Source organism: Scardinius erythrophthalmus (genome assembly GCF_964197995.2).
Source record: "Scardinius erythrophthalmus genome assembly, chromosome: 5".
NCBI lineage: Eukaryota > Metazoa > Chordata > Actinopteri > Cypriniformes > Leuciscidae > Scardinius > Scardinius erythrophthalmus.
Genome location: NC_138225.1, coordinates 13,258,469 through 13,377,264, shown reverse-complemented (window position 1 = coordinate 13,377,264; position 118,796 = coordinate 13,258,469). Strand labels below are relative to the sequence as shown.

The following is a 118,796-nucleotide window of genomic DNA, read 5'->3' as shown; positions in this document are numbered from 1 at the left end:
TGAGACTAACGTAAAACAAGACTTCATTTGCCCCAATTGAAATCATAATTTACACTGTCTGAATCATTCCCTGTCCCCTATAGTGCACTATGAGCCATTCACCATATAGGGGAGACCGGGGACAGTTGCAACATGGGGATGGTTGCAACATGTCATTTTTCTCCAGTCAGAAACAAGCTAGAGTGATGACACTCATACTGAACATGCACAGTTAGACCCTCCCCCCACCAAGAAGACAGTAGACATTTAATGAACAAAACTTGTTTTGGAGGTATGAAAGTATTTTTTTTTTCATGAGATATATTTTTTGTCATACTGTCCTGACATTTTGTATGAATTAATCAACTTACTTAGTTTGAATTATTGTTTTGTTGACTTCTAAGTGACATGGTTAGCATGTGTCAAAGGCAGAGTGTCTAGCAGGCATATGATGTTCTGTAATGGCTGATAGGGTTGGGGACGGTTGCAACAAGTTATAAATTGCATGTTTAATAAAAGTTTGTTACATTGCAAATTGCTCAATTCTTCCTGTCTGACACTGAAATATGGAGAGATTGAATAGCATCTGTAACACCTGCACACTGAATCTATGTAGGCCCAGAGGTTAAATTGGGCAGGAGCGCACCGGAGCGCAGCTCCGCCTCGTCAGGTCCACAACACACCCTGACAGAGCTCAGCTCCGTCTCCTTCAGCACCAAATATTGTTTTTCCACTTGAATTATTTTTCATCTCCTGGAAAAAAATACATGGCATGTATGAGACTGCATAATTAGCAAGACTACACAGAGACTGTTATGATGCAGGAATGAAGCGGAGAGAGAATCCATACGCAAGCACTAAATTTAATAAAACAACAAGGAAAACCAGGGCAAACAATGGAAAACAAAACTCAGGACAGAAACATGACAACAGCTACAGCAAACAACGACCGACACCCAACAACTGAAGCACAGAGGTTTAAATACACAGGCAAACAAGCTAAACAAGATAACAAGGGGGTGTGGTTAATCATAAACACCTGGGAGACTAATAAACAAGAAAAACTACAAAGGACTACAAAACATGGCACAAAACAGGAAATAACAAAAGTCCACACAAGACAAGGGGAACACAAGACAGGAATCATGACATAGCCCCCCACTTAATGAGCGGATTCCAGACGCTCCTCAGCAAAAGTCCAGGAGGGTGGTGAAGCGGAGGCGGACCCGGGGGCGGGATGGAGGGCCAGGCCCGTGGAGCGGAAGAGGGCCCGGATACTGCAGCAGGACAGGAGGCCAAGGCGGAGCAGGCAGTGCAGGCGTCCGAGGCGGAGACGACCCTTCATGTGGCCAGGGAGGAGACGACCCTTCGGGCGGCCAGGGCGGAGACGACCCTTCGGGCGGCCAGGGCGGAGACGACCCTTCGGGCGGCCAGGGCGGAGACGACCCTTCGGGCGGCCAGGGCGGAGACGACCCTTCGGGCGGCCACGGCGGAGACGACCCTTCGGGCGGCCACGGCGGAGACGACCCTTCGGGCGGCCACGGCGGAGAAGACCCTTCGGGCGGCCACGGCGGAGAAGACCCTTCGGGCGGCCACGGCGGAGAAGACCCTTCGGGCGGCCACGGCGGAGAAGACCCTTCGGGCGGCCACGGCGGAGAAGACCCTTCGGGCGGCCACGGCGGAGAAGACCCCTCGGGCGGCCACGGCGGAGAAGACCCCTCGGGCGGCCACGGCGGAGAAGACCCCTCGGGCGGCCACGGCGGAGAAGACCCCTCGGGCGGCCAAGGCGGAGACGACCCCTCGGGCGGCCACGGCACAAGAACAGACACCGGCTCAGGAACTGGAACAGACACCACCGGCTCAGGAACTGGAACAGACACCACCGGCTCAGGAACTGGAACAGACACCACCGGCTCAGGAACTGGAACAGACACCACCGGCTCAGGAACTGGAACAGACACCACCGGCTCAGGAACTGGAACAGACACCACCGGCTCAGGAACTGGAACAGACACCACCGGCTCAGGAACTGGAACAGACACCACCGGCTCAGGAACTGGAACAGACACCACCGGCTCAGGAACTGGAACAGACACCACCGGCTCAGGAACTGGAACAGACACCACCGGCTCAGGAACTGGAACAGACACCACCGGCTCAGGAACTGGAACAGACACCACCGGCTCAGGAACTGGAACAGACACCACCGGCTCAGGAACAGGAACAGACACCATCGGCTCAGGAACAGACACCACCGGCTCAGGAACAGACACCACCGGCTCAGGAACAGACACCACCGGCTCAGGAACAGACACCACCGGCTCAGCGGCGGCCATCTTGTCAGGGGACATAGGCTCGGCGGCGGCCATCTTGTCAGGGGACACAGGCTCGGCGGCGACCATCTTGCTAGGGGACACAGGCTCGGAGACGGCCATCTTGTCAGGGGACACAGGCTCGGCGGCGGCCATCTTGTCAGGGGACACAGGCTCGGCGGCGGCCATCTTGTCAGGGGACACAGGCTCGGCGGCGGCCATCTTGTCAGGGGACACAGGCTCGGCGGCGGCCATCTTGTCAGGGGACACAGGCTCGGCGGGACTGACTTGAAGCTCAGGCTCGGCAGGACTGACGTGAAGCTCAGGCTCCGGCTCGGCAGGACTGACGTGAAGCTCTGGCTTGGCAGGACTGACGTGAAGCTCTGGCTCTGGCTCAGCATGACTGACGTGAAGCTCTGGCTCATCAGGCCCAATAAGAGGAGGAAGATCGCTGAAGTCATCAACCTTGAACATAGGCTTGGCGGGCACAACGCTGTCAGTCACAGGCGCGGCGGGCACGACGCATACTGCCTTGGCCTCGGCAGCTCTGGCGTGAAGTGCGGGCTCGGCTGGACTGGCGTAAAATGCAGGCTCGGCTGGACTGATGATGGGGAGTTTTGGGACCACCGGACTCAGGACCACCGGACTCAGGACCACCGGACTCGGGACCACCGGACTCGGGACCACCGGAAACCAGCATGGCTCTGTGCTGGACGGAACCAGTGGCGAATAGGGCCCTGGGCTGGACATCCCCAACCCAGGGTCGAAGAGGGGCCAGAGTGGAGAGTGCTGTCGGGACTCCTCTCGACCACCTCCTCTACTGCGGCCTCCACGGATCCCACGAAATATGACCAACCGGGTCCCCTCATAAGATTGTCCTCTCTCTGGTGGCTGGGGAAGAGACACTGGCAAAAATGCTGCTGGATTCATCATTTGGTCGGTCGTTCTGTTATGATGCAGGAATGAAGCGGAGAGAGAATCCATACGCAAGCACTAAATTTAATAAAACAACAAGGAAAACCAGGGCAAACAATGGAAAACAAAACTCAGGACAGAAACATGACAACAGCTACAGCAAACAACGACCGACACCCAACAACTGAAGCACAGAGGTTTAAATACACAGGCAAACAAGCTAAACAAGATAACAAGGGGGTGTGGTTAATCATAAACACCTGGGAGACTAATAAACAAGAAAAACTACAAAGGACTACAAAACATGGCACAAAACAGGAAATAACAAAAGTCCACACAAGACAAGGGGAACACAAGACAGGAATCATGACAGAGACAACCAGGCTGCATGGAATTATCAGACATCATAATGCATTAATCTCTGCGTTCTCTGGTTCAGCACCCCGCCCACAGCCATCAAAGGAAAACTGTCACAATACGCTGATTTCACGCAGCCCTTATTTTGAAATCGAAAGCGAGGCTCCGGTGGGAAGAAAACCTGAAGTGTCGCCTTTAATCACAGGAGAGTCGTGAATGCGATGGTGTATTGTTGTGTTTAATGATGTTGTGTCAATTCTAAAACTGTACATACATTTCTTTTATACTTTAGACTATATACAGTGAAATTAATTTATAAATAAAATATTTTTTATATATAATTCAGAAAGTAAAAAAAGAAGCAGGAATGAACTATATACATATCCTATATTGGATATTAACATCCAATAGTGTAAATCGCGGCAGCAGCTTCAGGTTGGTAGTCCAAAGGCATTGTTGTTTATCTTTACTTCTGGGGTTTTTCCCACCGGAGCCTCACTTTCGATTTCAAAATGGCGGCTGCGTGAAATCAGCGTAAGCGTAACAGCGGCATTACCATGGAAACCCGCAAACAGCTAGAGCGATCGAGCAGCTACCACTGAAGTCCTCTGTTTACAGTCTTGAATTATTTTATTTTTTGCCGTTTTCAAAAGTTTTTTTTTTGTCCGAATCAAATGTTTTATGGTTACGATTCATCTCGTAGCTGGCTGCCTTGGTTCCAGACTTAAAACTCTTTATATCAGCAGTTTAATGAAACGTCAACAGAGATATTGAACGGGGGAAATCACTTTGGAAACAGAGCCGTTAAAAAATGGATGTCACTGTTGATATCTGGGTCAAATGAAAGCTCATTTATAAAAATGCTCATAATAATAATAATAATAATAATAATAATTTGTTACATTTGTATAGCGCTTTTCTAGGTACTCAAAGTGCTTTTTCATGGAAGGGGGAATCTCTTCAACCACCACCAATGTGCAGCATCCACCTGGATGATGTGACAGCAGGCATATTGTGCCAGAACGCCCACCACACATCAGCTTACTGGTAGAGAGGAGACAGTGATAAAGCCAATCAGTATACAGTATGGGGATGATTAGGAGGCCATGATGGACAGAGGCCAAGAGGCAAATTTGGCCAGGATGCCGGGGTTACACCCCTACTTTTTTTTCGAAGGACATCCTGGTATTTTTAATGACCACAGAGAGTCAGGACCTCGGTTTAACATCTCATCCGAAGGACATAATAAAGGTATATTTAAACAATGTATTATTACACTGTATTAAAGGTATAATTACACATTTATTATTACACTGTAATAAAGGTATAATTACACAATGTATTATTACACTGTAATAAAAGTATAATTAGATATTTATTATAAAATTGTAATAAAGGTATAATTACACAATGCATTATTACACTGTAATACATGTATACTTACACTGTAATAAAGTTATAATTACAGTGTAATAATACATTGTGCTATTATACCTTTATTACAATGTAATAATACATTGTGTAATTATACATTTATCACAGTGTAATAATACATTGTGTCATTATGCCTTTATTACAGTGTAATAATACATTGTGTAATTATACCTTTATTACAGTGTAATACATTGTGCTATTATACCTTTATTGCAGTGTAATAATACATTGTGTTATTATACATTTATTACAATGTAATACATTGTGAAATTATACTTTTATTAAAATTTAATTCATTGTGAAATTATACCTTTATTACAGTGTAATAACACATTGTGGTATTATACATTACAGTCCCATAATTCATTGTGTAATTCTACTTTTTTACAGTGCCATAATACATTGTGAAATTATACCTTTATTACAGTGTAATAATACACTGTGCTATTATACCTTTATTACGTAAGGGATAATGTATAGTGAGCCGGTTGTTATAGTGAATAACAACCCCGACAGGCTGAACGGGATCCCGACGCGAAGCGGAGGGATCTTGAATCAGCCTGAAGGGGTTGTTATTCACTATAACAACCGGCTCACTATACATTATCCCGCTTATTACATGGCTACCTACAAAATAAATAAATAATTTGCCGCGAATTATTGATTTAAAAAGGGGTTATTGATTTAAAAACGATTGTATTGCTTCCGCTAAAGAAAATAGTCCGTTCCGCGTCCATAGCAACGCGCTGTTTTTCATGGCAACGGTCTGTTATACTTCGCAGCGGTCTGTTATAAAGAAATAACAGACCGCATTCTATATTGGAATTCAGCCAAGCCATGTAATAAAGTGTAATAATACATTGTCTTATAATACCTTTATTACAGTGTAATAATACATTGTGTTATTATACATTTATTACAGTGTAATAATACATTGTGTTATTATACATTTATTACAATGTAATAATATGTGTAATTATACCTTTATTACAGTGTAATAATACATTGTGAAATAATACCTTTATTACAATGTAATAATACATTGTGTAATTATACATTTATTACAATGTATTAATACATTGTGCTATTATACATTTATCACAGTGCCATAATACATTGTGTAATTATACCTTTATTACAGTGTAATAATACACTGTGCTATTATACCTTTATTACAGTGCCATAATACATTGCGTTATTATAACTTTATTACAATGTAATAATACATTGTGTAATTATACATTTATCAAAGTGTAATAATACATTGTGTCATTATGCCTTTATTACAGTGTAATAATACATTGTGTAAGTATACATTTATTACAATGTAATATTACATTGTGAAATTATACTTTTATTAAAATATAACAATTCATTGTGAAATTATACTTTTATTAAAATATAACAATTCATTGTGAAATTATACCTCTATTACAGTGTAATAATACATTGTGTTATTATTAGGGCTGGGAATCGATTAAAAAAAATTAACTAATTAATTGCACAATTTCTGTAATTAATTGCAATTAATTGCGTTTCCCCCAAGCTTGTAATCATCAATATTTAAAGGAATAGTTCACTTTAAAATTAAAATTCTGTCATCACTCACCCTCATGTTGTTTTAAACCTGTATGAATTTCTTTCTTCTGCTGAACACAAAGGAAGATATTTAGAAGAATGTCAGTAACCAGACAGTTTCTGGTACCATTGACTTCCATAGTATATATTTGTCCTACTATGGAAGACAATGGGACCCAGAAACTGTCTGATTACTGACATTCTTCTAAATATCTTCCTTTGTGTTCAGCAGAAGAAAGAAATTCATACAGGTTTAAAACAACATGAGGGTGAGTGATGACAGAATTTTAATTTTAAAGTGAACTATTTCTTTTAACTCAGAATCACCTAATTAAACAACACAGGGGAAAAAAGGAACAGAAAATAGCCCTATATTAAACATCAATATCAATATTTTTTTTTTCAATAATCAATCAACATAATCAATTTAACAGATTATTATTTTTTTTTTTAACTAATTATCAAAATAAAATATAGTCCTACAAAGCTATTATTACCAGAGCATGTAATCAGAGCAGGTAATTTTACCATTGCTGCCCAGCATGGCTATACCAGCTCAGCAAACAGAATTTCACGTTATTTGAGTGGACTTTACTTTTCCAGTGCTCGGTACATGATTGAAGCGTTTGGGCCGTTGTCGACAGAGCCGCCGACACACACACACACACACACACACACACACACACACACACACACACACACACACACACACACACACACGTGACACACACACATACACGGAACGGAGAGCGCGCCGCTGGGCCGTTAGAGCCGCCGACACACACACACACACACACAGAACGGAGAGCGCGCCGCTGGGCCGTTAACGACAGAGCGCGCCGACACACACACACGCGGAACACAGCGCGGCGCACACACGGAGCGGAAAAGACCAGCTCATGAAAGCTGCGCGAGAATGAAACGTGATCGCCGAACACGGAGGGGCGGGACGGCCTTTTCAATAGCAGCCGCAACAGGAAATCATTAAAACGAGGCAAAAAAAGTGTGCTGCGTTAAATGCGTTAATTTTTTTTAACGCGTTAAACATTTCAAATTAATCGCAAAGATTAACGCGTTAATTCCCCCAGCCCTAGTTATTATACATTTATTACAATGTAATAATACATTGTGTTATTATACCTTTATTACAGTGTAATAATACATTCTTATTATACATTTATTACAGTCCCATAATACATTGTGTAATTCTACCTTTTTACAGTGTAATAATACATTGTCAAATTATACCTTTATTACAGTGTAATAATACACTGTGCTATTATACCTTTATTACAGTGTAATAACACATTGTGGTATTATACCTTTATTACAGTGTAATAATACATTGTCTTATTATACATTTATTACAATGTAATAATACATTGTGTAATTCTACCTTTTTACAGTGCCATAATACATTGTGCTATTATACATTTATTACAATGTAATAATACATTGTGTAATTCTACCTTTTCACAGTGCCATAATACATTGTGCTATTATACCTTTATTACAGTGTAATAATACATTGTGTTATTATACATTTATTACAATGTAATAATACATTGTGTTATTATACCTTTATTACAGTGTAATAATACATTCTTATTATAAATTTATTACAGTCCCATAATACATTGTGTGATTCTACCTTTTTACAGTGCCATAATACATTGTGAAATTATACCTTTATTACAGTGTAATAATACACTGTGCTATTATACCTTTATTACAGTGTGATAACACATTGTGGTATTCTACCTTTATTACAGTGTAGTAATACATTGTGTTATTATAAATTTATTACGTAAGGGATAATGTATAGAGAGGCGGGCGTTATAGCGAATAACAAGCCAGACAGGCTGAACGAGAACCCGACGCGAAGCGGAGGGGTCTTGACTGCCTGAAGGGCTTGTTATTCGCTATAACGCCCACCTCTCTATACATTATCCCGCTTATTACATGGCTACCTACAAAATAAATAATTAATTTGACACAAATTATTGATTTAAAAAGGAGTTTATTGTTTTAAAAACAATTGTATTGCTTCCGCCAAAGAAAATAGTCCGTTCCGCGTCCATAGCAACGCGCTGTTTTGCATGGTAACGGTCTGTTATAGCTCGCAGCGGTCTGTTATCAAGAAATAACAGACCGCATTCTACATTGGAAATCAGCCAAGCCATGTAATAAAATGTAATAATACATTGTGTTATTATACATTTATTACAGTGTAATAATACACTTATACCTTTATTACAGTGTAATAACACATTGTGGTATTATACCTTTATTACAGTGTAATGATGCATTGTCTTATACCTTTATTACAGTGTAATAATACATTGGGTTATTATACATTTATTACAATGTAATAATACATTGTGTTATTATACATTTATTACAGTCCCATAATAAATTGTGTGATTCTACCTTTTTACAGTGCCATAATACATTGTGAAATTATACCTTTATTACAGTGTAATAATACACTGTGCTATTATACCTTTATTACAGTGTAATAACACATTGTGGTATTATACCTTTATTACGTAAGGGATAATGTATAGTGAGCCGGTTGTTATAGTGAATAACAACCCCGACAGGCTGAACGGGATCCCGACGCGAAGCGGAGGGATCTTGAATCAGCCTGAAGGGGTTGTTATTCACTATAACAACCGGCTCACTATACATTATCCCGCTTAATACATGGCTACCTACAAAATAAATAAATAATTTGACACAAATTCTTTATTTAAAAAGGAGTTTATTGATTTAAAAACGATTGTATTGCTTCCGCTAAAGAAAATAGTCCATTCCGCGTCCATAGCAACGCGCAGTTTTTCATGGTAACGGTCTGTTATAGCTCGCAGCGGTCTGTTATCAAGAAATAACAGACCGCATTCTACATTGGAATTCAGCCAAGCCATGTAATAACACATTGTGGTATTATACCTTTATTACAGTATAATAATACATTTTGTTATTATACATTTATTACAATGTAATAATACATTGTGCTATTATACCTTTATTACAGTGTAATAATACATTGTGTTATTATACATTTATTACAATGTAATAATATACTGTGCTATTATACATTTATTGCAGTGTAATAACACATTGTGGTATTATACCTTTATTACAGTGTAATGATACAGTTTCTTATTATACCTTTATTACAGTGTAATAATAAACTGTGTTATTATACTTTTATTACAGTGTAATAATACATTGTCTTATAATACCTTTATTACAGTGTAATAATACATTGTGTTATTATACATGTAATAATACATTCTTATTATACATTTATTACAGTCCCATAATACATTGTGTGATTCTACCTTTTTACAGTGCCATAATACATTGTGAAATTATACCTTTATTACAGTGTAATAATACACTGTGCTATTATACCTTTATTACAGTGTAATAATACATTGTGGTATTATACCTTTATTACAGTGTAATGATACATTGTGTTATTATACATTTATTACAATGTAATAATACATTGTGTTATTATACATTTATTACAATGTAATAATACACTGTGCTATTATACCTTTATTACAGTGTAATAACACGTTGTGGTATTATACCTTTATTACAGTGTAATGATACATTGTCTTATTATACCTTTATTACAGTGTAATAATACATTGTGTTATTATACATTTATTACAATGTAATAATACATTGTGTTATTATACCTTTATTACAGTGTAATAATACATTCTTATTATAAATTTATTACAGTGCCATAATACATTGTGAAATTATACCTTTATTACAGTGTAATAATACACTGTGCTATTATAACTTTATTACAGTGTGATAACACATTGTGGTATTATACCTTTATTACAGTGTAGTAATACATTGTGTTATTATACATTTATTACAATGTAATGATACATTGTGTTATTATACATTTATTACAATGTAATAATACACTGTTCTATTATACCTTTATAACAGTGTAATAACACATTGTGGTATTATACATTTATTACAGTGTAATGATACAGTTTCTTATTATACCTTTATTACAGTGTAATAATAAACTGTGTTATTATACCTTTATTACAGTGTAATAATACATTCCTATTATACATTTATTACAGTCCCATAATACATTGTGTGATTCTACCTTTTTACAGTGCCATAATACATTGTGAAATTATACCTTTATTACAGTGTAATAATACACTGTGTTATTATACCTTTATTACAGTGTAATAACACATTGTGGTATTATACCTTTATTACAGTGTAATAATACACTGTGTTATTATACCTTTATTACAGTGTAATAATAAACTGTGTTATTATACCTTTATTACAGTGTAATAATACATTCTTATTACACATTTATTACAGTCCCATAATACATTGTGTGATTCTACCTTTTTACAGTGCCATAATACATTGTGAAATTATACTTTTATTACAGTGTAATAATACACTGTGCTATTATACCTTTATTACAGTGTAATAACACATTGTGGTATTATAACTTTATTACAGTGTAATAATACATTGTCTTATAATACCTTTATTACAGTGTAATAACACATTGTGGTATTATACCTTTATTACAGTATAATAATACATTTTGTTATTATACATTTATTACAATGTAATAATACATTGTGCTATTATACCTTTATTGCAGTGTAATAATACACTGTGCTTTTATACCTTTATTACAGTGTAATAACACATTGTGGTATTATACCTTTATTACAGTGTAATGATACATTGTCTTATTATACCTTTATTACAGTGTAATAATACATTGTTATTATACATTTATTACAATGTAATAATGCATTATGTTATTATACCTTTATTACAGTGTAATAATACATTCTTATTATACATTTATTACAGTCCCATAATACATTGTGTGATTCTACTTTTTTACAGTGCCATAATACATAGTAAAATTATACCTTTATTACAGTGTAATAACACATTGTGGTATTATACCTTTATTACAGAGTAATGATACATTGTCTTATTATACCTTTATTACAGTGTAATAATACACTGTGCTATAATACCTTTATTACAGTGTAATAATACATTCTTATTATACATTTATTACAGTCCCATAATACATTGTGTGATTCTACCTTTTTACAGTGCCATAATACATTGTGAAATTATACCTTTATTACAGTTTAATAACACATTGTGGTATTATACCTTTATTACAGTGTAATAATACATTGTCTTATTATACCTTTATTACAGTGTAATAATACACTGTGTTATTATACCTTTATTACAGTGTGATAACACATTTTGGTATTATACCTTTATTACAGTGTAATGATACATTGTCTTATTATACCTTTATTACAGTGTAATAATACACTGTGTTATTATACCTTTATTACAGTGTAATAACACATTGTGGTATTATACCTTTATTACAGTGTAATAATACATTGTCTTATTATACCTTTATTACAGTGTAATAATACACTGTGTTATTATACCTTTATTACAGTGTAATAATAAACTGTTATTATACCTTTATTACAGTGTAATAATAAACTGTTATTATACCTTTATTACAGTCCCATAATACATTGTGTGATTCTACCTTTTTACAGTGCCATAATACATTGTGAAATTATACCTTTATTACAGTGTAATAATACACTGTGCTATTATACCTTTATTACAGTGTAATAACACATTGTGGTATTATACCTTTATTACAGTGTAATAATACACTGTGCTATTATACCTTTATTACAGTGTAATAACACGTTGTGGTATTATACCTTTATTACAGTGTAATAATACATTGTCTTATAATACCTTTATTACAGTGTAATAACACATTGTGGTATTATACCTTTATTACAGTATAATAATACATTGTGTTATTATACATTTCTTAGAATGTAATAATACATTGTGCTATTATACCTTTATTGCAGTGTAATAATACACTGTGCTTTTATACCTTTATTACAGTGTAATAACACATTGTGGTATTATACCTTTATTACAGTGTAATGACACATTGTGGTATTATACCTTTATTACAGTGTAATGATACATTGTCTTATTATACCTTTATTACAGTGTAATAATACACTGTGTTATTATACCTTTATTACAGTGTAATAATACATTGTGTTATTATACATTACAATGTAATAATGAATTATGTTATTATACCTTTATTACAGTGTAATAATACATTCTTATTATACATTACAGTCCCATAATACATTGTGTGATTCTACTTTTTTACAGTGCCATAATACATAGTAAAATTATACCTTTATTAAATTGTAATAACACATTGTGGTATTATACCTTTATTACAGAGTAATGATACATTGTCTTATTATACCTTTATTACAGTGTAATAATACATTCTTATTATACATTTATTACAGTCCCATAATACATTGTGTGATTCTACCTTTTTACAGTGCCATAATACATAGTAAAATTATACCTTTATTAAATTGTAATAACACATTGTGGTATTATACCTTTATTACAGTGTAATAATACACTGTGTTATTATACCTTTATTACAGTGTAATAATACATTCTTATTACACATTTATTACAGTCCCATAATACATTGTGTGATTCTACCTTTTTACAGTGCCATAATACATTGTGAAATTATACTTTTATTACAGTGTAATAATACACTGTGCTATTATACTTTTATTACAGTGTAATAACACGTTGTGGTATTATAACTTTATTACAGTGTAATAATACATTGTCTTATAATACCTTTATTACAGTGTAATAACACATTGTGGTATTATACCTTTATTACAGTATAATAATACATTTTGTTATTATACATTTATTACAATGTAATAATACATTGTGCTATTATACCTTTATTGCAGTGTAATAATACACTGTGCTTTTATACCTTTATTACAGTGTAATAACACATTGTGGTATTATACCTTTATTACAGTGTAATGATACATTGTCTTATTATACCTTTATTACAGTGTAATAATACATTGTGTTATTATACATTTATTACAATGTAATAATGCATTATGTTATTATACCTTTATTACAGTGTAATAATACATTCTTATTATACATTTATTACAGTCCCATAATACATTGTGTGATTCTACTTTTTTACAGTGCCATAATACATAGTAAAATTATACCTTTATTACAGTGTAATATATTGTGGTATTATACCTTTATTACAGAGTAATGATACATTGTCTTTTTATACCTTTATTACAGTGTAATAATACACTGTGCTATAATACCTTTATTACAGTGTAATAATACATTCTTATTATACATTTATTACAGTCCCATAATACATTGTGTGATTCTACCTTTTTACAGTGCCATAATACATTGTGAAATTATACCTTTATTACAGTGTAATAACACATTGTGGTATTATACCTTTATTACAGTGTAATGATACATTGTCTTATTATACCTTTATTACAGTGTAATAATACACTGTGTTATTATACCTTTATTACAGTGTAATAATACATAGTCTTATAATACCTTTATTACAGTGTAATAATACATTGTTTTATTATACATTACAATGTAATAATGCATTATGTTATTATACCTTTATTACAGTGTAATAATACATTCTTATTATACATGTATTACAGTCCCATAATACATTGTGTGATTCTACCTTTTTACAGTGCCATAATACATTGTGAAATTATACCTTTCTTACAGTGTAATAATACACTGTGCTATTATACCTTTATTACAGTGTAATAATACATTGTGTTATTATACCTTTATTACAGTGTAATAACACATTTTGGTATTATACCTTTATTACAGTGTAATGATACATTGTCTTATTATACCTTTATTACAGTGTAATAATAAACTGTGTTATTATACCTTTATTACAGTGTAATAATACACTGTGCTATTATACCTTTATTACAGTGTAATAACACATTGTGGTATTATACCTTTATTACAGTGTAATAATACATTGTGTTATTATACATTTATTACAATGTAATAATACACTGTGCTATTATACCTTTATTACAGTGTAATAACACGTTGTGGTATTATACCTTTATTACAGTGTAATAATACATTGTCTTATAATACCTTTATTACAGTGTAATAACACATTGTTGTATTATACCTTTATTACAGTATAATAATACATTGTGTTATTATACATTTCTTACAATGTAATAATACATTGTGCTATTATACCTTTATTGCAGTGTAATAATACATTGTGGTATTATACCTTTATTACAGTGTAATAACACATTGTGGTATTATACCTTTATTACAGTGTAATGATACATTGTCTTATTATACCTTTATTACAGAGTTATGATACATTGTCTTATTATACATTTATTACAGTGTAATAATACACTGTGTTATTATACCTTTATTACAGTGTAATAATACATTGTCTTATAATACCTTTATTACAGTGTAATAATACATTGTGTTATTATACATTACAATGTAATAATGAATTATGTTATTATACCTTTTTTACAGTGCCATAATACATAGTAAAATTATACCTTTATTAAATTGTAATAACACATTGTGGTATTATACCTTTATTACAGAGTAAGTATACATTGTCTTATTATACCTTTATTACAGTGTAATGATACATTGTGTTATTATACCTTTATTACAGTGTAATAACACATTGTGGTATTATACCTTTATTACAGTGTAATGATACATTGTCTTATTATACCTTTATTACAGTGTAATAATACATTGTGTTATTATACCTTTATTACAGTGTAATAACACATTGTGGTATTATACCTTTATTACAGTGTAATGATACATTGTGTTATTATACATTTATTACAATGTAATAATACACTGTTCTATTATACCTTTATTACAGTGTAATAACACATTGTGGTATTATACCTTTATTACAGTGTAATGATACAGTTTCTTATTATACCTTTATTACAGTGTAATAATAAACTGTGTTATTATACCTTGATTACAGTGTAATAATACATTCTTATTATACATTTATTACAGTCCCATAATACATTGTGTGATTCTACCTTTTTACAGTGCCATAATACATTGTGAAATTATACCTTTATTCCAGTGTAATAATACACTGTGCTATTATACCTTTATTACAGTGTAATAACACATTGTGGTATTATACCTTTATTACAGTGTAATAATACATTGTGTTATTATACATTTATTACAATGTAATAATACATTGTGTTATTATACATTTATTACAATGTAATAATACACTGTGCTATTATACCTTTATTACAGTGTAATAACATGTTGTGGTATTATACCTTTATTACAGTGTAATAATACATTGTCTTATAATACCTTTATTACAGTGTAATAACACACTGTGGTATTATACCTTTATTACAGTACAATAATACATTGTGTTATTATACATTTATTACAATGTAATAATACATTGTGCTATTATACCTTTATTACAGTGTAATGATACATTGTCTTATTATACCTTTATTACAGAGTAATGATACATTGTCTTATTATACATTTATTACAGTGTAATAATACACTGTGTTATTATACCTTTATTACAGTGTAATAATAAATTGTGTTATTATACATTTCTTACGATGTAATAATGCATTATGTTATTATACCTTTATTACAGTGTAATAATACATTCTTATTATACATTTATTACAGTCCCATAATACATTGTGTGATTCTACTTTTTTACAGTGCCATAATACATAGTAAAATTATACATTTCTTACAATGTAATAATACACTGTGCTATAATACCTTTATTACAGTGTAATAATACATTGTGTTATTATACCTTTATTACAGTGCAATAACACATTGTGGTATTATACCTTTATTAGAGTGTAATGATACATTGTCTTATTATACCTTTATTACAGTGTAATAATACACTGTGTTATTATACCTTTATTACAGTGTAATAATAAACTGTGTTATTATACCTTTATTACAGTGTAATAATACATTCTTATTATACATTTATCACAGTCCCATAATACATTGTGTGATTCTACCTTTTTACAGTGCCATAATACATTGTGAAATTATACCTTTATTACAGTGTAATAATACACTGTGCTATTATACCTTTATTACAGTGTAATAACACATTGTGGTATTATACCTTTATTACAGTGTAATAATACATTGTGTTATTATACATTTATTACAATGTAATAATACATTGTTTTATTATACATTTATTACAATGTAATAATACACTGTGCTATTATACCTTTATTACAGTGTAATAACACGTTGTGGTATTATACCTTTATTACAGTGTAATAATACATTGTCTTATAATACCTTTATTACAGTATAATAATACATTGTGTTATTATACATTTATTACAATGTAATAATATATTGTGCTATTATACCTTTATTGCAGTGTAATAACACATTGTGGTATTATACCTTTATTACAGTGTAATGATACATTGTCTTATTATACCTTTATTACAGAGTAATGATACATTGTCTTATTATACATTTATTACAGTGTAATAATACACTGTGTTATTATACCTTTATTACAGTGTAATAATACATTGTGTTATTATGCATTTATTACAATGTAATAATGCATTATGTTATTATACCTTTATTACAGTGTAATAATACATTCTTATTATACATTTATTACAGTCCCATAATACATTGTGTGATTCTACCTTTTTACAGTGCCATAATACATTGTGAAATTATACCTTTATTACAGTGTAATAATACACTGTGCTATTATACTTTTATTACAGTGTAATAATACATTGTGTTATTATACCTTTATTACAGTGTAATAACACATTGTGGTATTATACCTTTATTACAGTGTAATGATACATTGTCTTATTATACCTTTATTACAGTGTAATAATACATTGTGTTATTATACCTTTATTACAGTGTAATAACACATTGTGGTATTATACCTTTATTACAGTGTAATGATACATTGTGTTATTATACATTTATTACAATGTAATAATACACTGTTCTATTATACCTTTATTACAGTGTAATGATACAGTTTCTTATTATACCTTTATTACAGTGTAATAATAAACTGTGTTATTATACCTTGATTACAGTGTAATAATACATTCTTATTATACATTTATTACAGTCCCATAATACATTGTGTGATTCTACCTTTTTACAGTGCCATAATACATTGTGAAATTATACCTTTATTCCAGTGTAATAATACACTGTGCTATTATACCTTTATTACAGTGTAATAACACATTGTGGTATTATACCTTTATTACAGTGTAATAATACATTGTGTTATTATACATTTATTACAATGTAATAATACATTGTGTTATTATACATTTATTACAATGTAATAATACACTGTGCTATTATACCTTTATTACAGTGTAATAACATGTTGTGGTATTATACCTTTATTACAGTGTAATAATACATTGTCTTATAATACCTTTATTACAGTGTAATAACACACTGTGGTATTATACCTTTATTACAGTATAATAATACATTGTGTTATTATACATTTATTACAATGTAATAATACATTGTGCTATTATACCTTTATTACAGTGTAATGATACATTGTCTTATTATACCTTTATTACAGAGTAATGATACATTGTCTTATTATACATTTATTACAGTGTAATAATACACTGTGTTATTATACCTTTATTACAGTGTAATAATAAATTGTGTTATTATACATTTCTTACAATGTAATAATGCATTATGTTATTATACCTTTATTACAGTGTAATAATACATTCTTATTATACATTTATTACAGTCCCATAATACATTGTGTGATTCTACTTTTTTACAGTGCCATAATACATAGTAAAATTATACATTTCTTACAATGTAATAATACACTGTGCTATAATACCTTTATTACAGTGTAATAATACATTGTGTTATTATACCTTTATTACAGTGTAATAACACATTGTGTTATTATACCTTTATTACAGTGTAATAATACACTGTGTTATTATACCTTTATTACAGTGTAATAATAAACTGTGTTATTATACCTTTATTACAGTGTAATAATACATTCTTATTACACATTTATTACAGTCCCATAATACATTGTGTGATTCTACCTTTTTACAGTGCCATAATACATTGTGAAATTATACTTTTATTACAGTGTAATAATACACTGTGCTATTATACCTTTATTACAGTGTAATAACACATTGTGGCATTATAACTTTATTACAGTGTAATAATACATTGTCTTATAATACCTTTATTACAGTGTAATAACACATTGTGGTATTATACCTTTATTACAGTATAATAATACATTTTGTTATTATACATTTATTACAATGTAATAATACATTGTGCTATTATACCTTTATTGCAGTGTAATAATACACTGTGCTTTTATACCTTTATTACAGTGTAATAACACATTGTGGTATTATACCTTTATTACAGTGTAATGATACATTGTCTTATTATACCTTTATTACAGTGTAATAATACATTGTTATTATACATTTATTACAATGTAATAATGCATTATGTTATTATACCTTTATTACAGTGTAATAATACATTCTTATTATACATTTATTACAGTCCCATAATACATTGTGTGATTCTACTTTTTTACAGTGCCATAATACATAGTAAAATTATACCTTTATTACAGTTTAATAACACATTGTGGTATTATACCTTTATTACAGTGTAATAATACATTGTCTTATTATACCTTTATTACAGTGTAATAATACACTGTGCTATAATACCTTTATTACAGTGTAATAATACATTCTTATTATACATTTATTACAGTCCCATAATACATTGTGTGATTCTACCTTTTTACAGTGCCATAATACATTGTGAAATTATACCTTTATTACAGTTTAATAACACATTGTGGTATTATACCTTTATTACAGTGTAATAATACATTGTCTTATTATACCTTTATTACAGTGTAATAATACACTGTGTTATTATACCTTTATTACAGTGTAATAATACATTGTCTCATAATACCTTTATTACAGTGTAATAATACATTGTGTTATTATACATTACAATGTAATAATGCATTATGTTATTATACCTTTATTACAGTGTAATAATACATTCTTATTATACATTTATTACAGTCCCATAATACATTGTGTGATTCTACTTTTTTACAGTGCCATAATACATAGTAAAATTATACCTTTATTACAGTGTAATAACACATTGTGGTATTATACCTTTATTACAGAGTAATGATACATTGTCTTATTATACCTTTATTACAGTGTAATAATACATTCTTATTATACATTTATTACAGTCCCATAATACATTGTGTGATTCTACCTTTTTACAGTGCCATAATACATTGTGAAATTATACCTTTCTTACAGTGTAATAATACACTGTGCTATTATAACTTTATTACAGTGTGATAACACATTTTGGTATTATACCTTTATTACAGTGTAATGATACATTGTCTTATTATACCTTTATTACAGTGTAATAATACACTGTGTTATTATACCTTTATTACAGTGTAATAATACATTGTCTTATTATACCTTTATTACAGTGTAATAATACATTGTCTTATTATACCTTTATTACAGTGTAATAATACACTGTGTTATTATACCTTTATTACAGTGTAATAATAAACTGTTATTATACCTTTATTACAGTGTAATAATAAACTGTTATTATACCTTTATTACAGTCCCATAATACATTGTGTGATTCTACCTTTTTACAGTGCCATAATACATTGTGAAATTATACCTTTATTACAGTGTAATAATACACTGTGCTATTATACCTTTATTACAGTGTAATAACACATTGTGGTATTATACCTTTATTACAGTGTAATAATACACTGTGCTATTATACCTTTATTACAGTGTAATAACACGTTGTGGTATTATACCTTTATTACAGTGTAATAATACATTGTCTTATAATACCTTTATTACAGTGTAATAACACATTGTGGTATTATACCTTTATTACAGTGTAATGACACATTGTGGTATTATACCTTTATTACAGTGTAATGATACATTGTCTTATTATACCTTTATTACAGTGTAATAATACACTGTGTTATTATACCTTTATTACAGTGTAATAATACATTGTGTTATTATACATTACAATGTAATAATGAATTATGTTATTATACCTTTATTACAGTGTAATAATACATTCTTATTATACATTACAGTCCCATAATACATTGTGTGATTCTACTTTTTTACAGTGCCATAATACATAGTAAAATTATACCTTTATTAAATTGTAATAACACATTGTGGTATTATACCTTTATTACAGAGTAATGATACATTGTCTTATTATACCTTTATTACAGTGTAATAATACATTCTTATTATACATTTATTACAGTCCCATAATACATTGTGTGATTCTACCTTTTTACAGTGCCATAATACATAGTAAAATTATACCTTTATTAAATTGTAATAACACATTGTGGTATTATACCTTTATTACAGTGTAATAATACACTGTGTTATTATACCTTTATTACAGTGTAATAATACATTCTTATTACACATTTATTACAGTCCCATAATACATTGTGTGATTCTACCTTTTTACAGTGCCATAATACATTGTGAAATTATACTTTTATTACAGTGTAATAATACACTGTGCTATTATACCTTTATTACAGTGTAATAACACGTTGTGGTATTATAACTTTATTACAGTGTAATAATACATTGTCTTATAATACCTTTATTACAGTGTAATAACACATTGTGGTATTATACCTTTATTACAGTATAATAATACATTTTGTTATTATACATTTATTACAATGTAATAATACATTGTGCTATTATACCTTTATTGCAGTGTAATAATACACTGTGCTTTTATACCTTTATTACAGTGTAATAACACATTGTGGTATTATACCTTTATTACAGTGTAATGATACATTGTCTTATTATACCTTTATTACAGTGTAATAATACATTGTGTTATTATACATTTATTACAATGTAATAATGCATTATGTTATTATACCTTTATTACAGTGTAATAATACATTCTTATTATACATTTATTACAGTCCCATAATACATTGTGTGATTCTACTTTTTTACAGTGCCATAATACATAGTAAAATTATACCTTTATTACAGTGTAATATATTGTGGTATTATACCTTTATTACAGAGTAATGATACATTGTCTTTTTATACCTTTATTACAGTGTAATAATACACTGTGCTATAATACCTTTATTACAGTGTAATAATACATTCTTATTATACATTTATTACAGTCCCATAATACATTGTGTGATTCTACCTTTTTACAGTGCCATAATACATTGTGAAATTATACCTTTATTACAGTGTAATAACACATTGTGGTATTATACCTTTATTACAGTGTAATGATACATTGTCTTATTATACCTTTATTACAGTGTAATAATACACTGTGTTATTATACCTTTATTACAGTGTAATAATACATAGTCTTATAATACCTTTATTACAGTGTAATAATACATTGTTTTATTATACATTACAATGTAATAATGCATTATGTTATTATACCTTTATTACAGTGTAATAATACATTCTTATTATACATGTATTACAGTCCCATAATACATTGTGTGATTCTACCTTTTTACAGTGCCATAATACATTGTGAAATTATACCTTTCTTACAGTGTAATAATACACTGTGCTATTATACCTTTATTACAGTGTAATAATACATTGTGTTATTATACCTTTATTACAGTGTAATAACACATTTTGGTATTATACCTTTATTACAGTGTAATGATACATTGTCTTATTATACCTTTATTACAGTGTAATAATAAACTGTGTTATTATACCTTTATTACAGTGTAATAATACACTGTGCTATTATACCTTTATTACAGTGTAATAACACATTGTGGTATTATACCTTTATTACAGTGTAATAATACATTGTGTTATTATACATTTATTACAATGTAATAATACACTGTGCTATTATACCTTTATTACAGTGTAATAACACGTTGTGGTATTATACCTTTATTACAGTGTAATAATACATTGTCTTATAATACCTTTATTACAGTGTAATAACACATTGTTGTATTATACCTTTATTACAGTATAATAATACATTGTGTTATTATACATTTCTTACAATGTAATAATACATTGTGCTATTATACCTTTATTGCAGTGTAATAATACATTGTGGTATTATACCTTTATTACAGTGTAATAACACATTGTGGTATTATACCTTTATTACAGTGTAATGATACATTGTCTTATTATACCTTTATTACAGAGTTATGATACATTGTCTTATTATACATTTATTACAGTGTAATAATACACTGTGTTATTATACCTTTATTACAGTGTAATAATACATTGTCTTATAATACCTTTATTACAGTGTAATAATACATTGTGTTATTATACATTACAATGTAATAATGAATTATGTTATTATACCTTTATTACAGTGTAATAATACATTCTTATTATACATTTATTACAGTCCCATAATACATTGTGTGATTCTACTTTTTTACAGTGCCATAATACATAGTAAAATTATACCTTTATTAAATTGTAATAACACATTGTGGTATTATACCTTTATTACAGAGTAAGTATACATTGTCTTATTATACCTTTATTACAGTGTAATGATACATTGTGTTATTATACCTTTATTACAGTGTAATAACACATTGTGGTATTATACCTTTATTACAGTGTAATGATACATTGTCTTATTATACCTTTATTACAGTGTAATAATACATTGTGTTATTATACCTTTATTACAGTGTAATAACACATTGTGGTATTATACCTTTATTACAGTGTAATGATACATTGTGTTATTATACATTTATTACAATGTAATAATACACTGTTCTATTATACCTTTATTACAGTGTAATAACACATTGTGGTATTATACCTTTATTACAGTGTAATGATACATTGTCTTATTATACCTTTATTACAGTGTAATAATACATTGTGTTATTATACCTTTATTACAGTGTAATAACACATTGTGGTATTATACCTTTATTACAGTGTAATGATACATTGTGTTATTATACATTTATTACAATGTAATAATACACTGTTCTATTATACCTTTATTACAGTGTAATAACACATTGTGGTATTATACCTTTATTACAGTGTAATGATACAGTTTCTTATTATACCTTTATTACAGTGTAATAATAAACTGTGTTATTATACCTTGATTACAGTGTAATAATACATTCTTATTATACATTTATTACAGTCCCATAATACATTGTGTGATTCTACCTTTTTACAGTGCCATAATACATTGTGAAATTATACCTTTATTCCAGTGTAATAATACACTGTGCTATTATACCTTTATTACAGTGTAATAACACATTGTGGTATTATACCTTTATTACAGTGTAATAATACATTGTGTTATTATACATTTATTACAATGTAATAATACATTGTGTTATTATACATTTATTACAATGTAATAATACACTGTGCTATTATACCTTTATTACAGTGTAATAACATGTTGTGGTATTATACCTTTATTACAGTGTAATAATACATTGTCTTATAATACCTTTATTACAGTGTAATAACACACTGTGGTATTATACCTTTATTACAGTATAATAATACATTGTGTTATTATACATTTATTACAATGTAATAATACATTGTGCTATTATACCTTTATTACAGTGTAATGATACATTGCCTTATTATACCTTTATTACAGAGTAATGATACATTGTCTTATTATACATTTATTACAGTGTAATAATACACTGTGTTATTATACCTTTATTACAGTGTAATAATAAATTGTGTTATTATACATTTCTTACGATGTAATAATGCATTATGTTATTATACCTTTATTACAGTGTAATAATACATTCTTATTATACATTTATTACAGTCCCATAATACATTGTGTGATTCTACTTTTTTACAGTGCCATAATACATAGTAAAATTATACATTTCTTACAATGTAATAATACACTGTGCTATAATACCTTTATTACAGTGTAATAATACATTGTGTTATTATACCTTTATTACAGTGTAATAACACATTGTGGTATTATACCTTTATTACAGTGTAATGATACATTGTCTTATTATACCTTTATTACAGTGTAATAATACACTGTGTTATTATACCTTTATTACAGTGTAATAATAAACTGTGTTATTATACCTTTATTACAGTGTAATAATACATTCTTATTATACATTTATCACAGTCCCATAATACATTGTGTGATTCTACCTTTTTACAGTGCCATAATACATTGTGAAATTATACCTTTATTACAGTGTAATAATACACTGTGCTATTATACCTTTATTACAGTGTAATAACACATTGTGGTATTATACCTTTATTACAGTGTAATAATACATTGTGTTATTATACATTTATTACAATGTAATAATACATTGTTTTATTATACATTTATTACAATGTAATAATACACTGTGCTATTATACCTTTATTACAGTGTAATAACACGTTGTGGTATTATACCTTTATTACAGTGTAATAATACATTGTCTTATAATACCTTTATTACAGTATAATAATACATTGTGTTATTATACATTTATTACAATGTAATAATACATTGTGCTATTATACCTTTATTGCAGTGTAATAACACATTGTGGTATTATACCTTTATTACAGTGTAATGATACATTGTCTTATTATACCTTTATTACAGAGTAATGATACATTGTCTTATTATACATTTATTACAGTGTAATAATACACTGTGTTATTATACCTTTATTACAGTGTAATAATACATTGTGTTATTATACATTTATTACAATGTAATAATGCATTATGTTATTATACCTTTATTACAGTGTAATAATACATTCTTATTATACATTTATTACAGTCCCATAATACATTTTGTGATTCTACCTTTTTACAGTGCCATAATACATTGTGAAATTATACCTTTATTACAGTGTAATAATACACTGTGCTATTATACTTTTATTACAGTGTAATAATACATTGTGTTATTATACCTTTATTACAGTGTAATAACACATTGTGGTATTATACCTTTATTACAGTGTAATGATACATTGTCTTATTATACCTTTATTACAGTGTAATAATACATTGTGTTATTATACCTTTATTACAGTGTAATAACACATTGTGGTATTATACCTTTATTACAGTGTAATGATACATTGTGTTATTATACATTTATTACAATGTAATAATACACTGTTCTATTATACCTTTATTACAGTGTAATAACACATTGTGGTATTATACCTTTATTACAGTGTAATGATACAGTTTCTTATTATACCTTTATTACAGTGTAATAATAAACTGTGTTATTATACCTTGATTACAGTGTAATAATACATTCTTATTATACATTTATTACAGTCCCATAATACATTGTGTGATTCTACCTTTTTACAGTGCCATAATACATTGTGAAATTATACCTTTATTCCAGTGTAATAATACACTGTGCTATTATACCTTTATTACAGTGTAATATACATTGTGTTATTATACCTTTATTACAGTGTAATAACACATTGTGGTATTATACCTTTATTACAGTGTAATGATACATTGTCTTATTATACCTTTATTACAGTGTAATAATACACTGTGTTATTATACCTTTATTACAGTGTAATAATACATTGTGTTATTATACCTTTATTACAGTGTAATAACACATTTTGGTATTATACCTTTATTACAGTGTAATGATACATTGTCTTATTATACCTTTATTACAGTGTAATAATACACTGTGCTATTATACCTTTATTACAGTGTAATAACACATTGTGGTATTATACCTTTATTACAGTGTAATAATACATTGTGTTATTATACATTTATTACAATGTAATAATACACTGTGCTATTATACCTTTATTACAGTGTAATAACACGTTGTGGTATTATACCTTTATTACAGTGTAATAATACATTGTCTTATAATACCTTTATTACAGTGTAATAACACATTGTTGTATTATACCTTTATTACAGTATAATAATACATTGTGTTATTATACATTTCTTACAATGTAATAATACATTGTGCTATTATACCTTTATTGCAGTGTAATAATACATTGTGGTATTATACCTTTATTACAGTGTAATAACACATTGTGGTATTATACCTTTATTACAGTGTAATGATACATTGTCTTATTATACCTTTATTACAGAGTTATGATACATTGTCTTATTATACATTTATTACAGTGTAATAATACACTGTGTTATTATACCTTTATTACAGTGTAATAATACATTGTCTTATAATACCTTTATTACAGTGTAATAATACATTGTGTTATTATACATTACAATGTAATAATGAATTATGTTATTATACCTTTATTACAGTGTAATAATACATTCTTATTATACATTTATTACAGTCCCATAATACATTGTGTGATTCTACTTTTTTACAGTGCCATAATACATAGTAAAATTATACCTTTATTAAATTGTAATAACACATTGTGGTATTATACCTTTATTACAGAGTAAGTATACATTGTCTTATTATACCTTTATTACAGTGTAATGATACATTGTGTTATTATACCTTTATTACAGTGTAATAACACATTGTGGTATTATACCTTTATTACAGTGTAATGATACATTGTCTTATTATACCTTTATTACAGTGTAATAATACATTGTGTTATTATACCTTTATTACAGTGTAATAACACATTGTGGTATTATACCTTTATTACAGTGTAATGATACATTGTGTTATTATACATTTATTACAATGTAATAATACACTGTTCTATTATACCTTTATTACAGTGTAATAACACATTGTGGTATTATACCTTTATTACAGTGTAATGATACATTGTCTTATTATACCTTTATTACAGTGTAATAATACATTGTGTTATTATACCTTTATTACAGTGTAATAACACATTGTGGTATTATACCTTTATTACAGTGTAATGATACATTGTGTTATTATACATTTATTACAATGTAATAATACACTGTTCTATTATACCTTTATTACAGTGTAATAACACATTGTGGTATTATACCTTTATTACAGTGTAATGATACAGTTTCTTATTATACCTTTATTACAGTGTAATAATAAACTGTGTTATTATACCTTGATTACAGTGTAATAATACATTCTTATTATACATTTATTACAGTCCCATAATACATTGTGTGATTCTACCTTTTTACAGTGCCATAATACATTGTGAAATTATACCTTTATTCCAGTGTAATAATACACTGTGCTATTATACCTTTATTACAGTGTAATAACACATTGTGGTATTATACCTTTATTACAGTGTAATAATACATTGTGTTATTACACATTTATTACAATGTAATAATACATTGTGTTATTATACATTTATTACAATGTAATAATACACTGTGCTATTATACCTTTATTACAGTGTAATAACATGTTGTGGTATTATACCTTTATTACAGTGTAATAATAAATTGTCTTATAATACCTTTATTACACTGTAATAACACACTGTGGTATTATACCTTTATTACAGTGTAATGATACATTGCCTTATTATACCTTTATTACAGAGTAATGATACATTGTCTTATTATACATTTATTACAGTGTAATAATACACTGTGTTATTATACCTTTATTACAGTGTAATAATAAATTGTGTTATTATACATTTCTTACGATGTAATAATGCATTATGTTATTATACCTTTATTACAGTGTAATAATACATTCTTATTATACATTTATTACAGTCCCATAATACATTGTGTGATTCTACTTTTTTACAGTGCCATAATACATAGTAAAATTATACATTTCTTACAATGTAATAATACACTGTGCTATAATACCTTTATTACAGTGTAATAATACATTGTGTTATTATACCTTTATTACAGTGTAATAACACATTGTGGTATTATACCTTTATTACAGTGTAATGATACATTGTCTTATTATACCTTTATTACAGTGTAATAATACACTGTGTTATTATACCTTTATTACAGTGTAATAATAAACTGTGTTATTATACCTTTATTACAGTGTAATAATACATTCTTATTATACATTTATCACAGTCCCATAATACATTGTGTGATTCTACCTTTTTACAGTGCCATAATACATTGTGAAATTATACCTTTATTACAGTGTAATAATACACTGTGCTATTATACCTTTATTACAGTGTAATAACACATTGTGGTATTATACCTTTATTACAGTGTAATAATACATTGTGTTATTATACATTTATTACAATGTAATAATACATTGTTTTATTATACATTTATTACAATGTAATAATACACTGTGCTATTATACCTTTATTACAGTGTAATAACACGTTGTGGTATTATACCTTTATTACAGTGTAATAATACATTGTCTTATAATACCTTTATTACAGAGTAATGATACATTGTCTTATTATACATTTATTACAGTGTAATAATACACTGTGTTATTATACCTTTATTACAGTGTAATAATACATTGTGTTATTATACATTTATTACAATGTAATAATGCATTATGTTATTATACCTTTATTACAGTGTAATAATACATTCTTATTATACATTTATTACAGTCCCATAATACATTGTGTGATTCTACCTTTTTACAGTGCCATAATACATTGTGAAATTATACCTTTATTACAGTGTAATAATACACTGTGCTATTATACTTTTATTACAGTGTAATAATACATTGTGTTATTATACCTTTATTACAGTGTAATAACACATTGTGGTATTATACCTTTATTACAGTGTAATGATACATTGTCTTATTATACCTTTATTACAGTGTAATAATACATTGTGTTATTATACCTTTATTACAGTGTAATAACACATTGTGGTATTATACCTTTATTACAGTGTAATGATACATTGTGTTATTATACATTTATTACAATGTAATAATACACTGTTCTATTATACCTTTATTACAGTGTAATAACACATTGTGGTATTATACCTTTATTACAGTGTAATGATACAGTTTCTTATTATACCTTTATTACAGTGTAATAATAAACTGTGTTATTATACCTTGATTACAGTGTAATAATACATTCTTATTATACATTTATTACAGTCCCATAATACATTGTGTGATTCTACCTTTTTACAGTGCCATAATACATTGTGAAATTATACCTTTATTCCAGTGTAATAATACACTGTGCTATTATACCTTTATTACAGTGTAATATACATTGTGTTATTATACCTTTATTACAGTGTAATAACACATTGTGGTATTATACCTTTATTACAGTGTAATGATACATTGTCTTATTATACCTTTATTACAGTGTAATAATACACTGTGTTATTATACCTTTATTACAGTGTAATAATAAACTGTGTTATTATACCTTTATTACAGTGTAATATACATTGTGTTATTATACCTTTATTACAGTGTAATAACACATTGTGGTATTATACCTTTATTACAGTGTAATGATACATTGTCTTATTATACCTTTATTACAGTGTAATAATACACTGTGTTATTATACATTTATTACAGTGTAATAATACACTGTGTTGTTATACCTTTATTACAGTGTAATAATACATTCTTATTATACATTTATTACAGTCCCATAATACATTGTGTGATTCTACCTTTTTACAGTGCCATAATACATTGTGAAATTATACCTTTATTACAGTGTAATAATACACTGTGCTATTATACCTTTATTACAGTGTAATAACATGTTGTGGTATTATACCTTTATTACAGTGTAATAATACATTGTCTTATAATACCTTTATTACAGTGTAATAACACATTGTGGTATTATACCTTTATTACAGTATAATAATACATTGTGTTATTATACATTTATTACAATGTAATAATACATTGTGCTATTATACCTTTATTGCAGTGTAATAACACATTGTGGTATTATACCTTTATTACAGTGTAATGATACATTGTCTTATTATACCTTTATTACAGAGTAATGATACATTGTCTTATTATACATTTATTACAGTGTAATAATACACTGTGTTATTATACCTTTATTACAGTGTAATAATACATTGTGTTATTATACATTTATTACAATGTAATAATGCATTATGTTATTATACCTTTATTACAGTGTAATAATACATTCTTATTATACATTTATTACAGTCCCATAATACATTGTGTGATTCTACCTTTTTACAGTGCCATAATACATTGTGAAATTATACCTTTGTTACAGTGTAATAATACACTGTGCTATTATACCTTTATTACAGTGTAATAATACATTGTGGTATTATACCTTTATTACAGTGTAATAACACATTGTGGTATTATACCTTTATTACAGTGTAATGATACATTGTCTTATTATACCTTTATTACAGTGTAATAACACATTGTGGTATTATACCTTTATTACAGTGTAATAATACATTGTGTTATTATACCTTTATTACAGTGTAATAACACATTGTGTTATTATACCTTTATTACAGTGTAAAAATACATTGTCTTATAATACCTTTATTACAGTGTAATAATACATTGTGTTATTATACATTTATTACAATGTAATAATACATTGTGTTATTATACCTTTAATACAGTGTAATAATACATTCTTATTATAAATTTATTACAGTCCCATAATACATTGTGTGATTCTACCTTTTTACAGTGCCATAATACATTGTGAAATTATACCTTTATTACAGTGTAATAATACACTGTGCTATTATACCTTTATTACAGTGTAATATACATTGTGTTATTATACCTTTATTACAGTGTAATAACACATTGTGGTATTATACCTTTATTACAGTGTAATGATACATTGTCTTATTATACCTTTATTACAGTGTAATAATACACTGTGTTATTATACCTTTATTACAGTGTAATAATAAACTGTGTTATTATACCTTTATTACAGTGTAATATACATTGTGTTATTATACCTTTATTACAGTGTAATAACACATTGTGGTATTATACCTTTATTACAGTGTAATGATACATTGTCTTATTATACCTTTATTACAGTGTAATAATACTCTGTGTTATTATACATTTATTACAGTGTAATAATACACTGTGTTGTTATACCTTTATTACAGTGTAATAATACATTCTTATTATACATTTATTACAGTCCCATAATACATTGTGTGATTCTACCTTTTTACAGTGCCATAATACATTGTGAAATTATACCTTTATTACAGTGTAATAATACACTGTGCTATTATACCTTTATTACAGTGTAATAGTCAAGTCAAGTTTATTTATATAGCGCTTTTCACAACACAGGTTGTATCAAAGCAGCTTCACAGTAATAAATTAGAACAATACATCAATGTTTGTTTCTAGTGGAACGTCTACGTTCGGTAATGCTGATCAATAGTATCGTTGATTGATTAATTCAATTAAATATCCCCAAATATCCCCAACTGAGCAAGCCAAAGGCAACAGTGGCAAGGAACCGAAAAACTCCATCAGGTGACCTAATGGAGAAAAAAAAAACCTTGGGAGAACCCGGGCTCAGTCGGGGGCCAGTTCTCCTCTGGCGTTTATGAACTAGAGGTCGGATTTAACTGTAGGATTAAAAGTATTATATGAATGCCTGGCTGAAGAGATGCGTCTTTAATCTAGTTTTAAACTGGGAGAGTGAGTCTGAGCAACGAACAGTATCCGGAAGACTATTCCAGAGTTTTGGTGCTAAATGTGAAAATGCTCTCCCTCCTTTGGTGGATCTGGATATCCTAGGTATGACCAAAAGCCTCGAATTTAGTGATCTTAAAGAGCGCGATGGATTATAGGGCGATAGAAGATCGGTTAAATAGACTGGAGCTAAGCCGTTTAGGGCTTTATAAGTCAGTAGCAATACCTTGTAATTAATACGGGACTTTATAGGTAACCAATGTAGGGATGATAAAATCGGTGTTATATGATCATATTTTCTTGATCTAGTTAGAACTCTAGCGGCGGCATTTTGGACTAACTGTAGCTTGTTTATTAAGGATGCAGGACAACCGGCTAATAACGCATTACAGTAATCTAGTCTCGAGGTCATGAATGCATGAACTAACTTTTCTGCGTCAGAAACTGATAGCATATTACGTAGCTTAGCAGTGTTTCTAAGGTGGAAAAAGGCTGTTCTTGTAACATATGAAATATGATTTTCAAAAGACAGGTTGCAGTCTAATATAACACCCAGGTCTTTTACTGTAGAGGATGAAGTAACAGGACATCCTACTATGTTAAAGTTGTATTGTGAGAGGTTTTGTGGGTGGTTTTTTGAACCGATAAGTAGTACCTCTGTCTTGTCTGGATTTAATAAAAGAAAATTATGCGTCATCCAATCTTTTATATCTTTAACACACTCTGTCAATTTGGATAATTTAGCGTTTTCATCTGGCCGTGATGAAATATAGATTTGAGTGTCATCAGCATAACAATGGAAACTAATTCCATGTTTCCTTATAATATTTCCAAGTGGCAGCATATATATTGAGAATAATAGAGGGCCTAACACAGATCCCTGCGGCACTCCATAGTTTACTGGAGTTATGATAGATTTTTCTCCATTTAAATAAACAAAATGGTAGCGGTCAGATAAATACGATCTAAACCAGCTTAATGCTTGTCCTTGAACACCAGTATAATTTTGTAGTCGATCTAAGAGTATTGTATGATCTATAGTATCGAACGCAGCACTAAGATCAAGTAAAACTAATATTGAGATACAGCCTTGGTCAGAAGCTAAAAGTAAATCATTTGTGATTTTAACGAGCGCAGTTTCAGTGCTATGATGCGGCCTGAATCCAGACTGAAACTTTTCATAGGTGTCATTTTCTTGTAAGAAAGAGCCCAGTTGAGCGGACACAACTTTTTCTAGTATTTTAGACATAAAAGGTAGATTTGAAATGGGTCTATAATTTACTAGATTATTCGGATCTAATTGTGGTTTCTTAATGAGAGGTTTTATAACTGCCAATTTAAATGTTCTTGGAACATGACCTAAAGATAAAGATGAGTTAATAATATTGAGGAGAGGCTCTTCCACTACAGGTAACACTTCTTTCAATAGTTTAGTTGGTATGGGATCTAATAAACATGTTGTTGTTTTAGAGGAAATGATAAATTTATTTAACTCTTTTTGTTCTATAGTTGAAAAGCACTGTAATTGTTCTTGCGGCGTGATAATTGAGGCTGAATTATAAGGCGCGATTGAGGATTGAACGTTTACAATTGTGGTTCTGATGTTTTCTATTTTCTCAGTGAAGAACTTCATGAAATCATTACTACTAAACTGTAATGGAATACTTTGTTCAGGAGACATCTGTTTATTTGTTAGTCTCGCCACGGTGTTAAATAAGAACTTAGGATTGTTATGGTTGTTTTCTATTAGTTTGCGAAGATGCTCAGCCCTGGCCGCTTTTAGGGCCTTTTTATAACGTGACATACTGTCTTTCCATGCGATTCTAAAGACCTCTAAGTTGGTTTGTTTCCATTTACGCTCTAAATTACGGGTTTCTCTCTTTAGAACACGCGTAGTACTGTTGTACCATGGTGCTTTACTTTTCTCTCTGACCTTTTTTAATCTAATGGGCGCAACAATATCCAATGATCCAGAGAGAATGGTGCTCATAGTGCTAGTTAATTCCTCAAGTTCATCTGTTTGTTTGGGTTCACTGAGCAGCTGAGACAGATCCGATAAGCTGTTTGAAAAATTATCTATGGTGGATGGAAGGATTGTTCTGCCTAATCGATAACGCGGCGCAGCATGATATATTACAGGAGTACGTAATATGCAAGTTACCATGTAATGGTCAGTGACATCGTCACTTTGTGGAATGATATCTATATCGGTTGGATCGGTTCCATGTGATATAATTAAATCGAGTGTATGATTAAATCGATGAGTCGGTCCGGTAATGTTTTGCTTGACCCCAAAGGAGTTTAATAAATCAGTAAACGCAGCCCCTAACGCATCATTTTGATTATCTACATGGATATTAAAGTCTCCAACAATTAATGCTTTATCGAAGTTAACTAATAGGTCTGAGAGAAAATCTGCAAACTCTTTTAGGAAATCAGCGTAAGGCCCAGGCGGTCTATATACGGTAGCCAAGGCTAGAGATAATAGGGATGTTTTTCTATCATCTAAGAGCGTAACATTTAGTACAAGTACTTCAAATGAAATAAACTTATAACCCGTTTTCTGAGTAACATTGAGAAAATCTCTATAGATTGTTGCAACACCGCCGCCACGACCATTCAGACGGGGCTCGTGCTTATAGGAGTATCCTGATGGAGTAGACTCATTTAAACCGAAATAATCATTTGGTTTAAGCCAGGTTTCAGTAAGGCAAAGTACATCGAAGCTATTATCTGTGACTATTTCATTTACAATAACTGCCTTAGGTGTGAGTGATCTAATGTTTAAAAGACCTAGCTTTAAAAATTGTTTTTGATTACCAATAGCAACATTTTCTGGTTTAATAACAATTAGATTTTTTCTAGATCCTGCAGTAGATTTATGATTTGATCTCACTAAACGAGGAATAGACACAGTTTCTATGCAATGTTCTACACTATTTATATCAGTTAAATTGGTGCAGCAGAGACTATGATTTGGACTTTTGTTTACTAGTCAAAAGGTATTTAACATTTTGGAGATGTTATCTGACAGAAGATCCGATCCGAATCTGTTTGGGTGTAAGCCATCAGCACGGTAAAGCCTAGGACGCTCCCAAAACAGATTCCAATTATTTACAAAGAGAAGTTTCTGCTCATTGCACCATGACATTAACCATTCATTAAGCGCAAATAATCTACTAAACTTTTCATGACCTAGTCGGTACGTGGGAAGCGGTCCTGACACAATAATCGTTATATCAGGCGATGTGCTGCGTACCGTATCGATCAGATTCCTGAAGTCTTTCTTCAAAACTTCCGTCTGGCGCAGTCTGATGTCGGCCCCTCCCGCGTGCAGGACAACGGTTCCGACGCGCTCGTTCAGAATCTCGGGAACGTGAGCAGCGACTTCGGAAACACGAGCACCAGGAAAGCAGTGACTATGCACCTTACTTTTATTTAACGTAACGTGTACGTGTCGAACGATGGAATCGCCGATGATCACAGCATCGCGTTCTGTTTCGCGAAGAGGGGAGAAGCGGTTTTGTGTGGATATCTCGAAAACCGGGAGGGTCGGAGAGAGTTTTCTTGGTCTAGACCTGACTCGCGACTTCCGCTGCGGAAAAATCCAGGCTTCGTGATGGCATGTTGGAGCCGGAGTGAACGAGACCATGGCTGATCGCGACCTCGACGTTCGGGACCGATGTTGAGGAACGCACGGAGTAGACGAGGTCGGAGTCAGCGGGTTAGTAACATTAATCTCTGATTTGTGTGCCTCGGCGCGCGATGTTTCGAGAGCCAAACGCCGGTCTATCAGCTCGGCTTTTCTTACTAAAAGGTCGTGGATCTGTTTCTCAACAGCTTCCAGCTCAGACTGCACCGCGTGCAGCTCAAATGTGTCCTCACCTGCACCAAAAGGTAGACTACTTACATTTGATATATTCGCCATTTTAACAGATGGACAGTAAGTTAAGTTAGCAACGACGCTACCAGTGGTGCTATCAATATTAATACTAATTTATGGCTTAAGTCTTGGATATAATCCGTCTTTTCAGTGGTACGGGTGTAGAGTAGACGCACGATAGGTGAAAAATGTTTGTTTGTAACTTAAATGAGTGCGGAGAAGACGCGTTCAGCCGTGATCCACGGACGTAACCTATAAGAGTATCCAGCGTTGGATCACAAGGCTTGAGACGCGTCTGCTCAACAATCCGCGTTATAACTATGAGGTGAGGAAAAGTAGAAAATGTTCGTTGTAAGTGAGTTTAAAGAGAAATCAAGAATTATAAATCAATCGATGGAGCTCCAAAGACAACAACGCGCTCAGGTATTATAATAATACTAACATAATACACGTTGTGGTATTATACCTTTATTACAGTGTAATAATACATTGTCTTATAATACCTTTATTACAGTGTAATAACACATTGTGGTATTATACCTTTATTACAGTATAATAATACATTGTGTTATTATACATTTATTACAATGTAATAATACATTGTGCTATTATACCTTTATTGCAGTGTAATAACACATTGTGGTATTATACCTTTATTACAGTGTAATGATACATTGTCTTATTATACCTTTATTACAGAGTAATGATACATTGTCTTATTATACATTTATTACAGTGTAATAATACACTGTGTTATTATACCTTTATTACAGTGTAATAATACATTGTGTTATTATACATTTATTACAATGTAATAATGCATTATGTTATTATACCTTTATTACAGTGTAATAATACATTCTTATTATACATTTATTACAGTCCCATAATACATTGTGTGATTCTACCTTTTTACAGTGCCATAATACATTGTGAAATTATACCTTTGTTACAGTGTAATAATACACTGTGCTATTATACCTTTATTACAGTGTAATAATACATTGTGGTATTATACCTTTATTACAGTGTAATAACACATTGTGGTATTATACCTTTATTACAGTGTAATGATACATTGTCTTATTATACCTTTATTACAGTGTAATAACACATTGTGGTATTATACCTTTATTAAAGTGTAATAATACATTGTGTTATTATACCTTTATTACAGTGTAATAACACATTGTGTTATTATACCTTTATTACAGTGTAAAAATACATTGTCTTATAATACCTTTATTACAGTGTAATAATACATTGTGTTATTATACATTTATTACAATGTAATAATACATTGTGTTATTATACCTTTAATACAGTGTAATAATACATTATTATTATAAATTTATTACAGTCCCATAATACATTGTGTGATTCTACCTTTTTACAGTGCCATAATACATTGTGAAATTATACCTTTATTACAGTGTAATAATACACTGTGCTATTATAACTTTATTACAGTGTGATAACACATTGTGGTATTATACCTTTATTACAGTGTAATGATACATTGTCTTATTATACATTACAATGTAATAATGAATTATGTTATTATACCTTTATTACAGTGTAATAATACATTCTTATTATACATTTATTACAGTCCCATAATTGTGTGATTCTACTTTTTTACAGTGCCATAATACATAGTAAAATTATACCTTTATTAAATTGTAATAACACATTGTGAAATTATACCTTTATTACAGTGTAATAATACACTGTGCTATTATAACTTTATTACAGTGTAATAACACATTGTGGTATTATACCTTTATTACAGTGTAATGATACATTGTCTTATTATACCTTTATTACAATGTAATAATACACTGTGTTATTATACCTTTATTACAGTGTAATAATACATTGTCTTATAATACCTTTATTACAGTGTAATAATACATTGTGTTATTATACATTACAATGTAATAATGAATTATGTTATTATACCTTTAATACAGTGTAATAATACATTCTTATTATACATTTATTACAGTCCCATAATACATTGTGTGATTCTACTTTTTTACAGTGCCATAATACATAGTAAAATTATACCTTTATTAAATTGTAATAACACATTGTGGTATTATACCTTTATTACAGAGTAATGATACATTGTCTTATTATACCTTTATTACAGTGTAATAATACATTCTTATTATACATTTATTACAGTCCCATAATACATTGTGTGATTCTACCTTTTTACAGTGCCATAATACATTGTGAAATTATACCTTTATTACAGTGTAATAATACACTGTGCTATTATACCTTTATTACAGTGTAATAACACATTGTGGTATTATACCTTTATTACAGTGTAATAATACATTGTGTTATTATACATTTATTACAATGTAATAATACATTGTGTTATTATACATTTATTACAATGTAATAATACACTGTGCTATTATACCTTTATTACAGTGTAATAACATGTTGTGGTATTATACCTTTATTACAGTGTAATAATACATTGTCTTATAATACCTTTATTACAGTGTAATAACACACTGTGGTATTATACCTTTATTACAGTATAATAATACATTGTGTTATTATACATTTATTACAATGTAATAATACATTGTGCTATTATACCTTTATTACAGTGTAATGGTACATTGTCTTATTATACCTTTATTACAGAGTAATGATACATTGTCTTATTATACATTTATTACAGTGTAATAATACACTGTGTTATTATACCTTTATTACAGTGTAATAATAAATTGTGTTATTATACATTTCTTACAATGTAATAATGCATTATGTTATTATACCTTTATTACAGTGTAATAATACATTCTTATTATACATTTATTAGAGTCCCATAATACATTGTGTGATTCTACTTTTTTACAGTGCCATAATACATAGTAAAATTATACATTTCTTACAATGTAATAATACACTGTGCTATAATACCTTTATTACAGTGTAATAATACATTCTTATTATACATTTATTACAGTCCCATAATACACTGTGTGATTCTTCCTTTTTACAGTGCCATAATACATTGTGAAATTATACCTTTATTACAGTGTAATAATACACTGTGCTATTATACCTTTATTACAGTGTAATAACACATTGTGGTATTATACCTTTATTACAGTGTAATGATACATTGTCTTATTATACCTTTATTACAGTGTAATAATACACTGTGTTATTATACCTTTATTACAGTGTAATAATAAACTGTGTTATTATACCTTTATTACAGTGTAATATACATTGTGTTATTATACCTTTATTACAGTGTAATAACACATTGTGGTATTATACCTTTATTACAGTGTAATGATACATTGTCTTATTATACCTTTATTACAGTGTAATAATACACTGTGTTATTATACATTTATTACAGTGTAATAATACACTGTGTTGTTATACCTTTATTACAGTGTAATAATACATTCTTATTATACATTTATTACAGTCCCATAATACATTGTGTGATTCTACTTTTTTACAGTGCCATAATACATAGTAAAATTATACCTTTATTAAATTGTAATAACACATTGTGGTATTATACCTTTATTACAGAGTAATGATACATTGTCTTATTATACCTTTATTACAGTGTAATAATACATTCTTATTATACATTTATTACAGTCCCATAATACATTGTGAAATTATACCTTTATTACAGTGTAATAATACACTGTGCTATTATACCTTTATTACAGTGTAATAATACATTGTGTTATTATACCTTTATTACAGTGTAATAACACATTGTGGAATTATACCTTTATTACAGTGTAATAATAAACTGTGTTATTATACCTTTATTACAGTGTAATAATACATTCTTATTACACATTTATTACAGTCCCATAATACATTGTGTGATTCTACCTTTTTACAGTGCCACAATACATTGTGAAATTATACTTTTATTACAGTGTAATAATACACTGTGCTATTATACCTTTATTACAGTGTAATAACACGTTGTGGTATTATAACTTTATTACAGTGTAATAATACATTGTCTTATAATACCTTTATTACAGTGTAATAACACATTGTGGTATTATACCTTTATTACAGTATAATAATACATTTTGTTATTATACATTTATTACAATGTAATAATACATTGTGCTATTATACCTTTATTGCAGTGTAATAATACACTGTGCTTTTATACCTTTATTACAGTGTAATAACACATTGTGGTATTATACCTTTATTACAGTGTAATGATACATTGTCTTTTTATACCTTTATTACAGTGTAATAATAAATTGTGTTATTATACATTTATTACAATGTAATAATGCATTATGTTATTATACCTTTATTACAGTGTAATAATACATTCTTATTATACATTTATTACAGTCCCATAATACATTGTGTGATTCTACTTTTTTACAGTGCCATAATACATAGTAAAATTATACCTTTATTACAGTGTAATAACATATTGTGGTATTATACCTTTATTACAGAGTAATGATACATTGTCTTTTTATACCTTTATTACAGTGTAATAATACATTCTTATTATACATTTATTACAGTCCCATAATACATTGTGTGATTCTACCTTTTTACAGTGCCATAATACATTGTGAAATTATACCTTTATTACAGTGTAATAACACATTGTGGTATTATACCTTTATTACAGTGTAATGATACATTGTCTTATTATACCTTTATTACAGTGTAATAATACACTGTGTTATTATACCTTTATTACAGTGTAATAATACATAGTCTTATAATACCTTTATTACAGTGTAATAATACATTGTTTTATTATACATTACAATGTAATAATGCATTATGTTATTATACCTTTATTACAGTGTAATAATACATTCTTATTATACATGTATTACAGTCCCATAATACATTGTGTGATTCTACCTTTTTACAGTGCCATAATACATTGTGAAATTATACCTTTCTTACAGTGTAATAATACACTGTGCTATTATACCTTTATTACAGTGTAATAATACATTGTGTTATTATACCTTTATTACAGTGTAATAACACATTTTGGTATTATACCTTTATTACAGTGTAATGATACATTGTCTTATTATACCTTTATTACAGTGTAATAATAAACTGTGTTATTATACCTTTATTACAGTGTAATAATACACTGTGCTATTATACCTTTATTACAGTGTAATAACACATTGTGGTATTATACCTTTATTACAGTGTAATAATACATTGTGTTATTATACATTTATTACAATGTAATAATACACTGTGCTATTATACCTTTATTACAGTGTAATAACACGTTGTGGTATTATACCTTTATTACAGTGTAATAATACATTGTCTTATAATACCTTTATTACAGTGTAATAACACATTGTTGTATTATACCTTTATTACAGTATAATAATACATTGTGTTATTATACATTTCTTACAATGTAATAATACATTGTGCTATTATACCTTTATTGCAGTGTAATAATACATTGTGGTATTATACCTTTATTACAGTGTAATAACACATTGTGGTATTATACCTTTATTACAGTGTAATGATACATTGTCTTATTATACCTTTATTACAGAGTTATGATACATTGTCTTATTATACATTTATTACAGTGTAATAATACACTGTGTTATTATACCTTTATTACAGTGTAATAATACATTGTCTTATAATACCTTTATTACAGTGTAATAATACATTGTGTTATTATACATTACAATGTAATAATGAATTATGTTATTATACCTTTATTACAGTGTAATAATACATTCTTATTATACATTACAGTCCCATAATACATTATGTGATTCTACTTTTTTACAGTGCCATAATACATAGTAAAATTATACCTTTATTAAATTGTAATAACACATTGTGGTATTATACCTTTATTACAGAGTAAGTATACATTGTCTTATTATACCTTTATTACAGTGTAATAATACATTCTTATTATACATTTATTACAGTCCCATAATACATTGTGTGATTCTACCTTTTTACAGTGCCATAATACATTGTGAAATTATACCTTTATTACAGTGTAATAATACACTGTGCTATTATACCTTTATTACAGTGTAATAATACATTGTGTTATTATACCTTTATTACAGTGTAATGATACATTGTGTTATTATACCTTTATTACAGTGTAATAACACATTGTGGTATTATACCTTTATTACAGTGTAATGATACATTGTCTTATTATACCTTTATTACAGTGTAATAATACATTGTGTTATTATACCTTTATTACAGTGTAATAACACATTGTGGTATTATACCTTTATTACAGTGTAATGATACATTGTGTTATTATACATTTATTACAATGTAATAATACACTGTTCTATTATACCTTTATTACAGTGTAATAACGCATTGTGGTATTATACCTTTATTACAGTGTAATGATACATTGTCTTATTATACCTTTATTACAGTGTAATAATACATTGTGTTATTATACCTTTATTACAGTGTAATAACACATTGTGGTATTATACCTTTATTACAGTGTAATGATACATTGTGTTATTATACATTACAATGTAATAATACACTGTTCTATTATACCTTTATTACAGTGTAATAACACATTGTGGTATTATACCTTTATTACAGTGTAATGATACAGTTTCTTATTATACCTTTATTACAGTGTAATAATAAACTGTGTTATTATACCTTGATTACAGTGTAATAATACATTCTTATTATACATTTATTACAGTCCCATAATACATTGTGTGATTCTACTTTTTTACAGTGCCATAATACATAGTAAAATTATATATTTCTTACAATGTAATAATACACTGTGCTATAATACCTTTATTACAGTGTAATAACACATTGTGGTATTATACCTTTATTACAGTGTAATGATACATTGTCTTATTATACCTTTATTACAGTGTAATAATACACTGCGTTATTATACCTTTATTACATTGTAATAATAAACTGTGTTATTATACCTTTATTACAGTGTAATAATACATTCTTATTATACATTTATCACAGTCCCATAATACATTGTGTGATTCTACCTTTTTACAGTGCCATAATACATTGTGAAATTATACCTTTATTACAGTGTAATAATACACTGTGCTATTATACCTTTATTACAGTGTAATAACACATTGTGGTATTATACCTTTATTACAGTGTAATAATACATTGTGTTATTATACATTTATTACAATGTAATAATACATTGTTTTATTATACATTTATTACAATGTAATAATACACTGTGCTATTATACCTTTATTACAGTGTAATAACACGTTGTGGTATTATACCTTTATTACAGTGTAATAATACATTGTCTTATAATACCTTTATTACAGTATAATAATACATTGTGTTATTATACATTTATTACAATGTAATAATACATTGTGCTATTATACCTTTATTGCAGTGTAATAACACATTGTGGTATTATACCTTTATTACAGTGTAATGATACATTGTCTTATTATACCTTTATTACAGAGTAATGATACATTGTCTTATTATACATTTATTACAGTGTAATAATACACTGTGTTATTATACCTTTATTACAGTGTAATAATACATTGTGTTATTATACATTTATTACAATGTAATAATGCATTATGTTATTATACCTTTATTACAGTGTAATAATACATTCTTATTATACATTTATTACAGTCCCATAATACATTGTGTGATTCTACCTTTTTACAGTGCCATAATACATTGTGAAATTATACCTTTATTACAGTGTAATAATACACTGTGCTATTATACTTTTATTACAGTGTAATAATACATTGTGTTATTATACCTTTATTACAGTGTAATAACACATTGTGGTATTATACCTTTATTACAGTGTAATAATACATTGTCTTATAATACCTTTATTACAGTGTAATAACACACTGTGGTATTATACCTTTATTACAGTATAATAATACATTGTGTTATAATACATTTATTACAATGTAATAATACATTGTGCTATTATACCTTTATTACAGTGTAATGATACATTGTCTTATTATACCTTTATTACAGAGTAATGATACATTGTCTTATTATACATTTATTACAGTGTAATAATACACTGTGTTATTATACCTTTATTACAGTGTAATAATAAATTGTGTTATTATACATTTCTTACAATGTAATAATGCATTATGTTATTATACCTTTATTACAGTGTAATAATACATTCTTATTATACATTTATTAGAGTCCCATAATACATTGTGTGATTCTACTTTTTTACAGTGCCATAATACATAGTAAAATTATACATTTCTTACAATGTAATAATACACTGTGCTATAATACCTTTATTACAGTGTAATAATACATTCTTATTATACATTTATTACAGTCCCATAATACACTGTGTGATTCTTCCTTTTTACAGTGCCATAATACATTGTGAAATTATACCTTTATTACAGTGTAATAATACACTGTGCTATTATACCTTTATTACAGTGTAATATACATTGTGTTATTATACCTTTATTACAGTGTAATAACACATTGTGGTATTATACCTTTATTACAGTGTAATGATACATTGTCTTATTATACCTTTATTACAGTGTAATAATACACTGTGTTATTATACCTTTATTACAGTGTAATAATAAACTGTGTTATTATACCTTTATTACAGTGTAATATACATTGTGTTATTATACCTTTATTACAGTGTAATAACACATTGTGGTATTATACCTTTATTACAGTGTAATGATACATTGTCTTATTATACCTTTATTACAGTGTAATAATACACTGTGTTATTATACATTTATTACAGTGTAATAATACACTGTGTTGTTATACCTTTATTACAGTGTAATAATACATTCTTATTATACATTTATTACAGTCCCATAATACATTGTGTGATTCTACCTTTTTACAGTGCCATAATACATTGTGAAATTATACCTTTATTACAGTGTAATAATACACTGTGCTATTATACCTTTATTACAGTGTAATAACACGTTGTGGTATTATACCTTTATTACAGTGTAATAATACATTGTCTTATAATACCTTTATTACAGTGTAATAACACATTGTGGTATTATACCTTTATTACAGTATAATAATACATTGTGTTATTATACATTTATTACAATGTAATAATACATTGTGCTATTATACCTTTATTGCAGTGTAATAACACATTGTGGTATTATACCTTTATTACAGTGTAATGATACATTGTCTTATTATACCTTTATTACAGAGTAATGATACATTGTCTTATTATACATTTATTACAGTGTAATAATACACTGTGTTATTATACCTTTATTACAGTGTAATAATACATTGTGTTATTATACATTTATTACAATGTAATAATGCATTATGTTATTATACCTTTATTACAGTGTAATAATACATTCTTATTATACATTTATTACAGTCCCATAATACATTGTGTGATTCTACCTTTTTACAGTGCCATAATACATTGTGAAATTATACGTTTGTTACAGTGTAATAATACACTGTGCTATTATACCTTTATTACAGTGTAATAATACATTGTGGTATTATACCTTTATTACAGTGTAATAACACATTGTGGTATTATACCTTTATTACAGTGTAATAACACATTGTGGTATTATACCTTTATTACAGTGTAAAAATACATTGTCTTATAATACCTTTATTACAGTGTAATAATACATTGTGTTATTATACATTTATTACAATGTAATAATACATTGTGTTATTATACCTTTAATACAGTGTAATAATACATTCTTATTATAAATTTATTACAGTTCCATAATACATTGTGTGATTCTACCTTTTTACAGTGCCATAATACATTGTGAAATTATACCTTTATTACAGTGTAATAATACACTGTGCTATTATAACTTTATTACAGTGTGATAACACATTGTGGTATTATACCTTTATTACAGTGTAATGATACATTGTCTTATTATACATTACAATGTAATAATGAATTATGTTATTATACCTTTATTACAGTGTAATAATACATTCTTATTATACATTTATTACAGTCCCATAATTGTGTGATTCTACTTTTTTACAGTGCCATAATACATAGTAAAATTATACCTTTATTAAATTGTAATAACACATTGTGAAATTATACCTTTATTACAGTGTAATAATACACTGTGCTATTATAACTTTATTACAGTGTAATAACACATTGTGGTATTATACCTTTATTACAGTGTAATGATACATTGTCTTATTATACCTTTATTACAATGTAATAATACACTGTGTTATTATACCTTTATTACAGTGTAATAATACATTGTCTTATAATACCTTTATTACAGTGTAATAATACATTGTGTTATTATACATTACAATGTAATAATGAATTATGTTATTATACCTTTATTACAGTGTAATAATACATTCTTATTATACATTTATTACAGTCCCATAATACATTGTGTGATTCTACTTTTTTACAGTGCCATAATACATAGTAAAATTATACCTTTATTAAATTGTAATAACACATTGTGCTATTATACCTTTATTACAGAGTAATGATACATTGTCTTATTATACCTTTATTACAGTGTAATAATACATTCTTATTATACATTTATTACAGTCCCATAATACATTGTGTGATTCTACCTTTTTACAGTGCCATAATACATTGTGAAATTATACCTTTATTACAGTGTAATAATACACTGTGCTATTATACCTTTATTACAGTGTAATAATACATTGTGTTATTATACCTTTATTACAGTGTAATAACACATTGTGGTATTATACCTTTATTACAGTGTAATAATAAACTGTGTTATTATACCTTTATTACAGTGTAATAATACATTCTTATTACACATTTATTACAGTCCCATAATACATTGTGTGATTCTACCTTTTTACAGTGCCACAATACATTGTGAAATTATACTTTTATTACAGTGTAATAATACACTGTGCTATTATACCTTTATTACAGTGTAATAACACGTTGTGGTATTATAACTTTATTACAGTGTAATAATACATTGTCTTATAATACCTTTATTACAGTGTAATAACACATTGTGGTATTATACCTTTATTACAGTATAATAATACATTTTGTTATTATACATTTATTACAATGTAATAATACATTGTGCTATTATACCTTTATTGCAGTGTAATAATACACTGTGCTTTTATACCTTTATTACAGTGTAATAACACATTGTGGTATTATACCTTTATTACAGTGTAATGATACATTGTCTTTTTATACCTTTATTACAGTGTAATAATACATTGTGTTATTATACATTTATTACAATGTAATAATGCATTATGTTATTATACCTTTATTACAGTGTAATAATACATTCTTATTATACATTTATTACAGTCCCATAATACATTGTGTGATTCTACCTTTTTACAGTGCCATAATACATAGTAAAATTATACCTTTATTACAGTGTAATAACACATTGTGGTATTATACCTTTATTACAGAGTAATGATACATTGTCTTATTATACCTTTATTACAGTGTAATAATACACTGTGCTATAATACCTTTATTACAGTGTAATAATACATTCTTATTATACATTTATTACAGTCCCATAATACATTGTGTGATTCTACCTTTTTACAGTGCCATAATACATTGTGAAATTATACCTTTATTACAGTGTAATAACACATTGTGGTATTATACCTTTATTACAGTGTAATAACAGTGTGATAACACATTGTGGTATTATACCTTTATTACAGTGTAATGATACATTGTCTTATTATACATTACAATGTAATAATGAATTATGTTATTATACCTTTATTACAGTGTAATAATACATTCTTATTATACATTTATTACAGTCCCATAATTGTGTGATTCTACTTTTTTACAGTGCCATAATACATAGTAAAAATATACCTTTATTAAATTGTAATAACACATTGTGAAATTATACCTTTATTACAGTGTAATAATACACTGTGCTATTATAACTTTATTACAGTGTAATAACACATTGTGGTATTATACCTTTATTACAGTGTAATGATACATTGTCTTATTATACCTTTATTACAGTGTAATAATACACTGTGTTATTATACCTTTATTACAGTGTAATAATACATTGTCTTATAATACCTTTATTACAGTGTAATAATACATTGTGTTATTATACCTTTATTACAGTGTAATAATACATTGTCTTATAATACCTTTATTACAGTGTAATAATACATTGTGTTATTATACATTACAATGTAATAATGAATTATGTTATTATACCTTTATTACAGTGTAATAATACATTCTTATTATACATTTATTACAGTCCCATAATACATTGTGTGATTCTACTTTTTTACAGTGCCATAATACATAGTAAAATTATACCTTTATTAAATTGTAATAACACATTGTGGTATTATACCTTTATTACAGAGTAATGATACATTGTCTTATTATACCTTTATTACAGTGTAATAATACATTCTTATTATACATTTATTACAGTCCCATAATACATTGTGTGATTCTACCTTTTTACAGTGCCATAATACATTGTGAAATTATACCTTTATTACAGTGTAATAATACACTGTGCTATTATACCTTTATTACAGTGTAATAATACATTGTGTTATTATACCTTTATTACAGTGTAATAACACATTGTGGTATTATACCTTTATTACAGTGTAATAATAAACTGTTATTATACCTTTATTACAGTGTAATCATACATTCTTATTACACATTTATTACAGTCCCATAATACATTGTGTGATTCTACCTTTTTACAGTGCCACAATACATTGTGAAATTATACTTTTATTACAGTGTAATAATACACTGTGCTATTATACCTTTATTACAGTGTAATAACACGTTGTGGTATTATAACTTTATTACAGTGTAATAATACATTGTCTTATAATACCTTTATTACAGTGTAATAACACATTGTGGTATTATACCTTTATTACAGTATAATAATACATTTTGTTATTATACATTTATTACAATGTAATAATACATTGTGCTATTATACCTTTATTGCAGTGTAATAATACACTGTGCTTTTATACCTTTATTACAGTGTAATAACACATTGTGGTATTATACCTTTATTACAGTGTAATGATACATTGTCTTTTTATACCTTTATTACAGTGTAATAATACATTGTGTTATTATACATTTATTACAATGTAATAATGCATTATGTTATTATACCTTTATTACAGTGTAATAATACATTCTTATTATACATTTATTACAGTCCCATAATACATTGTGTGATTCTACCTTTTTACAGTGCCATAATACATAGTAAAATTATACCTTTATTACAGTGTAATAACACATTGTGGTATTATACCTTTATTACAGAGTAATGATACATTGTCTTATTATACCTTTATTACAGTGTAATAATACATTCTTATTATACATTTATTACAGTCCCATAATACATTGTGTGATTCTACCTTTTTACAGTGCCATAATACATTGTGAAATTATACCTTTATTACAGTGTAATAACACATTGTGGTATTATACCTTTATTACAGTGTAATAACACATTGTGGTATTATACCTTTATTACAGTGTAATGATACATTGTCTTATTATACCTTTATTACAGTGTAATAATACACTGTGTTATTATACCTTTATTACAGTGTAATAATACATTGTCTTATAATACCTTTATTACAGTGTAATAATACACTGTTATTATACCTATATTACAGTGTAATAATACATTGTCTTATAATACCTTTATTACAGTGTAATAATACATTGTGTTATTATACATTACAATGTAATAATGAATTATGTTATTATACCTTTATTTCAGTGTAATAATACATTCTTATTATACATTTATTACAGTCCCATAATACATTGTGTGATTCTACTTTTTTACAGTGCCATAATACATAGTAAAATTATACCTTTATTAAATTGTAATAACACATTGTGGTATTATACCTTTATTACAGAGTAATGATACATTGTCTTATTATACCTTTATTACAGTGTAATAATACTTTCTTATTATACATTTATTACAGTCCCATAATACATTGTGTGATTCTACCTTTTTACAGTGCCATAATACATTGTGAAATTATACCTTTATTACAGTGTAATAATACACTGTGCTATTATACCTTTATTACAGTGTAATAATACATTGTGTTATTATACCTTTATTACAGTGTAATAACACATTGTGGTATTATACCTTTATTTCAGTGTAATGATACATTGTCTTATTATACCTTTATTACAGTGTAATAATACACTGTGTTATTATACCTTTATTACAGTGTAATAATAAACTGTGTTATTATACCTTTATTACAGTGTAATAATACATTCTTATTACACATTTATTACAGTCCCATAATACATTGTGTGATTCTACCTTTTTACAGTGCCATAATACATTGTGAAATTATACTTTTATTACAGTGTAATAATACACTGTGCTATTATACCTTTATTACAGTGTAATAACACGTTGTGGTATTATACCTTTATTACAGTGTAATAATACATTGTCTTATAATACCTTTATTACAGTGTAATAACACATTGTGGTATTATACCTTTATTAAAGTATAATAATAAATTTTGTTATTATACATTTATTACAATGTAATAATACATTGTGCTATTATACCTTTATTACAGTGTAATGATACATTGTCTTATTATACCTTTATTACAGTGTAATAATACATTGTGTTATTATACATTTATTACAATGTAATAATGCATTATGTTATTATACCTTTATTACAGTGTAATAACACATTGTGGTATTATACCTTTATTACAGAGTAATGATACATTGTCTTATTATACCTTTATTACAGTGTAATAATACACTGTGCTATAATACCTTTATTACAGTGTAATAATACATTCTTATTATACATTTATTACAGTCCCATAATACATTGTGTGATTCTACCTTTTTACAGTGCCATAATACATTGTGAAATTATACCTTTATTACAGTGTAATAACACATTGTGGTATTATACCTTTATTACAGTGTAATGATACATTGTCTTATTATACCTTTATTACAGTATAATAATACATTGTGTTATTATACATTTATTACAATGTAATAATACATTGTGCTATTATACCTTTATTGCTGTGTAATAATACACTGTGCTTTTATACCTTTATTACAGTGTAATAACACATTGTGGTATTATACCTTTATTACAGTGTAATGATACATTGTCTTATTATACATTTATTACAGTGTAATAATACACTGTGTTATTATACCTTTATTACAGTGTAATAATACATTGTGTTATTATACATTTATTACAATGTAATAATTTATTATGTTATTATACCTTTATTACAGTGTAATAATACATTCTTATTATACATTTATTACAGTCCCATAATACATTGTGTGATTCTACTTTTTTACAGTGCCATAATACATAGTAAAATTATACCTTTATTACAGTGTAATAACACATTGTGGTATTATACCTTTATTACAGAGTAATGATACAATGTCTTATTATACATTTATTACAGTGTAATAATACACTGTGCTATAATACCTTTATTACAGTGTTATAATACATTCTTATTATACATTTATTACAGTCCCATAATACATTGTGTGATTCTACCTTTTTACAGTGCCATAATACATTGTGAAATTATACCTTTATTACAGTGTAATAACACATTGTGGTATTATACCTTTATTACAGTGTAATGATACATTGTCTTATTATACCTTTATTACAGTGTAATAATACACTGTGTTATTATACCTTTATTACAGTGTAATAATACATTGTCTTATAATACCTTTATTACAGTGTAATAATACATTGTGTTATTATACATTACAATGTAATAATGCATTATGTTATTATACCTTTATTACAGTGTAATAATACATTCTTATTATACATTTATTACAGTCCCATAATACATTGTGTGATTCTACCTTTTTACAGTGCCATAATACATTGTGAAATTATACCTTTATTACAGTGTAATAATACACTGTGCTATTATACCTTTATTACAGTGTAATAACACATTGTGTTATTATACATTTATTACAGTATAATAATACATTGTGTTATTATACATTTATTACAATGTAATAATATATTGTGCTATTATACCTTTATTGCAGTGTAATAACACATTGTGGTATTATACCTTTATTACAGTGTAATGATACATTGTCTTATTATACCTTTATTACAGAGTAATGATACATTGTCTTATTATACATTTATTACAGTGTAATAATACACTGTGTTATTATACCTTTATTACAGTGTAATAATACATTGTGTTATTATACATGTATTACAATGTAATAATGCATTATGTTATTATACCTTTATTACAGTGTAATAATACATTCTTATTATACATTTATTACAGTCCCATAATACATTGTGTGATTCTACCTTTTTACAGTGCCATAATACATTGTGAAATTATACCTTTATTACAGTGTAATAATACACTGTGCTATTATACCTTTATTACAGTGTAATAATACATTGTGTTATTATACCTTTATTACAGTGTAATGATACATTGTGTTATTATACATTTATTACAATGTAATAATACACTGTTCTATTATACCTTTATTACAGTTTAATAACACATTGTGGTATTATACCTTTATTACAGAGTAATGATACATTGTCTTATTATACCTTTATTACAGTGTAATAATACATTCTTATTATAAATTTATTACAGTCCCATAATACATTGTGTGATTCTACCTTTTTACAGTGTAATAATACATTGTGCTATTATACCTTTATTACAGTGTAATAATACATTGTGGTATTATACCTTTATTACAGTGTAATGATACATTGTCTTATTATACCTTTATTACAGTGTAGTAATACACTGTGTTATTATACCTTTATTACAGTGTAATAATACATTGTCTTATAATACCTTTATTACAGTGTAATAATACATTGTGTTATTATACATTACAATGTAATAATGAATTATGTTATTATACCTTTATTACAGTGTAATAATACATTCTTATTATACATTTATTACAGTCCCATAATACATTGTGTGATTCTACTTTTTTACAGTGCCATAATACATAGTAAAATTATACCTTTATTAAATTGTAATAACACATTGTGGTATTATACCTTTATTACAGAGTAATGATACATTGTGTTATAATACCTTTATTACAGTGTAATAACACATTGTGGTAATATACCTTTATTACAGTGTAATAATACATTCTTATTACACATTTATTACAGTCCCATAATACATTGTGTGATTCTACCTTTTTACAGTGCCATAATACATTGTGAAATTATACCTTTATTACAGTGTAGTAATACACTGTGCTATTATACCTTTATTACAGTGTCATAACACATTATGTTATTATACCTTTATTACAGTGTAATAACACATTGTGGTATTATACCTTTATTACAGTGTAATGATACATTGTCTTATTATACCTTTATTACAGAGTAATGATACATTGTCTTATTATACATTTATTACAGTGTAATAATACACTGTGTTATTATACCTTTATTACAGTGTAATAATACATTGTGTTATTATACCTTTATTACAGTGTAATAACACATTGTGGTAATATACCTTTATTACAGTGTAATAATACATTCTTATTACACATTTATTACAGTCCCATAATACATTGTGTGATTCTACCTTTTTACAGTGCCATAATACATTGTGAAATTATACCTTTATTACAGTGTAATAATACACTGTGCTATTATACCTTTATTACAGTGTAATAACACATTATGTTATTATACCTTTATTACAGTGTAATAACACATTGTGGTATTATACCTTTATTACAGTGTAATGATACATTGTCTTATTATACCTTTATTACAGAGTAATGATACATTGTCTTATTATACATTTATTACAGTGTAATAATACACTGTGTTATTATACCTTTATTACAGTGTAATAATACATTCTGTTATTATACATTTATTACAATGTAATAATGCATTATGTTATTATACCTTTATTACAGTGTAATAATACATTCTTATTATACATTTATTACAGTCCCATAATACATTGTGTGATTCTACCTTTTTACAGTGCCATAATACATTGTGAAATTATACCTTTATTACAGTGTAATAATACACTGTGCTATTATACCTTTATTACAGTGTAATAATACATTGTGGTATTATACCTTTATTACAGTGTAATGATACATTGTCTTATTATACCTTTATTACAGTGTAATAATACATTCTTATTATACATTTATTACAGTCCCATAATACATTGTGTGATTCTACCTTTTTACAGTGTAATAATACACTGTGCTATTATACCTTTATTACAGTGTAATGATACATTGTCTTATTATACCTTTATTACAGTGTAATAATACATTCTTATTATACATTTATTACAGTCCCATAATACATTGTGAAATTATACCTTTATTACAGTGTAATAATACACTGTGCTATTATACCTTTATTACAGTGTAATAATACATTGTGTTATTATACCTTTATTACAGTGTAATGATACATTGTGTTATTATACATTTATTACAATGTAATAATACACTGTTCTATTATACCTTTATTACAGTTTAATAACACATTGTGGTATTATACCTTTATTACAGAGTAATGATACATTGTCTTATTATACCTTTATTACAGTGTAATAATACATTCTTATTATAAATTTATTACAGTCCCATAATACATTGTGTGATTCTACCTTTTTACAGTGCCATAATACATTGTGAAATTATACCTTTATTACAGTGTAATAATACACTGTTCTATTATACCTTTATTACAGTTTAATAACACATTGTGTGATTCTACCTTTTTACAGTGCCATAATACATTGTGAAATTATACCTTTATTACAGTGTAATAATACACTGTGCTATTATACCTTTATTACAGTGTAATAATACATTGTGGTATTATACCTTTATTACAGTGTAATGATACATTGTCTTATTATACCTTTATTACAGTGTAATAATACATTCTTATTATACATTTATTACAGTCCCATAATACATTGTGTGATTCTACCTTTTTACAGTGCCATAATACATTGTGAAATTATACCTTTATTACAGTGTAATAATACACTGTGCTATTATACCTTTATTACAGTGTAATAATACATTGTGTTATTATACCTTTATTACAGTGTAATGATACATTGTGTTATTATACCTTTATTACAGTGTAATAATACATTGTCTTATAATACCTTTATTACAGTGTAATAATACATTGTGTTATTATACATTACAATGTAATAATGAATTATGTTATTATACCTTTATTACAGTGTAATAATACATTCTTATTATACATTTATTACAGTCCCATAATACATTGTGTGATTCTACCTTTTTACAGTGCCATAATACATTGTGAAATTATACCTTTATTACAGTGTAATAATACACTGTGCTATTATACCTTTATTACAGTGTAATAATACATTGTGTTATTATACCTTTATTACAGTGTAATAACACATTGTGGTATTATACCTTTATTACAGTGTAATGATACATTGTCTTATTATACCTTTATTACAGTGTAATAATACACTGTGTTATTATACCTTTATTACAGTGTAATAATACATTCTTATTACACATTTATTACAGTCCCATAATACATTGTGTGATTCTACCTTTTTACAGTGCCACAATACATTGTGAAATTATACTTTTATTACAGTGTAATAATACACTGTGCTATTATACCTTTATTACAGTGTAATAACACGTTGTGGTATTATAACTTTATTACAGTGTAATAATACATTGTCTTATAATACCTTTATTACAGTGTAATAACACATTGTGGTATTATACCTTCATTACAGTATAATAATACATTTTGTTATTATACATTTATTAAAATGTAATAATACATTGTGCTATTATACCTTTATTGCAGTGTAATAATACACTGTGCTTTTATACCTTTATTACAGTGTAATAACACATTGTGGTATTATACCTTTATTACAGTGTAATGATACATTGTCTTTTTATACCTTTATTACAGTGTAATAATACATTCTTATTACACATTTATTACAGTCCCATAATACATTGTGTGATTCTACCTTTATTACAGTGTAATAACAAATTGTGGTATTATACCTTTATTACAGTGTAATGATACATTGTCTTATTATACCTTTATTACAGTGTAATAATACACTGTGTTATTATACCTTTATTACAGTGTAATAATACATTGTGTTATTATACCTTTATTACAGTGTAATAACACATTTTGGTATTATACCTTTATTACAGTGCCATAATACATTGTGAAATTATACCTTTCTTACAGTGTAATAATACACTGTGCTATTATACCTTTATTACAGTGTAATAATACATTGTGTTATTATACCTTTATTACAGTGTAATAACACATTTTGGTATTATACCTTTATTACAGTGTAATGATACATTGTCTTATTATACCTTTATTACAGTGTAATAATACACTGTGTTATTATACCTTTATTACAGTGTAATAATAAACTGTGTTATTATACCTTTATTACAGTGTAATAATACATTCTTATTATACATTTATTACAGTCCCATAATACATTGTGTGATTCTACCTTTTTACAGTGCCATAATACATTGTGAAATTATACCTTTATTACAGTGTAATAATACACTGTGCTATTATACCATTATTACAGTGTAATAACACATTGTGGTATTATACCTTTATTACAGTGTAATAATACATTGTGTTATTATACATTTATTACAATGTAATAATACATTGTGTTATTATACATTTATTACAATGTAATAATACACTGTGCTATTATACCTTTATTACAGTGTAATAACACGTTGTGGTATTATACCTTTATTACAGTGTAATAATACATTGTCTTATAATACCTTTATTACAGTGTAATAACACATTGTGGTATTATACCTTTATTACAGTATAATAATACATTGTGTTATTATACATTTATTACAATGTAATAATACATTGTGCTATTATACCTTTATTGCAGTGTAATAATACACTGTGCTTTTATACCTTTATTACAGTGTAATGATACATTGTCTTATTATACCTTTATAACAGAGTAATGATACATTGTCTTATTATACATTTATTACAGTGTAATAATACACTGTGTTATTATACCTTTATTACAGTGTAATAATACATTGTGTTATTATACATTTATTACAATGTTATAATTTATTATGTTATTATACCTTTATTTCAGTGTAATAATACATTCTTATTATACATTTATTACAGTCCCATAATACATTTTGTGATTCTACCTTTTTACAGTGCCATAATACATTGTGAAATTATACCTTTATTACAGTGTAATAACACATTGTGGTATTATACCTTTATTACAGTGTAATGATACATTGTCTTATTATACCTTTATTACAGTGTAATAATACACTGTGTTATTATACCTTTATTACAGTGTAATAATACATTGTCTTATAATACCTTTATTACAGTGTAATAATACATTGTGTTATTATACATTACAATGTAATAATGCATTATGTTATTATACCTTTATTACAGTGTAATAACACATTGTGGTATTATACCTTTATTACAGTGCCATAATACATTGTGTTATTATACATTTATTACAATGTAATAATACACTGTGCTTTTATACCTTTATTACAGTGTAATAACACATTGTGGTATTATACCTTTATTACAGTGTAATGATACATTGTCTTATTATACCTTTATTACAGAGTAATGATACATTGTCTTATTATACATTTATTACAGTGTAATAATACACTGTGTTATTATACCTTTATTACAGTGTAATAACACATTGTGTTATTATACATTTATTACAGTATAATAATACACTGTGTTATTATACATTTATTACAATGTAATAATACATTGTGCTATTATACCTTTATTGCAGTGTAATAACACATTGTGGTATTATACCTTTATTACAGTGTAATGATACATTGTCTTATTATACCTTTATTACAGAGTAATGATACATTGTCTTATTATACATTTATTACAGTGTAATAATACACTGTGTTATTATACCTTTATTACAGTGTAATAATACATTGTTTTATTATACATTTATTACAATGTAATAATGCATTATGTTATTATACCTTTATTACAGTGTAATAATACATTCTTATTATACATTTATTACAGTCCCATAATACATTGTGTGATTCTACCTTTATTACAGTGTAATAATACACTGTGCTATTATACCTTTATTACAGTGTAATAATACATTGTGTTATTATACCTTTATTACAGTGTAATAACACATTGTGGTATTATACCTTTATTACAGTGTAATGATACATTGTCTTATTATACCTTTATTACAGTGTAATAATACATTGTGTTATTATACCTTTATTACAGTGTAATAATACACTGTGTTATTATACCTTTATTACAGTGTAATAATACATTGTCTTATAATACCTTTATTACAGTGTAATAATACATTGTGTTATTATACATTTATTACAATGTAATAATACATTGTGTTATTATACATTTATTACAATGTAATAATACACTGTTCTATTATACCTTTATAACAGTGTAATAACACATTGTGGTATTATACCTTTATTACAGTGTAATGATACAGTTTCTTATTATACCTTTATTACAGTGTAATAATAAACTGTGTTATTATACCTTTATTACAGTGTAATAATACATTCTTATTATACATTTATTATAGTCCCATAATACATTGTGTGATTCTACCTTTTTACAGTGCCATAATACATTGTGAAATTATACCTTTATTACAGTGTAATAATACACTGTGCTATTATACCTTTATTACAGTGTAATAATACACTGTGTTATTATACCTTTATTACAGTGTAATGATACATTGTCTTATTATACCTTTATTACAGTGTAGTAATACACTGTGTTATTATACCTTTATTACAGTGTAATAATACATTGTCTTATAATACCTTTATTACAGTGTAATAATACATTGTGTTATTATACATTACAATGTAATAATGAATTATGTTATTATACCTTTATTACAGTGTAATAATACATTCTTATTATACATTTATTACAGTCCCATAATACATTGTGTGATTCTACTTTTTTACAGTGCCATAATACATAGTAAAATTATACCTTTATTAAATTGTAATAACACATTGTGGTATTATACCTTTATTACAGAGTAATGATACATTGTCTTATTATACCTTTATTACAGTGTAATAATACATTCTTATTATACATTTATTACAGTCCCATAATACATTGTGTGATTCTACCTTTTTACAGTGCCATAATACATTGTGAAATTATACCTTTATTACAGTGTATTAATACACTGTGCTATTATACCTTTATTACAGTGTAATAATACATTGTGTTATTATACCTTTATTACAGTGTAATAACACATTGTGGTAATATACCTTTATTACAGTGTAATAATACATTCTTATTACACATTTATTACAGTCCCATAATACATTGTGTGATTCTACCTTTTTACAGTGCCATAATACATTGTGAAATTATACCTTTATTACAGTGTAATAATACACTGTGCTATTATACCTTTATTACAGTGTAATAACACATTGTGGTATTATACCTTTATTACAGTGTAATAATACATTGTGTTATTAAACATTTATTACAATGTAATAATACATTGTGTTATTATACATTTATTACAATGTAATAATACACTGTGCTATTATACCTTTATTACAGTGTAATAACACGTTGTGGTATTATACCTTTATTACAGTGTAATAATACATTGTCTTATAATACCTTTATTACAGTGTAATAACACATTGTGGTATTATACCTTTATTACAGTGTAATAACACATTGTGGTATTATACCTTTATTACAGTGTAATGATACATTGTCTTAGTATACCTTTATTACAGAGTAATGATACATTGTCTTATTATACATTTATTACAGTGTAATAATACACTGTGTTATTATACCTTTATTACAGTGTAATAATACATTGTCTTATAATACCTTTATTACAGTGTAATAATACATTGTGTTATTATACATTACAATGTAATAATGAATTATGTTATTATACCTTTATTACAGTGTAATAATACATTCTTATTATACATTTATTACAGTCCCATAATACATTGTGTGATTCTACTTTTTTACAGTGCCATAATACATAGTAAAATTATACCTTTATTAAATTGTAATAACACATTGTGGTATTATACCTTTATTACAGAGTAATGATACATTGTCTTATTATACCTTTATTACAGTGTAATAATACATTCTTATTATACATTTATTACAGTCCCATAATACATTGTGTGATTCTACCTTTTTACAGTGCCATAATACATTGTGAAATTATACCTTTATTACAGTGTAATAATACACTGTGCTATTATACCTTTATTACAGTGTAATAATACATTGTGGTATTATACCTTTATTACAGTGTAATAATACACTGTGTTATTATACCTTTATTACAGTGTAATAATAAACTGTGTTATTATACCTTTATTACAGTGTAATAATACATTCTTATTATACATTTATTACAGTCCCATAATACATTGTGTGATTCTACCTTTTTACAGTGCCATAATACATTGTGAAATTATACTTTTATTACAGTGTAATAATACACTGTGCTATTATACCTTTATTACAGTGTAATAACAGGTTGTGGTATTATAACTTTATTACAGTATAATAATACATTTTGTTATTATACATTTATTACAATGTAATAATACATTGTGCTATTATACCTTTATTGCAGTGTAATAATACATTGTGGTATTATACCTTTATTACAGTGTAATTATACATTGTCTTATTATACCTTTGCAGTGTAATAATACATTGTGTTATTATACATTTATTACAATGTAATAATGCATTATGTTATTATACCTTTATTACAGTGTAATAATACATTCTTATTATACATTTATTACAGTCCCATAATACATTGTGTGATTCTACTTTTTTACAGTACCATAATACATAGTAAAATTATACCTTTATTACAGTGTAATAACACATTGTGGTATTATACCTTTATTACAGAGTAATGATACATTGTCTTATTATACCTTTATTACAGTGTAATAATACATTCTTATTATACATTTATTACAGTCCCATAATACATTGTGTGATTCTACCTTTTTACAGTGCCATAATACATTGTGAAATTATACCTTTCTTACAGTGTAATAATACACTGTGCTATTATACCTTTATTACAGTGTTATAATACATTGTGTTATTATACCTTTATTACAGTGTAAAAACACATTTTGGTATTATACCTTTATTACAGTGTAATGATACATTGTCTTATTATACCTTTATTACAGTGTAATAACACATTGTGGTATTATACCTTTATTACAGTGTAATAATACATTGTGTTATTATACATTTATTACAATGTAATAATACATTGTGTTATTATACATTTATTACAATGTAATAATACACTGTGCTATTATACCTTTATTACAGTGTAATAATACACTGTTATTATACCTTTATTACAGTGTAATAATACATTGTCTTATAATACCTTTATTACAGTGTAATAATACATTCTTATTATACATTTATTACAGTCCCATAATACATTGTGTGATTCTACTTTTTTACAGTGCCATAATACATAGTAAAATTATACCTTTATTAAATTGTAATAACACATTGTGGTATTATACCTTCATTACAGAGTAATGATACATTGTCTTATTATACCTTTATTACAGTGTAATAATACATTCTTATTATACATTTATTACAGTCCCATAATACATTGTGTGATTCTACCTTTTTACAGTGCCATAATACATTGTGAAATTATACCTTTATTACAGTGTATTAATACACTGTGCTATTATACCTTTATTACAGTGTAATAATACATTGTGTTATTATACCTTTATTACAGTGTAATAACACATTGTGGTAATATACCTTTATTACAGTGTAATAATACATTCTTATTACACATTTATTACAGTCCCATAATACATTGTGTGATTCTACCTTTTTACAGTGCCATAATACATTGTGAAATTATACCTTTATTACAGTGTAATAATACACTGTGCTATTATACCTTTATTACAGTGTAATAACACATTGTGGTATTATACCTTTATTACAGTGTAATAATACATTGTGTTATTAAACATTTATTACAATGTAATAATACATTGTGTTATTATACATTTATTACAATGTAATAATACACTGTGCTATTATACCTTTATTACAGTGTAATAACACGTTGTGGTATTATACCTTTATTACAGTGTAATAATACATTGTCTTATAATACCTTTATTACAGTGTAATAACACATTGTGGTATTATACCTTTATTACAGTGTAATAACACATTGTGGTATTATACCTTTATTACAGTGTAATGATACATTGTCTTATTATACCTTTATTACAGAGTAATGATACATTGTCTTATTATACATTTATTACAGTGTAATAATACACTGTGTTATTATACCTTTATTACAGTGTAATAATACATTGTCTTATAATACCTTTATTACAGTGTAATAATACATTGTGTTATTATACATTACAATGTAATAATGAATTATGTTATTATACCTTTATTACAGTGTAATAATACATTCTTATTATACATTTATTACAGTCCCATAATACATTGTGTGATTCTACTTTTTTACAGTGCCATAATACATAGTAAAATTATACCTTTATTAAATTGTAATAACACATTGTGGTATTATACCTTTATTACAGAGTAATGATACATTGTCTTATTATACCTTTATTACAGTGTAATAATACATTCTTATTATACATTTATTACAGTCCCATAATACATTGTGTGATTCTACCTTTTTACAGTGCCATAATACATTGTGAAATTATACCTTTATTACAGTGTAATAATACACTGTGCTATTATACCTTTATTACAGTGTAATAATACATTGTGGTATTATACCTTTATTACAGTGTAATAATACACTGTGTTATTATACCTTTATTACAGTGTAATAATAAACTGTGTTATTATACCTTTATTACAGTGTAATAATACATTCTTATTATACATTTATTACAGTCCCATAATACATTGTGTGATTCTACCTTTTTACAGTGCCATAATACATTGTGAAATTATACTTTTATTACAGTGTAATAATACACTGTGCTATTATACCTTTATTACAGTGTAATAACAGGTTGTGGTATTATAACTTTATTACAGTATAATAATACATTTTGTTATTATACATTTATTACAATGTAATAATACATTGTGCTATTATACCTTTATTGCAGTGTAATAATACATTGTGGTATTATACCTTTATTACAGTGTAATGATACATTGTCTTATTATACCTTTGCAGTGTAATAATACATTGTGTTATTATACATTTATTACAATGTAATAATGCATTATGTTATTATACCTTTATTACAGTGTAATAATACATTCTTATTATACATTTATTACAGTCCCATAATACATTGTGTGATTCTACTTTTTTACAGTACCATAATACATAGTAAAATTATACCTTTATTACAGTGTAATAACACATTGTGGTATTATACCTTTATTACAGAGTAATGATACATTGTCTTATTATACCTTTATTACAGTGTAATAATACATTCTTATTATACATTTATTACAGTCCCATAATACATTGTGTGATTCTACCTTTTTACAGTGCCATAATACATTGTGAAATTATACCTTTCTTACAGTGTAATAATACACTGTGCTATTATACCTTTATTACAGTGTTATAATACATTGTGTTATTATACCTTTATTACAGTGTAAAAACACATTTTGGTATTATACCTTTATTACAGTGTAATGATACATTGTCTTATTATACCTTTATTACAGTGTAATAACACATTGTGGTATTATACCTTTATTACAGTGTAATAATACATTGTGTTATTATACATTTATTACAATGTAATAATACATTGTGTTATTATACATTTATTACAATGTAATAATACACTGTGCTATTATACCTTTATTACAGTGTAATAATACACTGTTATTATACCTTTATTACAGTGTAATAATACATTGTCTTATAATACCTTTATTACAGTGTAATAATACATTCTTATTATACATTTATTACAGTCCCATAATACATTGTGTGATTCTACTTTTTTACAGTGCCATAATACATAGTAAAATTATACCTTTATTAAATTGTAATAACACATTGTGGTATTATACCTTCATTACAGAGTAATGATACATTGTCTTATTATACCTTTATTACAGTGTAATAATACATTCTTATTATACATTTATTACAGTCCCATAATACATTGTGTGATTCTACTTTTTTACAGTGCCATAATACATTGTGAAATTATACCTTTATTACAGTGTAATAATACACTGTGCTATTATACCTTTATTACAGTGTAATGATACATTGTCTTATTATACCTTTATTACAGTGTAATAATACACTGTGTTATTATACCTTTATTACAGTGTATTAATACACTGTGCTATTATACCTTTATTACAGTGTAATAATACATTGTGTTATTATACCTTTATTACAGTGTAATAACACATTGTGGTAATATACCTTTATTACAGTGTAATAATACATTCTTATTACACATTTATTACAGTCCCATAATACATTGTGTGATTCTACCTTTTTACAGTGCCATAATACATTGTGAAATTATACCTTTATTACAGTGTAATAATACACTGTGCTATTATACCTTTATTACAGTGTAATAACACATTGTGGTATTATACCTTTATTACAGTGTAATAATACATTGTGTTATTAAACATTTATTACAATGTAATAATACATTGTGTTATTATACATTTATTACAATGTAATAATACACTGTGCTATTATACCTTTATTACAGTGTAATAACACGTTGTGGTATTATACCTTTATTACAGTGTAATAATACATTGTCTTATAATACCTTTATTACAGTGTAATAACACATTGTGGTATTATACCTTTATTACAGTGTAATAACACATTGTGGTATTATACCTTTATTACAGTGTAATGATACATTGTCTTAGTATACCTTTATTACAGAGTAATGATACATTGTCTTATTATACATTTATTACAGTGTAATAATACACTGTGTTATTATACCTTTATTACAGTGTAATAATACATTGTCTTATAATACCTTTATTACAGTGTAATAATACATTGTGTTATTATACATTACAATGTAATAATGAATTATGTTATTATACCTTTATTACAGTGTAATAATACATTCTTATTATACATTTATTACAGTCCCATAATACATTGTGTGATTCTACTTTTTTACAGTGCCATAATACATAGTAAAATTATACCTTTATTAAATTGTAATAACACATTGTGGTATTATACCTTTATTACAGAGTAATGATACATTGTCTTATTATACCTTTATTACAGTGTAATAATACATTCTTATTATACATTTATTACAGTCCCATAATACATTGTGTGATTCTACCTTTTTACAGTGCCATAATACATTGTGAAATTATACCTTTATTACAGTGTAATAATACACTGTGCTATTATACCTTTATTACAGTGTAATAATACATTGTGGTATTATACCTTTATTACAGTGTAATAATACACTGTGTTATTATACCTTTATTACAGTGTAATAATAAACTGTGTTATTATACCTTTATTACAGTGTAATAATACATTCTTATTATACATTTATTACAGTCCCATAATACATTGTGTGATTCTACCTTTTTACAGTGCCATAATACATTGTGAAATTATACTTTTATTACAGTGTAATAATACACTGTGCTATTATACCTTTATTACAGTGTAATAACAGGTTGTGGTATTATAACTTTATTACAGTATAATAATACATTTTGTTATTATACATTTATTACAATGTAATAATACATTGTGCTATTATACCTTTATTGCAGTGTAATAATACATTGTGGTATTATACCTTTATTACAGTGTAATGATACATTGTCTTATTATACCTTTGCAGTGTAATAATACATTGTGTTATTATACATTTATTACAATGTAATAATGCATTATGTTATTATACCTTTATTACAGTGTAATAATACATTCTTATTATACATTTATTACAGTCCCATAATACATTGTGTGATTCTACTTTTTTACAGTACCATAATACATAGTAAAATTATACCTTTATTACAGTGTAATAACACATTGTGGTATTATACCTTTATTACAGAGTAATGATACATTGTCTTATTATACCTTTATTACAGTGTAATAATACATTCTTATTATACATTTATTACAGTCCCATAATACATTGTGTGATTCTACCTTTTTACAGTGCCATAATACATTGTGAAATTATACCTTTCTTACAGTGTAATAATACACTGTGCTATTATACCTTTATTACAGTGTTATAATACATTGTGTTATTATACCTTTATTACAGTGTAAAAACACATTTTGGTATTATACCTTTATTACAGTGTAATGATACATTGTCTTATTATACCTTTATTACAGTGTAATAACACATTGTGGTATTATACCTTTATTACAGTGTAATAATACATTGTGTTATTATACATTTATTACAATGTAATAATACATTGTGTTATTATACATTTATTACAATGTAATAATACACTGTGCTATTATACCTTTATTACAGTGTAATAATACACTGTTATTATACCTTTATTACAGTGTAATAATACATTGTCTTATAATACCTTTATTACAGTGTAATAATACATTCTTATTATACATTTATTACAGTCCCATAATACATTGTGTGATTCTACTTTTTTACAGTGCCATAATACATAGTAAAATTATACCTTTATTAAATTGTAATAACACATTGTGGTATTATACCTTCATTACAGAGTAATGATACATTGTCTTATTATACCTTTATTACAGTGTAATAATACATTCTTATTATACATTTATTACAGTCCCATAATACATTGTGTGATTCTACCTTTTTACAGTGCCATAATACATTGTGAAATTATACCTTTATTACAGTGTATTAATACACTGTGCTATTATACCTTTATTACAGTGTAATAATACATTGTGTTATTATACCTTTATTACAGTGTAATAACACATTGTGGTAATATACCTTTATTACAGTGTAATAATACATTCTTATTACACATTTATTACAGTCCCATAATACATTGTGTGATTCTACCTTTTTACAGTGCCATAATACATTGTGAAATTATACCTTTATTACAGTGTAATAATACACTGTGCTATTATACCTTTATTACAGTGTAATAACACATTGTGGTATTATACCTTTATTACAGTGTAATAATACATTGTGTTATTAAACATTTATTACAATGTAATAATACATTGTGTTATTATACATTTATTACAATGTAATAATACACTGTGCTATTATACCTTTATTACAGTGTAATAACACGTTGTGGTATTATACCTTTATTACAGTGTAATAATACATTGTCTTATAATACCTTTATTACAGTGTAATAACACATTGTGGTATTATACCTTTATTACAGTGTAATAACACATTGTGGTATTATACCTTTATTACAGTGTAATGATACATTGTCTTATTATACCTTTATTACAGAGTAATGATACATTGTCTTATTATACATTTATTACAGTGTAATAATACACTGTGTTATTATACCTTTATTACAGTGTAATAATACATTGTCTTATAATACCTTTATTACAGTGTAATAATACATTGTGTTATTATACATTACAATGTAATAATGAATTATGTTATTATACCTTTATTACAGTGTAATAATACATTCTTATTATACATTTATTACAGTCCCATAATACATTGTGTGATTCTACTTTTTTACAGTGCCATAATACATAGTAAAATTATACCTTTATTAAATTGTAATAACACATTGTGGTATTATACCTTTATTACAGAGTAATGATACATTGTCTTATTATACCTTTATTACAGTGTAATAATACATTCTTATTATACATTTATTACAGTCCCATAATACATTGTGTGATTCTACCTTTTTACAGTGCCATAATACATTGTGAAATTATACCTTTATTACAGTGTAATAATACACTGTGCTATTATACCTTTATTACAGTGTAATAATACATTGTGTTATTATACCTTTATTACAGTGTAATAACACATTGTGGTATTATACCTTTATTACAGTGTAATAATAAACTGTTATTATACCTTTATTACAGTGTAATAATACATTTTGTTATTATACATTTATTACAATGTAATAATGCATTATGTTATTATACCTTTATTACAGTGTAATAATACATTCTTATTATACATTTATTACAGTCCCATAATACATTGTGTGATTCTACCTTTTTACAGTGCCATAATACATAGTAAAATTATACCTTTATTACAGTGTAATAACACATTGTGGTATTATACCTTTATTACAGAGTAATGATACATTGTCTTATTATACCTTTATTACAGTGTAATAATACACTGTGCTATAATACCTTTATTACAGTGTAATAATACATTCTTATTATACATTTATTACAGTCCCATAATACATTGTGTGATTCTACCTTTTTACAGTGCCATAATACATTGTGAAATTATACCTTTATTACAGTGTAATAACACATTGTGGTATTATACCTTTATTACAGTGTAATAACACATTGTGGTATTATACCTTTATTACAGTGTAATGATACATTGTCTTATTATACCTTTATTACAGTGTAATAATACACTGTGTTATTATACCTTTATTACAGTGTAATAATACATTGTCTTATAATACCTTTATTACAGTGTAATAATACACTGTGTTATTATACCTTTATTACAGTGTAATAATACATTGTCTTATAATACCTTTATTACAGTGTAATAATACATTCTTATTATACATTTATTACAGTCCCATAATACATTGTGTGATTCTACCTTTTTACAGTGCCATAATACATTGTGAAATTATACCTTTATTACAGTGTAATAATACACTGTGCTATTATACCTTTATTACAGTGTAATAATACATTGTGTTATTATACCTTTATTACAGTGTAATAACACATTGTGGTATTATACCTTTATTTCAGTGTAATGATACATTGTCTTATTATACCTTTATTACAGTGTAATAATACACTGTGTTATTATACCTTTATTACAGTGTAATAATAAACTGTGTTATTATACCTTTATTACAGTGTAATAATACATTCTTATTACACATTTATTACAGTCCCATAATACATTGTGTGATTCTACCTTTTTACAGTGCCATAATACATTGTGAAATTATACTTTTATTACAGTGTAATAATACACTGTGCTATTATACCTTTATTACAGTGTAATAACACGTTGTGGTATTATACCTTTATTACAGTGTAATAATACATTGTCTTATAATACCTTTATTACAGTGTAATAACACATTGTGGTATTATACCTTTATTACAGTATAATAATAAATTTTGTTATTATACATTTATTACAATGTAATAATACATTGTGCTATTATACCTTTATTGCAGTGTAATAATACACTGTGCTATTATACCTTTATTACAGTGTAATGATACATTGTCTTATTATACCTTTATTACAGTGTAATAATACATTGTGTTATTATACATTTATTACAATGTAATAATGCATTATGTTATTATACCTTTATTACAGTGTAATAACACATTGTGGTATTATACCTTTATTACAGAGTAATGATACATTGTCTTATTATACCTTTATTACAGTGTAATAATACACTGTGCTATAATACCTTTATTACAGTGTAATAATACATTCTTATTATACATTTATTACAGTCCCATAATACATTAGAGAGAGAATGGAGGGTCCTTTCAATCAAACTTTTGACAGGTTTATTGCTTTATGACCCTCTAAGCCCCGCCCCCTTTGACCGTGGGAATTTCCCACGCTAGCTCCTCCCACTTATGGGCTGTACGTACACACCGTGGGAAAATCGGACTTACGCCACACCTCCTTATGGGTTGAACATCTGAAGCGTGAGAAATTTCCCACGCTCAGTAGTTCTAAACAGTGTATATTTAAAACTTTTTTAAGAAATAAAAACATAGTCAAGAGTGTGAGATCAGTGTTTTTTATTAAAGAAGACAGATGTACATTCATCACTTTAAACGTTAAACTTTTAAGGTTAAAAAACATTAAAACATTAATGAAATGAGTTGAAATTGCATTTTTTTCTCTAAAATAGTTATTAAAAAATGAGATGTTAAAACATTAAAACAACATTGACAAAAAGATAATTTTTAAAATGTTGACTTGTAAGCATTTAACTTTCACACAGTATTTTGTAAAACTTTTTACATAAAACACAAACACTGTTAAAAAGTGTTACGTTTTTACATACCAATTGTTAAAGGAGTCAGAGTTTAAAAGATACAAAAGTGTTTTGTTGTAGTGGAGCAGAGTGGACAGCGTCCTCTCACTCCGGAGCCCAGTCAGAAATGAAGCTCTCTGACCCTTCCAGAGAGACAGACCCAAACTCCGCCCCTATCCCACCCACAACAGATGTCATCGTGGGAATCTCCCACACTCCCTTCAAGCTCCCAAATTGAAAACACATCCGGTCATCTTGGTGGCCGAACTTAAATGACCAAAGAAAACCGATGCAACGGCTCGAAGAGACCACACCCCCTAACACACCCCTCTCAAAGCTGAGAGGTCAATTTTGATTTAAGGGTGTGTGTAAAAAATGACGTCACGTGGGAATCCCTCCCTCCCTCCCCACAACGTCACAGTCACATGAGATGTTTAAAAAGGAGCGCAAACTTACAGTGAAATACTACCTGTGATCTTACAAGATAATCTACAATGGCAATGGCTGCCCCTCCGAAAACTCCAGAGAGAAACATTGCTGAAGCTATGGAAGATTTGACTTTAGCTCCACGAAAAAAACGAGGAACGCACGGGCCATGCTTAACACAATTTCTTCACGAGCCGGAAGATTCTGTGATATATAGTTTTCACTTGTCTGTTAAAACGTTAAAAACAACGTGCTTTAAACTTTTTAAAAAGTGAAGCAATGTAGGCCTATTGGGTAACAGATCAGCGAGTTGTTTTTAATTAAACAAAAGTTTTGTTTTCCATATATATTTAAAACTTTTTAAAAACACTGTATAAAGTTAAAATGCAATGGTTTAGTATTCGTACATTTTACAACGTTATCTGAAAAAAGTTAGAATGTGGTCCTTCACATACAGATTTAAAAAAGTGTTCAAAACAACATCAACTAAAATACAATATGCTACTAACGTTTAGTTTTAAGTTCCGTATTATACATCACTCATCGACGCTAGAAACATGAATGAGTATAGATCATGTGTGAAGCCGAGCCTTACACTAGATTTGTTTATAATTACACTAAATAACATTTATAAAAAAATAAAAACTCATGTTTTAGTTCATTTTGGACTTTTAGTGAAGTTAACAAATATTCACTAACTTACTGATTTATTCTCTCTTCGATAGGATAATCCACATCTCCCAATGGAGAAATCTGATCATTGTTTAAGAATGCGTTTTGGAGTAAAAAATAATGAATCTGTTCAAAACTGTGCTTTAAACTTTAAAACCGTGAAACGTAAGCGATAGGCAAACAGTTTTTTTCACAGACATGTAACACTTTCACATACAACTTTTTAAAATGGTACAAACCGTTAAAATACAAAGGTGTGGTATTTAAAACGTAGCCTATCAGAAAAATGTAAAACAAGTTAGAATGTTTTCCTTCACATACAGATTTTAAAACCTGTTAAAAACTAAAAAGTCAACGTTAAATCATTTAAAACAAGTTATAGAATGTCTTTCACGAACGACTTTTAAATACCAGAAAAATTTAAAATTATGTTTTTTAAGCAATGTTTCAAACGTGAGCATTTAATATATATCAAACAACGTTTTTAAGTAAAACTTTTTAACAATACGATTTGCTGCTAAGTTTTGTTTAGTTTTTAGCTAAAATATCTCTTTGCGCTCCGAAAGCACAACACGAATGAGAAATAGACTGGCCTGTGAAGCGAGTCTCCGCCCACCTAACACTCTCCCCAACGCGAGCGCATCAGAATTCACGTGTGCAGAGGTAGCTACAGATTTAAATGTTGGTAAATGATTAAACATAATAACTCTAGGTGCACGAGCCGTCTGTCGTCAACATGCGTGGGGTTTTATTCGTTTACAAGTACACAAATAAACATCCAACTCTGTTCACAAAGTGAAAGAGGCGAATAATAGGAAGAGACCAAAAGTCGGTATAGCGTTATATCTCTTCTGCACAGCTCACGCATCTCATACGGACATACCCTCTACGTACATGAGCAGTTGTCATTCTACCTCAAATTGCCGTAAATCCTCCAAGTGACCGCTACAATGTGTATGCATTAACATATCATGCAACAGAGTTAAAATGTCTCAAACTATTTTTAAAAACATTAATACAACTCTTGCTTTACAAAAAACTGGTATTAAAACAGGGTAAACTAAATCTACAATTTTGTGTCCTTAGTTTTTTCAGTTAGTCATATAGTTATTTCTTTTTTATTCTCTATTTTTACAGACCTAAAATCAAGATGCTTCAAAGTAGGCTATGGATTGGAAGTAAATTACCAAAGACACAAACGACTTTGAACATTTATACATCAGTGTGTTGCTAATCAGAATTCTATATTCTTTAAATAAAGATTCATCTTTATTCATGCTTTAATTTCTTTAAAACAGTCTGATGACATGCAATATTTCTGTGGTTAATTGATTAGTAATGTTGCGAGAGGTTTCCTCATACGAGTAAAAAATGCTTTAGATGTGTTTGTGACAAAACATTGTATTCACTTAGACTTTTTGAATGTATTACTGATCCTTTTTTCTTCTGACCAACTTACATTTCATATTACCTGAGGCGTATCTGTTTCCTACAGTTAGCTGTAGGCCTAATGTTAGTGAACTCTAGGTCTTCTCTTTGTTCATATACGACAGTATTCACATGAATTGACTTGATTTGATAAAATTATGGTTTAAACCATCATCTTGACGTGAGACATTTACATTATATTATTATAGGCTACCGTCCTAGTTTTTAAATAGCGCTAAAATGTATATTTTACATTTGAACCCTTTATGCGGATATAGAATGCCGCACACGGTTCTCTGACATATCTTATCGTGTAAAACATCTATGTAGATCTAGCTAGGCTATGTTTTTAAAAATACCGCGAAACAAACACAAGGGCACATCTTTCTATAAGCGACCCTCAAAATCTGTGCATACAACAAAACACATGTATGTGTACAATGATTTATCAGGAAATTACTTTTATTTGAAGAAAAAAATTAAAATCAGCAGGTGGTTGATAACTATTGAAGCTAAACACCCCTGAATTCGGTAATGCTATACTGATATCACGTTTTAATTTTAACTCAATTCATTTGAATGCGCTAAAGGTCTATAAACTTTAACATCTTAATAGTTGGTAAAATGAACTTAAAGCCTAGGCAAAATGAAATACATCCTAACTAGTTTCTACATGCTTGTTACAGAACTTATGGCGTACAATTCACCCATGCATATGTTTAAAAATATATGTATATTTATATATGTAAATTGTTGGTGTAATTATAGACATCTCTCGGTGGCATATGCATAACTTCTCCATGACGCTACTTCTGATTCAATGTGGCATTATATGTAATCCTATACAGCTGTTTATGGCGTCATGATGACAACCCCTCCAGCGGGGCGGGATGAGCTGTTGTCCTGATAAATATTTCAGGACTTCGCACACAACCCCGGTTTGCCGGTCTATCATTTTCTTCACTACTTCAATGTATACTCGATTGTATAATGTTGAAATAAAAATAAATAAATAAATAAATAAAAAATGACAAACTTTTCTGTTGTGTCTGAGCTCATAAAAATATTATTATAATAGTATACATAATAATAATATTTAGAATAATTAAAAATATTTATAAAATATTTCAGAGATCCTTGTAAAGAGTTGCGGAATGTTTTCTGCATTTTAATTACTGTATTCCTGAGGTGGCAACCATTTCCATACCACGCCTGGATGCGCTGTGTCACGGACCACCAAGGCACATTGCGTCTCTGAAAAATGTGTGGTGATTTTTCAAATGATACAACTAATTTGCCCTCTGTGTACAGAACAGAACAGAAGAAAGGACATTTTGTAGTGTTCAACAAAATTCGTTTTTGTTCTTATAGCATCGGTTCCTGCTTCATAGGGGGAGGAACCACATACCCCCTACGTCGACCTTCTATCTGTTCAGGAGTTCATTACATTTTTTTAATAAGATTATGTGTTCTGTCATGGATGACTACTAGTCATGGGATGTCCCGCAGAGAGAAGGGCTTGAGTGGACACGCCCTGTGGTCACATTTTTATGTCTTCATCCAGAGTTTACCCCACCCACCGCCAACCTCCTGTCGTCCTCTCACTCTGCCTTTTCCCCGCTTCGCAACGTAGCCATCCTACAGCCCCTGCGACACCCGTAACATCGACCACCACGCCATCCGTTTCAGGCCAAACGGAGGAGCAGGGGTGGGTATACTTTAACCTGGATATGTCTCACCAGGATATGTCTCACCAGCAACCTCCGGCTTGTCACAGTCCTGACATGCGTTGGGAACAGGAACTCCTTGACACCTTTCAGAATTGGACTCTTGCTACAGTAACTCCATCCGAACTTTCCAATGTATCTAACGCGGCAATGCAACAGTGTGAAGAAAGGTTGCACACATTTGTCTACTGGCCCTCAAGAATAACTGTTCGACCAGACCAATTGGCTAAGGCTGGTTTTTACTATGTTGGTCGTCGTGATGACGTGAAGTGCTTTTGTTGTGGTGGTGGACTCAGATGTTGGGAGCCTGGTGATGATCCATGGGTAGAACATGCCAAGTGGTTTCCAAGATGTGAATACCTGTTGGAAGAAAAGGGCCAAGAGTTTGTTCATCAGATTCAAGCAAGATTTCCAAGACTATTTGAACAGCTATTGACTAATGGAGACAGCAACTCAAGAGAATTTGTTGATCCACCTGTTGTACACCTGGGTCCTGGAGAAGACCGTTCAGAGGATGCAGTGATGATGAACAATCCTGTGGTGAAGTCTGGTTTAGAGATGGGATTTGAGCGCGGCCTGGTGAAGCAAACCGTTCAAAGCAAAATTCTCGCAAGTGGAGAAAATTACAAAACCGCTCAAGAGTTGATGTCTGATTTACTAAGTGCTGAAGATGAGAAGAGAGAGGAGGAGCGAGAAAGTGAGTTTCTTACTTTTCTTAAGAAACATCATCTTGCCATGTCACAGCAGCTAAAAAGCGTGCAGAGCTTAATGGACCATCTTCTAGAGGAGAACATCATCTCACAGAAAGAGTATGACATTATTCGTAACTCCACTACAGTCAAGCAGCAGACAGGGCAGCTCATTGAGTTAGTCCTGTCGAAAGGAAATACAGCAGCAGAGGTCTTCCGCAACTGGATCAAGAAGAATGATGTCTGCCTGCTGAGAGAACTGATGGCCCAGACAAGTGAAGCTGCATCCCCGAGTCAAGATCTTTCAGACTTGCCTATGGAGGAACAGTTAAGAAGACTTCAAGAGGAGCGCACATGCAAAGTTTGCACGGATAAGGAAGTGAACATTGTCTTCATCCCCTGTGGTCACCTAGTTGTGTGCAAAGAATGTGCACCTTCTCTGCGCAAGTGCCCCATATGTAGAGGATTGGTCAAAGGCGCTGTCCGTACTTTCCTATCATAAAGTGAAGATATTTATCATCCAAGTAACAACAGTTTTTGGATGTTCAAATTTACACCAACTCTAATTGTTTCACATATAACTGTTGATTGTTAGATGATTTATCTAACAATTGAAATTGACGATAGGTTAAAATATTTTTATTTTTATATGTTAAATATTCCTTTCCCTCCTTTCACGTAAAAATACCACGTATCATCTGTAATTCATTAGCTTAAAGGGGTGGTTGATTGCTATTTCACTTTTTTCATTTTAAATACTGTGTAATGTTGCTGTTGGTGCATGAACAGTATCTGCAAAGTTGCTGCGCTGAAAGTTCAACGTAAGCAGAGATATTGTCTTTTAAAAATCAGGAAGTTTAATGCCTACAAAAACGACTCGAATGGGACTACAACGAGATACTTCCCGGGTTTTATACGTAACTAACCCATACATTTACATCAACCCTCCCTCCGGAACATGTTCTGCTGTCGAAGAGGAGGAGTTATAGTGGAGAGCTGTAGCCGTCAGGTCTTCTGTGTTCAGGCTTCCTACAGACGCTGTAGTTCGTCAACAATGGTTAAAATTTAAGTTTGATTATGTTCCTGACAATTACAATCGTAGTTTAGCTCTCTGTGCTGCGCATTTTACGGAAGACAGCTTCCAGAATCTACACGAGTTCAATGTCGGATTCAACAAGAAACTATTACTCCAACATGAAGCAGTTACAGCTTTAAAACCAGAGGCCACAACCTGCAAGTAAGATTTAATCATTTTAAATGTATTTGCCTGTATAATTTAAAACGTACGTTTTAGTTTTATCAAGGATGTAAAAAAATGCCAGCGCTGGCTTTAGTATATGACAGATGCGTATAAACATTTTGGACCCGAATTTGTATATGTAAAAATTTTGTAAACGTATTTTCCATGTATACTTTATGACGTAATTTTTTGATTTGATCAAGAACGCAAACCAATGCCAAAGCTGTTTGGTTATAGTAGCTAGTTAGTTCGATGTTATTTTGTGTGTATAAGAAACGTGTACAAACTTCAAAAAATTATCGCAACAGCGAACTTCAGCGGCTGTTATCACATGTACACCTAAAGAAAACGACAAACTGAGTAACCGGTAAGTTTTGTGAATAGTTAAACGGTTGTTCATTCTATCAATAAAACAATATCTTTAAAAAACGGTATTACTCAGTCATGTATTCAGTTATATTAAATGTTTAATCAGGGGGAAAGCGTATCTCAAAAGCTAACAAACAGCAGTAGCATTTTCAAGTAACAGCGTATGGAAATTCTTTGCGAGAATAATAATAAAATAAAATAAATTACCATTCAGAAACGTTTAGTAAGAGCCGTGTTTGCGGAGGTTCTGCTTGACTCTCTTCATCACCGCTCTCTGGGTCTGATTCTGGCTCAAACTGATGAGGCAATATTGACACCATTACATTTGACCGGGTCCGGAGCACATGCAACTGTCGCCCGTAAAGGTAATGGGCGTGAAGATTCCGGACGCAGTTTAGCCAATTACAACACACCGGCCGAACTAACCAATCTGAGCTCATTGCCTCTTTCTGAGGGAGTGGTTTCATAGAATCAGGAAGTCAACCGGTCGTTCGAATGACAGAGGAGGAAGCGGCTTACAATAAAGGTGAAATTTATGAAAAATAAGGCGTTTTTTAACAAACGAAACACGAAGACATGTTATATTGCAGCCCATAAACATAATCAAGCTAAGAAAAAAGGCAGTAAACCACCCCTTTAACCATGTTGTTTAGTGACACACACAAAATAACTGTGTAATAATAACAAAATAAGTGTAATAGTTAGACAAGTTTAAAGTGTAATACTCAACTTTCACGTCAATGTTTTGTATATAGCAGAAAGATGTTCTAAAATAAATATGATTTGTTTAGTCTTAAACACTCTCATACTAGAAGGACCGTCATTTAATTCTCTTTATGCAATATTTGTTCATGTTTTTCATACATTCCTATATGAACATGTTTGACCACGCTCTGTGACTATACACTTTTTGCAAAAACAGTACAAAAACAAGATGTAAACAGTGTAATGTGTAAAATGTCAATTCAAACGCTAAAACTGATCACTATAGTAGCTTTTCTGTATTTGTTTTAAATGACTCATGATGCATTTACTTTTAACCCAGTTGACCTCTAGAATTTAGGTTTTACCAAAGTGTGGAACTTTGTTTAACAGCCTCGAGCTTGGATGAATATGCCTCTCTCAGTGCAATAGTCAGATGTGATTCTGTTGTAATAGTTTAAGTGTAAAACAGCATGCACTTTGTGTAATTCATAGAGGGAAAAGTTGCACTAAATGAAGTATCAATTTAGTCAAACAGAAAGACTATCACTTAAATTCTTAATTGTCATTTATTTCTATAGACAGCTCTCAATGAAAAGTCTTCACCTAAAACATACGGTCCAACATACAAAATGTAAAACAGGGTCATCATTTGCATGCTTTTGTGAATTTATAATAAACTATGTTTTTGAAGCCTCTTTTCTTAGAGGTTTGGGTCTTTTGAATCTTACATGGATGTTTTGGACACGTGTGACTCTGTATAAAGATTATGTTTTAAAGTTAGTCCATAAGCACAACTATTTACACACATACGAAGTAGGAGAATATCTAACTGTATATTGTAGATTGTGAACACTCTATTACCCGTTTATTTGGGGTCAGAGAACATCCTTAGCTCATACGTTTCTTTAATTTGTGCAGGATGTTGAAGTGTTAGTTAAAAAATGTATTAGTTAATAACAAACAAACAAACATTAAAACAACATGGAACCATGATATTAATATATAAAATATGGTATAATTACATGTTGAAGCATAGCCCACTCACAGTTTGAAAATGACTTCCATAATATTTTCTTTTAGTAAAGCTATGTGTGGATCACCCGACACAAAGTTTTGCGTTTGTGAGTGAAATCTCACAAAGATTACACCAATATTAGCTTTCTCGAACATTGGATGTTTGCATTATGTCTGAAACTTAGAAATCAACATGCATTTCCTGTGGTTGTTAAATGGCTCAGGTAATTCATATGAAATGTAAGTTGTTCAGAAGAAAAATGGGTTCAGTCATACATTTAAAAAAAAAAAAGTCTTCTAAGTGAAGATGACGTGTTTGTCACAAACACATCTGAGTTTTTATACGTGTTAGGAAACCTCTCGCAATATTACTAATCAAGTAATCACAGAAATAATGCAGGTCACCAGATTGTTTTAAGAAATTAAAGTATAAATAAAGGTGAATCTTTATTTAAAGAAGATAGGCTTCTGCTTTTGCAACACACAAATGTTTAAGTCGTTTGTGTCTTTGGTAATTTACTTCCAATCCATACTTTGAAGCATCATGATTTTAGGTCTGTAAAAATAAATAAATAACTATGCCCACTTTAGGGGTAAATGAAATATTAAATTGTGTGCCTTGTTTTAGTGTAATACCAGTTTTTGTAAAGCAAGAGTTGTATTAATGTTTTTAAAAATAGTTTGAGACATATTTTAACTACTTTTGCATGTTTAATGCCAAAAGTTTAGTGTGATTTATAATGTTAAAAGGTTTTGCTTAAAAACTATTCGTTTTACGTATTTTTTAACTGTTGTTGTCTGATATGTTAAATGCTCACATTTGAAACATTGCTTAAAAACATAATTTTCCATTTTTTCTGGTAGGCTATCTTTAAAAGTCATTCGTGAAAGACATTCTATAACTTGTTTTAAATGATTTAACGTTGACTTTTTTAGTTTTTAACAGGTTTTAAATCTGTATGTGAAGGACCACATTGTAACTTTTTTCAGATAACGCTGTAAAATGTACAAATACTAAACAATTGCATTTTAACTTTAAACAGTGTTTTTAAAAAAGTTTTACATATATATGGAAAACAAAACTTTTCTTTAATTAAAAACAAGTCGCTGATCTGTTACCCAATACATTGCTTTTTTTTTAAAAAAGTTTAAAGCACATAGTTTTTAACGTTTTAACATTTTACAAATGTATTTTCAACTTATACAACGTTTTAATGACTTTAAACACTATGTAATTGTGAAAGTACAACTTTTCTTCAAATGTATGTTAGAAAATAGAACTATTTGCTTGATATAATTTTAATACATGTTGTTTTAGATGTTTTAATTCTAGAACATGTTTGCAATTCAAACTTTTTTAACATTTTACAAATGTGTGTTTACCACCCTTTGTATTTTAGTGATAAACATTGTTTTAATGTCTTTTTTGTATGTGATTGTGAAAAGTACAACTTTAAATGTGGACCATGGGAATTTTCCCACATTGGAGGGCTCAGTCCAAAAGTGAGGTGAGGTGGGGTGGGGTGGGGTGAGGTGAGGTGAGGTGGGTGTTTGAGTGTACAGAGTTGTAAATTAAATATAATTTCTCCTGTGACATAGACGAAGCAAAGCATAGCAAATTTATTTATATAACACAATTTATACACTGGCAATTCAAAGTAGAAAGGATTAAATAATCACAAAAATGTATTCAGCCAATCGATGCTTTTCTTTGGGTATCCATTCGCTGCAGCCGTTAATCCTATTGGTGCGTATATCCATCAACAGATCCAAATGCGTCGCTCCATTTAAAAAAGCTACGTGATTTTAGAAAAAATCTGTTCCAAAACCTTCCATTAATTGAAACATGAATTTTAAATCGTAGTGGGCTATTTTAAATGCTCATCCTCAGAAATAGGTCACGAACATTCGGGTACATCCATTCCAAAATCACTGCAAAGTATGTAAACGTAATCCTCTGGGTGTTTTTTTTTTTTATATATAATCCGCAAGAAGTCGGTAGGCTATCTTGTACCCGTGGTTAATCCAGCCCACTCTGCTATGAAAACCGGTTCACTTCCATCATCTTTTAAATCTCTCCATACTCTGTATACAATAAAATCCAATCAGGGTCCTCCGTTGAATTTATGGTGTAGCCTATCGTTCGTCGTTATCCACGTAGTCTGACTTCTCTGTTGATTTTGTCATAAACATATGTATACGCGCGTCCTTCAGACAAGTGAAACGTATATTCCACACGATCCGCCGGCTCGTGAAGAAATCGCGTTAAACAGGTCCTGGTAACTATGTTTTTTTTCGCGGCGCTAAGATCGAATCCTCCATAGCTTCATCAGTGTTTCAGGAGTTTTAGTGTTCCATAGTGTTCTACTTGAATAATACCACAAGTATCTCGTGTCCTGTTTGCGCTCCTTTTTAAACAGCTCATGTGACTGTGACGTTGTGGGAAGGGAGGGAGGGATTCCCACGTGATGTCATTTTTTACTCACACCCTTAAATCAAAATTGACCTCTCAGCTTTGAGAGGGGTGTGTTAGGGGGTGTGGTCTCTTCGAGCCGTTGTATCGGTTTTCTTTGGTCATTTAAGTTCGGCCACCGAGATGATAGGATGTGTTTTCTATTTGGGAGCTCGAAGGGGTGGGGGTATTTTCCCATGGTGACATCTGTTGTGGGTGGGATAGGGGCGGAGTTTGGGTCTGTCTCTCTGGAAGGGTCACAGAGCTTCATTTCTGATTGGGCTCCGGAGTGAGTGGACGCTGTCCACTCTGCTCCACTACAACGAAACACTTATATATCTTTTAAGCTCTGAGTCCTTTAATGAATGGTATGTAAAAACGTAACACTTTTTAAATTAGTTTGTGTTTCATGTAAAAGTTTTACAAAATACTATGTGAAAGTTAAATGCTTACAAGTCAACATTTTAAGAATTATCTTTTTGTAAATTAAAACGTGATATCAGTATAGCATTACCGAATTCAGGGGTGTTTAGCTTCAATAGTTATCAACCACCTGCTGATTTTAATTTTTTTCTTCAAATAAAAGTAATTTCCTGATAAATCATTGTACACATACATGTGTTTTGTTGTATGCACAGATTTTGAGGGTCGCTTATAGAAAGATGTGCCCTTGTGTTTGTTTCGCGGTATTTTTAAAAACATAGCCTAGCTAGATCTACATAGATGTTTTACACGATAAGATATGTCAGAGAACCGTGTGCGGCATTCTATATCCGCATAAAGGGTTCAAATGTAAAATATACATTTTAGCGCTATTTAAAAACTAGGACGGTAGCCTATAATAATATAATGTAAATGTCTCACGTCAAGATGATGGTTTAAACCATAATTTTATCAAATCAAGTCAATTCATGTGAATACTGTCGTATATGAACAAAGAGAAGACCTAGAGTTCACTAACATTAGGCCTACAGCTAACTGTAGGAAACAGATACGCCTCAGGTAATATGAAATGTAAGTTGGTCAGAAGAAAAAAGGATCAGTAATACATTCAAAAAGTCTAAGTGAATACAATGTTTTGTCACAAACACATCTAAAGCATTTTTTACTCGTATGAGGAAACCTCTCGCAACATTACTAATCAATTAACCACAGAAATATTGCATGTCATCAGACTGTTTTAAAGAAATTAAAGCATGAATAAAGATGAATCTTTATTTAAAGAATATAGAATTCTGATTAGCAACACACTGATGTATAAATGTTCAAAGTCGTTTGTGTCTTTGGTAATTTACTTCCAATCCATAGCCTACTTTGAAGCATCTTGATTTTAGGTCTGTAAAAATAGAGAATAAAAAAGAAATAACTATATGACTAACTGAAAAAACTAAGGACACAAAATTGTAGATTTAGTTTACCCTGTTTTAATACCAGTTTTTGTAAAGCAAGAGTTGTATTAATGTTTTTAAAAATAGTTTGAGACATTTTAACTACTGTTGCATGATATGTTAATGCATACACATTGTAGCGGTCACTTGGAGGATTTACGGCAATTTGAGGTAGAATGACAACTGCTCATGTACGTAGAGGGTATGTCCGTATGAGATGCGTGAGCTGTGCAGAAGAGATATAACGCTATACCGACTTTTGGTCTCTTCCTATTATTCGCCTCTTTCACTTTGTGAACAGAGTTGGATGTTTATTTGTGTACTTGTAAACGAATAAAACCCCACGCATGTTGACGACAGACGGCTCGTGCACCTAGAGTTATTATGTTTAATCATTTACCAACATTTAAATCTGTAGCTACCTCTGCACACGTGAATTCTGATGCGCTCGCGTTGGGGAGAGTGTTAGGTGGGCGGAGACTCGCTTCACAGGCCAGTCTATTTCTCATTCGTGTTGTGCTTTCGGAGCGCAAAGAGATATTTTAGCTAAAAACTAAACAAAACTTAGCAGCAAATCGTATTGTTAAAAAGTTTTACTTAAAAACGTTGTTTGATATATATTAAATGCTCACGTTTGAAACATTGCTTAAAAAACATAATTTTAAATTTTTCTGGTATTTAAAAGTCGTTCGTGAAAGACATTCTATAACTTGTTTTAAATGATTTAACGTTGACTTTTTAGTTTTTAACAGGTTTTAAAATCTGTATGTGAAGGAAAACATTCTAACTTGTTTTACATTTTTCTGATAGGCTACGTTTTAAATACCACACCTTTGTATTTTAACGGTTTGTACCATTTTAAAAAGTTGTATGTGAAAGTGTTACATGTCTGTGAAAAAAACTGTTTGCCTATCGCTTACGTTTCACGGTTTTAAAGTTTAAAGCACAGTTTTGAACAGATTCATTATTTTTTACTCCAAAACGCATTCTTAAACAATGATCAGATTTCTCCATTGGGAGATGTGGATTATCCTATCGAAGAGAGAATAAATCAGTAAGTTAGTGAATATTTGTTAACTTCACTAAAAGTCCAAAATGAACTAAAACATGAGTTTTTATTTTTTTATAAATGTTATTTAGTGTAATTATAAACAAATCTAGTGTAAGGCTCGGCTTCACACATGATCTATACTCATTCATGTTTCTAGCGTCGATGAGTGATGTATAATACGGAACTTAAAACTAAACGTTAGTAGCATATTGTATTTTAGTTGATGTTGTTTTGAACACTTTTTTAAATCTGTATGTGAAGGACCACATTCTAACTTTTTTCAGATAACGTTGTAAAATGTACGAATACTAAACCATTGCATTTTAACTTTATACAGTGTTTTTAAAAAGTTTTAAATATATATGGAAAACAAAACTTTTGTTTAATTAAAAACAACTCGCTGATCTGTTACCCAATAGGCCTACATTGCTTCACTTTTTAAAAAGTTTAAAGCACGTTGTTTTTAACGTTTTAACAGACAAGTGAAAACTATATATCACAGAATCTTCCGGCTCGTGAAGAAATTGTGTTAAGCATGGCCCGTGCGTTCCTCGTTTTTTTCGTGGAGCTAAAGTCAAATCTTCCATAGCTTCAGCAATGTTTCTCTCTGGAGTTTTCGGAGGGGCAGCCATTGCCATTGTAGATTATCTTGTAAGATCACAGGTAGTATTTCACTGTAAGTTTGCGCTCCTTTTTAAACATCTCATGTGACTGTGACGTTGTGGGGAGGGAGGGAGGGATTCCCACGTGACGTCATTTTTTACACACACCCTTAAATCAAAATTGACCTCTCAGCTTTGAGAGGGGTGTGTTAGGGGGTGTGGTCTCTTCGAGCCGTTGCATCGGTTTTCTTTGGTCATTTAAGTTCGGCCACCAAGATGACCGGATGTGTTTTCAATTTGGGAGCTTGAAGGGAGTGTGGGAGATTCCCACGATGACATCTGTTGTGGGTGGGATAGGGGCGGAGTTTGGGTCTGTCTCTCTGGAAGGGTCAGAGAGCTTCATTTCTGACTGGGCTCCGGAGTGAGAGGACGCTGTCCACTCTGCTCCACTACAACAAAACACTTTTGTATCTTTTAAACTCTGACTCCTTTAACAATTGGTATGTAAAAACGTAACACTTTTTAACAGTGTTTGTGTTTTATGTAAAAAGTTTTACAAAATACTGTGTGAAAGTTAAATGCTTACAAGTCAACATTTTAAAAATTATCTTTTTGTCAATGTTGTTTTAATGTTTTAACATCTCATTTTTTAATAACTATTTTAGAGAAAAAAATGCAATTTCAACTCATTTCATTAATGTTTTAATGTTTTTTAACCTTAAAAGTTTAACGTTTAAAGTGATGAATGTACATCTGTCTTCTTTAATAAAAAACACTGATCTCACACTCTTGACTATGTTTTTATTTCTTAAAAAAGTTTTAAATATACACTGTTTAGAACTACTGAGCGTGGGAAATTTCTCACGCTTCAGATGTTCAACCCATAAGGAGGTGTGGCGTAAGTCCGATTTTCCCACGGTGTGTACGTACAGCCCATAAGTGGGAGGAGCTAGCGTGGGAAATTCCCACGGTCAAAGGGGGCGGGGCTTAGAGGGTCATAAAGCAATAAACCTGTCAAAAGTTTGATTGAAATGACCCTCCATTCTCTCTTACATTGTGTGATTCTACCTTTTTACAGTGCCATAATACATTGTGAAATTATACCTTTATTACAGTGTAATAACACATTGTGGTATTATACCTTTATTACAGTGTAATGATACATTGTCTTATTATACCTTTATTACAGTGTAATAATACATTGTCTTATAATACCTTTATTACAGTGTAATAATACATTGTGTTATAATACATTACAATGTAATAATGCATTATGTTATTATACCTTATTACTGTGTAATAATACATTCTTATTATACATTTATTACAGTCCCATAATACATTGTGTGATTCTACTTTTTTACAGTGCCATAATACATAGTAAAATTATACCTTTATTACAGTGTAATAACACATTGTGGTATTATACCTTTATTACAGAGTAATGATACATTGTCTTATTATACCTTTATTACAGTGTAATAATACATTCTTATTATACATTTATTACAGTCCCATAATACATTGTGTGATTCTACCTTTTTACAGTGCCATAATACATTGTGAAATTATACCTTTCTTACAGTGTAATAATACACTGTGCTATTATACCTTTATTACAGTGTAATAATACATTGTGTTATTATACCTTTATTACAGTGTAATAACACATTTTGGTATTATACCTTTATTACAGTGTAATTATACATTGTCTTATTATACCTTTATTACAGTGTAATAATACACTGTGTTATTATACCTTTATTACAGTGTAATAATAAACTGTGTTATTATACCTTTATTACAGTGTAATAATACATTCTTATTATACATTTATTACAGTCCCATAATACATTGTGTGATTCTACCTTTTTACAGTGCCATAATACATTGTGAAATTATACCTTTATTACAGTGTAATAATACACTGTGCTATTATACCTTTATTACAGTGTAATAACACATTGTGGTATTATACCTTTATTACAGTGTAATAATACATTGTGTTATTATACATTTATTACAATGTAATAATACATTGTGTTATTATACATTTATTACAATGTAATAATACACTGTGCTATTATACCTTTATTACAGTGTAATAACACGTTGTGGTATTATACCTTTATTACAGTGTAATAATACATTGTCTTATAATACCTTTATTACAGTGTAATAACACATTGTGTTATTATACATTTATTACAATGTAATAATACATTGTGCTATTATACCTTTATTGCAGTGTAATAATACATTGTCTTATAATACCTTTATTACAGTATAATAATACATTGTGTTATTATACATTTATTACAATGTAATAATACATTGTGCTATTATACCTTTATTGCAGTGTAATAATACACTGTGCTTTTATACCTTTATTACAGTGTAATAACACATTGTGGTATTATACCTTTATTACAGTGTAATGATACATTGTCTTATTATACCTTTATTACAGAGTAATGATACATTGTCTTATTATACATTTATTACAGTGTAATAATACACTGTGTTATTATACCTTTATTACAGTGTAATAATACATTGTGTTATTATACATTTATTACAATGTAATAATTTATTATGTTATTATACCTTTATTACAGTGTAATAATACATTCTTATTATACATTTATTACAGTCCCATAATACATTGTGTGATACTACTTTTTTACAGTGCCATAATACATAGTAAAATTATACCTTTATTACAGTGTAATAACACATTGTGGTATTATACCTTTATTACAGAGTAATGATACAATGTCTTATTATACATTTATTACAGTGTAATAATACACTGTGCTATAATACCTTTATTACAGTGTAATACATTCTTATTATACATTTATTACAGTCCCATAATACATTGTGTGATTCTACCTTTTTACAGTGCCATAATACATTGTGAAATTATACCTTTATTACAGTGTAATAACACATTGTGGTATTATACCTTTATTACAGTGTAATGATACATTGTCTTATTATACCTTTATTACAGTGTAATAATACACTGTGTTATTATACCTTTATTACAGTGTAATAATACATTGTCTTATAATACCTTTATTACAGTGTAATAATACATTGTGTTATTATACATTACAATGTAATAATGCATTATGTTATTATACCTTTATTACAGTGTAATAATACATTCTTATTATACATTTATTACAGTCCCATAATACATTGTGTGATTCTACCTTTTTACAGTGCCATAATACATTGTGAAATTATACCTTTATTACAGTGTAATAATACACTGTGCTATTATACCTTTATTACAGTGTAATAACACATTGTGTTATTTTACATTTATTACAGTATAATAATACATTGTGTTATTATACATTTATTACAATGTAATAATATATTGTGCTATTATACCTTTATTGCAGTGTAATAACACATTGTGGTATTATACCTTTATTACAGTGTAATGATACATTGTCTTATTATACCTTTATTACAGAGTAATGATACATTGTCTTATTATACATTTATTACAGTGTAATAATACACACTGTAAAAAAAAAAACCTGTAAAAAAACGGTATTATTCCGGCAGCTGGGGCGCCAGAAAATTACCGTAAAATAACGGGAAAAAACAATCTTGTTAAAATACAGTAATTTTCCATAATTAAATAACAGATTATATCTTTAATATTACATTAAATCTTATGTAATTATTGGGATTTTTAATGTTTTAAAAAGTCATATACACCTTTAAAACAATTAAATACTGTAAATTTAAGGTTTTATAAAATTATTTTATATAATAATGCTGTCTATCTACAGTAATTTTCTTTTAATATAGTTTTTATGTGTAAAATAACAATGAAAATATGTATAAAAATGCACACAAGTACATAAATTCAAATACAAATGTTTGTAAATTTACAGTTTTAATTTTTATTTGTACAGATCCAATTTCACAACATCTCTAATTAAGTTCTTAATAATAGCAAATGTACAGTCAATTTCTTTTAAATTAACTAAATGTATGAGTACAAATTACCTGCATATTTACAGTATTAGTAATTGAACAAACACTAAACATCAAGATAAGTGATTGATAGGAAATAGAAGCTTAGTATATAATTTAGAACATGTAAAAATATCCACAATAAAAAGCAATTACCGTATTCCTTTACAGTATAACTTATTTTAACATTTACAATTACATTTTATCCAAAGTGACTAACCAATTAAGATAATAATTAAAGATAATAAAAAGCAACAAGTGCAGTGACAAGTCCCAGTTTGTCTAGCACAGTACACATAGAAAGGTGTTTTTTTTTTTTTTAACAAAGATTTAGTATTATTGGGTGAAGTGTTTATGAAAAAGATGGATCTTTAGCAGTTTCTTGAAAATGTGTTGCGTTGCGCCGGTCATTCCACCACCAGGAAACAGTCCAGGTAAATGTCAGTGAAAGTGGTTTTGTGTCTCTTTGGGATGATGGCACCACAAGGCGCCGTTCACTTGCAGAACACATGCTTCTGGAGACACATAGATCGGAAGCAGTGAGTTTAGGCATAGGGCTACCTTTAAAGACAACTCTTGCTGCAGCATCTGGATCAGTTGCAGAGGTTTGACTGACACTGGAAGAGCTGCCAGGAGAGCATTACAATAGCCCAGTCTGGATAGAACAAGAGAGTTGTGTAGCTCCGATAGGAAGGGCCTGATCCTCCTAATGATAAGGCAAATCAGCAGGATCACAGCAAGTATGTTTTGGCTGAAAGCTGAACCATAAGCAGTTCTGTCTTGGCAAGGCTGATTTAAAGGTGAAGGTCATTCATCCAGCAAGAATTTTCCATCAGGTAGGCTGAGATGCGAGCAGCAACCGTCAGATCATCTAGCTGGATTAAAAGATATGTGTCATTAAGATAGTAGTGATAGGAAAAGTCATGTTTCTAAATGACAGAGCCCCACTAAGCAAAATGATGTCCGAAAGACGTCTTTTCAATGTCTTTGTTACAAAAATCGAAGGTTGAAATGCCGTCCACTGAGGAGCCTGAATGAAAGTTATGACGTCTTTTTTTGACGTGTTCTGCACGTCCGATATAGATGTTCATCGAACCTTCGTACAAGGTTAAAACTAGTTAAAATGTGGCCATTGTGGACATATTTCAACATCATTTATGGTCTCATTTAGACATAATTACTTTGATTATTGCTGTCAGATGATCTTAGTGAGAATGAACAGAGGTTTAGATGTTGATATTTGTTTAATTTGAAGTGTCACCATTGTGGTGATCAATGTTTGCTTTAGTTGGGCTCTTGGTCCCCGTTCCTTTTATTTTAACTTTTCTTTGGCTGCTGTAACAGTGTGTTTGTGTAACACAATTGTTGTGGCAGAGAAAGCCTAGAAAAAGTTTGAGGTGTTATCAGCTCAATGTTGATGACTCCATAATCATCACAAAATGGGCCTTTAATATTGTGTTTAAAGTTTTGTGTTTATATTTGCCATTAATAACCAACAACCTTGTGGAACTGCATTATTGGTGCCAAAAACATTAAAATGATCACTTATTTGAAGGTGTATAAAAACCATGTGCACATGATGTTTTGAGCAAGAGTATCATACAGTCACACACAGACATCAAGATTGTGCATATGATTTCCAACAATGGTGACAATTTAAAAAAAAGCTTCATGCTGCAATGCATGATGGGTAGCTTTCATAGTACAAAACTCATCCTTAATTCCCAAGCTTTTTTTGGTTGTCACCGTTGTTGTGATTCATATCCAAAATCTTGATGTCTGTGTGTGACTGTATGATACTCTTGCTCAAAACATAATGTGCACATGCTTTTTATACACCTTCAAATAAATACACCTTCACCAATAATGCAGTTCCAAAAGGTTGGTGGTTATTAACGGCAAATATAAACACAAAACTTTAAACACAATATTAAAGGCCCATTTTTGTGATAATTATGTCATCATCAACATTGAACTGATAACACCTCATACTTTTTCTAGGCTTTCTCTGCCACAACAATTGTGTTACACAAACACACTGTTACAGCAGCCAAAGAAAAGTTAAAATAAAAGGAACGGGGACCAAGAGCCCAACTAAAGCAAACATTGATCACCACAATGGTGACACTTCAAATTAAACGAATATCAACATCTAAACCTCTGTTCATTCTCACTAAGATCATAAGACAGCAATAGTCAAAGTAATTATGTCTAAATGAGACCATAAATGATGTTGAAATATGTCCACAATGGCCACATCTGAACTAGTTTTAACCTTGTACGAAGGTTCGATGAACGTCTATATCGGACGTGCAGAACACGTCAAAAAAAGACGTCATAACTTTCATTCTGGCTCCTCAGTGGACGGCATTTCAACGTCTGATTTTTGTAACAAAGACATTGAAAAGAAGTCTTTCAGACATCATTTTGCTTAGTGGGTAGTTAAAAAAAAATAAAAAAAAGAAAGAAAGATGGGTGGAATCTAACACAATCGTAATCTTGCTGTAGCAAATCCAAACCTTGTGCATACTTTTAGTGCAATCATTTGGAATCAGAAGACTGTTATGAACATATGGAATCAGAACCGTTATGATTTTTATGTTTTAGTGAATTCTTCCCATACCTTGTTTGCCATGATCATCTGCTTTCCACGTGACCTGAAATCACACACACACACACACACACACACACACACACACACACACACACACACGTTATTTTAAAACTCAGTATTAGATTTACACATGTCAGAATATGTTCCATTGGGACAATGCAAAAACTCAAATGACTATGATCTTGAAGCTGAGCTGGAAAGGCTAACAGTAATATTTTGAGCTGCCATGTGATTTTAGCTAAGTTACATTTATAGAAAGTAATGTTAAATGAATATGATTTACTGTGACCTAGCTGCACACCTAGGTCCTAGGGGTTCATCATGTTGTATTCATATTCTAGTCTTCCTGTTCTAGGCTTTCCTGTATCATTAACAAGTACGTTAAGTTACAGTATTTCGATTTCTTAACGGTCTTAATAAAGTTAGTCATGTTAACTATTACGAAATAAACAAAAGAAACACGGTAGGCCTATTTTTAGTAAAACTGTGGCTATTAACGTTACAATGGTAAAAAATCAGCTAAAAACGTGTTTACTACAATTTTATTATAATAAAATAAAGTATGTTTTTTAAGAGAAAAGTTTTCAGCTTCCAGACAGTGTTTCAAAATATCCCGCCATTTATTGGTTTAATGTTACTGACTATCATAACGAAGATTTTATACACAATTATGGACTTTAATATGAATAACAAGTCTACAAAAGATTGTTTTAGGTCTTTAAGTTAACAAGTAGAGATGTGGGTTGGGTTCAACTGATCTTTCTTAACACAGATCGATAATTAAAAAACGCATGCTGCATTTTCAGTGTTTTGCCCTGACCCAGTTATAACTGAACATCATTTAAGAATGCTAACGTTAGCATGGAAACTGTCTAACCACTTAACACAAATGTAATATAAAATATCGTACACACATGTAGTATGAGACTCTTACCTCAGCCGTTGATCGGTCGGGATGAGGTCTGCTGTGACGACGAACCAGGCTCACTGAAAAAGGGCGCGTTATTTCTGGACTGACACCCAGACTACAAACAACTAATATGTGTTCAGCGCTCCTGCTCACGGCTGGCTGCTTCTGTCGAATACGATTATAGCTTTGAACCACTGTGATCACAATCCACGACTACTTCACGAGCGTAGACTGAAACTTCAAATCTCCCGCTTGCCCTTGACACAGATCGACGACAGAGACAGACCTGTAGCTAACTGTTGTGGGCGGGACTAGCAGCAACGAAACGTAATGGCGGATAATTTGAATCTGCGCGCGCGCGGGCACACACACACACACACACACACACACACACACACATACATACAAACGCACACAAAGCCACGCAGATTTGGAAAAACGATTCATAAAAGACATAAAATATAGGCCTAAATGAAATTTACGGGCAAATACAAATGATGATCAAAATGAACATCTATTTGCAAGACAAAATTAAAAGACTATAAATAATTAAATAGGCTTGCCTAATGTGTGTACAAATCTTAAAACTCACTTTAACCCCCACATGCTTAATAATCTTTAAGGAAAACATGTTAAGTGACTGCTGATTTCTGCAGTTATACCTTATTTTCTTTGTTTTCTAATTCCACAGAAATAATCTGTAAAATATTACTTAATTTTTTATGTAAAATTACACATAACCATATAAAATTACAGAGAATTTCCTTTAAAAAACGTAAAATTAATGTAAAACCAAAATAAAAGCAATTACCTGTAAATTTAATAGTGGACCTTTAAATTACAACAAATATCTGTAAAATAACAGGTATTCACTGTATAATGACAAAACGGCAAAATTCTGTAAAAAAATACAGACGGTTTCCTGTAAATTTACAGTTTTTTTTACAGTGCACTGTGTTATTATACCTTTATTACAGTGTAATAATACATTGTGTTATTATACATTTATTACAATGTAATAATGCATTATGTTATTATACCTTTATTACAGTGTAATAATACATTCTTATTATACATTTATTACAGTCCCATAATACATTGTGTGATTCTACCTTTTTACAGTGCCATAATACATTGTGAAATTATACCTTTATTACAGTGTAATAATACACTGTGCTATTATACCTTTATTACAGTGTAATAATACATTGTGTTATTATACCTTTATTACAGTGTAATGATACATTGTCTTATTATACCTTTATTACAGTGTAATAATACATTGTCTTATTATACCTTTATTACAGTGTAATAATACATTGTGGTATTATACCTTTATTACAGTGTAATGATACATTGTCTTATTATACCTTTATTACAGTGCCATAATACATTGTGAAATTATACCTTTATTACAGTGTAATAATACACTGTGCTATTATAACTTTATTACAGTGTGATAACACATTGTGGTATTATACCTTTATTACAGTGTAATGATACATTGTCTTATTATACCTTTATTACAGTGTAATAATACATTGTGTTATTATACCTTTATTACAGTGTAATAATACATTGTCTTATAATACCTTTATTACAGTGTAATAATACATTGTGTTATTATACATTTATTACAATGTAATAATACATTGTGTTATTATACCTTTAATACAGTGTAATAATACATTCTTATTATAAATTTATTACAGTCCCATAATACATTGTGTGATTCTACCTTTTTACAGTGCCATAATACATTGTGAAATTATACCTTTATTACAGTGTAATAATACACAGTGCTATTATAACTTTATTACAGTGTGATAACACATTGTGGTATTATACCTTTATTACAGTGTAGTAATACATTGTGTTATTATACATTTATTACAATGTAATGATACATTGTGTTATTATACATTTATTACAATGTAATAATACACTGTTCTATTATACCTTTATTACAGTGTAATAACACATTGTGGTATTATACCTTTATTACAGAGTTATGATACATTGTCTTATTATACCTTTATTACAGTGTAATAATACATTCTTATTATACATTTATTACAGTCCCATAATACATTGTGTGATTCTACCTTTTTACAGTGCCATAATACATTGTGAAATTATACCTTTATTACAGTGTAATAATACACAGTGCTATTATAACTTTATTACAGTGTGATAACACATTGTGGTATTATACCTTTATTACAGTGTAATGATACATTGTCTTATTATACCTTTATTACAGTGTAATAATACACTGTGTTATTATACCTTTATTACAGTGTAATAATACATTGTCTTATAATACCTTTATTACAGTGTAATAATACATTGTGTTATTATGCATTACAATGTAATAATGAATTATGTTATTATACCTTTATTACAGTGTAATAATACATTCTTATTATACATTTATTACAGTCCCATAATACATTGTGTGATTCTACCTTTTTACAGTGCCATAATACATTGTGAAATTATACCTTTATTACAGTGTAATAATACACTGTGCTATTATACCTTTATTACAGTGTAATAATACATTGTGTTATTATACCTTTATTACAGTGTAATAACACATTGTGGTATTATACCTTTATTACAGTGTAATGAAACATTGTCTTATTATACCTTTATTACAGTGTAATAATACACTGTGTTATTATACCTTTATTACAGTGTAATAATAAACTGTGTTATTATACCTTTATTACAGTGTAATAATACATTCTTATTACACATTTATTACAGTCCCATAATACATTGTGTGATTCTACCTTTTTACAGTGCCACAATACATTGTGAAATTATACTTTTATTACAGTGTAATAATACACTGTGCTATTATACCTTTATTACAGTGTAATAACACGTTGTGGTATTATAACTTTATTACAGTGTAATAATACATTGTCTTATAATACCTTTATTACAGTGTAATAACACATTGTGGTATTATACCTTCATTACAGTATAATAATACATTTTGTTATTATACATTTATTAAAATGTAATAATACATTGTGCTATTATACCTTTATTGCAGTGTAATAATACATTGTGGTATTATACCTTTATTACAGTGTAATGATACATTGTCTTTTTATACCTTTATTACAGTGTAATAATACATTCTTATTACACATTTATTACAGTCCCATAATACATTGTGTGATTCTACCTTTTTACAGTGCCATAATACATTGTGAAATTATACCTTTATTACAGTGTAATAATACACTGTGTTATTATACCTTTATTACAGTGTAATAATACATTGTCTTATAATACCTTTATTACAGTGTAATAATACACTGTGTTATTATACCTTTATTACAGTGTAATAATACATTGTCTTATAATACCTTTATTACAGTGTAATAATACATTGTGTTATTATACATTACAATGTAATAATGAATTATGTTATTATACCTTTATTACAGTGTAATAATACATTCTTATTATACATTTATTACAGTCCCATAATACATTGTGTGATTCTACCTTTTTACTGTGCCATAATACATTGTGAAATTATACCTTTATTACAGTGTAATAATACACTGTGATATTATACCTTTATTACAGTGTAATAATACATTGTGTTATTATACCTTTATTACAGTGTAATGATACATTGTCTTATTATACCTTTATTACAGTGTAATAATACACTGTGTTATTATACCTTTATTACAGTGTAATAATACATTCTTATTACACATTTATTACAGTCCCATAATACATTGTGTGATTCTACCTTTTTACAGTGCCATAATACATTGTGAAATTATACTTTTATTACAGTGTAATAATACACTGTGCTATTATACCTTTATTACAGTGTAATAACACGTTGTGGTATTATACCTTTATTACAGTGTAATAACACATTGTGGTATTATACCTTTATTACAGTATAATAATAAATTTTGTTATTATACATTTATTACAATGTAATAATACATTGTGCTATTATACCTTTATTGCAGTGTAATAATACACTGTGCTTTTATACCTTTATTACAGTGTAATAACACATTGTGGTATTATACCTTTATTACAGTGTAATGATACATTGTCTTATTATACCTTTATTACAGTGTAATAATACATTGTGTTATTATACATTTATTACAATGTAATAATGCATTATGTTATTATACCTTTATTACAGTGTAATAACACATTGTGGTATTATACCTTTATTACAGAGTAATGATACATTGTCTTATTATACCTTTATTACAGTGTAATAATACACTGTGCTATAATACCTTTATTACAGTGTAATAATACATTCTTATTATACATTTATTACAGTCCCATAATACATTGTGTGATTCTACCTTTTTACAGTGCCATAATACATTGTGAAATTATACCTTTATTACAGTGTAATAACACATTGTGGTATTATACCTTTATTACAGTGTAATGATACATTGTCTTATAATACCTTTATTACAGTGTAATAATACATTGTGTTATAATACATTACAATGTAATAATGCATTATGTTATTATACCTTATTACTGTGTAATAATACATTCTTATTATACATTTATTACAGTCCCATAATACATTGTGTGATTCTACCTTTTTACAGTGCCATAATACATTGTGAAATTATACCTTTATTACAGTGTAATAACACATTGTGGTATTATACCTTTATTACAGTGTAATGATACATTGTCTTATTATACCTTTATTACAGTGTAATAATACATTCTTATTATACATTTATTGCAGTCCCATAATACATTGTGTGATTCTACCTTTTTACAGTGCCATAATACATTGTGAAATTATACCTTTCTTACAGTGTAATAATACACTGTGCTATTATACCTTTATTACAGTGTAATAATACATTGTGTTATTATACCTTTATTACAGTGTAATAACACATTGTGGTATTATACCTTTATTACAGTGTAATGATACATTGTCTTATTATACCTTTATTACAGAGTAATGATACATTGTCTTATTATACATTTATTACAGTGTAATAATACACTGTGTTATTATACATTTATTACAATGTAATAATGCATTATGTTATTATACCTTTATTACAGTGTAATAATAAATTCTTATTATACATTTATTACAGTCCCATAATACATTGTGTGATTCTACCTTTTTACAGTGCCATAATACATTGTGAAATTATACCTTTATTACAGTGTAATAATACACTGTGCTATTATACCTTTATTACAGTGTAATAATACATTGTGGTATTATACCTTTATTACAGTGTAATGATACATTGTCTTATTATACCTTTATTACAGTGTAATAATACATTCTTATTATACATTTATTACAGTCCCATAATACATTGTGTGATTCTACCTTTTTACAGTGCCATAATACATTGTGAAATTATACCTTTATTACAGTGTAATAATACACTGTGCTATTATACCTTTATTACAGTGTAATAATACATTGTGTTATTATACCTTTATTACAGTGTAATGATACATTGTGTTATTATACATTTATTACAATGTAATAATACACTGTTCTATTATACCTTTATTACAGTGTAATAACACATTGTGGTATTATACCTTTATTACAGAGTAATGATACATTGTCTTATTATACCTTTATTACAGTGTAATAATACATTCTTATTATAAATTTATTACAGTCCCATAATACATTGTGTGATTCTACCTTTTTACAGTGCCATAATACATTGTGAAATTATACCTTTATTACAGTGTAATAATACACTGTGTTATTATACCTTTATTACAGTGTAATAATACATTGTCTTATAATACCTTTATTACAGTGTAATAATACATTGTGTTATTATACATTACAATGTAATAATGAATTATGTTATTATACCTTTATTACAGTGTAATAATACATTCTTATTATACATTTATTACAGTCCCATAATACATTGTGTGATTCTACTTTTTTACAGTGCCATAATACATAGTAAAATTATACCTTTATTAAATTGTAATAACACATTGTGAAATTATACCTTTATTACAGTGTAATAATACACTGTGCTATTATAACTTTATTACAGTGTAATAACACATTGTGGTATTATACCTTTATTACAGTGTAATAATACACTGTGTTATTATATCTTTATTACAGTGTAATAATACATTGTCTTATAATACCTTTATTACAGTGTAATAATACATTGTGTTATTATACCTTTATTACAGTGTAATAATACACTGTGTTATTATACCTTTATTACAGTGTAATAATACATTGTCTTATAATACCTTTATTACAGTGTAATAATACATTGTGTTATTATACATTACAATGTAATAATGAATTATGTTATTATACCTTTATTACAGTGTAATAATACATTCTTATTATACATTTATTACAGTCCCATAATACATTGTGTGATTCTACCTTTTTACAGTGCCATAATACATTGTGAAATTATACCTTTATTACAGTGTAATAATACACTGTGCTATTATACCTTTATTACAGTGTAATAATACATTGTGTTATTATACCTTTATTACAGTGTAATAACACATTGTGGTATTATACCTTTATTACAGTGTAATGATACATTGTCTTATTATACCTTTATTACAGTGTAATAATAAACTTCGTTATTATACCTTTATTACAGTGTAATAATACATTCTTATTACACATTTATTACAGTCCCATAATACATTGTGTGATTCTACCTTTTTACAGTGCCACAATACATTGTGAAATTATACTTTTATTACAGTGTAATAATACACTGTGCTATTATACCTTTATTACAGTGTAATAACACGTTGTGGTATTATAACTTTATTACAGTGTAATAATACATTGTCTTATAATACCTTTATTACAGTGTAATAACACATTGTGGTATTATACCTTCATTACAGTATAATAATACATTTTGTTATTATACATTTATTAAAATGTAATAATACATTGTGCTATTATACCTTTATTGCAGTGTAATAATACACTGTGCTTTTATACCTTTATTACAGTGTAATAACACATTGTGGTATTATACCTTTATTACAGTGTAATGATACATTGTCTTTTTATACCTTTATTACAGTGTAATAATACATTCTTATTACACATTTATTACAGTCCCATAATACATTGTGTGATTCTACCTTTTTACAGTGCCATAATACATTGTGAAATTATACCTTTATTACAGTGTAATAACACATTGTGGTATTATACCTTTATTACAGTGTAATGATACATTGTCTTATTATACCTTTATTACAGTGTAATAATACACTGTGTTATTATACCTTTATTACAGTGTAATAATACATTGTCTTATAATACCTTTATTACAGTGTAATAATACATTGTGTTATAATACATTACAATGTAATAATGCATTATGTTATTATACCTTTATTACTGTGTAATAATACATTCTTATTATACATTTATTACAGTCCCATAATACATTGTGTGATTCTACCTTTTTACAGTGCCATAATACATTGTGAAATTATACCTTTATTACAGTGTAATAACACATTGTGGTATTATACCTTTATTACAGTGTAATGATACATTGTCTTATTATACCTTTATTACAGTGTAATAATACACTGTGTTATTATACCTTTATTACAGTGTAATAATACATTGTCTTATAATACCTTTATTACAGTGTAATAATACATTGTGTTATAATACATTACAATGTAATAATACATTGTCTTATTATACCTTTATTACAGTGTAATATTACATTCTTATTATACATTTATTACAGTCCCATAATACATTGTGTGATTCTACCTTTTTACAGTGCCATAATACATTGTGAAATTATACCTTTCTTACAGTGTAATAATACACTGTGCTATTATACCTTTATTACAGTGTAATAATACGTTGTGTTATTATACCTTTATTACAGTGTAATAACACATTTTGGTATTATACCTTTATTACAGTGTAATGATACATTGTCTTATTATACCTTTATTACAGTGTAATAATACACTGTGTTATTATACCTTTATTACAGTGTAATAATAAACTGTGTTATTATACCTTTATTACAGTGTAATAATACATTCTTATTATACATTTATTACAGTCCCATAATACATTGTGTGATTCTACCTTTTTACAGTGCCATAATACATTGTGAAATTATACCTTTATTACAGTGTAATAATACACTGTGCTATTATACCATTATTACAGTGTAATAACACATTGTGGTATTATACCTTTATTACAGTGTACTAATACATTGTGTTATTATACATTTATTACAATGTAATAATACATTGTGTTATTATACATTTATTACAATGTAATAATACACTGTGCTATTATACCTTTATTACAGTGTAATAACACGTTGTGGTATTATACCTTTATTACAGTGTAATAATACATTGTCTTATAATACCTTTATTACAGTGTAATAACACATTGTGGTATTATACCTTTATTACAGTATAATAATACATTGTGTTATTATACCTTTATTACAATGTAATAATACATTGTGCTATTATACCTTTATTGCAGTGTAATAATACACTGTGCTTTTATACCTTTATTACAGTGTAATGATACATTGTCTTATTATACCTTTATAACAGAGTAATGATACATTGTCTTATTATACATTTATTACAGTGTAATAATACACTGTGTTATTATACCTTTATTACAGTGTAATAATACATTGTGTTATTATACATTTATTACAATGTTATAATTTATTATGTTATTATACCTTTATTTCAGTGTAATAATACATTCTTATTATACATTTATTACAGTCCCATAATACATTGTGTGATTCTACTTTTTTACAGTGCCATAATACATAGTAAAATTATACCTTTATTACAGTGTAATAACACATTGTGGTATTATACCTTTATTACAGAGTAATGATACATTGTCTTATTATACATTTATTACAGTGTAATAATACACTGTGCTATAATACCTTTATTACAGTGTAATAATACATTCTTATTATACATTTATTACAGTCCCATAATACATTGTGTGATTCTACCTTTTTACAGTGCCATAATACATTGTGAAATTATACCTTTATTACAGTGTAATAACACATTGTGGTATTATACCTTTATTACAGTGTAATGATACATTGTCTTATTATACCTTTATTACAGTGTAATAATACACTGTGTTATTATACCTTTATTACAGTGTAATAATACATTGTCTTATAATACCTTTATTACAGTGTAATAATACATTGTGTTATTATACATTACAATGTAATAATGCATTATGTTATTATACCTTTATTACAGTGTAATAACACATTGTGGTATTATACCTTTATTACAGTGCCATAATACATTGTGTTATTATACATTTATTACAATGTAATAATACACTGTGCTTTTATACTGTTACGAACTGTACACTGTTTGCATTGTATGTTCTTCCTGTCACTTTTAGTACTTCTAGGTACCGCCTATTTTCGGAACATTACTGGTCGAGGTGCCTGTCAATCATCTCTGGTCGATTGTGACGTCGTGGGATCTCCGCCAATCACGGTCTGCTCCGATGGATTTAAAGCGGAAGCGGCAGCTGGAGGAGTCAGCTGTTTGACTTGGCGTGTCACTGGTTGTGTTTGTTTGTGTTCTTCTGCTACTATATTTTTAAAAGCTTACGAGACTTCTGTGAGGGTCGTTGGAATGACCTGTGTAAAGATTGTCACTGGCGACATTTGTATTCTTGTTGAACGAGTGTCCTCGACACTTTTAGCCCGCTTAAGCTCCACTTAAACTAACTGCTGTCTTTCAGACAACGGAGGCGTGGAACAGCTTAGTAAGTCACGTGACATACATACCTTGCACTTAGGAGTTTTGATGTATTAGACACACTAGTATAGTGAAGTGCGCTAAACATGTATTTTTGTGTGTTTATTAGTTAGAGTAAGTTCAGGGCGCATTCGCGCTGAAGACTTTTCTTTTCATATTTTGTTTTCTTATTTAGAGGTCCGGGAGGAGACAGTGGGGGCTATTTTGTTTTATTTATTTCTTTGATTTTCTAGCGCCACTTTCAGTTCCCTCTTCCGTTTGTCTTGGTTACATAGGTTCTTATTGTTTGTTATTTTTGTTTTAAGTGTTTGTAAATATATTCATGGTTTTGGGAGCAATAAATCTTTTGCGGTGCTAATTTGATGGTCTTGTGTTTCTCTTGCCACCTACCTAAGTTCCTTTCTTTTGGTTATCTCAATGTTACTCCTTTTAAAATTCCTAGACGACAAATTTACCTCAAAGGTCGTAACAATACCTTTATTACAGTGTAATAACACATTGTGGTATTATACCTTTATTACAGTGTAATGATACATTGTCTTATTATACCTTTATTACAGAGTAATGATACATTGTCTTATTATACATTTATTACAGTGTAATAATACACTGTGTTATTATACCTTTATTACAGTGTAATAACACATTGTGTTATTATACATTTATTACAGTATAATAATACACTGTGTTATTATACATTTATTACAATGTAATAATACATTGTGCTATTATACCTTTATTGCAGTGTAATAACACATTGTGTTATTATACATTTATTACAGTATAATAATACACTGTGTTATTATACATTTATTACAGTGTAATAATACACTGTGTTATTATACCTTTATTACAGTGTAATAACACATTGTGTTATTATACATTTATTACAGTATAATAATACACTGTGTTATTATACATTTATTACAGTGTAATAATACACTGTGTTATTATACCTTTATTACAGTGTAATAATACATTGTTTTATTATACATTTATTACAATGTAATAATGCATTATGTTATTATACCTTTATTACAGTGTAATAATACATTCTTATTATACATTTATTACAGTCCCATAATACATTGTGTGATTCTACCTTTATTACAGTGTAATAATACACTGTGCTATTATACCTTTATTACAGTGTAATAATACATTGTGTTATTATACCTTTATTACAGTGTAATAACACATTGTGATATTATACCTTTATTACAGTGTAATGATACATTGTCTTATTATACCTTTATTACAGTGTAATAATACATTGTGTTATTATACCTTTATTACAGTGTAATAATACACTGTGTTATTATACCTTTATTACAGTGTAATAATACATTGTCTTATAATACCTTTATTACAGTGTAATAATACATTGTGTTATTATACATTTATTACAATGTAATAATACATTGTGTTATTATACATTTATTACAATGTAATAATACACTGTTCTATTATACCTTTATAACAGTGTAATAACACATTGTGGTATTATACCTTTATTACAGTGTAATGATACAGTTTCTTATTATACCTTTATTACAGTGTAATAATAAACTGTGTTATTATACCTTTATTACAGTGTAATAATACATTCTTATTATACATTTATTATAGTCCCATAATACATTGTGTGATTCTACCTTTTTACAGTGCCATAATACATTGTGAAATTATACCTTTATTACAGTGTAATAATACACTGTGCTATTATACCTTTATTACAGTGTAATAATACATTGTGTTATTATACCTTTATTACAGTGTAATAACACATTGTGGTATTATACCTTTATTACAGTGTAATGATACATTGTCTTATTATACCTTTATTACAGTGTAGTAATACACTGTGTTATTATACCTTTATTACAGTGTAATAATACATTGTCTTATAATACCTTTATTACAGTGTAATAATACATTGTGTTATTATAATTACAATGTAATAATGAATTATGTTATTATACCTTTATTACAGTGTAATAATACATTCTTATTATACATTTATTACAGTCCCATAATACATTGTGTGATTCTACTTTTTTACAGTGCCATAATACATAGTAAAATTATACCTTTATTAAATTGTAATAACACATTGTGGTATTATACCTTTATTACAGAGTAATGATACATTGTCTTATTATACCTTTATTACAGTGTAATAATACATTCTTATTATACATTTATTACAGTCCCATAATACATTGTGAAATTATACCTTTATTACAGTGTAATAATGCACTGTGCTATTATACCTTTATTACAGTGTAATAATACATTGTGTTATTATACCTTTATTACAGTGTAATAACACATTGTGGTAATATACCTTTATTACAGTGTAATAATACATTCTTATTACACATTTATTACAGTCCCATAATACATTGTGTGATTCTACCTTTTTACAGTGCCATAATACATTGTGAAATTATACCTTTATTACAGTGTAATAATACACTGTGCTATTATACCTTTATTACAGTGTAATAACACATTGTGGTATTATACCTTTATTACAGTGTAATAATACATTGTGTTATTAAACATTTATTACAATGTAATAATATATTGTGTTATTATACATTTATTACAATGTAATAATACACTGTGCTATTATACCTTTATTACAGTGTAATAACACGTTGTGGTATTATACCTTTATTACAGTGTAATAATACATTGTCTTATAATACCTTTATTACAGTGTAATAACACATTGTGGTATTATACCTTTATTACAGTGTAATAACACATTGTCTTATTATACCTTTATTACAGAGTAATGATACATTGTCTTATTATACATTTATTACAGAGTAATGATACATTGTCTTATTATACATTTATTACAGTGTAATAACACATTGTGGTATTATACCTTTATTACAGTGTAATGATACATTGTCTTATTATACCTTTATTACAGAGTAATGATACATTGTCTTATTATACATTTATTACAGTGTAATGATACATTGTCTTATAATACCTTTATTACAGTGTAATAACACATTGTGGTATTATACCTTTATTACAGTGTAATGATACATTGTCTTATTATACCTTTATTACAGAGTAATGATACATTGTCTTATTATACATTTATTACAGAGTAATGATACATTGTCTTATAATACCTTTATTACAGTGTAATAACACATTGTGGTATTATACCTTTATTACAGTGTAATGATACATTGTCTTATTATACCTTTATTACAGAGTAATGATACATTGTCTTATTATACATTTATTACAGTGTAATAATACACTGTGTTATTATACCTTTATTACAGTGTAATAATACATTGTGTTATTATACATTTATTACAATGTTATAATTTATTATGTTATTATACCTTTATTTCAGTGTAATAATACATTCTTATTATACATTTATTACAGTCCCATAATACATTGTGTGGTTCTACCTTTTTACAGTGCCATAATACATTGTGGAATTATACCTTTATTACAGTGTAATAATACACTGTGCTATTATACCTTTATTACAGTGTAATAACACATTGTGGTATTATACCTTTATTACAGTGTAATAATACATTGTCTTATAATACCTTTATTACAGTGTAATAACACATTGTGGTATTATACCTTTATTACAGTATAATAATACATTGTGTTATTATACATTTCTTACAATGTAATAATACATTGTGCTATTATACCTTTATTGCAGTATAATAATACATTGTGTTATTATACATTTCTTACAATGTAATAATACATTGTGCTATTATACCTTTATTACAGTGTAATGATACATTGTCTTATTATACCTTTATTACAGAGTAATGATACATTGTCTTATTATACATTTATTACAGTGTAATAATACACTGTGTTATTATACCTTTATTACAGTGTAATAATACATTGTCTTATAATACCTTTATTACAGTGTAATAATACATTGTGTTATAATACATTACAATGTAATAATGAATTATGTTATTATACCTTTATTACAGTGTAATAATACATTCTTATTATACATTTATTACAGTCCCATAATACATTGTGTGATTCTACTTTTTTACAGTGCCATAATACATAGTAAAATTATACCTTTATTAAATTGTAATAACACATTGTGGTATTATACCTTTATTACAGAGTAATGATACATTGTGGTATTATACCTTTATTACAGTGTAATGATACATTGTCTTATTATACCTTTATTACAGTGTAATAATACACTGTGTTATTATACCTTTATTACAGTGTAATAATAAACTGTGTTATTATACCTTTATTACAGTGTAATAATACATTCTTATTATACATTTATTACAGTGTAATAATACATTGTGTTATTATACATTACAATGTAATAATGAATTATGTTATTATACCTTTATTACAGTGTAATAATACATTCTTATTATACATTTATTACAGTCCCATAATACATTGTGTGATTCTACCTTTTTACAGTGCCATAATACATTGTGAAATTATACCTTTATTACAGTGTAATAATACACTGTGCTATTATACCTTTATTACAGTGTAATAATACATTGTGGTATTATACCTTTATTACAGTGTAATGATACATTGTCTTATTATACCTTTATTACAGTGTAATAATACACTGTGTTATTATACCTTTATTACAGTGTAATAATAAACTGTGTTATTATACCTTTATTACAGTGTAATAATACATTCTTATTATACATTTATTACAGTCCCATAATACATTGTGTGATTCTACCTTTTTACAGTGCCATAATACATTGTGAAATTATACTTTTATTACAGTGTAATAATACACTGTGCTATTATACCTTTATTACAGTGTAATAACAGGTTGTGGTATTATAACTTTATTACAGTGTAATAACACATTGTGGTATTATACCTTTATTACAGTATAATAATACATTTTGTTATTATACATTTATTACAATGTAATAATACATTGTGCTATTATACCTTTATTACAGTGTAATGATACATTGTCTTATTATACCTTTATTACAGTGTAATAATACATTGTGTTATTATACATTTATTACAATGTAATAATGCATTATGTTATTATACCTTTATTACAGTGTAATAATACATTCTTATTATACATTTATTACAGTCCCATAATACATTGTGTGATTCTACTTTTTTACAGTACCATAATACATAGTAAAATTATACCTCTATTACAGTGTAATAACACATTGTGGTATTATACCTTTATTACAGAGTAATGATGCATTGTCTTATTATACCTTTATTACAGTGTAATAATACATTCTTATTATACATTTATTACAGTCCCATAATACATTGTGTGATTCTACCTATTTACAGTGCCATAATACATTGTGAAATTATACCTTTCTTACAGTGTAATAATACACTGTGCTATTATACCTTTATTAAAGTGTTATAATACATTGTGTTATTATACCTTTATTACAGTGTAAAAACACATTTTGGTATTATACCTTTATTACAGTGTAATGATACATTGTCTTATTATACCTTTATTACAGTGTAATAACACATTGTGGTATTATACCTTTATTACGTAAGGAATAATTGACGACAGGCCGTTGAATTATTAGAAAAATAATGCACACCCGAGGTGGTAATGCGGTCACGACGCGAAGCGGAGTGGCCGTTCACCTCGGGTGTGCATTATTTTTCTAATAATTCAACGGCCTGAAGTCAATTATTCCGCTTATACTACAGTTACCACACCTCGAAACATTGTTCAGATTATGTATTTCAAGACGTTTGTAAAGTTTTTGTCATTAAAACGCTCTTGTATGTAGGACTAATTTATTACGCATCTAATCCAAAGCCACCGTTGCTAATTCCAAAACGTCATTTTAGAGTTAGTAACGGAGGTCTGAGCCACTGATAGCAGACTAATGCTGGAGACACATGACTAGCTGACACATTTTCTGACTGTTTTCATCGCAGCATATTTTAAACACCGACTTTGAACCGCTTTGAACACAGACTGAACGCGCTGAACACGCGTTTGGGCATGATCAGTCATACGTATCAAATTACATTCATAACCGGCCTTAAAGTGTGTCCCCAGTTATTAATGCAATTATTAGAGAGAGAGATGTTGCAATAATGAGACAGAAAAGCATGTGCATCAATATTATTATTTATTTATTAATTCAATTCCTTGTAATTAATTCGAATTCATTCTTTTTTTTTTTCTATTATTGACAGATGACAGTAGACTAGCCAAATAAATGAAACACAAAGCCCTTTTAACAAGTAGGCCTATCAATAATTATTTATTTGTTATATTATCTGCAATAATAATCCGTGCTGCAGGACTATCCATTTATTTAGCCTATATTCAGTTTAATTTTCTATTGATTAGCCTATAGATAGGACTATATACTTTATTTATTCAAATTAAACTGCATGTTTCCATTGATTGTGAAGCTAGACACTGAAAATTCCAGATCAAGCGCATGCGGCTAAATGTTTTTTCTTGTTATGAATTGTATCCTATTTTCCGTTATTACCGTTAACTACGCGAAGTGATATGGAACTGTAATGCGGTCAAGACCTGCCTGGAACTACTTTAGCTGTGCGTTTCCCTGAAAATAATGCACACCTTAGAACGTTCGTCAACCAATCAGATTCAAGCATTCAACGGCCCAGTAGTATAAAGTGTAATAATACATTGTGTTATTATACATTTATTACAATGTAATAATACATTGTGTTATTATACATTTATTACAATGTAATAATACACTGTGCTATTATACCTTTATTACAGTGTAATAACACGTTGTGGTATTATACCTTTATTACAGTGTAATAATACATTGTCTTATAATACCTTTATTACAGTGTAATAACACATTGTGGTATTATACCTTTATTACAGTATAATAATACATTGTGTTATTATACATTTATTACAATGTAATAATACATTGTGCTATTATACCTTTATTGCAGTGTAATAATACACTGTGCTTTTATACCTTTATTACAGTGTAATAACACATTGTGGTATTATACCTTTATTACAGTGTAATGATACATTGTCTTATTATACCTTTATTGCAGAGTAATGATACATTGTCTTATTATACATTTATTATAGTGTAATAATACACTGTGTTATTATACCTTTATTACAGTGTAATAATACATTGTCTTATAATACCTTTATTACAGTGTAATAATACATTGTGTTATTATACATTACAATGTAATAATGCATTATGTTATTATACCTTTATTACAGTGTAATAATACATTCTTATTATACATTTATTACAGTCCCATAATACATTGTGTGATTCTACTTTTTTACAGTGCCATAATACATAGTAAAATTATACCTTTGTTACAGTGTAATAATACACTGTGCTATTATACCTTTATTACAGTGTAATAATACATTGTGTTATTATACCTTTATTACAGTGTAACAACACATTGTGGTATTATACCTTTATTACAGTGTAATGATACATTGTCTTATTATACCTTTATTACAGTGTAATAATACATTCTTATTATACATTTATTACAGTCCCATAATACATTGTGAAATTATACCTTTATTACAGTGTAATAATACACTGTGCTATTATACCTTTATTACAGTGTAATAATACATTGTGTTATTATACCTTTATTACAATGTAATAACACATTGTGGTATTATACCTTTATTACAGTGTAATAATACACTGTGTTATTATACATTTATTACAGTGTAATAATACATTGTCTTATTATACCTTTATTACAGTGTAATAATACATTCTTATTATAAATTTATTACAGTCCCATAATACATTGTGTGATTCTACCTTTTTACAGTGCCATAATACATTGTGAAATTATACCTTTATGACAGTGTAATAATACACTGTGCTATTATAACTTTATTACAGTGTGATAACACATTGTGGTATTATACCTTTATTACAGTGTAGTAATACATTGTGTTATTATACATTTATTACAATGTAATGATACATTGTGTTATTATACATTTATTACAATGTAATAATACACTGTTCTATTATACCTTTATTACAGTGTAATAACACATTGTGGTATTATACCTTTATTACAGTGTAATGATACAGTTTCTTATTATACCTTTATTACAGTGTAATAATAAACTGTGTTATTATACCTTTATTACAGTGTAATAATACATTCTTATTATACATTTATTACAGTCCCATAATACATTGTGTTATTCTACCTTTTTACAGTGCCATAATACATTGTGAAATTATACCTTTATTACAGTGTAATAATACACTGTGCTATTATACCTTTATTAGAGTGTAATAACACATTGTGGTATTACACCTTTATTACAGTGTAATAATGCATTGTGTTATTATACATCTATTACAATGTAATAATACATTGTGTTATTATACATTTATTACATTGTAATAATACACTGTGCTATTATACCTTTATTACAGTGTAATAACACGTTGTGGTATTATACATTTATTACAGTGTAATTATAAACTGTGTTATTATACCTTTATTACAGTGTAATAATACATTGTCTTATAATACCTTTATTACAGTGTAATAACACATTGTGGTATTATACCTTTATTACAGTATAATAATACATTGTGTTATTATACATTTATTACAATGTAATAATACATTGTGCTATTATACCTTTATTACAGTGTAATAATTCATTGTCTTATAATACCTTTATTACAGTGTAATAATACATTGTGTTATTATACATTTATTACAATGAAATAATACATTGTGTTATTATACCTTTATTACAGTGTAATAATACATTCTTATTATAAATTTATTACAGTCCCATAATACATTGTGTGATTCTACCTTTTTACAGTGCCATAATACACTGTGCTATTATACCTTTATTACAGTGCAATAACACATTGTGGTATTATACCTTTATTACAGTGTAATAATACATTGTGTAATTATACATTTATTACAATGTACTAATACATTGTGTAATTATACCTTTATTACAGTGTAATAATACACTGTGCTATTATACCTTTATTACAGTGTTATAACACATTGTGGTATTATACCTTTATTACAGTGTAATGATGCATTGTCTTATACCTTTATTACAGTGTAATAATACATTGGGTTATTATACATTTATTACAATGTAATAATACATTGTTTTATTATACATTTATTACAGTCCCATAATACATTGTGTGATTCTACCTTTTTACAGTGCCATAATACATTGTGAAATTATACCTTTATTACAGTGTAATAATACACTGTGTTATTATACCTTTATTACAGTGTAATAATACATTGTCTTATAATACCTTTATTACAGTGTAATAATACATTGTGTTATTATACATTACAATGTAATAATGAATTATGTTATTATACCTTTATTACAGTGTAATAATACATTCTTATTATACATTTATTACAGTCCCATAATACATTGTGTGATTCTACTTTTTTACAGTGCCATAATACATAGTAAAATTATACCTTTATTAAATTGTAATAACACATTGTGAAATTATACCTTTATTACAGTGTAATAATACACTGTGCTATTATAACTTTATTACAGTGTAATAACACATTGTGGTATTATACCTTTATTACAGTGTAATGATACATTGTCTTATTATACCTTTATTACAGTGTAATAATACACTGTGTTATTATACCTTTATTACAGTGTAATAATACATTGTCTTATAATACCTTTATTACAGTGTAATAATACATTGTGTTATTATACATTACAATGTAATAATGAATTATGTTATTATACCTTTATTACAGTGTAATAATACATTCTTATTATACATTTATTACAGTCCCATAATACATTGTGTGATTCTACCTTTTTACAGTGCCATAATACATTGTGAAATTATACCTTTATTACAGTGTAATAATACACTGTGCTATTATACCTTTATTACAGTGTAATAATACATTGTGTTATTATACCTTTATTACAGTGTAATAACACATTGTGGTATTATACCTTTATTACAGTGTAATGATACATTGTCTTATTATACCTTTATTACAGTGTAATAATAAACTGTGTTATTATACCTTTATTACAGTGTAATAATACATTCTTATTACACATTTATTACAGTCCCATAATACATTGTGTGATTCTACCTTTTTACAGTGCCACAATACATTGTGAAATTATACTTTTATTACAGTGTAATAATACACTGTGCTATTATACCTTTATTACAGTGTAATAACACGTTGTGGTATTATAACTTTATTACAGTGTAATAATACATTGTCTTATAATACCTTTATTACAGTGTAATAACACATTGTGGTATTATACCTTCATTACAGTATAATAATACATTTTGTTATTATACATTTATTAAAATGTAATAATACATTGTGCTATTATACCTTTATTGCAGTGTAATAATACACTGTGCTTTTATACCTTTATTACAGTGTAATAACACATTGTGGTATTATACCTTTATTACAGTGTAATGATACATTGTCTTTTTATACCTTTATTACAGTGTAATAATACATTCTTATTACACATTTATTACAGTCCCATAATACATTGTGTGATTCTACCTTTTTACAGTGCCATAATACATTGTGAAATTATACCTTTATTACAGTGTAATAACACATTGTGGTATTATACCTTTATTACAGTGTAATGATACATTGTCTTATTATACCTTTATTACAGTGTAATAATACACTGTGTTATTATACCTTTATTACAGTGTAATAATACATTGTCTTATAATACCTTTATTACAGTGTAATAATACATTGTGTTATAATACATTACAATGTAATAATGCATTATGTTATTATACCTTTATTACTGTGTAATAATACATTCTTATTATACATTTATTACAGTCCCATAATACATTGTGTGATTCTACCTTTTTACAGTGCCATAATACATTGTGAAATTATACCTTTATTACAGTGTAATAACACATTGTGGTATTATACCTTTATTACAGTGTAATGATACATTGTCTTATTATACCTTTATTACAGTGTAATAATACACTGTGTTATTATACCTTTATTACAGTGTAATAATACATTGTCTTATAATACCTTTATTACAGTGTAATAATACATTGTGTTATAATACATTACAATGTAATAATGCATTATGTTATTATACCTTTATTACTGTGTAATAATACATTCTTATTACACATTTATTACAGTCCCATAATACATTGTGTGATTCTACCTTTTTACAGTGCCATAATACATTGTGAAATTATACCTTTATTACAGTGTAATAACACATTGTGGTATTATACCTTTATTACAGTGTAATGATACATTGTCTTATTATACCTTTATTACAGTGTAATAATACACTGTGTTATTATACCTTTATTACAGTGTAATAATACATTGTCTTATAATACCTTTATTACAGTGTAATAATACATTGTGTTATAATACATTACAATGTAATAATACATTGTCTTATTATACCTTTATTACAGTGTAATATTACATTCTTATTATACATTTATTACAGTCCCATAATACATTGTGTGATTCTACCTTTTTACAGTGCCATAATACATTGTGAAATTATACCTTTCTTACAGTGTAATAATACACTGTGCTATTATACCTTTATTACAGTGTAATAATACGTTGTGTTATTATACCTTTATTACAGTGTAATAACACATTTTGGTATTATACCTTTATTACAGTGTAATGATACATTGTCTTATTATACCTTTATTACAGTGTAATAATACACTGTGTTATTATACCTTTATTACAGTGTAATAATAAACTGTGTTATTATACCTTTATTACAGTGTAATAATACATTCTTATTATACATTTATTACAGTCCCATAATACATTGTGTGATTCTACCTTTTTACAGTGCCATAATACATTGTGAAATTATACCTTTATTACAGTGTAATAATACACTGTGCTATTATACCATTATTACAGTGTAATAACACATTGTGGTATTATACCTTTATTACAGTGTACTAATACATTGTGTTATTATACATTTATTACAATGTAATAATACATTGTGTTATTATACATTTATTACAATGTAATAATACACTGTGCTATTATACCTTTATTACAGTGTAATAACACGTTGTGGTATTATACCTTTATTACAGTGTAATAATACATTGTCTTATAATACCTTTATTACAGTGTAATAACACATTGTGGTATTATACCTTTATTACAGTATAATAATACATTGTGTTATTATACCTTTATTACAATGTAATAATACATTGTGCTATTATACCTTTATTGCAGTGTAATAATACACTGTGCTTTTATACCTTTATTACAGTGTAATGATACATTGTCTTATTATACCTTTATAACAGAGTAATGATACATTGTCTTATTATACATTTATTACAGTGTAATAATACACTGTGTTATTATACCTTTATTACAGTGTAATAATACATTGTGTTATTATACATTTATTACAATGTTATAATTTATTATGTTATTATACCTTTATTTCAGTGTAATAATACATTCTTATTATACATTTATTACAGTCCCATAATACATTGTGTGATTCTACTTTTTTACAGTGCCATAATACATAGTAAAATTATACCTTTATTACAGTGTAATAACACATTGTGGTATTATACCTTTATTACAGAGTAATGATACATTGTCTTATTATACATTTATTACAGTGTAATAATACACTGTGCTATAATACCTTTATTACAGTGTAATAATACATTCTTATTATACATTTATTACAGTCCCATAATACATTGTGTGATTCTACCTTTTTACAGTGCCATAATACATTGTGAAATTATACCTTTATTACAGTGTAATAACACATTGTGGTATTATACCTTTATTACAGTGTAATGATACATTGTCTTATTATACCTTTATTACAGTGTAATAATACACTGTGTTATTATACCTTTATTACAGTGTAATAATACATTGTCTTATAATACCTTTATTACAGTGTAATAATACATTGTGTTATTATACATTACAATGTAATAATGCATTATGTTATTATACCTTTATTACAGTGTAATAACACATTGTGGTATTATACCTTTATTACAGTGCCATAATACATTGTGTTATTATACATTTATTACAATGTAATAATACACTGTGCTTTTATACTGTTACGAACTGTACACTGTTTGCATTGTATGTTCTTCCTGTCACTTTTAGTACTTCTAGGTACCGCCTATTTTCGGAACATTACTGGTCGAGGTGCCTGTCAATCATCTCTGGTCGATTGTGACGTCGTGGGATCTCCGCCAATCACGGTCTGCTCCGATGGATTTAAAGCGGAAGCGGCAGCTGGAGGAGTCAGCTGTTTGACTTGGCGTGTCACTGGTTGTGTTTGTTTGTGTTCTTCTGCTACTATATTTTTAAAAGCTTACGAGACTTCTGTGAGGGTCGTTGGAATGACCTGTGTAAAGATTGTCACTGGCGACATTTGTATTCTTGTTGAACGAGTGTCCTCGACACTTTTAGCCCGCTTAAGCTCCACTTAAACTAACTGCTGTCTTTCAGACAACGGAGGCGTGGAACAGCTTAGTAAGTCACGTGACATACATACCTTGCACTTAGGAGTTTTGATGTATTAGACACACTAGTATAGTGAAGTGCGCTAAACATGTATTTTTGTGTGTTTATTAGTTAGAGTAAGTTCAGGGCGCATTCGCGCTGAAGACTTTTCTTTTCATATTTTGTTTTCTTATTTAGAGGTCCGGGAGGAGACAGTGGGGGCTATTTTGTTTTATTTATTTCTTTGATTTTCTAGCGCCACTTTCAGTTCCCTCTTCCGTTTGTCTTGGTTACATAGGTTCTTATTGTTTGTTATTTTTGTTTTAAGTGTTTGTAAATATATTCATGGTTTTGGGAGCAATAAATCTTTTGCGGTGCTAATTTGATGGTCTTGTGTTTCTCTTGCCACCTACCTAAGTTCCTTTCTTTTGGTTATCTCAATGTTACTCCTTTTAAAATTCCTAGACGACAAATTTACCTCAAAGGTCGTAACAATACCTTTATTACAGTGTAATAACACATTGTGGTATTATACCTTTATTACAGTGTAATGATACATTGTCTTATTATACCTTTATTACAGAGTAATGATACATTGTCTTATTATACATTTATTACAGTGTAATAATACACTGTGTTATTATACCTTTATTACAGTGTAATAACACATTGTGTTATTATACATTTATTACAGTATAATAATACACTGTGTTATTATACATTTATTACAATGTAATAATACATTGTGCTATTATACCTTTATTGCAGTGTAATAACACATTGTGTTATTATACATTTATTACAGTATAATAATACACTGTGTTATTATACATTTATTACAGTGTAATAATACACTGTGTTATTATACCTTTATTACAGTGTAATAACACATTGTGTTATTATACATTTATTACAGTATAATAATACACTGTGTTATTATACATTTATTACAGTGTAATAATACACTGTGTTATTATACCTTTATTACAGTGTAATAATACATTGTTTTATTATACATTTATTACAATGTAATAATGCATTATGTTATTATACCTTTATTACAGTGTAATAATACATTCTTATTATACATTTATTACAGTCCCATAATACATTGTGTGATTCTACCTTTATTACAGTGTAATAATACACTGTGCTATTATACCTTTATTACAGTGTAATAATACATTGTGTTATTATACCTTTATTACAGTGTAATAACACATTGTGATATTATACCTTTATTACAGTGTAATGATACATTGTCTTATTATACCTTTATTACAGTGTAATAATACATTGTGTTATTATACCTTTATTACAGTGTAATAATACACTGTGTTATTATACCTTTATTACAGTGTAATAATACATTGTCTTATAATACCTTTATTACAGTGTAATAATACATTGTGTTATTATACATTTATTACAATGTAATAATACATTGTGTTATTATACATTTATTACAATGTAATAATACACTGTTCTATTATACCTTTATAACAGTGTAATAACACATTGTGGTATTATACCTTTATTACAGTGTAATGATACAGTTTCTTATTATACCTTTATTACAGTGTAATAATAAACTGTGTTATTATACCTTTATTACAGTGTAATAATACATTCTTATTATACATTTATTATAGTCCCATAATACATTGTGTGATTCTACCTTTTTACAGTGCCATAATACATTGTGAAATTATACCTTTATTACAGTGTAATAATACACTGTGCTATTATACCTTTATTACAGTGTAATAATACATTGTGTTATTATACCTTTATTACAGTGTAATAACACATTGTGGTATTATACCTTTATTACAGTGTAATGATACATTGTCTTATTATACCTTTATTACAGTGTAGTAATACACTGTGTTATTATACCTTTATTACAGTGTAATAATACATTGTCTTATAATACCTTTATTACAGTGTAATAATACATTGTGTTATTATAATTACAATGTAATAATGAATTATGTTATTATACCTTTATTACAGTGTAATAATACATTCTTATTATACATTTATTACAGTCCCATAATACATTGTGTGATTCTACTTTTTTACAGTGCCATAATACATAGTAAAATTATACCTTTATTAAATTGTAATAACACATTGTGGTATTATACCTTTATTACAGAGTAATGATACATTGTCTTATTATACCTTTATTACAGTGTAATAATACATTCTTATTATACATTTATTACAGTCCCATAATACATTGTGAAATTATACCTTTATTACAGTGTAATAATACACTGTGCTATTATACCTTTATTACAGTGTAATAATACATTGTGTTATTATACCTTTATTACAGTGTAATAACACATTGTGGTAATATACCTTTATTACAGTGTAATAATACATTCTTATTACACATTTATTACAGTCCCATAATACATTGTGTGATTCTACCTTTTTACAGTGCCATAATACATTGTGAAATTATACCTTTATTACAGTGTAATAATACACTGTGCTATTATACCTTTATTACAGTGTAATAACACATTGTGGTATTATACCTTTATTACAGTGTAATAATACATTGTGTTATTAAACATTTATTACAATGTAATAATATATTGTGTTATTATACATTTATTACAATGTAATAATACACTGTGCTATTATACCTTTATTACAGTGTAATAACACGTTGTGGTATTATACCTTTATTACAGTGTAATAATACATTGTCTTATAATACCTTTATTACAGTGTAATAACACATTGTGGTATTATACCTTTATTACAGTGTAATAACACATTGTCTTATTATACCTTTATTACAGAGTAATGATACATTGTCTTATTATACATTTATTACAGAGTAATGATACATTGTCTTATTATACATTTATTACAGTGTAATAACACATTGTGGTATTATACCTTTATTACAGTGTAATGA

The 118,796-nt window shown here is 28.3% G+C and overlaps 1 pseudogene across 1 annotated transcript; it reads left to right on the top strand.

Moving 5' to 3' along the window:
- The first annotated feature begins 2,989 nt into the window (after window positions 1–2,989).
- Window positions 2,990–76,520, top strand: LOC308690323 (baculoviral IAP repeat-containing protein 2-like; annotated as a pseudogene). Its single transcript has 2 exons — window positions 2,990–3,077; window positions 75,167–76,520. The product of its transcript is annotated as a baculoviral IAP repeat-containing protein 2-like (transcript).
- Window positions 76,521–118,796: the final 42,276 nt, after the last annotated feature.